At 36.3% G+C, this 144,179-nt stretch overlaps 4 protein-coding genes across 8 annotated transcripts; 2 read left to right on the top strand and 2 right to left on the bottom strand.

The window, feature by feature from the left end:
* Positions 1-38,767: 38,767 nt before the first annotated feature.
* LOC137393166 (lysophospholipid acyltransferase 6-like) lies at positions 38,768-62,344 on the bottom strand. 4 transcript variants are annotated; one of them, XM_068079599.1, is made up of 13 exons: positions 62,310-62,344; positions 60,866-60,954; positions 59,430-59,575; positions 53,895-54,062; positions 50,534-50,644; positions 49,548-49,686; positions 47,936-47,968; positions 45,834-45,924; positions 45,118-45,216; positions 42,901-43,004; positions 42,206-42,403; positions 40,619-40,770; positions 38,768-40,014 (listed from the first exon to the last, which is right to left on the bottom strand). In XM_068079599.1, the coding sequence occupies exons 2-13, from the start codon at positions 60,950-60,952 to the stop codon at positions 39,927-39,929; spliced, it is 1,416 nt and encodes a 471-aa protein (XP_067935700.1). In that variant the 5' UTR covers positions 60,953-60,954; positions 62,310-62,344; the 3' UTR covers positions 38,768-39,926. The 4 variants fall into 4 exon arrangements, with proteins under 4 accessions (XP_067935700.1, XP_067935697.1, XP_067935699.1 ...); XM_068079596.1 differs by having other exon boundaries at positions 62,161-62,334; XM_068079598.1 differs by lacking the exon at positions 62,310-62,344 and adding an exon at positions 62,161-62,303 and having other exon boundaries at positions 60,866-60,991.
* Positions 62,345-67,202: 4,858 nt separating this feature from the next.
* Positions 67,203-79,213, top strand: LOC137392841 (chitinase domain-containing protein 1-like). Its single transcript, XM_068079177.1, has 9 exons — positions 67,203-67,335; positions 68,796-68,975; positions 70,558-70,732; positions 73,228-73,334; positions 74,143-74,306; positions 77,545-77,634; positions 78,073-78,237; positions 78,589-78,669; positions 79,069-79,213. Exons 1-9 carry the CDS (start codon positions 67,222-67,224, stop codon positions 79,211-79,213), a joined length of 1,221 nt encoding a protein of 406 aa, XP_067935278.1. The 5' UTR covers positions 67,203-67,221.
* A 438-nt stretch (positions 79,214-79,651) lies between these two features.
* Positions 79,652-90,821, bottom strand: LOC137392842 (m7GpppN-mRNA hydrolase-like). 2 transcript variants are annotated; one of them, XM_068079178.1, is made up of 9 exons: positions 90,689-90,821; positions 89,474-89,625; positions 88,699-88,919; positions 83,952-84,054; positions 83,598-83,760; positions 82,239-82,339; positions 81,123-81,241; positions 80,523-80,613; positions 79,652-79,792 (listed from the first exon to the last, which is right to left on the bottom strand). In XM_068079178.1, exons 1-9 carry the CDS (start codon positions 90,739-90,741, stop codon positions 79,677-79,679), a joined length of 1,119 nt encoding a protein of 372 aa, XP_067935279.1. In that variant the 5' UTR covers positions 90,742-90,821; the 3' UTR covers positions 79,652-79,676. The 2 variants fall into 2 exon arrangements, with proteins under 2 accessions (XP_067935279.1, XP_067935280.1); XM_068079179.1 differs by having other exon boundaries at positions 80,523-80,601.
* A 9,836-nt stretch (positions 90,822-100,657) lies between these two features.
* Positions 100,658-121,535, top strand: LOC137393089 (histone-arginine methyltransferase CARMER-like). The gene is made up of 11 exons (XM_068079496.1): positions 100,658-100,822; positions 103,856-103,984; positions 104,923-105,026; positions 106,156-106,371; positions 108,966-109,143; positions 110,495-110,667; positions 115,505-115,680; positions 116,693-116,830; positions 117,065-117,327; positions 117,654-117,760; positions 121,162-121,535. Exons 1-11 carry the CDS (start codon positions 100,687-100,689, stop codon positions 121,249-121,251), a joined length of 1,710 nt encoding a protein of 569 aa, XP_067935597.1. The 5' UTR covers positions 100,658-100,686; the 3' UTR covers positions 121,252-121,535.
* Positions 121,536-144,179: the final 22,644 nt, after the last annotated feature.

The raw sequence follows: 144,179 nt of genomic DNA, 5'->3' as shown, positions 1-144,179 counted from the left end.
ATTGTATAATTTTGCCATGTGTCTGTACTCTACAAACTCAGTTGAAGATTTTGTGAGACAGTTTTTATTTCAGCTCAACTTTAAAGATCTACGACTTACAATTGAAAACTGCCTTTTTTCAAATGACTCATCCGTAGTACGTTTGTTTTTAGCCAATGTTTAGATGGCTACATCTAAATCAGCCTAAACTTTTTCTACTTGGTTCCTTTAAAGTTGTTAGCATTTTTATCAAAGTTTAAATTACAGATGTTATTTGATTATGTCTAGTATTGCTTTGGCTGCACATAGGAGACTGCTTAGCCAATAGTAAACAACTAGCTTGGCAGAAAATATGGTTTATACAAATATTATCATTGGCTGTAGGCTTGTTTTTACGAAAAATTGAATTCGCTTTTGTGTAAATAAAAATTGGAGTATATAACCAGTCTTATTTTCAATCATGAATTAACTTTCACTTTCTATTTACAGACAAACCTGAAGTTGTACATAACAGATAGAGATGCACTGCCTGGCAGCAATGTATACACTGAAATGATAAAAGCTATGGAGAAAAGCAGGAAGATAATCATTGTACTGAGTAATTCCTTTTTGAGAAGACCTCATTGCAAGGGACAAGCTGATCTAGCTGGTGAGTTAGCAGTGGTATACTGTGATACTGTCAAAAAGTAAGAAATTCACACCTTAAAAATAAGGTTAGTTCTGATAGGTGCATTCTGATATTTGTCTCACTGAGTTTGTATGTGCCTTTGACATGTTTTACACCTATGATTGACATTGCTTCCTATGTACTTTTATATTAACACTTTGCAAAGAACACTATAACAGTATATAGATCAGCTGAGTATGGTAGGGTCACTTCAATGATGACCACCGCTTCCTGCCAAGAAAGACAAGTGATGTTGATGATGTTAGCATTCAATATCCACCATCTAATCTTATAATTCATAGGAATGAATTACTATAATAGCCATGTCTGTCCATCCATCTGTTACACATACAAATAACAATGTCAGGCGCAGGAATCAAACTCCGATATTCAGCATTTTCAGGCTGATACACTAACAACGGCTTTAAGCCTGGTTCCCACATACGTCGCAAAGCACCGGCGACAACACCACAGGCTCTTAGCAGTGAAATGGGAACCTATGCTCCGGGTGCCGCCGAGGATCGCCGGTAGTTGCCGGCAGCATTGCAATAGTTTAGCGCTGTTCAAATTTTGCAGAAGGCCGCAGGCAAAACCTTCTCAAAAGGCGCTGTACAGGTGAAGGTCACCATTATAGAAACGGCCTGGCGAGCGAACATTTTATTTGATTGATATGATTGATTGATTTGATATTTTATTTGATTACGCGATTATGTTTAGCGATGCAGCTTATATGTGTACAGATGCCGCCAAACCAAACATCACAAACATTTTGCTGCGCAAGTTACCGCCGGAGTCTTGCAATCGATATGGGAACCAGGCTTTACGCAGCAATCTTTGCACATGTACCTCTGCACTGGTTTTACAGCTTGCTATAACGCTGAAATATATCTTTTCACTAACTAATTTTAAAATAGTCATTTGTTTCAAATTTGTTTTTGTTTGTTTTGAAGTAGCTCAAAGTTATTTGTTGAAACAATCATTGAAAAAAAATTATAAATTCTACCAAACAACAAATAAAAAAAACATATTTTCATGAAAGAACTGAAATTCGCTGTTACCCAATGATGTCTGCTGCAGTCTCTGCAATTTTAAACCTGCTCAGGTTTGCATGTTTTTTCATTCAGCCTCTAAACTGGATTTAAGCTAGCAGCTAATCCAGATGCAGATAAGAAACTAGTAAAAAAGTTTTCTGAATAATTCTTTGACCCAATAAACTAGCCAGAACTTCAATACATAAACCTCTATATAAGACTCATGCTGTTTTGCCAATGGCACATTTTTTCCCTCACATTTAAAGTTCTGATCAATACTTCTTAAACCAAACGTCGTCTATAATTGAAAATAACTTTATAAGCAATTTAAATGAAGCAGCATCTCTACTATAAACAGAGTGAATTGAGTTGAGGTATAGAGCCATTTCCTGTAGCATTGTCGTAATGCTTACACTGCTCATAGACAGTTCAATAGGTTTGTCAGCTTTTTAAGTGAGTAAAAACAATGTTTAACATTTGAATTGGAAAGAACTAAAGATGCTTAGACAAGATGCTGCCTTTGTCAGTGTCATGTATAGTGATGTAGAATTGATTTTACAAAAAGCAGCATTAACGGGTACTGTTGCTATACCATTAGGGTGACTCTTTCGATCTGCCTCTGACGAGTCTTCTACTCTTTGGTAAAGCTAGTCACACTCTTATTAAAAAGCAGTGGTATATAGGATTCCTGTACCAAAGGCAAACATCGAGTGAGGGAGGTCTAGTCAAATGCCTTCTAATTGTTAGCAGTTGATTATTGTAGCAATTCTTAGGTATTTACTCACAGACCAAAGTCAAGTAGTTGAATCATCATATTGATTGGAGATTTGGAAAAATGTGCAGCTGCCGGAGTGACTCATGTTAACTGTTGGTATTGCGCAGCACTTTCCTGTTCATTCTCATCCCTGACCCTCTATGACTGACTGGGGAAATCCCACATCTCCTTGTTTTGAAATAAAGCAAATAAATTACATAATTTTTTTATTGTATATTTCAATACATCAGAGTCTTGGCTTTCACATGAGCTATTGTTTGCTATGGTGAGACAGACATTGGTTGGTGTTTATAGGATTTCTCCAGAGCTCTACTGCGAAAAAGTTTACTGGCATAGTCTCGGAAATTGTGACGTCACAATTCTCATATTCATTGTTGTGTGCTCTTACCGCTTATTTATCTACTACGAAAGTGACGATAATGACGCTAGTGGCAGGCGAAGGTAGGACAACTCCAGAGAACGAATGAAAATGACAAAGGAATCAGTGTCATTAGTTCTCCATGTACATATTATTTCTATGATAAGTACCTCAGACTCCAAGAACCATACTATATTTTCTTGATGATATTATGCACTAGCTTTTTATTTTTAATGCGATGTTAAGGGTGACGACTGAGACTAATTAATTTCAAGCATTGTGTGATCTCATGAAAGTGCGATTGACATTTAGTCCTAGGGCCACGCAACTGCAGGTCATAATTTAATCGATGTGATTTCAATACCTTTATCAACGACAGTACATTTATTGAAGCATAATTAATTAACCCAGAAAATGTGTTTGTATTGGTCGGGCGTTAGCACGATCGCGGGCATTGTTGATTATCTAGAATCTTAGTTTATTATTAGCGCTCTCCGGGTTTAACAGCACTGATTGCCACAGAAAAACGCAGCCTCAATGGCAGCAAAAGGGATCGACGACCTAAGGCTAAATGAGACTTATGAAGCCACATTTTGAGTACCTGAACCAAGTGGTTTTTTTTGCAGGACGTACTTTTGACACCCCGTTTTTCATATTTCTATTATTCTTTGTGTATTGAATATAGGCTCATTCGAAAGCCAAGACTCTGATGTATTGAAATATATAATAAAAAAAATTATGTAATTTATGTGCTTTAAACAAAAAATGCTCAAAACATGATAAAAACAGACATATTTAGAATATATCAAAACAATATGTTAGTGGGATTTAGTTCTTAAAAAAACTGTTTTTTGGAAAACAGAAGAAGTCACTATGAAATTGTTAACTTTTTTCCTGCTTCTCCTCTGTTATTACCTAATCAAAATGTGGTTCCTTTTGGGTGAATGAAGTACGCCAATAATTGAATGATGAATACGCCGATCGTGTTAAATATCTGAACTGAAGGTCAGCCTGCAATACTCAGCTGAACTATATATTGCTACCTCAACTGATCTATATATTGCTACCGCATTCCTTGCATCAAAGTGTTAATATAGAAGTACACAGGAAGCAAGGTCAATCTTAGGTGTTAAACATCTCAAAGTACATAAAAGTTCAGTGAGACACTTATCAGACCGCACCTGCAGTTCCTCCAGCCATGTAACTCTATTTGAATAGATCTTCACATTGTACAAAATTTATTTACAAGAAAGAAACTCTGATGTGTTAAACTTTTCTGATGAAACAGTAAAATCAAGTGCTGTGTTAGTCACAGGGTAATGCACCAGTTAAAATGTCAAACTATTCTTTGCTAGCTGTTTCTAAAATAACTTGAAAATGTGTTTTAATAATGTTAAAACGTATTTTTTACATTTTAAGGAACATACAAGCAGCACATGCAAAATCATTTATGTTTAGCTTCAATGAATATGCAAAAATGACTCTATTTTTCCTGTATCTGCAATATCTAAATCATCCAGGGTTCCGTAGGCAGATATAACAAAGTATAAACAACAGTGTTTGCACATACCAACATATGCAGAGCAGACCATAACAGCCAAATAAAGAATTGGATTTGAAGCAGTGGCTAATATGAAAAAGTAATTACTTTGTAACATTTGTAAAACTCTTGTTAAGCTTTCTTGTCATTGGCATCTATCACCAAAAATGACTGAAATCGGTACTTGAAAACATGAAGTTTAGACATTGGGCTGCCTAACATGTTTATGAGGCAATAAAACATAAAGACAACAAGTGCAGGTCACCCATAAACCTGTACAGCCATCTGAATGCTAGGTTATGTTGAGTTATGATACATTACGTTATGTACACAAGTCATATAAATATTAAAAGTGTAAAAACTTCGCAACCAGCTTCATAGAATTTTGTTTGATATGTATTCTACTATATTTAACCTTGAATCTTTTATATCTCACGAGTATCAACGGTGTAGACGTGCTACAACTGTATTCAAAAAACTATTAGTTATGCACATAGTTTCATTTACTTTCTATAAACAAGTTTCAAAATTTTCTGTTTAGTCAACATTTCAAAGGATTCCAAGTCAAATGAGTTCTGATAAAAAACAGTCAACAGAAAATTACCATTCGAACTCAACTTTCAAACTGATCTTGAACAGACAGCAGAGACTAATTATTGGTTGCTAACACACTCTTCTATGCATCTGGATTTGCTTCATAGCGATCCACCCAATTATCAGTGGCATCTGTACATCTGAGCCAGAGCTATGTTCCGAATGTACAATAATCACTATTGTAAAACTAATACGCCCTCTCAGATTATTCCACAAACGCTTCCGACCTCTATTCTGGAGCTCAACATTTTATACAAAGGAAATGAAAATGCTAGACTCAACCCTGCCTCTTTTGACAAATATATTAATTTGAGAAGCATCACTATATCAGGAGCTGAAATAACATTCATTGAGAAAAAACATTCTCAAGTTTGAAGTCTTTGATGTGGAAGGCAATATATAAAACCTCCCTACCCCAACTTCCACCTGAACTTTTACCTATGTCTAGCAAAATAATATCCCTTGTTTTAGAAAACAACTTTCTTTCCAATATCCCATCATTTCTATTCCCGAATCTTCCAAGTCTCACCAAGTTGGGTCTTGGTTTTAATCACATCATTCATAAGAACTGTACAACGATTGGTCAAGACTTTAAACATCTTCCTAATTAGAACACCATTATTTTCTCTAACTTGACTATTCCTTATGAGTGTAAATCTGAAGTGTCAGAGGAATTCTTTCTACCGTTGCAACGCACCGTAACACACCTTAATTTGAGGTTCTCTAACATTTATCATGAAAGTCAGGCAATATGTAAAAACTTAACTAAATTAGTAGCACTTAATATTGGTATAGCGGAGCCTTTTACCAGTTGTTTAGCTGATGCAAAAGAACTTTTCCTAAACCTGCCACAGACCCTGAAACGGCTATTTTTTCAACGCTGGAGGACCAACCACATTATAGATAAAGCTTGTTTAGTGACTACAGATACACTGTGGGGTTTGCGCAAGTTAGAAAACCTTCAAACGATTGATACAATGTTTAGTGATTTTATGTTTGGAGACACTTTAGACAAATCTATCTTTGCTAGGTTTCAGAACCTTAAAAATTTAAACATTGATTACAACCGTTTTGGTAGGATTGAAAATAATGCGTTTCACGAGTGCTTTAATCTAACCCATTTACACATCGATGGAAACTCGCTTGGCTCTCGTACATTTAAATTGTTTCAAAATCGTTCACAGTCCAATCTGCGTTATTTAAGCATGATAGATAGTTATAATTACTCTGACTATAGCATCTCATACAATGTAGCACCTTTATTAAAGGTTTCTTCATTGCATGAAATAGACTTTCGACACAATTATATTGTTACCACGCCAAGCTTCGCGGACAATGAAACAGATCAACGGCATCTGAACAGTTTAGTTACAATTAATCTCGTCTTTAATCCATTCAGTGGTATCCAATAAGGTGGAAACCTGACATCACAATGCAACTCTCTAACGTCATTGAGGAACCTCACAATATCAAACAACAGACTCAAAAAAGTTCAGGGACTCTGTCCTTTTATCAAACTCCTTAATCTTGCATCAAACCAACTGTACCACTATTGGTCTTTTTTGAATGAAGCATCAATCGCACACCTTCAACATCTTGAAATTCTTGATATTTCAGACAATCAAATTGCAAGTCTTTCGTGAAACTTTACTTCCCTAATGACAAATTTAACAGAACTCTTAATTGTGAAAAACAGCGTATCTTCTATAGATCATAGTAGTCAGTAAGCCACCTCCAATTATTGTTCAGTTCCGCTCCAGTTGCAGGGATATACACTGTGTAGGTTGTGGGTTATAGAGTTGAAGGTGCTGAACAACATGGCAGGTAGTAACTCACTGCAAACCGGCACATTCACTCAAAATTAATGATTTTTTGAAAACTAAAATTGAGGAGTTGCCCTCTCTTGCCAAACAAATTCGGCCATTTAATTGGTTTAAAGCACAAAGTCGTTTAAGAGTGAATACAGTGTGTGGAGTTCTAGCATTTATTTATATTGAGAAATTGAGTTTCAATCGGCATGTTTTTGATTTCTGACTAAGATAATCAGCATTATGATTTGTTGCTGCCACTTTCAAAGCACTATTCAAAGAAATCTACCCAAACAACTGAGTCAGCTATGCTATGATAAGTTGCTGAAGTATGCCAAAGACTGGGTAGTTACTAATAAAGATCCAGAAAGAACTTTGTGCAAGGAATTTATACATTCTTATACTTATGATGATGTTGTTGATAAGTCCACTGGTAGCAAAGTTGAGCTGCCTTTAATTCACCAAACCTGCTATGTAAGGATAACCAGCTTAGCAAAGCTCAAATCAGCACAACAGTCAACTGTAAGTAATCTCATAATTCTGAACTAACCTGCAGTACCTAATGTTTTTAAAATTTTAAATTACATTTATTAAATTAAAATTACAAATTTTGAGCTAGGCTTTCACTGTTGTCTAGACAACTCTGAATGATGAATGAAATGTATGAATGTCTGCATCTGGTTAAATTTTATTGGTACATGTTTCTTTCAAGATTGTAACTCATGAGAATGAAGATCCTGAGCCAACTACTAAATAACTGCGCCCCTCATCCTCAATAAGAGCTGAAACTACGCTACCCAGACTATGTGTTATTTGTGGAAAAAAGGAGCGGTGGACTAAAAAAGCTGGGAAGCACATCAGAGATGGTCTACTAAGGACAGAGACCAAAGATGCTGGTAAGTTAGGTAACCTTGGGATTATGTTCATCACAACCGGGGTCTACAGTAAAGACTAATTAATCTAGCATTTGTGATGATTTGTTGAATTGTTATGTTTGTTTTTGCAAGGTAAATTAAAACAAGCTGCTGAGCTAAGAGCCTCCTGGTACATTTTGTTTCTGCTGACACTGTCGCTCAGGAGATGTGTTACCACAGACAGTGTTACTACCAATACCCAAGGCTGAAATCATTGTATAACTCCCACACACAAGACACGGGTGCATCATCCAGGTTGGTGTAATCACTGTTCATTGTTATTTGTGGGAATATGAACATTATTGCTGGATGTTCTGTACGTAGCTGCTCCCATCGTCCAATATCAACCAAAACCAGGCTACAAACTAATATGACATGTCCACCATATACTTAGATTTTAGCAAGGCACCAAATGAAATATGAAAAGTGTGTAAATTGTGATTTACATCAATACTTACTATGTGGAATTTAAATTATTTATAACATGCCATCGTTCAGCTATACTCTGTTTCTTTTTAGTGAATATTTACTCAATCAGGTAAAAACCTAATATACATGAATGTAATACTGCACAATATATAGATTTTGTGAAATGTGTCTATTCTTTTTGCAAAACAGTAGAGATGCCCCAATTCTAAATTCACCAGCCGATTCAGATACCGATCCGATATACCGATTTTCATTGAAAAATAATCCGATTCAGATCTTTTGTGTTGCACAGATAGTTATTCATTTTATTATCCAAATACAAACATATAAAATAAAGAAAATATAAATATTAAGGTATTAATTTGTTTGTGTTTATGGAAAAAATATACATGTATATACATATTCACATACTGACATACCGTGCATGTAGTAACAAAACAGTCCATGTTTCTTGTAATTTGTAAATAAAGGTAATTACTGTTAGTGGTACAGTTCTTTCTGTGATAACGAAATCTCTTTTCTATTGCTAGATAAACTGCTGCTCCTGTACAAGTTTAGAGCAAATCAGCGTTTGTTTTAATTACCGTTAGTGATTCAATTCTTTCAGTCAGAAGTCTCTTTCTTCTATCACTATCAATGTAGCCAGTCGTACTAAAAGGCGATGCCACAGATGATGAAGGACAGGCTAAATACCGATAAGCCACTGGGGTTACCGTTTTTGTAAAGTACAAACGATACATTGTATCGTCAGGATCAAGAAAGCGATAGACAACTTTATGCACGGACTGTTTGAATTACTTTCGTAATGCTAGTAAATAGAAATATTACCCTGCGTTTTGTCTCCATATTTGTTATCTTGCTCATGATTGGCTGCAATAAATCCTATCACTGTAATTGGGAAATACTACACTTTGTAATTACGTCCTGACAAAGCAAAAAGGTTCCTTAGTCGTGTTGATCAAAGTATAGCCATGAAATAGATTGTATGACAGGCCTGAAATTCATTAGGTAAAAGTAAGGAGCTTGCAGCTGATGTTTTTTTATTAGTGTAGCAGGCTAAAATACGGTTTTCTGCTAAATAGTTAATCTGTAAAAAGTACTGCAAGTTTCAGATAGTTTCAGAAAAAATCAGCCGATACCGATTCAGATACTTAACACCCATATCGGCACCGAAACCAATTCTGATACCGAAATCGGGGCAACTCTACAAAACAGGATGCATAATCTAACACCTAATACACTTACATCCTGTCTGTGTATGTGAAATTGGAAAAACTTCTTAACATGGCCTAGGCTGGACTGGTGTCCTAAACAATAAAAAAATGGATGATTGTTTCCTTGGTGAGGGAGCACCTTCTTATGAATTACAGTACATGCTATCTGAACATTGTGGTACATGGGAATCTATTGCGACAAACAGTACCATATGCATTTGTAATATTGTTTTACTTATTTTTTTAGTAACATTTTTTTAGTAACCTGGAGACACGACTCAGCCCTACCTTCTGCCGGGAAGTGATCACTTATCGATTAGTCACCATAAAGCAGATCTTATCAATGACTCGGTTAAGAGAGCGTCACAATAAGTATGATGATGCCCCCTGATATCGAGAGGTATATAGAGTAATATAGAGTACATAGAGTAATGGATTGTTTATTAGTTTATTTGGAAAGATGTTCTCTTTGTAAAAAAAGCCAAACATGATTTGACTTGCAGCCAAGAATGTCTTAAATTGCTCAAAGAACTGTTGGTTTGCCAATAATAGTTTACATGCTGATCATCATACTTTTTTGTCTAGGTGCTCTGCAAAGATGGTATCTCACACAGAGTGAGGAAGTATTCAAAGATGCCTTTTGCTCATGTAAGGCTAGTAAATGTCAGTCTGGACAATGTGGCTGCTATAAGCTGAACCTGAAATGCTCCGAGTTCTGTCAGTGTTGTCAACTGTGAGAATAAAGCTGGAGGAAATGACAACGACAAAGGAGAAATCCAAGAGGACGACGACTTTGATGGCTAATTTCAGTTCTGGTGTATTTGAATTCATTGTTTTCTTCATTTGTTCCAACATAATCTAGTTTTAACTTTTCCATAGATCAGTAGATAATCAAACAAATCAACTACCAATGTTTTTTAACTTGTTTGATAATTTGCAAGGCATATGCCAGCAAGAGGGCATTTCTATCCACCCCTGTGATTTTTTCACAATCAAAATCTTTAGTTATACTTTCATTTAAAAGATTTGAGTGTTCAGTCAATAAATTTATGAAAACTTAATGCTCAGTTTGATTTTAAATGATTCCCATATGTAATGAAGGGGGTCTGTTCATATTTTTATACACCCCTGTTTTCCCGGCTATCGTGCCGGTTTGGAGCGAGTTACTACCCAGATTTGAAAAATTCAGATTTCTTTTACCCAGAAACCACTTAGATTTTTAGGCCACTTTTTAGATAGTGGCTTACTGACTATAGAGGTTTTAATCAAAATCCTCTTCTCAAAGTCCTTGACGTTAGTGCCAACTTTTTGACTGAGTTTATGTATCCTTTAGTCAAAAACTTGAGTAAACTAAGGAATTGGAAACTCGATGATAATGACATAACATCTATTGACAAAGAGCTCGTGAACAAATTTGTGAGCAAGAGCAAAACCTTAAAAACTTTTGGAGTAATTGGATTGGAAACCCTCTATCATGCCTTTGCGATCAGGAGTTTTTTCAGGGTTTTATTAAAAAAACAAACAAAGTTCCATTTGGTAACAAGTTAATATGTCATGATCCACCAAGCTTACGAGGAAAAAAGATCTATGGATATACGCTAAGAACATTTGAATGTCATATTAAAGTTGCTTTTATAATTGTTGTAAGTTTACTTGGTGGAGTCATCGTAGCAGTACCTTTGTACAAATACCGGTGGTACATATTTCACGTAAGAGTTGTTATTAAAGCCATCATCAGACACCTTTCAGAAGTACAGTTTGAACAGACCTGCTTATACGATGCTTATATAATGTACGACTCTTCTTCTGAGGAAGATCAATTGTGGGTTACTAAAGATCTACGACTTGCTATCGAAGATTACGCAACTACTGACAACTCCTCCACAGTTGGTTTCCCTTTTAACTAAGCTTGGAAATACATGAGTGTAAATATTTATGAGTTTTTATTTTGTCTCTGAATACATGGACAGCTTTTTAAACACCAAATGTTTTATTGCATAATTTTGTCATGATTTTGTACTTCACACACTCAGTTGAAGATTTTGTTAGACAGGTTTTATTTCAGCTCAATTTTAAAGATCTACGACGTACATTTGAAAACTGCCTTTCACCAAATGACTCATCCTTAGTCCGTTTTGTTTTTAATCAATACTTGGATAAGCTAGTAACATCTAAACAAGCCTATTTTTTCTCCTTGTTCCTTTAAAGTTGTTAGCATTTTTAATTAAGTTTAAATTACAGATGTACATGTAAATTGTCTATGGCCAGTCTCGCTTTAGCTGTGCATAGGAGACCTCTTAGCCAAAATTAAACAACTAGCTTTGCCAAAAATATGGTTTATATAAATATTATGGCTGTATGAGTGTTTTTAACAAAAATTGAATTTGCTTTTACATGTACATGTATGTAAATAAGATGTGAGCATATTACAAGTGTTATTTTCAATCATGAATTAACTTTCACTCTTTTTTACAGACAAACCTGAAGTTGTACATAGCAGACAAAGATGCACTGCCTGGCAGCAATGCCTACACTGAAATGATAAGAACCATGGAGAAAAGCAGGAAGATAATCATTGTAATTCCTTTTTGAGAAGATCTCGTTGCAAAGGACAAGCTGATCTAGCTGGTGAGTTAGCAATGGTATTCTGTGATACTGTCAAAAAGAAAAAAATTACACCTTAAAAATATGGTTGGTTATATTTCCTATTTTCGAAAAAGTCTAACTAGAAAGTTTGGTATGAAATATGTACTGTAATTACCCAAGTAAAGTGCTTACTCGAGTATAATGCTCTTCCTAATTTTAAATAAAAAACTTGTCCTTTTTGACATACCCAAGTATAACACTCGCCAAAGTTTTCAGATTTGATTTGGTACTTCCGACGAGCTATGTCACTATCTGGATTGCGAATGCTTAGGTTAAGGTACTAGTCTCTGGTGTCATATGATAATGATAATAATAGTGATAACAGTGGCGAGACTGACTTGATGTCAAAATTGCGTAATTAACTAAAATAGTAAATTTGAAGTTTGAAGGATAAGCTAAAGAGGCATGAACTAACTAAATAAGAAAGTAACTTTACTGATTTTGGTTTGGGTGTGTTTGTTACCACTGCACAACAGTTTTGTATTTCCGTGTTAAAAAGAATTTGGACATGTCTCCGAAAAAGTGAGGGCAGCCTTTGTTTTATTGTTGCGTTTCGACTGAAATACAGTTTTGTATTTTTGTTAGCGTGCAAATGACCATCATCAAGACATAATTATCATTAATTGAATAAATTTAGGCTTGTCCAATATTTCTTTGGTTTACTTATTGCGCCTCATAATCTAACGAGCCTTATATGTTGACAATGACCCTTTATCTACTATATAAATGGCAATCGTTGTCTGTCGGTCTGCGTGTGTGATTGTGCGTCTGCCTTACAGAGTACCAAGCTTTTTGGACTATTAGCCGCTACTAGGTATCTTGAGCGCATTAACGGGAATCTCCGGTTAGTGCGCCTCTACATAACCTATTCATCGTTTTTACACAAAAATCACGTAATCTCTGGTTAGCACGTAGTAATTTACATGCAATTAATATTTACTGCCAACGTGTACCGAGAAGGTCACGTAAACGTTTGTTTCTTGCGGTCACTGAAAAAAACGCAGTTCTCACCTACTAAATTTCCACATCAAAAAGGTAAGTGCTTCTTATTCAATGTTGTATTGTCTATGAATTGCCACACTTCCAATACATAACCCTTTCACTAGCGTCCATGTACAAATTTAGCTATCGGCCTACTGCCAGCCATTTTGCCGATATTGCTTCATGTTATTTTTTCAATTTGAAACTCCATTTAGAACGTTTGTTTTGGTTATATATTTTATTTTGCCAACATGTTAACAAGCACTGCTATGCAAAAAATTCATTGTATCTATACTTTGTGCATTGATAAAGCGATGTGAAGCTACAAAGCAAAGCGATCCTCTACAATGTTCCTTATTATTACAAAACCATTACTTTCATCGCCATCAGAGTCAGTGCTGCTATTGCTATTTTAATTATCTGTGCAATAACAAAAATCTGAATTGGCTATAATGATAGAACATCTATACTTTTTGGAAAGCAGAGAAAATTCTGTACCTGATCATATTATCTTTATTGCAAAAATTAAAAATAGTAAATATTGAAAGTAGCATAAAATAGCGGGTTTATTAAAATTCGTGTTTTACGAACATATTTGACTAATAAGGGTAGCATATAAATGTATAAAAGTATATATAATAACAAGCAATTAAAACATTATACTGTGTATAAAATGCAATCTACAGTCTCTTCCATAGCTGTTAAATTATCTTCGTCACCACCCCACTGGAAGTCTGCCATTTATATTGCTGAATTGAAGCCTATATGCATCCACTACTAGCTACTACGCGTTGTTGCTAACTGATCGCGATGTTGAACTTTGAACGCAAATTACTCGAAATTCTTTCATTTGACCATAGCTGTTTGACCAGTTCAATGTCTGCAAACATGTAGATATGGAGATAGATGTAGATAGAGTGTAACTGTAAGCAGGCTTTAAATATAGATGGGTGAGTAATGCAACTACGCAACGACTAAAAACCGGTTTATGAACTTAAAAGGAATATACTTAAAGCCGCTATAGCGGTGCATGCACCCGAAGTGGTTAAGTTGGAAATTTTCAAACAAAGATTTAAAATTAAATTTTAGGCTAATTTTATAGAGAAATTTTTGAACAACACTGTCACTACCATAAAAGTTTTAAAGATTGTTGGTTATGTTATCAATGAATAATCAAATTCAGTTACTAGCAATTGCTGGGAAAGTCGCAAAAATGTCTCTACGGCGGTCGACTATAGAAAACGCATGAATGAGTCTACTTTAGTGAAAGGGTTGAAAACGTTGGATTTGCCACTGTTTGTGATAGTAAGCATGTTCATTTTCTTCCCCAGCTGAGTCACTTTTACTTTTTTCCAGCTACGAGTACTACAGAACTACAGCTACTTCAGAACTTGCATGGGTACTGCTACTGCGTTTTACCTACTAAATTTCTACATCAAAAAGGTTAGTACTTCTTATTCAATGTTCTATTGTCTATGAATTGCCACAACTCCACTACTTGAAAACGTTGGATTTGCAACTGTTCGTGATAGTAAGCATGCTCATTTCCTTCCGCAGCTGATTTACTTTTACTTTTTTCCAGCAATGAATACTACAGAACTACAGCTACTACAGAACTTGCACATGCACTCCGAGCATTGCGATAGGCGATGGTGAGAAGAAAGCGAGCAGCGTATATTACAAAAAGCACACCATCTCATTCACTTTTAGAAACGCTTGAAGCAGTGCAATGCCTTCCAAAGTCTACTGCCAAAACGCAAGAACAGATTGATTCCCGTAGAGAAAAAGACCGAATTCGCAAAGCAGCAGCTAGATGAGCAGAAACTGCAGATCAAACACAGCTACGTCCACAACGAAACAGAACTGCTACTGTGGCTGCTACAAGTGCAGAAACTGCAGAGCAAACACAGCTACGCCTACAACAAAACAGAATAGCTACTGCATCTGCTAATAGTGCAGAAACTGCAGAGCAAACACAGCTACGCCTACAACAAAACAGAATAGCTACTGCATCTGCTAGAAGTGCAGAAACTGCAGAGCAAACCCAGCTACGCCTAGAACGAAGCAGAGTAGCAGTTGCTAGAAGAGCAAAAACCGCTGAACTCACACAGGTACATCGAGAGCAGGCCAGAATAGATGCTGCAGCTGCTAGAAGTGCAGAGACTGCTGAACCGACCCAGCAGCGACTCAAACGGCTCAGAGCAACCGCTACATTGGCCAGACGTGTAGAAACCGCCGAGCAGATGCAGCGGCGACAAGAACATTATGCACTAGCTACAACAGCTGCTCGGCGAGCTGAACCTTCAAAGCAAATGAAACGGCGAAAACAGCGAGATGCACTAACTACAGCAGCTGCTACCAGGCGCTGTGTATGGCAGAAAACTTCGCACTTGACTACAGTCCTGCAACACAGTAAAGGGCCGAATTTTTCTATGGGACCAATGTCCAAAAATGCTCCAGATACAATGCCTTACATTGGAAAGGCAAAAGGCCATATATGTAGTTTATATAGTAGATTTTATTGATAATAAATAACAACCACATTACTGCTGCACAGTTTGTATATACCATGTCAAAACACAGGCTATAGACAAAGAGCTGGTGAGTCATGATTAGTGTTTTAAGCATGTAGAAGTCTCAATTCAATAAATGCTAGTGATCGCTTAGCAGTGCAATAGCAAAATATTTTCTAGAATTTCTTAAAATATGGAAAACTTTTCAATACTGCCAGTTTGAAGAACTTCAGTTTGCCTAGCAATGTCAATTTCATTATCAGTTCTGTGTACAAAATTAGGACGATTCCGATTAAAAGTGGTTCAAGACAGATGCATTGTAGACTAGCTGTAAAACACGTTGCATATTTCTATTGGTTTTTCCAACATTACTGACATGTGCGACTGCATATGTGTATGCAGTCAGATCAGCACAAAATTTTCAGTAGATTGCATATTTGGAGTTGTTTTACAGAATGAAAGACAACTCTCAATAAAACTATTGCTTCATGTAAATCTGTTTCTGAACACGGGTAATGCAGCTAGCTACATATAAAATACTCAGCTTAACAACATGATGTTATTAGACTATTTTAACTGAAAATAACCCAACAGGACCTTTAAACATCTCTATAGAAAACAAAGTTTTATCTGTTTGGAACCGTAACAGAAAAAATAATTCATCTCAAATCATCGTTCTATTCTGATCTGCCAATACGTAACTTTCAATCAGCTCCTATAATAGACATTAATTTTAAAAGACTTCTTTGTTAGCAATGTTTTGCTTGCCTGATGCGCAGCCAATGACTACGTAATTTAAAACACAACTAACATTTAAGTAGAAGGAAGTAAAACATCTTTAACACAATGAGGTGCCTTGTTTTATCAATAGAATAATATAAAAAGAAAGCTCCTTGCAGATGTGTGTTAGAAGTGAAGCTAAGTTTGTGAGTGAGAGTTGTCCTTGTGCAACTCTGATCATACTAATCACCAACTTGTGTATTTAAAGACAAAACAATGGTAAGTAAGACATCTGTACCTTCTATAGCAGTAGGTACATATTATCCAATTGTTAGTAGAGACTTGTTGGTAACTCTATGTATAAGTTGTTGGGGCTTGTAAAGAATGGTGTTGGTGAACAAATAACTGAAACCATATCTGGCTATAAATTAGTAAATTTAGGGAAAATTAATAAAATTAATGCTAACTGTGATTGTGTGATAAGAAAGTGTTGTCTGGTCAATAAAAGTGCAGTCAGGATTCAGAGTCTAACTCGGGGTGTGTAGAAGTCTCTGATATGAAACCCTCCCAACTCAATTGTCACACAATAAGTTTGCTATTTGCTAGTATGGGATAATATTAAACCACTGAGGCCAGCCTTTTTGGTCAGCTAATAATGATTATTCGATTTTGGTCAGCTAATCGTCATTTCTCAATCAGCTCCTATAGTGTTATTAATTTTAAAGTACTTCCTTGTTATCAGCCCTTTGCTCCCCTGACGCATAGTCAACGACCGCGTAATTCGAAACACAGCTAGCCCTTAAGCAAAATGAAGCAAAAATCTTCAACACAATGAGGTGACTTGTTTTATCAATAGAATAATATAAAAAGAGAACTCATTGCAGAAGTGTATCAGAATTGAGGCTAAGTTTGTGAGAGAGAGTTGCGCTTGTACATTCTTTGTCTAGTAGTATATTAGTATCCGGTAAGGCCCCATTTCCCTCAGATATCCAGTATTTTCAGTAATATCCTCGCAAATTTCAACAGAGCAAAAAACCGTGCTCTATCTCCCTCCTCCTATCTCTGACTTCCCTAAATTCTCTCTTAGAATCGCCACCACCTCTACTGTTCCAATCACAAAAGGTAGCACATTCACTAACGCCTCCTACAGTTTCCCAATCTTTAGCCATTTCCTGGTATTTATCTATCTATTTCTGTTATTACTATTATGATCATTGCAACTTCAATATATAAAATTGTATTATTTGAATTCTTCGGTTGAAATAATTGCAATAGCTCAAAACCACTACTAGCATAAATGCAGGAAATAATTGATCAGTAGCCTAGTCAACTTCGTTGTTAAAAATTTCTAAGGGAAAAATAATTCTGATATGGAATTAGCATTAAGCTCATATTTATCGAAAAATTTTTATTTTCGATCACATAGTCTGCATGCCATTTGTAGATTTTCTACAAATGCCTGAAATTATTACTGAAAACTCTCAGATTGCAGCTAAAACTTATCCATTTATGCCAGCTTAGTGCTGCCGGCACTTCATGTTCAATACAACCATCGCTGACGATATCCTAGCTTTGGCTGAATACAACTAGTGGATCAACTACTTTTTATGCCAGTCAAAATGCTTGCCTTGAAGTTCAATAATATGATTAAAATATATAAGTTTACAATTATAGTCTATGGGTAAGAATTGAGTGAATTAAGATGTAATAGTTTAGAATTTAAAGTATTGAATGAAGGGTTGCGGGTGAAGAAAAGAGTGTATCCTAGACTAGATTAGGAAGCTTATCTGATTGGTTGCTTTGACAGGACAGTTGTTATAGGAGTGTGCTTTGAAGGTTCTGATTGGTTGCTTTGACAGGACATTTATTATAGCAGTGTGCTTTGAAGGTTCTGATTGGTTGCTTTGAAGGTTGCCCTTTTTAAATTATGCAACAAATCTTTAACACGCTTTAGTAATTATCTACTCTTGCTACAGCCACTGTAGCACTGTTTTCTAAGATACTGTTTTCTGGTTACACTAAAACCTATCATTTAACATAACAAACTTCCAACTAAGCTCTTATCTAGTTGTACCAATCTAATTCAGTCCTGTACTTATCTAACATCTATGAGAATTGTTTAACAACTGCTTTGATCTGTGAATTACAGCGTTTCATGTATAAAACTTTTTTGTAAACATCAGAGTAGTTTGGATCACAATGTTAAAGTTTTGACATCTGGATTTATTTAAACAATGGAACGGAGAGCTCTAACGATGCCATGAAATTCCCGTTTACCAAGCCTGTATTCCCTGGTTGCAAGTTGGAGTGGCTGCAAATGTTAGGCAACTAGTTATGAACACCTGGGGCTTTGGGGCGGTGTAAGCCTTCTAACGGGGTTCAGGGGGAGCCCCGAAGCTCTGGACCTTTTAGGCATCAACAGCCTTCAAAGTATGCATAAATGCAATCAATTATGAGCATCACAATCTACAAAAAATATTGTTTATTTTTCACGGTAGGCAAAACTTTTTTTGTAAGGGACATTGACAGAACAAGAGCTATTACTTTTTAATTGCAATAGCTCTTGTGCTGTAGATCTGTCCATGGCAGAAATCTTTCACAAGTGATTCTGTATCTATTTCAACATATTTATATATGTGTAATAATAGAAGATTATTTAAACAAGCCTGCCCCATAGCGCTCCTCATCGATGTTTTGATTCGGTTACGTTATGATAGGAAAAATGCAAGTTCAGAGTGTTTTCACACTTTTTCTTAGCTGCCGAAAATCGGTAAAATGTTGAGGCGGCTCAGCTGCTCAGCCAACCCAAGGGAATATGGGCCTGCCATTTACCAATGGGCATAAAACTTCTGTAAAGTGTTTCAGTGGAGCCAGTTAATTGAACTGCACCGTAATCCTGGTAAAGCAACAACATGAAATTTAAATATCTAGTAGTGCTTTAAGTTTAACCATAATAGAGTTTGATGATTCCTATGAAATCTTTCTAGAACCCATAAGCTAAAAACACTATTTATATATTTTTAACACATTTCATAACTTTTAAAACATTTATTTAACTTGCTCAATAATTCTTGATTGCTTACTGCAATTTCACTTTTTTTCTTTATGTTGGCATGTAATGCAAAACACCATTTTGCCAATAAAACTTATACACTCGTACATTAAGAAGAAAGCAGACAAACTTTTAATAGATTTTCAGTGCAAATTGAGTTTCTGACACTAGTTAAAAATACAAACTCTTTTGTAGAAACTGCAAATTCTTCTCTGTGCCTGGATTTATATTTTGAGTATTCACTCTGCTTGTGGTGGATTCTGTGAGCCTGAGCCAGAGCTATGCCTCGAGTGCACGACACTCGCTGATTGCCAAACTCAACACAGAAATGCCGTCATTCCTCTGGACCTCCCATCGGATATTCAAGCGCTCGATGTTTTATACTTAGGACAGGAAAGCGCGAGTCTGAATGCCGTCTTTTTTAATAGATATCGTAGCTTAGTAAACATTACCGTGTTAGGAACTTGTATAACATCTATTGAAGAAAAGGCATTCTCAAATCTGAAGAACTTGACACGCTTATCAATCTACAAAACTAAAATAAATTACTTCCCACAAAATCTTTTTCCTCTACAAAACAACATAGTTTCTATTGATTTTGCTCATAATTTGTTAACTGATATGCCTTCATATCTGTTTCAATATCTCCCAGAACTCACGTATTTAGATCTCGGCTTTAACAGTATCGTTCTTAAGAACTGTACGACAATCGGTGAAGAGTTTAAACATCTTTCGAAATTGAAAAAGCTCATTCTTGATAATATGACAATACCTAATGAATGCAAATCTGAAGTGCCAGAAGATTTCTTTTCTCCGATACAGAGCACTCTAACACTTTTAAGCCTAACTATTTCAAATATCTACAGCGGAAGCCAAACAATATTTGCTAATTTCCCGTGGCTAACCGACCTTGACATTAGCGTAGCTGAAGGTTTCACTGTCTGTCCAGCTAACGCAAAGCAGCTCTTTCAAAATATGCCATCAAGTCTAGAAAGGCTGGTGTTACGTCGCTGGAGATCCAATCAAATCATGAAAGAGGAATGTTTTGTGACTAATGAGACACTGTTTGGTTTAAAACAACTACCAAACTTTAAAAACCTAAATACAGAGTACAGTGATTTCATGTTTGGAGCCATTCTAAACAGATCTGTGTTCTTCGGTTTTGACCACCTATCATATTTGAATGTAGGCTACGACCGACTTTCCCTTATTGAAGATTATGCATTTGATGGTTGTCCGAAGCTAACTTCTTTGTACATGAATGGAAACTCACTTGGGTCTCGTCCGATTAGATTGTTTCAAAATCGATCAAAGTCTCAACTAACAAGGTTGTCTTTAAAGGATGCGTATATTTATTCGGACTATAGCATAAACTATGATGCAAGTTTCTTTCTTTTGGACTCACCTTTAACGGTGTTGGATCTTCCAAAAAACTATATAGTTACTATGCCGAGATTTGCCAGCGAAGAGACAGATAAACAGCACAAAAACAGTTTGGTAAGGATAAACCTCAATTTCAACTCTCTCACTGATATCCAATCAGGTGGGAACCTAAGTGCGCAGTGTGACTCATTGACAAAATTAAGGACCCTTAATATATCGGGCAACAGATTACAAAAGGTGGAGGGTTTATGTCTCTCTATCACACGACTCGATGTGTCATATAATGAGCTGCATATCTATTGGACACAAAATGAACATTCTATTGCTGGCCTTCAACACCTTGTGTTTCTTGATATCTCAGGCAATCAACTTCAAACCATCTCCAAACTCACCTCTGACATGACTCAGTTGAAGGAGTTACGGATCTCAGATAATAACTTGACTCACATAGATAAGGGAAGTTTTGACTTGAATCAACTGATTGAAATTTTGGACTTGAGTGCAAACTTCATTGTCAATTTTAATTACACTGTAGTTCAGAACCTAAGTAAATTGACAGTTCTCGCATTAGAGGATAATGATATTACATCAATGGACAAAGATCTAGTGGATCACGTAAATGCGAGCAAAACTTTAAAAGTTTTTGGTTTAATTGGAAATCCATTTTCTTGTCTGTGTGATCAAGAGTTTTTTAAAGGCTTTGTTAAAAACACAAGCAAAGTACCATTCAGTAGGAATTTGACATGCTTTGATCCTCCAATACTACGAGACCAAAGGATTTATGAATACAAACTGAGAACTTTCTATTGCCACTTTAAAGACATTGTTATAATAGTTGTAAGTTTACTCGGTGGAGTCATTGTAGCAGTACCTCTGTACAAATACCGGTGGTACATATTACACGCAAAAGTAGTTTTTAAAGCCATCATCAGACATCTTTCAGACATACAGTTTGAACAGACCTGCTTATACGGTGCTTATGTGATGTATGACTCCACTTCTGAGGAAGACCAGCTGTGGGTTACTAAAGATCTACGAACTGCGATCGAAAATTATGAAACTACTGACAACCCTCCTACGGTTGGTTTCACTTTTAACAAAGCTTAGAAATACATAATTGTATATCTTTCTGAGTCGTAATTTAATTGCTGAGTAAATCAAAAACTGTTCTAACACCAGATGTCCTTATTGAATAAGGACTGCCAAAAGTCTGTACTTCAAAAAAGACTTTGGGAGACAGTATTTATATAAACTCAAGTTTGTTTGAATATTTTGATGCTTTGGGTAGTATAGCGTTCAATACCCATACAACCACTTGTACTTTCCTAAGCTCAAGTTTGGACAAAATGTATATAAATACAAGGCTACACGTATGTATGCAAATTTTTATATACAACATGCTAACCAATATTCAAACACATAGGCTAATTTGCCATTCAACTGATTGTTATTTTTAGAGTAACCTAAAGCTGTACATACCAGATAGAGATGCATTGCCAGGCAGCAATGTCTACACTGAAATGATAAGAGCCATGGAGAAAAGCAGGAAAATAATCATTGTACTGAGTAATTCCTTTTTGAGAAGACCTCATTGCAAGGGACAAGCTGATCTAGCTGGTGAGTCCACCGGCGGCTGCATTAGGAAATGAAAAACTTAATTTATCAAATTATTATAAGTTTTCTTCTTGGTCAAACCTAACTATTACCGATGCTTTATTTACCCTTAAAGAGTAGTTACCCATAAGGTTCAGGCTATATATAAAAAAAACTGTTTCCTCACCCGGATACCCCGTATGGGTGGTAATTTCTGCTCTAACTCGGGTCTCCTACCAGAGACCTGGGAGTTTGAGCACTCGCCTCAAGATCTTAGCTGTTCCCAATAGCGCACTTTTCTATATATATATATATATATATATATATATATATATGACAACTCTGGTAAGATGTGACAACCCATGAAATCGCATTTTATAGGGAGAGAATCATTCGGACGCAAGTTCTACCAACCGCATAGAATTATGGTTCTGGTTAGAGAAAAACTAGATGAAGAAGCTATCAGGGCTCCATTTACTTCTCTTCTTACCGAGAATGTTGTAGATGTGAGTGAACTTGTGTCCTAGAAATACATATGTACGGTGCTGAAATAAGAGGTCTTTGACTAGATCAAACATTTAGCTTTTACATAATGAATATTGTTGATATAATGTTGGCTGATAAATTAAAATTTATTTCTCTACCACTAAAATACAATATATTATATATTGTTACTGTGCACTACAATACCACGGTAACAGGTACTACTTATCATTATATATTATATAGGCAAGAAACTAATGTGAAATACAATCGAGTTTAAATCTTTTCTGTCATGAGAAATTGTGCACGCTTTTAACTGATACAAAAAAAACATTCTCATGTATATCGTGTACTCTTTTAAACCTAGATTGTAGTAGATAGTTAAAAAACAAGCTTAGCAGAAATCTCCAAGTAATGATCCCGTGTGGACCTAAGATCTGGACATAATATATTTTTTATGTCACTTCAGGAAGCCTTCGAGTCACTTCAGTTTAGTTTTGCAAATTTAAATTAAGAATAAAAATAGCAAGTTGTCTGGCTTTTGGGTTAAAATACTTTCAAAAAACAAAACAGCTAAATACTACATAATATATTCATGTTTCTACTATGTCTACGACTATAGACATTTATCACAGATCGTAAAAGATACTCTGATTCAAGCCTAAATATGTAGACAAATATATACTTTAAATATGAAAGCATATATAACGGCGTATATAAAAGCGTATATAACAGCGTATATAGCAGCGTATATAGCAGCGTATTTAACAGCGTATATAGCAGCGTATATAGCAGCGTATTTAACAGCGCATATAACAGCGTATATAACAGCGTATATAGCAGCGTGTATAACAGCGTATATAACAGCGTATATAACAGCGTATATAACAACGTATATAACAGCCTATATAACAGCGTATATAACAACGTATATAACAGCGTATATAACAGCGTATATAACAGCGTATATAACAGCGTATATAACAGCGTATATAATAGCGTGTATAACAGCATATATAACAGCGATATAGCAGCGTATATAGCGGCGTATTTAACGGCGTATATAACAGCATATATAACAGCGTATACAGGTTGAAATAATAGATAGCATCTTTAAACCTAAAGTACCATTATTTCAGTAGAGTTGAGATCTGACTTCTAACGTACTTTTACTGTAATAACAACGTATGTGCTTTCCCTAGATTAGCATTACTATCAGTTCTTTCAAAAGCTTCATTCCTATTTGAGGCTATTCAAAGGTCACAACTTACGAGTCATCTTTAAAGGTTGACTTGCAACAAAATTCACATTACAGTTATTTGATATCAAAAGATTCACCATGTCTTACTCTGTTGTGTTGTAGGTGCGAAATGTGTGGAAAAGTGATTACAAGCTCTTAAAAGCTCAAAAACGAAAAGCCGCCATAGATTGAAATCTGTTTATTTCTCTGACGTAGTCATTACAGTTTAGTTATTGTCTTGTCGTGTGATGTTCTCGCGTGAACTGAAAGGCTAATAAAAAGCTCAATATAAACTTATCGTAGGACTATTTTATGACAAACACTTCGGGTTTTACCAAAGACCCCGTATCAAATATAGATGCTTGCTACTTTACAGTTTTGTTTCGGCCTGGTCTACTCGGCAAGTCGTATCTGATCATGTGACCCAATACTTCGCAAATAATTTTTGCAGCACTTTTCGATTATCACAGGTGACCAACAGGCTCGTCATGTTTATCAGACAATGATATGTACTCCTTCGAACTAAGGTTGAAAATTTAAACGAATTTTTATGGTAGGTTATAGGATATCACTGCTAAAAGTGACAGCATTACAATGACGATAAAACAGACGCGTAAGAACAATAGACATGGTTTTATCGAATGCGTGAAGTATATTTGTAAAAATATTTCGACGAATAAGGTTGCATGAAAGTGTAAACAGAAACCATCTACCACAGCTACGTCACATTTGAGCCGTTTTGGAAAGAGAATCCAAACTACGGCGGTCTCGTGTGGCTGCGATTAACTGTTCGTTGTTTAGCTTTTAAGAGCTTGTAATCACATTCCCACATATTTGGCACCTACAACACACCAGAGTAAGACATGGTGAATCTTTTGATATCAAATAACTGTAATGTGAATTTTGTTGCAAGTCAACCTTTAATTAAAACATTTTTGTAAAAGGCTCAAGTGGTAGATGAGAGGCGAACAAGGAGAGTATGGCAGCGAATCAGGAAGTTCTTAACACCTCCAAAATATGAGTACATTCGAGATGAACCCAGTTCCTTTGAGGAAAGCATTACCAGGTCAACATCAGAAAACACTGGAGAGAGTAGCATTTACACGAGTGCTGATTTACGAGGAACAGCGCCTCTAGTTCAGTGAAGTCAGCCAAAGGCAAATCATCAAACTTTTCCATTTTCAGTAATCATAAGGATATTATTAAGTTGGCATTTTGTAACTCTGAAAAACTTTAAAGTTGCCAACTATTAACATAACTTTAAACCAAACCAATTTACTCCTGAGTTTTTAAATCTTTGTAGCAGCTTTACATATTGTAGATAATTTTTGTCATCTTTTCTTTCACTTTCAAATATGTTTAAGTGGTAATCGTATTATAATTAACTTTTCTCGAAAATATTATTCATACTTTGGTTGCAGCTGCTGGTAATAAAAGGTAATAGTCAGTGAGTGAAACTTTAACTACATTCAGCATGTTTGCTAGAATCTTCTAGCGATTGAGGTGAAGCACTGTATTACCTTCAGTTTTGTTATGCCTTATACTTAGAAACAGTTTTTGCCTGTATAATCTTTGATAGCCTTAGTAACTGTGTAGAGCATAAAAATATTGTAATGCAAATCCAGTTATACCTGGTTTATATAAAATACCAAATACAATCAGACTACACTATAGCTCACATTATGTATAGTGACATGTATCAAATTTATATTGACTCTGTTCCCATTATAATGGCAGCAATATGAGTCAGTACGCATCTCTCATGCTGGGTGTCATGTTTCATAAACACGCCTTAAACAAAATTGCTCTGTAACCAGGAACAGATTTTGCTCTTGTGGAAGCAGCCTTCTAACAACTCTTTACGCAATAGAAAAGTGTTGGAAACTGCATCACTTGTTACAAAATGCCAGAAATGCGGGTTACCATTAACAATCTTACAATAGTGTGATAATACCATTACGATGATCACAGTATGAACCTGCTACCAGTAATACATGTAATCTAGAATCCCATGTGCTCGTCGACGGCAACTAAATCATCAACCCTCATAAAAATGGGAAAGAGTAAACTTTACACCTTTACAGAACCAAAAACAACATTTGTAAGAGCACTGTTCTATTCCATTGATGCACAGTGGCAGCATCTAGAGGATGAGCGTAAACAAACTTGTCTATTAGTCAGCCATTACAACAGGTTGGCAATGCTAGGATATCTCAACCTTTTCTTTCACGCTGGATATTATATCCTTCTCTTCGAGAAAGTTAATCTGGTTCAGTAAAAACCAGAAATCCCTTTAGCATTCGCTTGCAGCTTTATGGAATAAATGGTAAATACTATACACAAGCCACAACCATAGGCTGTCTTATTTGCTTTGGCTGACTGCAAGCGATAGCGAGAGAGAAAAAAGAGAGGAAAGAGAGAGGGGAGAAAGTGAGAGAGAAAAAGAGAAAGGGAGAGGGAGAGAAGAGAGAGACAAGAGAGAGGGGAAAAAGAGAGAAAAGGGAAAAGAGAGTGCGGAGAGAGAGATCAAGGAAGAGAGGAAGAGAAAGAGAGAGAGATCAAGGGAGAGAGGAAAAGAAAGAGAGAGATAACATTTGATAAACTTAAGAGGCCTGTGTAATTCAATTCGACGCTTTGTCTTGAACAGCGTACATGGCAGATCGTCTGGCGCCATTAGTTTATTGTGAGCTTTCGATTGAATAGTGAATATATTGTCACCCTGGCCACGTTGGTAAGGGTGACAATACGTCATTTTTGTTACTCTACTCAAAATAGATTTAAATACATAGATCAAATTACATGTGAGAGTGTGCAGCAAGCAAAATACGCACTGCTCCTGGAGCTTTGCCAGCACATCCAGCGGCCATACTATTTCTTGACACGGCTCTTATTAACGCTAACTGTCCCTCTAATGTGTTTTTTAACAACATACATTTGTTTTTAGTCTTCGCCAATTTACTGTTTTGATTGTATTATTTTGGTTCTCTTTCATCTGCTACCTTATTCACACATGTGACCAGTCTCAAGGGTCACCTGCCCTCAGAAGAGCTTGTCTTCATGTGAACCTCAATTTAGTAAGAAGTTTCCCATGCCTCAATCATGAACCAGTGAGCAATTAGCAAATGAAACTCGATATCTTGAGGGCACCAAGTCAGGTGCTAAATTATTTTTAACTCTGATCATATAAAGAATCACTACACTTTCTATTTGCTTTAACATGCATAATGTGGCTGAAATCCTGTGTTAAAATTGTTTTCAAGTGTTCTTAATAGTTTCAATAGACTTCAATAGTATTCAAATATCCATTCAAATGGCACTAGTAGTATACAAAAAGTATCTTTCATAAAACTCTAGAATCAAAATTTGATAGGATGGCGTAATAGCTTTTGTTCCAATCAATTGAATACTCCTATACGGTGACAGCTATACACTACATACAGTAGTTACAACTCAGCAAATATCTAAACATCGTTATCATGTAAATGCATAATAACAAAGCAGTGATTATTGCACTGACTGAAGATAATTACCTGGTGACACCTGTCACAAAATGATTTTTGATTTAACCATTTCAAAGCACTTATCGCATCTCTATTTCATCATCTTGTGTACATTTGTGACTCTTGCGCCGTTCATAGCGTGGCTTGCTAATGAACTTCCTGATTCTCTTCCAAGCTCTCTGGATGTCAATATTGCTGCATTTGTAGACCTGTTCATGAACTAACATGAGCTGTTTACTCTAACATTTTGGGATTATATAACACTAGATAAATGGTCAGCGCTGCACTGGGAACAAAATAATTACCTAGTGAATTTGTGTGACTTGAGCTACCAACTTAAGCTAGTCTAAATCTTTACTGTAACAAGAGCGTGTAAATAGTTCACAAACCTGGCATGGGCTGTTTTATCTCTGTGCGTATTCCCATGAATCTCTCCGGTCTCCCTTTCTCTTTCTCCTCCCTTGTGCGTATGACGTCACTCCTCCCTTGACCTTCTTTTCACCTTGGCCTCTCTTGTTAGCCTGTGGCCCTTTCTATTAATCTGAAGCCTGTTTGTTGTTGTGACCTTAGTCTCACATCTCTCTCGTACTTGTTATTGTTTTTTTCGTTGGATTGTCTCTCGTTGATTACGTTTTGTCCAAGTATAAAATAGTTGAATTGTAGTGATTATGTGGTTATGGTAATGTGTGTAGTGTAACTCTGTAACTGTCTAATTATGTTGCTTTGTAAAATAATATGTGGTTATATGTGGTTATGATAGTGTTTATATATGTTGTGTAATTGTTTAAAGTGTTTAATCTCTTTCGAAAGGGTCCGATACGACACCTTTGTCTTTGAGAATCTCTCTCAGATCTCTCCTCGGCTCCCTAAACTCTTGTCTCCATCTTGTCCTCACTGGTACGAATTCTTTAGCATCTGCCTCCCGTTTCATCCTCGCAACCTTCTCGACTCCTTCTCTCCTGCCTCTTTCTATATCTGTTTGTAGCCGCTGTTCGTGTGCCCTCTCAAATCTTTCTACTTTTCTGTCTTTGTTTCTTCTCAATTCTGTCACTTTATCTTCTGTTTCTCTCCTCACCCGCTCGAATTGCTCCTCTGTGCTTACAACTCTCCAAAATGTGGTTGGATCTCTCACTGAGCCTACTAACTTTCTTGCGCAAGTCCTTGATCTTATTTTGTAGCCTCAGCTGCCAAGATGGAATGGCTTGAAGCCTTGTTGAAAGTGGCTTAATACCCATCTTTTTCAAAACAACGGTTGCCGTACTGTAGATTAGGGCATTAGTCTCACTGACCGATCCAGTTGAGATCGACTCCAGTGCCAAGTTAATGTCTTCTAACAGCTTCTTAGGTATGGCCTTGCTAACTCTTTGTAGTGGTACCCTGCTTCCATAATCCTTAGCAGCTGGCATCTTGTTGATGATATTTTCCGCAAGCTCTTTCACCCTTGGGTCAAGATCAAAGTGCATGTCTTCTTCAACCCGTGAGTCAACACAAGATTGTGTATATGTGACTGTAAGTGTTGATATACACTTCTTGTTGGTTGAGGTTACTTGGGTGAACTGTTCCCTAATTTCATCTACCTCAAGTTCCGATATGAGGTGCCGCTTGATTATGTTACTCCTCTGAGCTACAAGTTGCTTAGCGGTTAGTGGCAATTCAGGGCGCATGTTTATCCACAGTTGACGCATCCTTTCCATGTAGCCCCACTTTTGAGGTTCACTCATAAAGTAGCACTGCATGAGGGCCGTGTGATCAGTTCGTATATACATGTATATATAAATATATATATTTATATATATATAAAGGGTTCCATATACAATCTTACAGTCATGTGCAAAATATACATCTTTTGCACATGAATGTATATAATATATATATATATGTATATATATGTATATGTACAAATCTCAGTGTTTGTCGTTTGGTGTCCAGATGTCCAGTCAAAGCGATTAAGTTTTTGGGATAAAAAATTCGCTTGGTTTTGGATTTGAACTTGGAACCTCCAGTTCTCCAAAAAAGCAAGCAAACCCACTAAAGGCTGGTACACACTATATCGCTGTATGATGAGCTTTTGGTGTTCATTGTCGACTATGTGCACTGTAAACCGATAGCATCGGCAAAGCAACGCAGATACATTGGGAAAGTTTGTAGCTGTCAGACTTTACTGATATTTTACTGAGTATCGAAGACAGCCTGTACAATGTGCTCAATTTCGGTGATAGTCATTCAAAGTCACAGATAGCATGATTTATTTATTTCCGTTTATGACTAGTATTTGACTCGAGCTTGCAAAACTCAAAAGTCAAATACTCGGTCCCTTAAAGAAATAAAAAATAAAAATGAAAATGGAGTATTTGCTGATTCAAACATGGATGGGTTTGTAAAAGTGTGAACATTGTTATCATTGGCGGTCACCGAAGGATTGTGGCAACATTACCAAGATACAGCAATATTGTGTGAACCAGCTTTAAGCCATATGACCTACTTGCAATACAATTGAATACATGTGCACATATTTATTACATCAATTAAAATACTCACTTTTAGAGCGTTTGGAAAATACTATTGGTTACTACTAGCTTAGCTTATTAGCTACCCGATGTAGCCTAATGATTACTAAGCTGGCTTCAGACACCGCTCTGTGAGACTAAGATCACAACAACAAACAGGCTTCAAATTAATAGAGAGGGCCACAGGTTAACAAGAGATGGCAATGTGAAATAAAGATCAAGGGACGAGTGACGTCATACACACGAGGGAGGAGAAAGAGAAAGGGAGACCGGAGAGATTCACAGAGATACACACAGAGATAAAACAGCCCATGCCAGGTTCGCGATTACATGGTACCACGATAGCAAAAACCTACAGGACAACACAGGAATAATAATAATTCTCTTAAACGAGAATTATTATCTACGAAGTAGTGAGTAAGAGAGCAAATAAAATAAGTTAGTATTGACGAACAAAGAGAGAGTAATCAGACAAAAGAGGGTATTTCAACAACAGAGGGTAAATAAAATAGTGAAAGAAAACTAAGCAGTAGAGAGTGGTTTCTAAGATCTCACACATACAGCCTATGAAGGTAAAAAACATAATGAGACAGAGAGCTGGGGAAATTTTAAAAAGAGGTTTGAGATTGCAGCGATATCAGTAGACTTTGGGAAAAACATGACAGTAGAAGATGAGGGAGCTAAAACGGCTACAATCAGCTAGATTAAAGGAGCAGCCATGCTTAGCGCCATAGGAGAAGAGGGTATGGAGATATTTTACAACTTTGGTACAGAAGTCAAAGACATAAACTATGAGACACTAACAGAGCGCTTTGAGCAATATTTCGGAGGCAGGGAAAATAAAACGATATTGCGCCACCGATTCCTGACACTCATGCAAGGAGAGGAGGAGGCTCTGCACAACTTTACCACAAGGGCAAGGAGGGGAGCAAAACAATGTCAGCTGGCAGCACTACAGGACAACATGACAGTACACGTGATTATTAAGGGGACTCGTAATGAAAAACTAAAATCAGAATTACTACAAACGGCTGACATTAACATGCAAAAACTAACAGTCACATGTGCAAAATACGAATCGGCAGAAAAGACCCTAGAAAAATTCGGAAGACGAGAGGAAGAGGTGTTGGCAGTGGCAAAAGGGCACACACAGAGGGCAAGCGAGGCGGCATGCTCTACAGGCAATAGACCATAGCTGGAAGACGTGTAACCAAATTGAATGTTACAACTGCTTACAACAAGGGCACATAGCGGCTAGCTGTCAGAACCTTATTAAATGTAAAAATTGTGGAAAAGAAGGACACAAAGCGTTTGATTGTTACAGTTCACCAAGGGGCAGAGACAGAGCAAGAGGGCAGTATAGAGGAAGTGGAAAAGGGCAGAGCGGTGGACAATACCATCAGGCAGCAGCAACTGAGCAACACAGAGAAGCTAGTCTACACAAGACACAAGAACAGAAAGACGACATGAAACAAACAGCATACTGCGCAATCAATCGAGCGATGAATCATTGGGACTAGGGAGAGTTGACAAAGACCAACAAAAAGAGTCAAAGAAATTTTTTTATATAAGACTAAACATCCAAGGACAAAAAATCAAATTCAGAATTGACAGGGGGGGCAGACGTAACCATCATAAACAACCAGACGGCAAGAATACTTCAATTGCAAATAAAGAAAGAGAGAAGGAAACACTTAGTGGATGTAGGAGGAAAACGGCTAGATGACGATTGATTTGTCGAAACAGAAATAGGGTACAAAGACAAACTTATCACAGCCAAAATCCATGTCATAAAGAGGGCACCGCAAAATCTCCTTAGGGTTCAAGAAATAGACAGACTAGCAATATTACAAACAGCTAATAGTATTGCAATAGAGAACCAATACCCAGGACTGTACAGACCACTGAGGCAGCTACCAGAGACCTTCAAAATTTGACTAAAAGATGGCGCACAACCCCTATCACTTCCCGTACCCAGAAGATTGCCCCTGAGACTCAGAGAAGCAACAGAAAGAAAGTTAAAGAGGATGGAGAATTTGGGAGTGATAGAGAAAGTAGAATACCACAGAGAGTGGTGTGCTGGTATGGTGGTAGCACCCAGGAGCTTGGGGGAGGTCAGAATATGCGTAGACCTTACCAGGCTAAACAAAAGCGTAAAGAGGAAAAATTATCCTTTTCCTAGAGTAAAAGAGATATTAGCACTATTGCTAGAAAGTAAAATATTTTCAAAAATAGATGCCAACTCAGAATTCTGGCACATTGAATTAGAAAAGAGATCAAGAGAGCTTACCATGTTCATCAAGCCTTTCGGAAGATTTCAATTTAAGAAAATGTCATTTGGAATCTCGGCAGCTCCGGAGTTTTTTTAGAGACAAACGAGTAGGATGCCAGAGGGCTTAGAGGGAGTTGCTTGCATGATGGATGATATACTAATGTTTGGTCGAGATGAAGGAGAACACGATATAAGACTAAGGAGGGTATTGAGGAGACTAGAGGAGTCGGAAATGACACTCAATAGAGAAAAATGCGAATTCAGGATGAGAAAAATTAAATTCCTTGGTCACCAAGTGTGTGGCGAGAGCATATCAGCAGATCCAAACAAGGTGAGGGCAATTAAAAAGATGCACCCACCAAGCAACAAGACAAAGCTTAAAATCTTCCAAGGGATGATAAATTACCTAAGTAAGTTAAGCGGTAGACTAGCAAAGTTGGAGAGACCACTGAGAGAATTACAGAAGAAGAAAAGTGAATGGGTATAGGACACACAACAGCAACAGAGTTTTGAGGGCATAAAAAGGGAGATAAGCAACGCACCAACATTGGTCAAATACAATTTGAAAGCAAAACACGGAGTGACATCAGACTCCAGCAGCTACGTGTTAGGAGCAGCACTACTTCAACAGAATGAAAAGAGGGAATGGCAGCCAGTAGCTTTTGTGTCAAGAAAACTTATGAAGGCTGAGAAGAGATATGCCCAGATTGAAAAAGAGGCACTAGCCATCGCATGAGCATGCGAAAAATTTGACTATGACCTCGTCGGAACCACATTCAAGCTAGAGACTGACCACAAGCCACTTGTCAAACTGCTGGGAGAGAGCGATCTGTCGGATTTGCCACTGCGATGCCAATGTTTCAAACTTCGTTTGATGAGGTATGACTTCAGTATATTCTATACTCCGGATTCAAAAATGTTTTTGGCAGACTTGCTATCAAGGCCAGCGGGTATTCCAAGCCCAAAAGAGGAGAGGAGGGCACAAAAAGTGGAGATGCATGTTGGGAGCGTACTACAAGCCGAAGAATTATTTGATGATCTGATGCTGGAGGAAGTACGGAAAAACACGGTCGATAAAATGATGTATGGCCAAGTGGTTAAAGAGGTTGACAGTGGATGGAAACAGAAAAGCAGATAATACAGAGGAGAACTACAACACTACTAGACTCAACAAAGTCACTTTAGCGTACACGAAGGACTACTTATGAGGAACGAAAGGTTGGTGATTCTAGAAGCATTGAGAGAGGAGATGAAAGAAAGAATTCACCGAGAATACCAAGCTGCAAACAAATGTATAAAGATAGCAAAAGATAGTATGTGGTGGCCAGATATGATGAAAAACAAAAGGTCATATGTAGAGAAGTGCAATGAGTGCATAATTCACTGGAGGATGACCCACCCACCTTTGAGAAACTCAGACCTACCAAACAGGCCGTGGGAGTGTGTAGGGACAGGCCTGTTCAAATTCAGAAATTGAGACTACCTTCTCATGGTAAATTATTATTAGAGATGAATAAACGTGGTCGAATTAGTAAAGAAAACAGCAAAAACAGTAGTTAAAAAAATGAAAGGCATATTCGCGAGATATGGAGTCCCAAAAATGCTACATTTGGACAATGGACTGTGTTACAAAAAGAAAGAGTTTGCCGAGTTCATGCGGGAATGGAAAATCAACCACACCACAAGCAGTCCACACTGCCACGAGAGCAACGGACTTGCGAAATGAGGAGTAGGGACAGTTAAAAGAATGTGGGAGAAAGAGAGAGATAAGCAGCTAGCACTGATGGTCTATCGGAATACGCCCTTAGACAGCGGCAGCAGCCTATCTGAACTTCTTTTTAGGCAGCCCTTAAGGACCAACATCCTTAGGGCGGCGAGCAACACAACTGAAGAGAAGTTCAGACAGAGAGACAAAAAACTTAAACAGGGACAAAAGAAACAAACAGACAAAAGGAGGAGGGCAAAGAAACAAGAAGATCTAGAACCAGGAGACAGAGTCTGGGTGAAAATTTCAGAAGACAAAAAAAGAGAAGGAGGCATAATCATCAAAAAGAGAGAAGAGCCGGATTCCTATAATGTTCAAATGCGGAGGGAGAATCTTCAGAAGAACACGGAAGCATCTGAGAAAGCTTCAGGTCAGTGATACAAAGGAAAAGGAATATGACACAGACTCGGTCTGCCAAGAAAAAGAAAAAACCACTGTATTCAGAGTCCAGCGGAGAAACAGAAGAGGAGGACGATAATAGAGCAGAGGAAGTGCAACATGAAATAACACAAGAGAATATATAATTAAATCAAACGCGGTCAAGTAGGGAAGTTTCATAAAGTCACCTTTCTAAAGACTACACATGGAGAAGGAAGTCTAACCTGAGTTAACCAACAAGAAAATACACTGGTAATTACAGACACCAATGAACTATTTAATTAACGAATTGGTATTTGTAGGAGATGGCAAGAGAGGGCAGAAAAGTAATCATAAGAAGATATAGTCTGGCTAGAGAGCTGACGGTGAAGTAGGCACGGATAGTGGCACTTGGAAGGTGTAAGCTAGGAGAGATGATGGACGATGCCGAGAGGGAAAGAGACAGAATAACAATATCTATTTTTGGCGTACCAGATCTCTTACAACGCCAAAAGACTGACCGATGGCGAGAAGAGGATAGAGGGCAAGTAATAAAGAGTATAGAGAGGGCAAGAGGGAGGAAAAAATTTTTGTTGACAACAATCTTTCCCCTAAAGAGCGCAAGGCAGTCAATGTTTATGCTTTTTCGGGGTATCAATGTGCTGATAACAAAAGTGAACTTGGCAAACGGTAATGGGACATGTGGGCTATACACTCACATGTTCTTTCGAGAAGGAGCGGGATACATCCTCAAAGATAAATACTTTGGAGATTGTTTTCACTGGAATCTAGAGGGCGAGGCAATCGCTAAATCAAAATTAAAGAACTATATATTTATCATCAAAAGGAAAAAGGAGAGACAAAGGGAGGCGAGAGCTTATATTGTGGCTTCCTTATATAAAGGGAAGCCACAATAGAAGCTCTAGAATCTGCCAAACAGCAGCTATAGTAGCACTCTCGGCACGACTGAAGCGGTACACCAAAGAGCGGGATAACAAGAGAATGAACAAACTGTTCTTCAATAATCCATCTAAAATGTATTTCCAGTTCAAAGATGAACTGTGGAGGCCAATGCCAGATCCTCCCCGATCCAGCACCTCAAAGTTCTGGAAGGACATCTTGGAGAAAGAGACTACTCATAACACTACTGCAAATTGGCTGAAGAGGACTAAAGAGAGCCACCAACACACTGTGGCTCAGCAAGGACTCACCATCAGCGAAGTGGACATCAAGTGCTAAATGCAGCATATGAAGAACTGGGCAGCACCTAGCCATGACATGATTCAAGCCTTCTGGTTGAAGAAATTGACACCACTTCACAATAGAATGGCTAAGCAGATGGAATGCCTAATAGAAAAAGGCGACCATCCGGAATGGCTGACCAAAAGACGAACTGTACTTCTGATAAAAGATCCAAAGCAGGGGCCGTTTCCCAAGAACTATCGACCAATAACGTGCTTGCCCACCACCCAGAAACTACTCTCAGGAATAGTTGCAGGCAAACTGGAAGAGCACATGAGTCACTATACGACCAGCGGTCAGAAAGGATTTGGGCACAACACCCGAGGAGCCAAACATCAGTTACTGGTGGATTGGACTGTCTGTCAAGACAGCAGGAGAAGGCATACCAATCTTGCCATGGCTTGGATTGACTACAAAAAGGCCTATGACTCAATTCCCCATAGTTGGATACTTGAGTGCCTCAGTATGTACAATGTTCACCCTGCTCTTGTGGCATTCATCAAGATGTCAATGACCAAATGGAAGATGGAACTGGAGGCTAATGGCAAAAAGCTGGCGAGTGTAAAAATTAAGCAAGGCATCTATCAAGGTGACTCCTTATCACCGCTGCTCTTCTGCATATGCCTAAACCGCTGCTCTTAGCAATATGCTGGAGAAGACTCAATATGGGTACCAGTTTAAGAGTGGCACCAAGATAAACCACCTCTTCTACATGGATGACATCAAGCTGTACGCTAACAAAGAAAGGGACATTGATTCGCTAATACACCTCACTCAGGTATACAGCAAGGACATCGAAATGACCTTCAGTATTGAGAAATGTGGAAGGCTAATTCTTAAGAAAGACCATTCGATGCTCACAGATGGCCTAAGAGTGCTAAATGGTACCATCAAAGATATAGAAGAAGGGTACAAGTACTTGGGGATTATGCAAAGCAACATCAACCACGAAGCCGAGTACGTCGCAAAGCCATTACCGAATACAAAAAAACGCCTTCGGCAGGTCCTACGGAGCCGGCTCAATGCCAGGAATCAAGTCATGGCAATAAATACCTACGCACTGTCAGTAATAAGATATCCAGCAGGCACAATAAAGTGGACTAGATATGCATATATATATATATACAAACTTATATATATACCGTAAAACGTCTAATTGAACGCCATGGCGCTCTATTTTTCGACCCTTAATTTATGGTGGCGGTCAATTAGAGGCGGCGTTCAAATAGAGGCTGGCAGTCTAATTTTCAAATAGCTCGTCAAAATTTTCAAAAGATAAATTTAACCCTATTATGGGCGAAGTGAGTGTTGCTTATATTTTGCCTTCTCTCCGGTGGACCGATACTAAAAATTTTGAATGCAATAAGTATGCTAACTTCCCATTAACTTGTCAAAGATCTTTTGATAAATATGCAACAGAAAACCGAAAAATATCTTTACTATTTGAAATTTTATTGTTTGCAATTGATCTACGATGATATTATAGCCTGTGTGCTTCTTTGAAATTTATTGGCATTTTCAATTTTTATTTCATTCTAAAGTTGAAAACATATTTTTATTTTATATTTATCGATCTTGCATAAAAGCTCATTGCACTCACTGATATGTTTGTTACAGATTGCAGCCAAAACTAGCTTTTCATATGCAATAGAAGTGGAGTTCTGAGCATCGATCCATTGTAAGCCATGTTAAGATAGCCGCAAAATGCTACATGCTATAAATCTGCATATTTATAAGTTATACAACAATAATCTATCAAATGATACAAATATATATTCATGAACAAGTGACATAAACGAACCACACCTATATTACATGCAAAAACAAAAATTAACGTTTTTAAAACAAAAAAAATATTTCCATTGTTTACTCGGATATCTGCGTTCTGATTGTTGCTTACGATGAAATGAACATCTAGTTGTCCAATACCTTCCGCAATATAATTTGGGCTCAATTCTTATTCAGCACTGCTGAACCAGTCGATATTAGCCTCCAAACAATTTTGCGGCAGAGCAATACTTTCACGCGCTGCATTTAGCACTGATGCAGTGCTAGAAGTTTGCTCGCTAAACATATAACCTTTGAAACGAACCGAACTACGGTTCGGAGTAGCCTATATGTAGGCTACTCCGAAGTAGAATGACCGCGTTAAACAGAGAGCTACTACTAGCCTGAGACCGTTAATGACTATTGCTGCAGTGTTGCTTTTAGAATTTTATTGAAAAGCTTTGGAATTGAGCAACGAGAGAATTAACTGTTAGTGATATAAACGATTCATTATTAATACGATTCTGTGTACATTTTTCTACTGGTCAGTTGATAATATAGGCTCGTAAAGATCAAATAATTTCAAGTGGCGGTCAAATGGAGATGGCTTTCAATTGGACAGTGGCGGTCTATTTTTCAACCCTTCTCTCAGGGTGGCGATCAATTGAAGGTGACGTTCAAATAGAGGTGGCGTTCAATTAGAGGTTTTACGGTATATGTATATATATCCTTGGATAAATGAGCGCTATCTCTGTGGCATAGTGCTCATACTTGTTGCAACTACCAATCAACACGTGACTGCATGTGACTGCATCCATGCATCTGAATGCACCCAGTTCGATTGCGGGAATGTGCAATCTTTTTCCCATTCTTTTAGCAACGCAATAGTTGAGCGTTTTAGTGAGACGAGTTTTTCTGTGAGCTGCATCCGATTTTAACAAAAGGCTGTTTTTAAAATATGTTTCTCTTAGCTGGCTTATGCAATGAACAACTTGCACACCACAATCATTGAATACAAGCAATACTTTGCCTAATCGCTTTATTTACAGTTTTCACATTATTTTTATTTTAGTTAAAACTAATTTTTTTCTACCAACTTTTTATCAATTTCATTGAAAACATTGTCGCCTGTATGCATATTGTCATTTGTATGCATGTTATTATTGCACTTTATATGGATATAGTACAGTAATATGCACAATTACTTTGAATCAGCAGACAAGTGTTGAGTTCATTACTCACATTCATCACAAAAGGTTATTAGAGTATTTATTTAGTGTATTATTTTACCCATTTTTTCCTTTGAATTTCATGAATCATGCATGATTCACATCGTCTCTCCACTTGACCAAACAAAGAAGATTGTTCACTTTTGCGTGCTTCAGTCATGTATTTGATAACGATACATCATTTTTATGTTTGTATCAGAATCGCTGCATTCAAAATTTTAGTAGATTTTATTAAAGTTTATCAGAAAGCATCAGTATTTTGCTATAATTTGTGATTGTTTTTGATGTTTGAGGTGATCTGACTGCCGGGATGTTTTAAGATTATAATAAACAAAACTTGATCGCGATTAAAATGCTCAGATAAAAATTGCAAATTTGATGTCTATAGCTGCAAAGACAGGCAGAATAGCGACGCGTAACTCAGCAACTTGAACACAAAAGCCTATATCAATTACAGCAACAATAGCAACGATGTCATTTCGCACGCATTTTTCTTCGTAGCACTTTAATCACAATGAAGTTTTGTCGATTTTAATCTCGAAAAATCCTGGCAGTCAGACCACCTCAAGCATCAAAAACAATCTCAACCGACAAGAAATATCGATACTTACTGAGAAAATCTACCAAAACTTTGTGAAACAAAACAGGCAAAACTAATGGTTATTGGCTCATACACACAACTGTATTTGCACAATCTACAGATGTTCTTCACTCTACAATAGGTTTCTATGGCACACCAATTCTTTTGACAAACAGTTCTAAACAGACCTACTTTCCTATAGTCTTAGTCGGCAGCATAAATATCATCAGCTCGTCTTGTGACGACTAAAGAAATAAAACAAAATTGGCCTTAAAATTACAAAACAACAGAAATAAAAGATCTGTGTTAAAACCACATGCTGCCAATGTTAGCAGCAGAACATCTGTCCTTCGGTTTCATTTGTTGTACTTCATCCATGAATCTAGAATTCTAAATAGCAGAAATATTCCAAGAGTGATTTGAAAAAACTGTTTTTGTAACAAGACAACTTAATTAAAAACAAATATAATACATATATCACTGCATTTAAAAATTTTCAATGTTAGATCCATAAGAAAGCCAGGTAGGTCATTTCTCTATTATGCAACAATAACTCATAACAACGTGTCATCTTTCATACCCAAACAAGGAAATAATAAAAACATATGGAGTAACAAGGCTTCAGTAAAATGAAAGATCTTATCAAATTGCATGAATGGACAACTCCTTCGGTAAAACAGGCCAATCAGAAGATAACAGTGTTGTCAATGTGCACCATCTATAGCAATCCTACAGTGCAGTTCAATTGTCTGTCATGTGTACAAGAAGCTCCTCACAACGGTGCCTGTTATTCTGTCTTTTTACGGCTTGAAGGTCGTTTGGGGAGACAAAATATAGCGGCGAAAGCAATGATATGCATCCAGAAGTATTGTGACCTGCAGGAAACAATCTCAGGCTAGTGATGTGGCATATGCAATAATCAGTCAAGAATATACAGTAAAACCTTGACTTACAAATTATGATGTAAAGTTTGCTATAAAATGCTTGCTAACATTGGGTAAAACGATTAACAAAAAAAGTTTTTTTCATGAGCGCATGTTGAGGTAGATTGATGACAGCGATTGGCTACTAATGGATATAGGTTGATCTATCTAACCACCAGCCTGCCTGTTTGAAAACTGTTACACGAACAGTTTCTAAACAGGCCAAAAGCTCTTGTTCAATGCTAGCAAAAATCATTGAAGTGTTTATAGCTACAATGTGACATTTGAATACATCAAATTCAACTCCACAAAAAGTCAATGAATTCATGAGATTCAAATGGACTTATCTGACAGAGCGATGAGAGAAGAACCCGCACAGACGCAAAGATGATGCGGTTAAAAAGGGAGTCTAATCTGACAGAGTGATACAGGGTACAAGAGATGTGCCTACAATGACAGAGTTATGAGGTGGGTGAAAGACGAACTCACCTTTGTAGAGTGATGAGGTAAAAGGGAGGTGAGCTTACCTTGACGGAGGGATGAGAGGTGGACTTACCTGTAGAAGTTGAGGACAGGCATAAACTCATACAGTATGACTGGTACTGCCATGTAAACATTACACAATCGAGTGCCTATAAACGTGATGACATCATAAAAGAAGTGAAGAGGCCGTGACTTGAGGAAGTATGGGCGCACAACTCTTCTGATCTATGATATAAAACAATCAAATTTTGAGTCACATTGAATAATTTTCATGTAAATTCTTAGAAACCAGCCATATTAAAAATTGAACAAGCGTTGTGTACATAAACCATGACATGAAACCAAGATGACAGTATGCCTGTCTGGTGCACTGAACCACACTTATGTCGTTAGAAGAAGTATATAAATCGAGTCTACATTAATGTTATGACTGCATACTTATCATTCCTATGATTACTTCCATTGCAAAATTCTAGTCTGATTGTTTTCTGTTACTGTGTTATCTATATATATAAATCTCAAAGACTATTGTTCAGTTTGTCCAACTATAGCTGGTTAGTATCTAGTAATGAATAATCCGTATCGCAGAAGATTTGATCTCAGAACCTCTTATTCACCAGGCGATAAACTAACCTATTGAGCTAAGCGAGAGGCAGTGAATTCTTCACACGATATGAGTTGTTATCTAGGTTAAAATACACATAGCACTCTACATTACGGTGCAACATCACTAAAGCTTGCTCTTACAGCTCTTATTATTACTAAGTTTAGCAATAATGATACTAGTTTACTCAAATTAGCCATTGGCAGTGTGCTAGGCTAATGGCAAGTGGCAGACAACTACATTATCTGCCACTGTTTAAAAGCTGTTTTTTAATACCAGTGCAACGCCGGGCATTCAGCTAGTATAAATATATAAACGGGTTCTTTATGATTGACTATTTTGCAAAAGAACAGTCAAATATGGTTTCCATCACCGAAACCATTGCACTGTACTCTGTAATTATTAATGTCTGTTGTCACTCATTCCAGCTTTGTTTGGATAAAGCACAGCGCAGATCACATTGCACATTGCATAGTTTATAGATAGCTGTAGATTTAACAGTAAGCAGTGCTGAGCACCTCGACTTAAACAGATATGTGGTCGCAAATGACAGCAGTTTATATAGATTGTGATCTTCGCTACTTTTAGATAAGATGTGGCTATTATTGACACAAATTGTTCCAAATGAAAGTTTTGCAGCAAATCCAATTTAATCTCTAGAAGTTTATCCCGGCTTCTGTTAATATGTTGACTTTACATTGAAATGGATTGATGAGCAGATCCAATCTGAAGATGTAAAAATGCTCCAATATTTTATTAGTGAATGATTTTGATACAAAAAAGGTAAGAAAAAACACAAAATCAATTTTGTGAATGTGTGAAAGCAACCGAAGATGTGTGGTATTAAAGGCAGGCATACGGCTGACAGAACATTAATGGTCAACAGTTTGGCTGTTCAGTCAACAGCTTGGTAACAGACATGTGCCAAGTTTGAAAGTTCTTGGCATTGCTTATTGGCTAATCACAAAAACAATCTAGCTTTCCACTCCCTGTTAGATGGTTATACTAATGTAAAGTAGGCAAAAAGGTTCGTGACAAGAAAGGAAGAATTCTTACTGATCTGTTGGCAAATATGAAGGCTGCTCCAGTGGAAAAGGCAATGTAGAATCCTGGATAGAAACCATGCCAGAAGGCGCTGATGAAGAAGACAGCGAGCGTATTGTGCCTAGGAACCCTATCATAGACAGTCCTCCTCAGCCACATCAGTGTGCGTATGTTCCAGCTGTCCATGTTCAACTTCATACTTGTGCATGTCTGGAAACACAAGCTAGACTATGAAAAGGTTTCAAAAAACACCCAGAAGTATTTTTCAACTCTCCAACGGGCAAAATAAATTTAATCTATATATTTATCTATCAGACTAAAAAATCATCATCATCATCTAATAATAATATAGCTTATTGAATCACAATGTTGCCAACTGTAGCTGTGATGATCACATAGAGTGCTACGGGCCACTGTGGTAATACTGGTAACTGTGGTAGTGCTGGTAATACTGGTAACTGTGGTGGTACTGGTAACTGTCATAGTACTGGTAACTGTGATAGTGCTGGTAATTGTGGTAGTACCGGTAATTGTGATAGCACTGGTAACTGTGGTAGTATTAGTAACTGTGGTGGGACTAATAACTATGGTAGTGCTGACAACCGTGATAGTACTAGTGACTTTGTTGGTAGTGGTTACTGTAGTAATACTGAACACTGTGATAGTGCTGGTGACTACAGTGCCCTACGCACACTCCTGTGTCTCACCTCCACACCCCAGACGTCTGCATTCTGTATCATGTCCCAATCCTCAGTGCCATCCTCCTTCAATCCATTGTAACCATAGCCATTTGCTACACACCCCATCTCAGCTATATAACAGACCAGTTATATCACAGTGCTAGTAATGACACCAACAACAGGTGAAAAGTAAAGACAAGTGTTCTATAAAGCTGACAGCAATTATAAAGTTACATCTGATAGAAACTATTGTATTTGACATGTGCAAGCAATGGGAAGATATGAATATTTTTGAAATGAAAGAGAAGACAACTCAAAAGCCATGCTAACTAGAATTGCTTCTTATTAAATAATAGAGCAGTCATATATATACTGTATGGGAAAAGTGCTACAGTAAAATTAGTAACAGACACCAAGGGTTACCAAGATATTTGCATAACATATTATAGCTATCAGCAGGACAATAGCCAATGCACCGCTGACCAGTCAAAGCTGCATTTAGAGGTCTAGAGAGGTACACCACTATAAACATGTACAAATACATCTATGTTACACTGGCGTGTAACAAATGTTTTCCTTTAATGAATGAAAACCCCTGAGCACCCATCCCTGAAATATGATGAAATAACATTGAGTATGGATAACATGAAAAGTAAATACAGCATTATGTTGTACAATGGCATTAAATTGTCTATAATCATTACTATGACAAGCGCAATGTCTGTTTGAAGCCAAGCTAAGGATGTTAGGAAAATATTGCCCCGCACAAGAATCAACCCCAGAGCATCAGATTCATAGGCAAGCATGTTATCACTACCCCACTAAGTTGCCATACCACTTTATGAGATAATAATACTGATTATGCATGATGAGCTCTCACAGTGCAAGGGACTGGCAAGCGTACTCGGTAATAATAAAATGACATACGACAAGACTGTTAAGACTAGAGTGTTATGTTCACTATCCTCATGACAACCATGTTCCAGCAAGTAACTAATAATAACTTACTTTCTTTTACAGAGTTTCTACTCCACATGCCTCTCAGGCAACTACCATGAGAAACGTTACTAGCAGGATTTTTGTGAGGTGGTGGAGTTGGTCACCTACCACACTGGCAGTCTGACTAGTGTATCTGGGAACACAGGAGCATTTTAAAGACGTAGTTGCACCAAATTTTAGTTGATTCTATCAGAAAGTATAGGTATTATTCTATCAGTTTCCATTGTTTTTGATGTTTGAGTGGTATGACTGCTAAGATGTTCCAAGATTAAAATCGACAAAACGTTGTCGCTGTTGAAACGTTGAAAAAAGATGTGCCCAGACTTGCCCAAAATGATGTATATAGTGAGACAGCCTGTCTCTATCTCTCGTATTCACATCAGCTCTTGTGATAAAAGTTGAGTCTTACGCGGCTCTATCGGCATATACTTTATTATGTAATTTCTCATGATTGCTAAAGCTCTGAGTCACCTTCGCTGGAACTGGAAGCATTGTTAAAATTCCGTTGTTCGTCAATAAGAGGCGCCGATGCAGCGTGCGCGATCTAGTAATTCAGTAAATTCCCAAACGACGAGAATCTTCGAGATCACAGACAACGTGTTTTACTAGCGATAACATTTATTATGACCTATATGAAAATTTCATGCTGATGATTGGCTAAAAAAGAGATCGTATATTTATTGCTCTCGGACTCTTTTCATATATGCTCGCTATACACGTCATGAATAAAGCAGCCGCTTGAATCTGAGCGTTTGAAAAAATGATTTCATTCAAACCCTTCTATCTCCGGACAGGGCTAGCCCAGAAAGACAAGCACTGCTTCAAAGACTGCTTTGAAGCAGTGCTTGCTGGACTCTCTGGAATACCGTACTTTCACACCTTACCGTAGACCGTACTTTTTCTATCATTTTGTTATGTTATGATTTAATGTAAATAAAACAAAAATGCTATCAAATTGTAGCTGGTGGTTTAGCCTTAATTTCATTTTAATGACTTCAATGGTGCAACCACATCTTTAAGACTGCATGCATTTCCTGACATACTGTAATGAGAATTGAACAGCTCTCCTGTTGCTTGCCAGTCCAGCACACTAACAACTACACCACAACAGCTCTCTTTCAAAATAACTCTAGATATAGTAGATATGTTAGACAGCATGCCATCTTCCTAGGATATACCACAGCTATTCATAGTGAGCCGCTGCAGATGAGGAACTGTAGCAATGTGTTACGGAGTGGTGCTTACCAAGGCTCCAGGCAAAGTAATATTTAGCGCGGACGAGTGAGACGCTGAGGAGCATATATGCAACTTTATAGAGAAATGTAGCGCTGAGATATTCTTCATCTACAACAAGACACAACCTCTTTAGCAACAATTAATATGTAGACCTTGCTCTCTCCAACTATCTATCGGAGATTATCTGAACCTTGCAGTATTGCTCAAGAGGTCTGGCTGCAGTTGCACCAACAACATACAGTACATGCCATGTGCATAGTATGTTAATGCATGAGTGGTGAAGAGGCTGACAAGATGTAGCAGGTGGTCAGCATCGTGACAGGTGAAGAGGCTGACGATGTGTGACATGTGGAGGGCGTGACACTGTGAGATAGGTGAATAGTATGACAAAGTGCATCAGATGGAGAGTTTGACAATGTAACAAAGGAAGAACGCACAACTTTTTTACTGTTTACTATTTAATTAATTTGGTTTTTCCATATAATTTGGACTTATATATTTAGCTTTTTACATAATTTTATATAATGTTTGCGTAATTAAAGCTGCATAGAAAAAATGACTTGAAGTATTTTTGGGCTCTGGTATGAATTAAACCAAATATGATGTACTCTTCAAAGAATATTGACTCCAGCATGCAATGGTCTCCACTAATGCAAATATTGGTTATCCTCGTATGACATGGTTTGATTGTACATAATGAATGCTAATTGAGTGCTAACTCTCACCTTTGACATAAGTCACAGGAAACAATGGAGTTACTTGAGTCACAAGAACGACGCAGATCAGGCAAGTCAGAAGCTTCTTCAGACTTATCATCTACAACAGAACAGAACCAATTTGCTGTGGACCGCCGATAGGCAGCCATCTGCTGTTTATGGATTTAAGGAATTATTTGTACACTATCTTCGAGAAAAAAAAAAAAATCTTCTGAAAGACAAACTAATTTTCACCAGCCCATAGTGAGGAGACAAAACAAATATTGATTCATTTATGCTTTAGATACTCCTTTGGTTGCAGCTCAACATAGAGGAAGCAACTCCTTGCTAGAATGTAAGTAATTACAGAGTGAAAAAGCGGCTAGAGCAGCTCACAAGAATGAGTGCTAACAGGTGGTTAACAGTTGACGCAGCAAGTATACATACAATATGCATAATGCATATAATGTATGATTTACAAATGCAGTAATACAGATGCATCTGTTACAATCAGTACATCAGCAGAATCTAAGGAGTGACAAGACAGGAGGCATTTGAGAAACTGCCTACTGGCCAGGGACATCGCCCTGGTTCCTTAGTAATGATACAGTCTAAGCACGTAGGCTGCTGTATGTCTTACATAATATCTGTTTCAATAATGTTGTATAACAGTCAATAAACTTAAGCATTCAAGGATATTTTCCGATTCTGTTTACGAGACTTATTCTAGTTTTCTTTTCATTTTCAGTAGCTTTGCATCCACCAACAAAATTAGCCAATGCATTGAGAGCAACACTAAAGCATCCTCAACAAACACATGAACCTAATGTCAATGACATCAAAAGCAGGTGCTCGACATATCAATGTGCAGCTTTAGGTTGTGTAAGCAGTTGTTAATATAGCATTCCTACAATAATCACCTACTCCTAGCTTATGGTATACCATCGAGATTAAAAATCAATTGCCTTACAATATTAGTTGAAAGTTTAGCTGCCGAAGCATTGCAGTGGCTGACGCTACTTGAAGGTTGACTTGCAACAAAATTCACATTACAGCTTATTGTTTGTGCTTCACATTACAGCTTAGGTGTTTGTCATAAACTAGTGATACTTATCGTAGCACTAGTTTATGACAAACACTTCGGGTTTTACCGAAGACCCGTATCAAATATAGATGCTCACTACTTTACAGTTTTGTTTCGGCATTATTCAATCGTCAAGTCGTAATCTGATCATGTGACCCAATACTTCGCAAATAATTTTTGCAGCACTTTTCGATTATCACAGGTTACCAACAGGCTCGTCATGATTATCAGACAATGATATGTACTCCTTCAAGCTAAGGTTAAAAAGTTTAACGATTTTTTACGGTAAGTTATAAGATATCAGTGCTAAAAGTGACAGCATTACAATGACGATAAAACAGACGCGTAAGAACAATAGACATGGTTTTATTGAATGCGTGAAGTATATTTGTGAAAATATTTCGACGAATGAGGTTGCATGAAAGTGTAAACAGAAACCATCCTGTAACAACTACGTCCCATTTGAGCCGTTTTGGAAAGCGAATCCAAACTACGGCGGTCTCGTGTGGCTGCAATTAACTGTTCGTTTTTTAGCTTTTAAGAGCTTGTAATCACATTCCCACATATTTTGCACCTACAACACAACAGAGTAAGACATGGTGAATCTTATGATACCAAATAACTGTAATGTGAATTTTGTTGCAAGTCAACCTTTGAGTGAGAAGGAGCAAATCTAGCAGTACACCCATGCTATCCTCAATCACTAAACCTGTATGTACATGTATGTATCTACATCTATATTTGGATATATATGTCTCCATCTATATTTGGATATATATATCTACATTTATATTTGGATATATCTCCATCTCTATTTGGATATATCTAAATCTATATTTGGATATATCTATATTTGAATATACCTACATCTATATTTGGATATATCTACATCTATACTTGGATATATCTACAGCCATTTTTGGTATATATCTCTCAGATGCTACAAGCGACTAGCCACTCGCCACAATCTTGACTACATCTAGAATAGCCAGCAAGGTGTAGGTGTGAAAAGCGAAGTGTGTGGGAAATGCTGACAAGACAAACTTACCCACGGTTGAGGCGTGACATACTTTCCTGTACTCTAAACAAATATTTCACAACACTTACTTTACCATTATACAACTTATGAAACACTCGAGTATTTAAAAAAGAGCAAAACTAAAATGTTGCATTTACAATGTTTCCTCCTTTAATGCTGACTACATATATTCAGCACTCCTTATTGAATGCTGACTACATATATTCGGTACTCCTTATTGAATGCTGACTACAAATATTCAGCATTGCTTATTGATTGCTGACTACATATATTCAGCACTCCTTTTTAAATGCTGACTACATAAATTCATCACTCCTTATTGAATGCTGACTACATATATTCAGTACTCCTTATTGAATGCTGACTACAAATATTCAGCATTGCTTATTGAATGCTGACTACATATATTCAGCATTCCTTATTGATTGCTGACTACATATATTCAGCACTCCTTAGTGAATGCTGACTACATATATTCAGCATTCCTTATTGAATGCTGACTATATATATTCAGTACTCCTTATTAAATGCTAACTACATATAATGAGCACTCCCTCTTTAATGCTGACTACATATATTCAGCACACCTTTTCGAATGCTGACAACACATATTCAGTACTCCTTATTGAATACTGACTACAAATATTCAGTACTCCTTATTGAATGTTGACTACTAATATTCAGCATTCCTTATTGAATGCTGACTACATATATTCAGCACTCCTTATTGAACACTGACTACATATATTCAGCATTCCTTTTTAAATGCTGACTACATATATTCAGCACTCCTTATTGAATGCTGACTACATATATTCAGCACTCCTTATTGAATGCTGACTACATATATTCAGCACCCCTTATTGAATGCCGACTACATATTCAGCATTGCTTATAGAATACTGACTACAAAGTATTCAGCATTCCTTATTGAATGCTGACTACAAATATTCGCCATTCCTTATTGAATGCTGACTACATATATTCAGCATTCCTTATTGATTGTTGACTACATATATTCAGTACTCCTTATTAAATGCTGACTAAAATATTCAGCATTCCTTCTTGATTACTGACTACATATATTCAGCACTCCTTATTGAATGCTGACTACATATATTCAGCATTCCTTATTGAATGCGGACTACATATATGCAGCACTCCTTATTGAATGCTGACTACAAATATTTGCCATTCCTTATTGAATGCTGATTACAAATATTCAGCATTCCTTTTTAAATGCTGACTACATATTTTCAGCACTCGTTATTGAATGCTGACTACATATATTCAGCACTCTTTATTGAATGCTGACTACATATATTCAGCACTCCTTATTGAATGCCAATACATATATTCAGCATTGCTTATAGAATGCTGACTACAAAGTATTCAGCATTCCTTATTGAATGCTGACTACAAATATTCAGCACTCCTTTTTAAATGCTGACTACATATATTCAGCATTCCTTATTGAATGCTGACTACATATATTCAGTACTCCTTATTGAATGCTGACTACATATATTCAGTGGATATATATATAGACTGCTGTGTGTCTACATGACAACAGTGCCTCTCAAGTCACTGCTATGTGAATGAAAAAGTCAGTAGGTCGTACCACAAAAGAAGATTGGCCGATGCCAATATTTCTACCAGATATGAAATCACTGTAGTCCTGATAAAAAGCTGTTGGACCAACCATAACAAAATGGAAGGCAAATACGTAGCTCATCATCTCCAGTATGGACGGAATCTTTCTACAAGCAATGGAGGTATCAGAAGTACAGACATCAGGTACAAAACTTATCAGTTCAAACATGAACCTAGCAAAGAAATGAACATTGACAAAATGAGATTGTTTTGAAAAGTGAGACCTTTGCATCAATAACATTAGATTATGATAAGGATTATTAGAGTCATAGATTAGATATTGCTTTGTGCTTCTTCTGCCTCTGTTTCACCAGGAACAAATGGTTGGAAAAATAAAAAATAATGTCTACAATGAGGGGATAGATGTTAGTAATCTTTTTAGGAAATTAGAAAAAGGCTGTTAGTCTACTGCAGCCTGCATATATTATATTTATTAAAATCAAAGCGAAAACAATGAAGTCTCAAATAGCTTTAACTAAGAGAAAGCAACTACGAATACGTAAAGTGACTATGGATGGTCTGGTCATCAACACCTATTTTGGTTAACTGGCTACATTCAGTGAACTTGCAGTTTCTCGGTGTCTTGTGTAAATAGGATTACTGACCATCCAAGTTGTAAAGGTACATTTGAACCAATCCACAAATGCACATACTTACATATTGTATATAAGAGTAATAGATACTTCATATGAGCATAGCAGCTAATACCTGATACCAATGGAAACACAAACATGGATATGTGATATAGAAATATAGACATAGATATTATATATAGAAACAGAGGCCGATATTCGATAAAGAGGAATAGACAGATATTTGATATAGAGACATAGACACTTCATATATAGAAACATAGATACTTGATAAAGATACATAGACATAGATATTTGAAAAGATAGACACACATGTTTGACATAGATACATAGATACATCGAGTCAAAGACATATATATACTTCTGAGCATATTTAAGCTGGGAAGGGTTGAGCTGCTTTTCCTCCTTTTGCATACCATCATGAACAGAGAAGGCCAAGTCACTGAGCTTTTGTGTTGATATCATCAGGGGTCTGAAAAAAAGTAAAACAATCGTGATGCTGATTTTACTACAGACAACAACCGACAGCTCGCAAATAGACCTTAGACTATATACAGCTATGATCATTTGTCTATAGACCAAAGAATATATACAGCTATGATCATCTCACAATAGACCATAGAATATAGACAGTTACGATCATCTGTCAATAGACCATAGAATATAGACAGTTATGGTCATCTCTCAATAAACCAAAAAAAATAGACAGCTATGATCATCTCTCAATAAACCATAGAATATAGACAGATATGATTATCTCTCAATAGACTGAAGAATATAGATAGTTATGATCATCTGTTAATAAACCATAGAATATAGACAGATATGATCATCTCTCAATAAGCCATAGAATATGGACAGATATGATTATCTCTCAATAGACTAAAGAATATAGATAGCTATGATCATCTGTTAATAGACCATAGAATATAGACAGTTATAATCATTTTTCCACAAACCCGTGGAAATTTTCAACACATGACTTTTGATGTTTTTTGAAATTTTGCAGTTTTCTAACTTAAAATTAAAAGCTGGCAAGAACACAATAAATATATATAGGCGTGTCCATAAATAATAATTTGACATTTAGAGTTATTTGATACCAACTACGCATGCACATTTATTCCCATTATAAAATTCTTTGAATTAATTGATGCAGTATTCTCTTGGCTTTCAGATAGTATAAAATTTACTGCTTTCAAAATAGTAGTTCCGAAGCTATGAAGTGCAACTCGCGTAAATGATGGGACATCACAAAATGTCCCATCATTTACGCAAGTTAGCTTATATATGGACACGCACATGTATAAGCTAAATTAGTTTAAGCTTAGAAGTGTATGTTTTAGTAAGTTACAAAACATATTTTTATCCTAATTTCTACCACTGAATCTATGCATTTTCAAGTCTACACTTTTGCTTTCAGGTCTTCAAGATAAAGTAACAAAAGCATCTTTTTAATTTTTTGCAACTTTATTAATGTACTATTTTACATATAATTAAAGTTTTCAAGTTTAGTTTTATACGCCGTGTTTGTTTTGATGCGATGTCGCTGACTGATGTCGCTGACTGAAATATTTATTGCCAATTTTTGGGCTGCCAAATATTTATAAACAAAATACCGGTAACTATATTGTATTTTTATTTGCTCCAACATATGATGGTTTTGACACACAAAGCAAGTCTCAGATAGAATCAACTGTGTATGTATTAGTTTGACTAGCAGGATGAAATAACTCCATATGGACAATACTGAGGTTACCGACCGATGGTTGACCAATGATCGTCCATTGGTCAACAACTGGTGAACCAATGATTGACCAAGGTGTGGTTTTTCATCGCTTGAAAAACCAAGAGTGTGTCAACAAGCATTTCTAAAGTGCATTGAAACTTAACATTTGATGAGACGAATGTTTGTCACACAATAGCAAATAAAAATGCAGTAAAGCTTTCACACATGTACATGTATTTAGTTGAAATACTGACAAAAGGAACTGCAGTAGATGCTCTTACAATGTAAATAATCCGTTCCAGGAACGTTTATGTTATATGTATTTTACATTATAACAGTAAAATACATGTAATTGCCCAATCAGTTCCAAGATTTTCCAAACTCACCCCCAAAAAAGAAAAACTTGACTTAATGTTATTAATTTGTGAGCTGTACTGTAGCTGCAGTATTATTGGTTTGCATCGACAACTTCTCTCCTTTTTTTGATCAATCTCACTGGTTTTATAGACCATGATTGCAATAATTTTACTATGAGTTGATGGGGAGTGCACATCCTCGAGATTCATTTACAATGATTTGCTTACTCTTTATAAACAGCAAAGTCTATTCCACAAAGTAAAATTAATAAAAAATATTTTATGCGTCTACAATAAAGCAAAATAACAAAATATTTGTACTATAAAAAACGGAACTACCTGCTCGTCGTCTATCTGTATCTAGGGGTCAAGGTTGGAATAAAAGAGAAATTTTGACGACATTCCAACTCGTGACATTCAGACTGGTGGACTGATGCTGTAACACTTGCACCAATCCATCGCGTTCAAGGCTTTAAGCGTTTATGAACAATTGCACAGCTAACTATTCTCTGTTTTGTCGACACATCTGACGATATATCATGACGAATTAGAATGTCATGAAAGTTGTATATATAATAAATATAACGCTAAATGCACGTCGGTTTTTTCCGCAAGTGCGACGAGATAGATTAACATTCAAATCGAACTTGAAAACTCACCTGACATGACACTTTACGTTATATGGAACTTTTTACGTAGTACGAAGCAAAAACTTCACATAAATTCTTTACGTTATCTGGAATTTGTGTTATAGGAAGTATACGTTATAGTATACGCTACTGTACTTGAGTGTGAATTCCCACAAGACATGGACACTGAGAAAAGGCTCCTGAATTGAAGTGCTTCACTGAAGTTTGTTGAACTGAGTAAAGCTTAAAATTTTAACTGACCAGATAATCTACCATAAGCCTATATTTACACGCAGAAATATAATGCTATAAACTTACACACGGATAAAAATCAATGACCCCATTAAATCACATTAGTGCATTCAGCTAGGTAAACAGCTTAACAGAAAGTAGGTTGAAGACTCCGTAAGACGCTTAGACAAAGTGCCTCTGAACTTTCTACACTTTCCCTTGTGTGAAATGTGATGGTGGTTGAAAGTCAGGTAATATTAAAATATTGATATTAGCATCATGTAGTGATGATCCAAGTAACCGAACACAGTAGCATAGTTTCTCTATGCTTGGCATGATGTAGTCTGTACTTCTATCAACATAGTGTAGTCAGTACTTATATCAACATAGTGTAGTCAGTACTTCTATCAACATAGTGTAGTCAGTACTTATATCAACATAGTGTAGTCAGTACTTCTATCAACATAGTATAGTCAGCACAAAACTAGTGACTATCCTTTAAATGTATTCATTTAATTCTGACCACTGATTTATACACGTAGCTTTGTATAGGGCATGTTCAGAATAATTTATTTCCTTGAAGCAATCAACAGCACATCATTTCTGTAAGCATTGTAAGGAGCATGAGTCGATATCATGCCTAGTCTAGGCATGGGTTGCAGGTGACAATTAACATTTTTGTCTCATTACTAGCGGTGACAACCGAAGCAGGTTATTCTAATATATATATATAGCATTTATAATTCCAAAGAGTGAGAACTTAATCTCTAAGCATACCCGGTGATGTCGAGCGTGTAGCCGCCATAGTCATAGATTTGCCTATAAATCTGGAGGACAGAGAGGTATCCCATAGACACGAAAAAGCAGAGGCCATGAGAATACCTGGGCAGAGTGTGCATCACCACATAGCACAGCAAGGTCTGTAGACACAGATGTATGAACTGGCTAAAATATAAAATGCTGCAGCAACTAGTAGTGAATGAGGTGAATACACAACTAGTCAATACACGTTTATTCAGAGAACACTTATTTGAATGCCCATGCAGCAGTTCCCTGTCAGGTCCCTTAAAACCATTCTACATGTGAGAGCCACTCTTAAATTTTAACTTAGCTGCATAACCACCAGCATAGGAAGCTAACCTGCTTTGATATTTGCTTCATAAGCCAAAATGGTCAAGTAGCTTTTGGTTTGACAAAAACTGGATAACTATCAAACAAATCAGAATATTGAGTGAGCAATCTACCAAAGAAGTAAATCTGCTTAGCTTACTGCTTGCAGAGGCTGTGTGTGTTTTTAAGAGTATCGTTACACAAACAATGGCTCTGTAATCTTGGCTGGACATGTCTGAGTCCAGTGGCAAGTGTACTCAATATTTGGAAACATGCTCAGTTGCAGAGCACAATTTAAGGTTGGAAGTCATCCCTGTCAGCACCGGCAGCCGTTTTGGGAATCGAACACCAACCTGTTGTTTGCAGGTCAGGCGTTATAAACCATAAGCCATGGCTGCTCATACCTGCGAGAGGTTGACAGCTGATACCAGTGCTCTGTCATAACATATTACATCAGTATAATAATATACTACATCTAGCTCATAAAGTTAAGTTTGCTGGAGAGGTCTAATAGAATTAGCCCTTGCTAGGAGGGATGTTATCTACATCTCATTGAGGCATAGTACAACCTCAGCGAGAAGTACATTCAAATAGGGTTGTTTATACACTTAACAGAGTAAATATGTTTCTGATTTCATGAGTTATGATGGTACAAAGTTGCTCTCCTTATCTCAATTGTCTTGTTGTGACACATTGACCTAAAGCAGTGGTACAATGTCCACACTCACCATATCTGGAACAACGGCTAATTTTAAGGTAATGGTACGGGCAGAGCTACGTGTGTAACACACAGCCTCTAGCCTCAGAGTGAATTGTAAATAGTTCAGGGGTCAGCGAAGCAAACACATTCATTTGCCCTCATGAAAGGAGGATGTTCAACATTAAACAATGCAACGTGCAGCCTGTGTACCCAGCGTTCATAATGACCACTAAATATGTTGAAAAATTTCAAAATATACATTATACCTCAGCACTAGCACAGATGACATCAGAGTTTCAAGCAGACTTTCGTAAATGTAATAATTCGAACTGCAAAATAATTTTTTAGAAGTTTGAGTCTCTTCCCTTGCCATCATTTTGTTTAGCTAGTTTGCCAAGGTTAGATTGACTTTTACATCTTAAAAGCTGGTTCAGACTATATCGTTGTATCTCGGCTTTGGTGCTACAATTCTTTGGTGGTCGACGATGATAACAATATTCACACTGTCACAAACCCATCCGCGTTTGAGCCAGCAAATACTCAGTGACGTAGTGTTCTTTTTTTTTAATTTTTACAAAGAAACCTCTTTGTTGTGTGCTTGAATCAAATACTAGTCTCGCAGCAACAATCATAAACAGAAATAAATAAACCATGCTATCCGTGACCGCAAATTACTATCGCCGAAATGGTTCACATTATAAAGGCAGTCGTCGATGCTCTGCAAAATATCGAGAATGTTTACAACTGCAAACTTTCCCGATGTATCCGCATTGCTTCGTCGATGCCATCGGTTTACGATTCACATAATCAACGATGAATGCCAAACAGAAAACGCCAACATACAGCGATGTAGTGTGAACTAGTTTTTAACCAGGTGATATCAAGCATTTAGGCTATGATAGTGAAAACATGGCTCATGACAGCACTGCTGTGAAATGCTATTGTACAAACGCTATATTACAGACGAAGCATTGCAATATATATAAACTTGTCTTTTACAGACTAAAAACTACTTCAAAAGTTTGCAATTCAAATGCTCTTACATCATAAATCTAGGAAAAATCTCTCCTTTCCACCGGGTCAACTTTCAAGGCACCACATTATCTGATACCTCAATTTAAATAGCTTCAATATTGTTTAGATAATAACGAAAATCGCACATTGAGGGGATGTGACAATGACAAAGTCGATCCCTTTTACTAAAAGTGTCACAAGGCTGAGAACTTTACTATGTTTAAAATGCGCTTCCTCGAAAAACAACTTACATTTTTTGTTACAACACACTCGCATCATTATAATTATGTAACTGAATATCTACTTGCCAAACTAAAATCTGTAAAGCTCTGGTCAACAAATTTTCATTTCAATACTCTCAGCTTTTTTAAAAAGATTGCCGAACTGTTGAAGATAAAGTTGAAATTTATGAATAAACCAAAAGTATAACAAAAACTACTATACTATAAAGCATATTAAATGGCCTTCAGATCACCTTTCTATGGTGGAAGGTTTTATTCACAAAATATGATGTAGTCAGAAATAACGTCTTCCATATAAAATACGTACAATTGTGCATAATTTTATGGTTTACTTATTACCATTTGTTAAGGTTTTTTTAACCAACAAAGCTACCATTAGAAAATACTAGAACAAATAATTACATTTGATTGCCACTAGATTATAGGAAGAGCGTAGCAGCGAAATGAATTTGTGCTGAAATTAGTGTAGATGAAAGCAAACACTAAAGTTACTGAGACTGAGGACATTACTACTACTGGAGGGAGCCAATTAGAATGTGTCTCTCCCATGAGTAACTCACTATGTTTCCATGACACGCATGATGCGCAAATTTGAGCCAATCCGCAAGTTAGCCGCATCATGGAAACGACATAAATCCGCAAGCTAAGCGAGTTTTGTGATTCGCAAGACTTCATCGAATCCATCATGCTTGCGAATAATTGAAACAGCACTTGCGAATGATTCGCATTAAAATATCGCGCCAGCTATTATATTTTAAACAATTTTAATACTTCCGCCGTCCTTTCTTAATCGAGTTTTACGCATTTGCGTCGCTAATTATAAACCTATAGCATATAATTCCTCACCTTTTTTCAACAAGGTGCCAGACTCAATCCCCATCATACAAATGTCCATAAAAACACTTGATTCGCGCGGTAACACAACTTGCACACAACTCCAAATCCGCACGATATGCATGATTCGCGTCATGGAAGCATAGTGACAGGGTTGGTTCTAGCTCAACCTGGTGTTCTTGTTAGCATTTATTCACTCTATACGGAAATTATCTTTTCTGATTCTACTTTCACTACTGGATAAGCTGTAGAAACTCTAACTCATAGACCCACTGCCAATAACACAACATTTTATCAACAAAAGCTCAAATTATTAAAAAACCAATAATATAGCCAAGAACCGAAATCGAACCAGCAAGAATTAGAAACTATATTGACACAATTATTAGATCGATACAATTTGAAAGATTGACTTTGTGGAGCAAATATTGCCTATGGAAAAAGCCAGCTTTGAAAGACCGAAATGATTATGTCAAAAATTATTCGTAACATTTTTTTGCGAAAACATGAACCTAAGTCATCTAGCGTTTCTATCGACCTTGACCCATTTGTATGACTGCTAAAAGTATTGTTTGTGTGATAATCAACACACAGGATAAGCGTCATGAATTGGATTAAAAAAATTCGATTTCACGAAGTGTCAAGGACCACCTGACACATATCGGAACTTGTTACCAAGGTCAGATCTGTAGAAGTTGATAAAACTTCAGCCACGCGCGTTTCATCACGTGCGGAGGAGGGGGGCTTATCATAACTTACCAGCTTTGCATTTTGTTGACTTAGGAAGAGTCAAATGCTGAACATAATAGAGAGGCTATAGTTAGCAACTACAGTTACTATTATGTCTATTGATGAATAAGTGCTATTAGCAGCACTACTAGAGCTACGTATAGAGGCAGTTATGATGACACAAGAGTGTCATCAGTGTAACAGTTCTCAGTGTATGGCATTGCGTTTTTAGACTAGGAAGATCGCCACAATTTTGGATATTTTTGGGAATCTATTTAGTTAAAACTCAAAACACACCCTTTTATTAATCAAATACTGTTTCTGCCTACCATTTACGAATAATTTTTATATTAAGCTGAATGCTATTTGATCGTAATGATGTTTGTAGCAGTTCTTCATTTATCAAAGAGTAGTCAAATTTGCAACAACTTACAGCAAAAACTGTTGGATTATAAGTCGGCAGAGTAACTAGTAATACAGAAAGCTGCTAGTAGCAACCAGACATTTTCTATTTTAAAAATGAATTTGCACAAACTTTTAGTTTATTTTATCAGAAAGGTATTTTTCTACCATTTGCAATTTCTTCTGATATTTGATGTGATCTGACTGCCAGGATGTTTTAAGATTAAAACATCCAAAACTTGATCGCGGTTAAAAAAGTGTGAAATGTGTCACTAGTTGCCATCCTTGCGATAGTAGATATCCGCTGTTATGTTCAAGTTTCAGCCTTACACGTCTCTATTCTGTCGGTTTCCTTGCAACTATAGACAACATAATTGTACTTTCGATTGAGCTGGGCATTTTAACCGCGATCAAGTTTTGTCGATTTTAATCTTAAAACAACCTGGCATTCAGATCACCTCAAGCATCAAAAACAATCGAAAATGATGGAAAAATATAGATATTTTCTGATAAAATCAACCAAAACTTTTATTATCTTTTAATTAATCTTTAATTAAAAGATTTTATTTTTTTATCTTTATTTAAAAATTATCTTTAATAATGCAAAATACCAGAGGTGAAGGATTAAGCGGTTAGACTTAGAAAAGTTATTCCTCATATTTCACAAATCCTACAACTATCAACCTATAACAAGAACTAGCGAGAAATTAAAGACATTTTTTATATTATTGAATGCCACTTGGTCAATGCGTGTCTGGCTGACTCTGTTAGTCAGCTTACAAGCTACACATTTTTACATTTTCTACCAATTTCATCCAAACTCCCCACACATATACTCCATGCCTTCCTCCAGGTCGCTAAAATATTAGGTTTTAGAACTCTGTCGAGGTCCTCTTAAAGCTGTTCACACTATATCGCCGTATGACGACGTTTTTCTTTCGCCGTTCCTCTTACGCATACATTAAGGACAATTGCCCTCGATGAATGCATTCATGGATTGTTGTCACGACAGCGGTGTAGCAATTTGCGTTGAAAATAACATGTGTTGAAAAGCGTTAGTCAGTTAATACCAGAGCTTACTGCTAGTTAATTATAAACCAGTAATCAACAAACGAGAACTTATTTCTAAAAGAGTAGATCTATAGTTGAAGTAGCATTATAAAACTGTGATGGATAATAGTTCTACTATTATTATTATTATTATGCCGGGCATTTATCTAGTTATGAGTATAATTCTCACATTAAATTTTGAAGATATCAGCAGCGCTGCCATCTGCTTACCTGCCAAAACAAAAAAATACCAGGATAACACCAAAGATGAACTCAAACAGATGACGAGTAGTGGCAGATACTCGCGAAGGATGTAGCATCCAATGAAACGGCACAGCAAGCAGTATGGCCGCCAATTGCGTTGCAACAAAATTCACCTACAAGCAACACGAACAATATGGATTAACAATTGTTTTCATCACCAACATCATAGAACATGTGAAATGAAATAATTAAACCAAGCAAGAAACTGGGATAGAGAAGCATATTTGGGGTACAAATGATCATCTAGTGGAATTCTCTCCTTGTCAGCCAGCACATGCCAGAGTCTTATCAAGTCTGGTCTAACAACCTCTATGATAGCACTGCACTTGGTGAACTGTTGACCAAATGTTACAACTGAGGCAATAGGTGAAAAGGTCATGAACTCCTGATCTCACTAATGACTTGTCCACACCAGTGTTTTGCGACAAGAGTCAACTTTTTTTGATTGAAAAAATGATTTCGTTGCAAAAATTGATGTCTAGTGTATAGCTTAAAACGGGGATGAGGGTGATTTTATTTTCTGTTGGCCTATTAGCAATATCATTCACAGATGCTCACAGTTCAATTCAAGCTGTTTCCGGTTTCCTCCAACATGTAGTGTCATTGTGCTGCTTTTTTAGCGATTCACCATATAATAATCATTGTCTGACAATGATAAACTATGAGTAACTAAAACTTTTTAAGTATAATTATTCTAATCAAAATATTAAGAACATTTGTGGTCAGTTTATTCATGCTTCTACATGTATGGCCTTTGTTCCCTGACATGTCAGGAAAGCTCTTCTTTCAAAAACATGAATTTTAACAAAATACAAGATCAAAAACGTGTTAATATATATTTAGCTACTGCCATACGGTTAACCTTGATAAATTCCACTTACGATGAAATAGTGACAAGTTCAAAAACGTATATAGTGATGACATATTTTACCTTGAACAAATGTGTCAGATAAAATGCGCTACTGGACAGTCAGTTCTGCGACTAGACTCTAACAAAAACCAGCACACTCCAATTAGATTCCATTAAGATGTGGCAACTCTTATTGGTGAAAACAGAAGATTGGTGACAGAAAAATTAATTTCTTTAGAAGTACAGTTTTTTTTGCACCACTTCATCTTATGCATTAAATCTGCCAATGATGGGGACAGGGGTCATGATGTTGAAAGCCATAAAAACTGATATTTTCTTATTCTGATGGATCTGTCATCTTTCAATAAATATGAAAATTAATAGATAAAAATTTTCTTGATCTAGCAATACTATCTAATTACAAGCAGAATGGTGGTGCGAGAAAGCATTCGTTTCATGTACCCAAAACTTTTCCCATTTTTGCATACATAATAGTTAAACGTTTCGTGTCTTTTCGTTAAATGCTTCAAGAAATGGAGGGCAACCAACAGACCTGATCTATGGAGAGCCCAGTGACATCTGATGCGGGTTGCAGCAAGCGTGATCCATAATAAAATCCTGTTCCAGCTTTTTGACTCATACCTATGCCGTAATGTATTCACACGCGTCAAGTGCGACTCTAAAAGTACTTATAGTACTCAATGCACACCAAGGTTACATCGTAGGGCCTATCTTTTCATTTCCAACAAGTACAAAAAGATATGACTTTCGTTACCAAGTTGTTTAAATGTTTTTGTAAAGATAATAAGGTACTCATCTAGATATATTGGAGAAGCATGCTTGTACACAAATGTCTCTAAATCATTTAAGTATGAATGCAAAAGAATATTTATGATCATTTAGACTTACAATTTCACAGATATATTTCTCTATTAAATAAAAAACCGACTGCGCCTTGCAAAAGTTTCTGAAACATTTTAGTTTCGCAGATTGTCCAAATAGTCATTTCCAAGTCTAAGTTCTCTAAGTAGAAAGGAACTCCTTTGCTTATCTCATTTTTATTACAAAAACCAATATTGGTATACTTTAGTTGTTCAAGTAGGCAAAACATTGTTCATTGTTCTCAGTGATAATCTTACAAATGATAGATCTGTAGTGGAAAAATAGCATATATCTTCAGATCAACTAAATGGAGCTGATATAGTTTCTGCTGCAAAAGAATTTCACTGTCCAACTTACTTTTATTAGAAACTCGTTAGAATAAAACATGAGGGCATCTTTTTCATCACGAAAAAAACTCAAAGGATGTTATGTTGAACGAGGGTAGTATTTTAGTTGAGGCTGAAAATCATAAATCTGTGTAGCTATATAATGAAAAGCATTTCCTTTTCAGTATAAAATATTAACCCAGAGCTTACAACATAACATTTTAGTAGCTAGTAAACAAGATATTTATAAATTATGTCGAATAAAGATTTTACTCAATGCAGTTTTAAATACTGCTTCTCCAACTGTTTCATACAATGCTTAAAAAGAGCCTGAAAAGTATTGAGCAACACAGGTAAGTACTATGCTAATGGCACAGTATATAAATAATAAAGGTATACCTACTATTAAACCAAATTTTATATCTTTATCCATAATGGTAGCACGGTAAATTAAAAAAGGGTTGGCTCACAGGATAATCCTAGAACAAATGAGACACACTTCCAGAGGTGCTCAAAACTCTGCATATCAACGATTGGCACTAAATCAATCGTAGTTCCTAAGATTGATAAGCTTGTTTTGAGCATTAGTTGTAAAATAAATGTGAGTTTTGATTCAGTGACTTGTAGGGTATTTGCTTACCTCTGGAGGGGTTACTAGATTTTGGTGAAATATTCGACGAGTATAAGGCAAGCAGGCACATACGTAGTGAAACTTAACAATACATTATACAAAATCGTTACACACCACAAGAGAATTAAAGAGAAGTGTTTGTTGGCACGTTCACTTACTAAAAAGCAATGTCTGGATGCGGCAACATGCGATTTGCAACGGAACCACAAACTGTTGAACCAATAGCCTATGAACCTATAGCCTAGGTCTCACAAAAAATCGATTTCGTATTAGCCATTATCGTGTACATTGTAATATCTAAAAATCAAGCCTGTGTATTACAGCGACTCCATCTCGCCATCGTGTCAAACCATAAAAAGCAATTGAGGCTTTACTTTTGAAATCATTTGTTGATTAAAAAGGAGTGTGATCATCATCACTGCTGTATAGATTTTGTGAAATAATATTATTGCTTGTAAATTTTCGTTTTTATTTTACGCTCATGATAATTTTAATTGAATTGGGTTGTCATACTCAACGTTCCCAACATAGTAAATACATAAATCATCGTGTGGCCAAAAGAATAAATAGGTTTTGTAGTGTATTGGCTGCTTTAAAAGTTTAAATTGGGGTTACAGTCACACAGTAAACGTTAAATTAGCACATCAATATGTCTCCAAGGCATACGTCAATAATGTATCAATATGTTTTTACATTATTGAAAATGTGTGAAAACTGAGCAATTGAAATGACAGTTAGGTGGAAGCCAGCCAGACGAACCGGCTGAACTCACCAACAATTAGTCCACCGACTATGCTACCATTAACCGGCTGCATGCACGGTCAGTCTAGCGAGAAGAAATTAGCCAGTATGCTAAGCACAACTAGCATGCCATATCAAGGCTAAAGCCGGCTCGATTATCGACTCTAAAGCATTGTTATCATGAGTAATGCCAGCACGGGTATAGCTGGCACAGCTATCATGTTCACACGAGCAGCCAGCTTGAAAAAGGGCGGAGCCTACCATAAAGCCAAAGATATAAAATGAGCATGCATGGACCATTGAGGTTACTGTAGCAATACTGGTTTACATTTGTGCTCTGATTATAATGTATTTGTGTACAAATATACTTCCAGAAACCCCTCTCTAGGAGCATGCTGTCTGCGTGAAGCAGCTTGTTCGAGTTGCCTACCCAATCTACCGGACCTCCCCCGCACCAACATGGCAAAAGAAATGTTCTGCAATACGCTGAACAATTCTGGACTGCAATGACACCTTCTGGCCGTGCCTACCCCTACATTGATTGACACGTTGGCATAAAGTTACTACAGATTGAGACTGGGGGCGCCAGCAGACCGCCGTTTGGTCCATGGGGAGAGGCCAGCCAAGCAGGTGGCGCTGGTTCAAAACCAGACCATCAGCCAGCATGCACTTCTGATGCAACGGCTGATGAAGCAGGTCAGGCACCTGCAGGAGTGATAGCACTGAGTCAAATAGACTTTGCTGGCTTAACCCTTTCAGTGTGGGGGCTGTAGGAGGTCAGGGACACGTTTGGAGAAACTGCCCTGTCAAGGGTCGCAACAGGAGTGCTGACTACTGGTTGAACCAAGGCCCCCCAACCGTTCAAGCTTTAACAAAAAGTGTTCAGGCCCACTGGCCGGATGACAGGAGTCCAGACGCTGACTGAACATTTGCAAAACAAGTCTCAAGAAGGGACGGGGAGGTGACACGGAGATTCTCTGCCATACCCACTCAGAACGAGGAGGTGACGCAGCGATTTCTACCCATATTCAACCACAATGAGGAGGTGGCACAAGTATTTCCTGTCATATCCTCGCGGGACAAGGATGAGACATGGAAGTTTTTTGTCATAGCAACCCAGAACTACTATGTAACCTTAGAGAAGCTGAAGGCCAGATGCTTAGACCCTAGTCCAGCTGAGGAAGCACAGACAAAGCCTGAGTGAGCAACATCAGGCTGGATTGCCAGGAGTGTGATCGGTTACCAATGTCAAATAGACTGCTCTTGCGGCTGTTTGGAGTCTGTCTTCAAAGCGGCAAAGCTGGCCTATTCCACACACCACCTCCAGGACAAGCCCACACACCAGAAGTCTGCTCCAACAGATTCAGGATTATGCGGTGCCAAAAATTTTGGCTTTTGGGGAAAGGGGGCCAAGATAATCAGATTACAGGCTCTCAGCTGACCCCATTCTGCAGTTCCAGTTCATAAAGCCGTCACGGATAAAGCCGGCATGGCTATTACGTACACACGAGCAGCTGAACTTGAAGAAGGGCAGAGTCTACCACAGAGCTAAGAATATAAAAGGAGTACACATGGACCATTGAGTTTAGAGTAGCAATGCTTGTGGCTTACACTTGTGCCACGACTTTAATATATTTGTGTACAAATATATGAATCTTGTGATTGCCACAACCAATTATTATTGCAAACGCTCCTAGAGTTGGTGACAATAAATAAACTGCCTAGATTTCCAATTGGGCTGAGTTTAGAAGTATGTCCCTTCACAATAGGGTAGTCAAAATAAACGTAAACAATTTCACCGTTGTAATATTAGAACATGGCCTGAAAGCTTTTCATTTCGATTTGCTTCATCAGGTTGTATTTTGAGTGGTTTCGAATATACTCTATTTTGCCTTTCGACCCTGTTAGTTCTGCCATTTAAAATCAAATAAGAGCAGTCATAATCCAAAGCACTTAGCTTGCAAAAAACAGATTAGATTTTGATTTCTAAAAAAGGAAATTAAAGCCGCTTCCCTCGAGTTGTACTCCCTGCTAAGCCATCAATGCAGACTGGTCTGCATGGTCATTAGATAAATGACTAAGAATGTCTAAGTAAAAAAATCTGAGACAAAATAAAAACAAGCCTATAGTTTCTCTATAATCCTTTAGGAGTATTGGTGATTGGTAGTAGTGCCTTGTGATTGGCCACCTCACTCAACACTTTTTGAGCATTAATTTTTTTTTTGTAGTATTGATCTAGTCGCCTAACCAAACATTTTTTCTGGTGGTATGGTTATACCAGTGATTGACCTAATTCTGTACTTCAGTAAGACTGGGTATAGATCCTCGGCTAGCCTAAAAACTCTTTGAATAGTCATTTCTGTTGAGGTACGCTGCACTACATTGTCAGACTCTTCCTTGTAAAGAATATCATGTCTTGAAAATGTTTTTGCATACACTGATCACTATCTGAATCTTATATTTGGTCGTGAGTTGTCCTCTAAAAGTCTCTAAAGCAAATGATAAGCACTGAGTATTCTTTATTTTTAAATTTTAAAAATTTCCGCACATAATATTTTTATTGTTTCTGAGAAGATTGTGCAAAGGCTCATCACCTTGTCAGGGGCATTTAGTGTACATGTTATACATTCTGTGACTGAAGTCCTATGTCATCTGCCATGACAGCATTCCTCGCATCTTCAATTGTATGTTATGACAAAAATAATTTTCAATTTGAATAGCCCAAGTGTTTTACAGCAAGCAGACTTTCAAATGTTGCACTATTACTTGAGGTATTTATTGAGCTGCTGGTCTTTTGGTAAATGATGATGTAAGAACAATTAGGTACTGCCTGCTAATTTTAGTGTTGTAAGATAATTGAACACATAAGTGAATACAAACAGCTCAAATGATGTACCAATTAACAGCAGGATGATTAACCAATAATATTCAAGTGCAGGGGCGGATCTAGGAAAAAAAGTGTGTGGTGCCAAATTTGTGTAATATATCTAGGGTGAGAGGGGGTGCGCAGCGCCACCCCTTTGCATGGGCCGCCAGCGGAACCTTTTGGAATTTAGTCATCTTAGAATGAAGGAGAGGTGTGTTTGAGTCAAAAAAAGTGTAATCATTTGTTTGCAGCAAACTACAAGTTTAGAGGTGAAAATTGACATTTGATGTGGTTAATTAAATTGGTGTTTTATGTTTATTATACTCTTAAAACCTCAACAGCCGTTTGGCTTTGCACAAATAAGCCATCATTTCTTCAAAATGCCATGAAAAATGTTTTGTAGTATTAGCTAGACAATGATGCTTTTATAAAACAGACATAGTAGGGCATACTTTTGGGAATTCTTCTTTTCTTGTTAAAAGAAATGATTTAAAATTCGTTTTTGACCTTTCTTCCGGAATATTTTGCTTTTAAAATTGCTTGTAGTACTTCTTTCAAAAAGGTTGTGGCTCAATTGGGGATGTCGAGTGGGACACTCTCATTTGTTTATAAGCAAAACAAATTCAGGTCAAGGTTATTAAAACTTGATCGTTGTAATGAGCCCTGCAAGGCCGTTTTTGTTCATTTCCTCCCAAAGAAAGTTCTCAGTGAAATGAAAGTAATTCACTCAATTCTTGATGGATTTTAAATATTTTTTTTATTTCTTTGCCATATTTAGGGTGGTGCATTTGCACCATATGCACCACAGTAGATCCGCCCCTGAAGTGTATGAATAAACAGTCTGGACAGAAGGAAACGTTTTTTTAAGTTGTCCTTTGTGCATTTAGGGCCGACAACTCCAAAATAGTATGATAGGAGTTATAGCTACAGTGCGTCTCAACAATTAAAGCATGTGCAATAATAAGATAGGGTTCGCATAGTTTGTTTTTACTCAGAGCTCTACAAAAAAGCAAAACAATTTTACTCATATATCTAAAAGCTATAGTTTTACACTGTCATCCTTTTTACTAGTCTGTACTTTAGATAACAAATGGAGGCCTGCTTTTCAGTCAAACAGTAAAAGTAATAGTCTTTTTTATGGATGGTTTTGTAAAACTAAAATAAATCTTATTTTCCTTTACATAATTTGCATAAAAGTATCAATTTATATACAAACTGTTATCTACAACTATATTCACGCAAGGCATTTGCGTGGCTAAATCACCTCAAGGAAAATGCAGGCCATAAGTAAGAACAAGGACTAACGTTGTAACCCAGCTGTACTGGAGTGGTGGTTTTTATATATGGCAATTATTCAAGCTCAGAGCCGGTTGTACCGTTTTTAGAAAAATAAATGAAAGACCTTATCATCGGTATACTCACATTTGCATTATTTATCTCTGTTTAAGGTAGCGGGTGGTGCAATGCGATTTATCGTGATTTTGACCACTTTTGCTCTCCTATATGTCTGTCAAGGTACTCTGTCCAGGAGTGATAAAAAAGAAAAAAAGCCTAAAAAGAAAGAGAAAATTGAGAAGGTAAACATTTGTGTTGTTTGTGTTACATCTTTGACACGAGTACTGGTTGTTATTTGTCTACTTGCTGAGACTTGCTTCCACAGTACTTGCTACATGTAATCAGGCATAATATCGATGAAAGCTAAAACGTGCAGCCTAATGTTGTTTGTGATGCCTGCCTTCATTGTTGCATATTTGCATACATCTCTTTTCCTTCAAAAAAAATTTAAACATGGAGAGTCCTGCACAGTTTAATAAGGTCAATGCAGATATGCAAACCGGAGCTATTTTTACACATCTGTTTTTTTTTATCTTTTGGCTTTTAATGTGATCTGAGGATTTTGTTTCAACTGTAATTTTATCGTTAATATTAAATACATGATAACATAATATTCAGTTTGCGCAAACTATTTTATAGAATGAATCAGGGTTCTTATATGCCTCTTTACTTCGTATTAGAGAAGTTTGAATTTTATTTTAAAAACTGAATTACCGAGAATTGTGAAGTTGCAAGTAAAATTACTATGCACTACTGAATACACAGAAATCTGCCTCAGTATCTCTTTTATGAATGATACCTGTATTTTTATTGAAACTGGTCTACAGATGTTCAAGTAGTCCTAGCATGCCTAACTCAGCTCCACGCTGTTTGAACCCATCCCATCTCTGTGCAAAAACAAGTCTAAGAGTTTCTGTACCAGTATATGGATGTTTAATTTGGTCTCATGGTGTTTGTATCAGTCTTAGGGTTTTTGTACCAGTCTCAGGGCGTCTGTATCTCAGGGTGTCTGTACCAGTCTTAGGGTGTCTGTACCTCAGGGTGTCTGTACCTCAGGGTGTCTGTACCAGTCTCAGGGTGGCTGTACCAGTCTCAGTGTGTCTGTAGCAGTCTCAGGGTGTCTTTACCAGTCTCAGGGTGTCTGTAGCAGTCTCAGGGTGTCTGTACCAGTCTCAGGGTGTCTGTACCAGTCTCAGGGTGGCTGTACCAGTCTCAGGGTGGCTGTAGCAGTCTCAGGGTGTCTTTACCAGTCTCAGGGTGTCTTTAGGAGTCTCAGGGTGTCTGTACCAGTCTCAGGATGTCTTTACCAGTCTCAGGATGTCTGTATCAGTCTCAGGGTGTCTGTACCAGTCTCAGGGTGGCTGTATTAGTCTCAGGGTGTCTTTACCAGTCTCAGGATGTCTGTACCAGTTTCAGGGTGTCTCTATTAGTCACAGAATGTTGTATCTTGTGTAAAACTCCAACAAAATGTTTGTTTCATTTAACTTCATGATTAAGTAAGAGCATTTGCTGATTACTAGAATATATATCATTTAAAACACAAGTAAGATATTGGTTGATTAGTACAATAGCCAAAATATGCAAAAAGAATTTTATTCTTTGAAGATGTAAATTTTCACAAACTTTTTCTAATGTTCGTAACAGTTTCTTTTAGTTTTTTGTACAGGTTGTAACTTTGTCAATATAAACACTTTTATTGTAGGTCACAGAAGAGGTCACCGTGTCTCCTAATGACCAGACTAATGTCACTGCCAATGTCAAAGCTCGAGGACTTGTGCAATCAGAGGTCACTGCGGCTGATATCGTGAAGGAGCACAGTGTTCACAGTGCTGCCATTGAGACAAGAGAGTTTTCTGGACCAGTTTTAGCCTACGTCACTCCAGTCAGTGTTATAGTCTGGGTTGGGTAGTAGCCACTTGGATGTACTATAAGTGCTGTTTGTATTAAGTCTAATTCACACATGAGGCCATCATGACCCTTTTTTGTTTTACCCCTGTAATATGTCAGACTCACTCACATGAGTACAGGATTCTCGCAACGATGTAGTCTTAAAACTAATATAGTCTGGTAGTTTACTTTTACGTTGTGTCGTGGGCTGCTTAGACTTTTGAACAACCAGCTGCATCAAGATTGTAAGAGTACACAAATATAGGATATAGATATCATACAGTATACCTAGCTGTGGGATATAACGGCACCGATACTCTTTCAGGTACATTTGCATTGCCGTTGTGGATACTAATTTTTTAGTTAGACCGCTTTATGAATAGCATTCTGCTTTTGCATCATTTTTATTATCTGATGAGTTTTGGTAGGCTTTAAAAACTAAGAAAATTGAATTGCTAAAATATCAACCAGGTATATAGATATATTTAACAGTGTTCAAAAAATTTAATCCCACATTCGTTTAGCAAATACATTTTTATTCAAAGTTCATATTGGTCATGGGGAGGGGAGAAGGTCTCACCAAATTTAATATTCTAGTTTCATTGTACAATAAGTTAGAATTACACCAATATTTCTTCTATTTCTGGTTAGTACCGTTTTCGAATGGCGTTCAATGTGTACTAGGTTTCATGATAGCAGTAGGTTTCATGTGTGGTCAGTGCTGGTTGTCCCCACAATAAAAACTTGCTGGTTGTTGGTAAAGCTCAAACTCACAGTATCATTCTGTTAAGCCATTTTGCAGTTTTTAAGTCATCTATTATAAGATCTAGTACGCCGGCTGTCCCATCCGTCAAAAGAGATCGTCAGATGTGCGATAATTATGTGCATAATCATTCTAAAATATGGTGAGGTGGACGGGTGGTGCAGTGGCTAGCACAGTGGTCCACCAAGCCGACTATTCGAGTTCAACTCGTGTGCGATGCATTTTCTCTAGTGCTCTAACCGTGGCTTCGAATATACTGACAAACATGGCTCTTATTTTAGTAAAGAATGCAGATATTGGCTACAATCTCCCTGCTATTTGTCATGACCAATTTGCTAATAGGAGAATGTGATAAGGTTTTTTTGATTCGACATTTCTCAAGTATTTACAATACCATGTGACCATTTCAAAGAGAAGATGTCGCTACTCTATGAAGAATATTGTGCCTAAGATAGATGAGCCAATGTATCATTGCAGTTTTCTTGTGTCTTTTGTAATTTTTTCATGATATTTGATTACAAAAATTGAATGTTGCAATCATCTAATATGTAAACATGTGTACTGACAGATAGCCTTCTGTATGACAGCTTACTAAGACAACCCAGCAATCGAGACCTCAGTGTGGTCTTAAGTTGAAGGGAGGAAGTTTTGAGAATGTTTTAGAATTACCAGTCAGCGAATCATATAGAAAATACCTTTTAACAATACATTTGTTAGTCAGCTTTTATATCTTTGGAGTCGTCGTCTTTCTTTTATATGCTTTACTAGGTGTTTAAACCTTTTCACCCGCATTTATTCAACTGTTTATTTTCAGTGGAACTCTAAAGGCTATGATATAGCGAAAAAGTTTCACAAAAAATTCACACTAGTTTCTCCAGTCTGGCTGCAAGTCTCACCTAAGGGAAGCAGTGAGTTTGTGATGAACGGAGGGCATGATATCGACCGTGGATGGGTAAAGGAAGTCCTTCGAGGGAAAGACAACTCTATAGGTAAATCTTGTTTACCGCTTGTCTCTCCAAGCTAAGTGTTCTATCATTGCTGGATTTCTATGCCTGCATCATTAGGCAACATGTGCCAATCTTTCAGTGTGATATCTCTGTTAGTATTGTAGTAGCTGGCCTGTGGTTTACACATTGGCTAGTACTGTCATTATGAGGCTGCACCAACCAAAAAGTTCCCAAGAAATATGGGTAATTAAAAAAGTACTACATGGCAAAAACTAAGAGTAAATTTTAGATGAGCTGTGTGTGACAGAAAGCTATTCGTTTTCTAAATGTCAGGCATTGTTGGTCAATAAGTCCTTGCTTGTTTTTTTTAGCAATAGCGTAGTTGCTTTTACAATCTTTTTCAATTATGTTTGCAAATGAAAATAGCTCAGTCGTCAAAAAACTGCATTGCAAACTAAAAATCTTTGTACAGTGCATCCTCAGGATACGTTTCTGATCCGCTTCAGAGATGGCATCGCATGATGAAGAAATCGTATGTAAGGTATATAAACCATAGAAATTATATAATGCAAACATGCCCTGGTAAAAATCGTCCTAAAGTTTTATGTAAGTGCTGTACATATTAAAAGTTCGTAACAAATTAGTATGTTAACCTTAGTAACTATAGTTACCTACCGTAACTTTATTATATTTAGTGAGTTTATTGCTTATGATCTGCAATACAATGTGATGTTACATAATGTTCTTGCTTCTTTCTATGCTACAATCTACCATAGAAAATTCATACCTTCAAGATAGACATACGTATGGCAAAAACTTTGAATTTTCTTCAAATAAGTTTAGCTTACTAAACACACACACACTTAAATTTTAAAGTTTTAATATGTATTTTTAACTATTTTACTAAATTTCACTATTTTATCACTAAAATTTTATCACTAATCAGTTTCTGTCTCCGTTTTCACTCTAGCTTTTAGCGGACCTGTTTAAAACATTTTAAACCTAATTCGGCTAGAAAACCGAACAACATTGTTTTCGTAATGAAGTGGATTTTTGTTAGCATGTTAATGGAAGTTGTGTGACCACTATACCTTCTGTGTGAAGAATCGCAACTCCAACTTTGCTACTGGTTTGAAGGGAAACCATTACCGTTTTACAAACATTAATTGCTGGATAAAGAAAAATCAGTCATCATCTCTCTTTCAGGCGTTGTGAAAATGTTTCCGGCGAACAGCGTTTCGGCGCCTTTGTTATTTTGACGTACGTAAAAAGCTGTACTGCCAAATTTGAACTCAGGCAAAAATTTTGTTGAGTTCGTAGGGTGAAATAAAATTCGTATAGTGAGGTGAAAAAATTCTCATGTTCCACTTCGTATGGTGAAATAATCGTATATCAGAGTAATGGTATCCTGTGTGTGCACTCTAGTTCTAGAGTGTTTTTTGATTGGCCCACCTGTTCTAACATAGCAATGTCCATTTTCACTCCTCATTCATAAGGTTGTTCTACATTTATTTGGCTCTCTATTATAGCCTTCCCAATGTTTCCTATGAATTAACCCTTTTAAGTTATTGTTGTGCTACATTGGCTGTCCAATAGCTAACAATGCAGTAATACAAAGGCTGTTTACATTGCTGTTTCAGTTCCCAGGAGGTTGTTGTTTCAGTTTCCATGGTGCTGTTGTTTCAGTTTTCAGGGTGTTGTTGTTTCAGCTCTTAGGGTGTTGTGGTTTCAGTTCCCGTGGTTTTGTTTGTCAGTTCTCAGCGTGTTGTTGTTTCAGTTCCCAGGGTGTTGTTGTTTCAGTTCTCAGGGTGTTGTTGTTTCAGTTCTCAGGGTGTTGTTGTTTCAGTTGCCAGGGTGTTGTTGTTTCAGTTCCCAGCGTGTTGTTGTTTCAGTTCTCAGCGTGTTGTTGTTTCAGTTCTCAGGGTGTTGTTGTTTCAGTTGCCAGGGTGTTGTTGTTTCAGTTCTCAGCGTGTTGTTGTTTCAGTTCTCAGGGTGTTGTTGTTTCAGTTGCCAGGGTGTTGTTGTTTCAGTTCCCAGGGTGTTGTTGTTTCAGTTCCCAGCGTGTTGTTGTTTCAGTTCCCAGGGTGTTGTTGTTTCAGTTCTCAGGGTGTTGTTGTTTCAGTTGCCAGGGTGTTGTTGTTTCAGTTCTCAGCGTGTTGTTGTTTCAGTTCTCAGGGTGTTGTTGTTTCAGTTGCCAGGGTGTTGTTGTTTCAGTTCCCAGGGTGTTGTTGTTTCAGTTCCCAGGGTGTTGTTGTTTCAGCTCCTGGGGTGTTGTTGTTTCATTTCCCAGGGTGTTGTTGTTTCAGTTCCCAGAGTGTCGAACATTGTTTCAGTTGCCAAGATGTTGTGTCAGTTCTTAGGGTGTTGTTGTTTCAGTTCCCGCGGTTTTGTTTTTTCAGTTCCCAGAGTGTTGTTTTTTCAGCTCCCAGGGTGTTGTTGTTTCAGTTCCCAGGGTGTTGTTGTTTCAGTTCCCAGGGTGTTGTTTTTTTAGTTCCCAAAGTGTTGTTCTTTCAGCTCCCAGGGTGTTGTTCTTTCAGTTCCCAGGGTATTGTTTGACAAGTGGAGCATTCCTGACTATCAGAAGATGTTTTCCAGTGAAGCCAACATGGGAAAATGTGCCAAGACTATCACATCCTTTATCAAAGTAAGATATCTTTTGAAGTATCCACAAGTGCAATAGATTGTTCAATAAATTAACCTATTAAATGTTTAATAAATTCATTCTAAACTTTAGGCTATCAACATCTGAACACTGTTTTCATGTTTTCTACAGGCACAGGCCTATTCATGGAACAGTTCTGCTTGTTATTTTGGATTTGTGTTTTCCTGCGTCATTTTAAAACTGCTTTGGCTGTAACTTCTGTTGATTACTATCAACAAAAATATACTTTGCTTTGTTGTTCTGTATTTTGCCTTGTCTTTACAGTTTAGTTTCGGGTGGATTAATCAAATGTGTTCACAAAATTCAGTGTTGATGCTTTCATGTGGTTTCTGGTTTCCTGTGATGTATGAAGTTGCCATCACATTGTTCAATAAATTAATAATGCTTCAATATAACATTAACTTTATGAGTTATGAAAAATCCCAACATATCTAATGCTATCATACATCATCATACCTTGGTTTTAGTCTCCACAAGTACAACCCACAGTAGATCAGTCAAATGTGAGCATAACTCACAAAAATTGAACATGCTGAATAATTTGAATGATTTGTGTCTTATGCATACTTATATCACTAAGGTGATCCTGTAGGAGTTGTTAAAGCCTTTTCAAAAACCACAGAATGTAGAAAAATGCACAAAAAATTTCTGTATGGGTGTTTTAGCCATTCAATTTATGTCCATTTCACAGAGTTGGTTCTTCATTCTTGTACCATTTTGTTGTTGCCAATCTAAGTCCATTTGTGTTAGACCGTTTTCACATCCCCATCATTTCTTCTATGTTTGACAGAAGCATGGCTTTGGTGGAGTTACGATTGAAATATGGAGTCAAATGCCCGCAATGATTCAGTCAGATGCCATCCATTTCCTTATAGACTTGGCATCTATGCTGCACCAGGCTAAAAAGATCATAGTTCTAGTAGTACCACCCCTACAAATTTCTTCAGATGCAAAGTAAGAACTTGCGCTATTTATTGTCTGAGGCCTTTATTCACATACGTACCTTTCGTGTTTGAGGGCTAAAACTATGCCGATTTTTGGTATTATCCGTTTTCGTTCAGTTTCCGTTTTTAAAGCATAACTGCCACGAACAGCTTTCGTTGTTTTTTTATAGGTAAATCAGACATGCTGATTCCGATGTGGTACTCAAAATAAAGACTGGTTCACTAACTTTCAAAGTCATTTTTGTTTTTGAAGGCTTTTTAACAGTGATTCAATATCGGTGACACAATCGACGCAACAAGCCCCGCCCATAAATATGTGACGTAGCCTAGCTTTTTAGGGACGTAAGTTGGGGATGTTTAGTCCGATCTAGAATTATAGAGATTGGTGTTTTAAAACCCATTATTCTCTAAATTCAGCCTTCAAAATAATCTCAGTCTTTTTTGAAAGGTAGATAAGCTATTTAATATTGCTTGTAGCTTGTTACAGGGTGTTTAATATACTGAACGCCGAGGAATATGAGCTCAAAAAAGTGCCATAACAACTATAGTTTGTGATAAAATCGCCCTTTTTGAGCTCAGTTTTCTCGGCGGTCAGCCTATTAAACATCCTGTAACAAGCTATGAGCAGTCCTACATAGCTTATTTAACTTTCAGAAAAGACTGAGATTATTTTGAAGGATGAATTTAGAAAATAATGGGTTTTAAGACACCAATCTCTATAATTCTAGATCGGACTAAACATCCCCAACTTTCGTCTCTAAAAAGCTAGGTTACATCACATATTTATGGGCGGAGCTTGTTGTGTCGATTGTGTCGTTTGCGACACCGATATTGAATCGTTATAAAAAAGCCTTACAAAACAAAAATGACTTCGAAAGTTAGTGGACCAATCTTTATTTTGAGTACAAAATCAGAATCAGTGTGTCTGATTTACCTATGAAAAATTAATGAAAGCTGTTCGTTGCAGTTATGCTTTCATGAAGAACATTTGTTTTCACATCTTTGTGGTTGGTAAAATCTTTTAAAGAATAAAGAAGGCATAATATTATTATGTTTTATTAGTTATCTTGAGGTGTTGACTGATGTTTTTAAAAAAGAATCAAGGAGATTGACCCACTAGAAGCTGAGATATAGCCAGCCAAACACAGTTCTACCTAGTAACGAATCCCGAAAATTGTGACGTATGAAATCGATTTATTGGTCATGTGCCGGAGTTGCGCACCCTTACCGCCGTTACGTATAATGATGGTTTTAGGCTACGAGATGTGAAACGCTTCTCGCGATAGTAAATAATTTACAGACTAGCTCTGGTTTCTCAAGAAAATCAAGCAAACATTGTGTGGTAAAGGCATTTGCCCACAACCCCTTGCCATGATTTTCCAAAACAGAAGAGCAGATTTTGACTATTGTGCTTCAAATTTTAACTCGATCTCCACGAATATGCTCCGAAGATCCTCTGTTCAACGAATGGCGCGTGTATAGTCTATATGCGACATCCGCGATTTGCAGTTTGTTTAGAATAAGAAATGGGAATGTGAGTTTTTGTTCATTCATCATTTTTCTACTGTGTACCTACTGCAGCATTCAGTTGATTTTTATGATTATCATCACTATTAACAGACTGTAAGTTCACTACAGCCATAATTTTAAAAAGAATAACTTGACCGTGCTGCTCTTGCTGTGAGAAAAAAAAGCGATAACTTTTTATATTTGTGATTTGATTTTTCTATTTATCTATTATCTTGTCTATGATTATTTTTATGATTAATATAATAATCATAATGCATATTATACGAAATAATAATACAACTGCGTATAGAATAAATGATGTAACTAATATAATTTGTAGAAAGTTATAAATGATAACCGAGATTGATGATTGATTTAGTTGATTCCATTTATTAGCTATAGATAAAAAAATCTGAACAGCGCTAAAGATGAGTCTGAATAGAGAAGCTAAGTGGGAGAACAACAAAACTGAGCTGAACTAGCAAGATAGCGAAATGTTGCGACATAATAGACGCGTGTAATTATTTCATGCTAAAACTAATCTACATGTCAGAGGGACTGGTTCAGAATTATCAGAGCAATGATTGTTAGGCCCAATTGGATTGTTCTATACTTCCAGTGATTAAACCAATTAAAACGCCGTGATTGTTATAGGAGAGCGCATTAGTTGGCTTAATTGTCCAATGGCACACAAGTCGATTTCATACATCATATATTGATGATTACCAAAACACTTGTTTTTTGGTAGACCTGTGCTTGGCTGGCTATATCTCAGCTTCTGGTTGGTCAATCTCCTTGATTCTTTTTTTAGAACATCAGTCAACACCTCAAGATAAATAATAAAGCATAATAATATTATGCTCTCTCTATTCTTTAAGCTTTTGATTGTACATTATTTATTGAATGGACCCACCTCAGCATATGTTCAGTTCATTTTTGGAAACATTTAAAGAACATTTCTTATTTGACATTTTATATACTGAAAAGCGAGTAAACTGACTGTGGGTGACTGTACTTACTGATGTTTTTCATAGTTACAGGAACTGATGCGTTTGGTAACAGCCTTTGGTCCAGCGTGTGGCATTTTCTTGTAGTATTTTGCATCACTCATGTTTCGTTATTCCCGCGTGTTTTTTAGTTTTTCACAAAAAAACCATCATTGCAGTAGTGCTTTTTATATCTTATGAAAATAGAAAAAAATTATCAAAAATGATCTCCAGTGTGTGATTTCACTGATTATTATGCAATCAGCTAACATATAATTGCAATAGTAACTTCCTTTAAAACATCATAAAATAAAATTTGAACGATATAAAATCAGGCTATTTTTTAACCTTGGCAAGAGCAGTATTTCTATAAAGCCTCTGATAGGGTAGGCGGGTATTGAGGCTCATCTCTTAACAGACCATCACTGCATCCTTTCAGCGTCGCTATTGGAAACATAACAACAGATCATACCCATCTAAAAGTTTCCTCGAGATATCTACAACTTTGATGTTCCACATATAAATATCACTCAGGCCAGTAGAAGGCTGTTATGTGTATTAATAAAAGCAAGTGATGTTTGCAGTATTACCAGTTATGTTATGAGTCGTCTATCCTTGGTATTATTCACTGTCAGTTTCCTGTCTGAATGATGGGTACACCAGAACTTGGCTCTCCGAGTCATTTTAAAATTTGCAGCAAATTATGTTTTATCTAGAGAAAAATGCAAGTGTGACTACTGGGTTCTCTTTCAGCTCTCCCTCTTTCACAAGAGAACACTTTGATCAGCTTAAGGATTCCATTGACTACTTTAGCCTCATGACTTATGACTATCACTCTCAATCGTAAGTGCTAATGCTACACACTATTTACATTATTAACATTGATAAGTCTATGTTAATAATTCTAGTATGGCAAATATGTTGAATCATTACTTTCTGTCAATGCAATCAGTCTTCATTCATAAAAACTTGGCTCATGCAAAATTTAATCATATCAGCCGTTTTATGTATACGCTTGGATTCTCTTCCAAATAAAATTGTATGTACCTGCTGTTTTTAATATGCCAGATGACGATAGGTAGGTCAATCCATGGATTCTTGACTTTCAGCTGCAGGGTTGTGAGTTAGGTTGGTGTCTATTGTTGGAAGTCAAGTTCTTCATACCTGCACCCAACCCAGTTGTCTTTGTAAAAGTTGTGTTGGAAATCCATTCCACGGAATGGCCCAGTGCCCACTAGTTTCAATAATAGGTGATAGCGTTGTTTCCTTGTGTACCTTTAGGAGAATGGCTGGGCCTATTAGCCCTATTAGCTGGGTTGAGCAATCTGTTACAACACTCTCTCCGTATCCAAATACTAAAGAGAGAGGACAACTCCTACTTGGATTAAATTTTTATGGGATAAAGTTTGGAGAGAAGTCAGGAGCGCAGCCTGTCATCGGTCATGAGTAAGTAACACACAAAGGTTGTGTGGCTTTCAGCACGAGATCACAGTACCTGTACATGTGAACTGTCTGTATGAAAAGCAGGGACTGGGTTGATTTGCTACAGCTAAATGTAATAAACAGTAACAATGTGCGCGCACTTGTCTTAAATACATTGCTGTCACTTTCTGGGAGCGCTCTCATTCAAGTTTATATTGCCAACTGAAATATGTTTCTGGTCAAAGGGCTGAAGTTGCAAATGATACAATGAGAAGTTATACATATAAAATCAACATTTCACCGTCACACTTTATTTCCATCATGTTTTTAAATTTGTATGGAGTTCAAACTGACTGCTGATGTCTTGATATTTAGGTTTATCTATATACTCAAGCATGATAAGCCGCAAGTGACATGGCAGCCAAAGGAGTCTGAGCATGCATTTATCTTTAGGGAGTGAGTAGTTCATTTCGCCTTTTCTACTGTGTACTAGTCTATCATATTTACTACTGTGTACTAGTCTATCATATTTACTACTGTATACTAGTCTATCATATTTACTACTGTGTACTAGTCTATCATATTTACTACTGTGTACTAGTCTATCATATTTACTACTGTATACTAGTCTATCATATTTACTACTGTATACTAGTCTATTATATTTACTACTGTGTACTAGTCTGTCATATTTACTACTGTGTACTAGTCTATCGTATTTACTACTGTATACTAGTCTATCATATTAACTACTGTGTACTAGTCTATCGTATTTACTACTGTATACTAGTCTATCATATTAACTACTGTGTACTATTCTATCATATTTACCACTTGCTGCAATCCACTTTGCAGCCACAAGATCGATGAGAATGCCTACCTTTTCTACCCATCCCTTTTATCACTCCAAGAGAGGATAAAACTGGCATCTACACTTGGCACTGGCATTTCTATTTGGGAAATAGGTCAAGGCTTGGATTACTTTTATGACCTCCTATAGCAGAGAGACTTTACTGCTATCGCATGAGTACTAAAGTATTCATTTGTATATATCCTCTATAGCATGGTCAATGATGCAACATGTATTTTATTTAATTAATATGGAATATCAGTAATGTATATACATATACATATATTTTGTGTTTACCGCATTTTAAATGATACCACTGTACCTGAGAAAAAAGCCATAGCAAGGAGAACTAGTAATAAATACAGGTTGAGTCTGTTTCATAAGCGTCAATGAAGGGTGGCTAGTCAGCTTATGAAATTGTAGACAAACGCATTTGTTACAAACTTTTACTATTGAGTCATTGCAATAGTAATACTCTTGGAGTAAGAATGCTGATAATTTTAAAAAGTGCCGACCACACAAAACCACCAAAAGTTCAATATGGTCATGTGACTGAGGAATGTCAACCATGAGTCAACTGAAAAGCATGTAATGTGAGTGTCAAATGTGTATGTCACCTACGCTGGGTGGCTGATTGCACGATAGACTTGATGTCCAATTTAAAATTCTTCCATTCCTTGCAAGGTTTGATTACCAACTGCTCAGGACCTCGTAAGACTGGTCTCATATCTGCAGAGGAGAGAGAAAGTACAGGCAAGAAGAGTTTTCAAGCAGGTTGCCTGTGTGTGAAATTAGAAAGTCGAATTTGTTTAGCTACTACACAATCTGTCTACTGAACCAGCTGTATTCAGTCTAAATGAGACAGTGATGCCTAGCGCCTTTAGCTATGCCTCGAGCTTTCAAATACATTGTATTTTAATTATGCATTGGCCGGACACACACAGAAATAAACAAACAGCTTCATTTAAAAGCTAGAACGGTAAATGTATATATTAACTAAAAATAAATTTTCTGTGCAAAAAGATTCATCAAGTAAGGCTATAAAAGGCTATCTTACAATCCTAATATATATGTACATGTTGATAGGAAGGGAGTTACACCACCTCTCACTGAAACATGTGCTTTAAATACGGCTACAAATATAAGTTAATGTGTTGCTAACAACAACTCCTCATATGACCATGATTGTTGCGTATATTAGCTCAGCAATAATTAATATTAAAAAAAGAGTACTTATCAAGCACTACTTCTCTATAAAGATTGGCTGTTCCAGAATGAAATCTATTAGTCATGACCAAAAGTTTAAAAAAATACCATAAGCCGCTACTGTAAATAGATGAATCACAGACCAACCAGCATTGTGAATTTCTCAAGTCACGTCTGCAAATCGTCTAGCCTAAATATGGCTTTGGAACACTAACTAAAAAATTAATGACATTGAAGGATACACTGCACATACCTCTAGGATCAGTTTCCAGATCGAGACTTCTTTTAATGTTCTGTACCTTCTTGATACTTTCTTCTTTTGTAACCTTTTGCTGGACATCGATCAGAAATAACAATACATGATACTGTAGAGACATAGATCAGAAATAACAATACATAATACTGCATAGACATAGATCAGAGATAACAATACATATTACTGTATAAACATAGATCAGAGATAACAATACATATTACTGTATAGACATAGATTAGAGATAACAATACATATCACTATAGACATAGATCAGAGATAACAATACATATTACTGTATAGCCATATATCAGAAATAATAATAATACTGTATAGACAAGGATCATGAATAACAAGGCATAATACTGTGTTATGGGCTGTGACGATGTGTAGTCAGCAGAGCTTGAATGTACTATACTGAAATAGGAGGCCAAGGGAGGTGAATCCAAAGTTGGTTTGCCTCAAATGAAAAAGAGTCTACATGAAAATGTAAAATTAAACCTGTTTGAAGTTACATAATAGATAGATGTATGAAAAGAAAGGATCACTCAGCAGTATAATATAATGAGAAGAGGTTCATGAAAGTACAAGGGTACTCACTAGTATAGTGTACTGTGGAGACTTGGTACCGTGCCTACCCTGTTGGCTCTTCTTACCACCTCTTGGGGGACGCCGGTCAGGAGACCTCGGAGAGCCTCCAGTCGACATTCCTAGCAGTTCTACAAGAATATAGAAATGCATCAGTGATAAGCACCTACCAGTGTGTCTGGTGAACTTGATAGCCATGACTTTGGTTTTGTTAAATGTTGGACTGAATCAAAAGCTAGTTTCATATTTGTCCACAGAGAGACATTTAGAGACATAATTGAACTCGTTTTGATGTTTCTGTTACCATGCATATGCCTTATCATTCTTTTCCTTGTCTTTAAATCTCAGAGTTCATCATTCGGTCTGTTTAGTATAGCTTTTAAAATCTGGAAATAGAAGATCCGCTTCGTGCTAGATTTGATCTCGGAACCTCCCATTCACCAGGCGATAACTTAACCAATTGAGCTACACGAGATGCAATGAATTCATTAGGCCATATGTGTCGTTATGTCGATTAAAATACGCATAGCACTCTGCGTTACGCAACATCGCTAAAGCTCGCTCACACGGCTTTATTAGTACGCTTACTCAAATTAATCATCAGCAATGTGCCAGGCTAATGGCAAGTGGAAGGCAATTTCATTATCCGCCGCTTTTTATAAGCAGTTTTTTAATACTAGGACATGCCGGGCTTTTAGCTAGTATATGTATAAATATGTCTTACTGTTCCTGCAGTGTATGTACATGTAAACGTTCCATCATCATTCCTGTTACTGTTTTTATCACAGCGTGTAGATATTGTCATTCCTTTCAATGTATGCCTCACCATTCCTGTCACTGTACATACCCATGTCTTATCCTTACGGTCACTGTACATACCCATGTCTTATCCTTACGGTCACTGTACATACCCATGTCTTATCATTCCAGTCACTATTTGGATGTTTTACCATTTCTGATTTTGTACTTTGTCTAACTGTTCCCTCACTGTATGATGGGAACGGTGAGGCTTACCATTTGACTGTCACTATATGCATGACATCCTGTCCCAGTTACTATATGCGCAACGCATGAGCCAATAAGCGATAAACCACTGAGCCCTGTGAAATTAAGCATCATTCAACAAACCTTCAAATTGACAAACATTCCTTCTGGCAAAAGTCCTCTGTGCCTCTAGTTTCTGAGGAGAGGAGTATGGTTGGTGCTGCGCTATCCAGCGTTTCAGCGGCCTTAAAGAAAGAAGTGAGACATTTGATAAAGCACTGCCAGGAAGATAAGTAAAATCTACACATGCAAGTGGAAGAAAGATTCTACCACTGTCAGACATTCTAAATTCTTTCACAGAATATTGAATGCAAATAACAGATTCGCTGTACAAATAAGTGTCAGATATTAAGAACATTTGCCTGCCATCTAGCAACATCTATGGATATAGTAAGTTGTGTCCTATAAACTGGTACAATCAAACCTAGATTGTGGCCGTCGTCTGTTGCACAGAGCTGTTAGAAAAGCAATTGGTTCGAAATCCAAAGCTATTTTCCAACATAATGAATATAAATAGTCTTAATCAGTGAACACATCTTTTTACTACTTTACACCATAAACAGTATACACTTAGAATAAGACATCAAATAATATATAAAATACAACAATTGTCTCAAAAGAAAGTTTATTAATAGACAAGGGTAGGTTGGGGAATGTACTGTACTGCTGTGTATGTAGCAACTCGTACACCAGCCTCGTTTACTTGCGTACTTGTCTGTGTATACTGTAATATACTCACTACATACACATTATATACAGTGCTGTAGTATACTGTGTATACTTGACTGTGTATACGTCTCTGGATACATATGTATATAGTATTGTGTACTGTATACGATATAAAGTCTTGTGTACTGTAACGATGACAGGAGGGTTTAAATAGACCATGTACTTGATTTTAATAAAATATATCCTATCAAAGATCATAAAAAACAAGTATTTTTTGTGTTTTATTTTTACCAATTTTAATCACATAAACATTAAAATAGCAACGGGTAGTTTATGCTAAGCTTACGATCGAAATATTCCTAGCAAAAGTGTACAGTACTGTATTCTGAAAAAGCAGATGTGTGACTTAAACTGACTCAAGGAGTGAAAGTGTGACTTAAACAGACTCAAGAGTGAAAGTGTGACTTAAACAGACTCAAGAGTGAATGTGTGACTTAAACAGACTCAAGAGTGAATGTGTGACTTAAACAGACTCAAGGAGTGAAAGTGTGACTTAAACTGACTCAAGGATTGAATGTGCGACTTAAACAGACTAAAGGAGTGAATGTGTGACTTAAACAGACTCAAGAGTGAATGTGTGACTTAAACAGACTCAAGAGTGAATGTGTAACTTAAACAGACTCAAGGAGTGAATGTGTGACTTAAACAGACTCAAGGAGTAAATTTAATGGCTCTTTAGTTATAAATGCAGAAAAACAAGAGCTGAAAACCTACTTGAGGAAGGGTATAACCATAAAGAAAGCATTCGGCCCATATTCCAAAAGTTCTGCACTTTTAACATCTTTTTTATGGCTTGGCAGTGAATCGATAGCGAACCACTGAAGTTTCTTAATCTCGTTCCTGGTCTCCGGCAAAAAGGGTGTGTCTGTAGATACCCCTGAATATACATGACAACAGAGTAACTATAACAGTATCAGTAAGCAATTTAGTTATATAACTGCAGAACAAATAATCATAGTATCTTTTACACTACTGTACATCCTACCATAAATGGTTTTTATGCCAAACAGCTTACAAAATAAGAGTTAACTGTTTGAGTCAGATGAGAGAAGATAAATCTTAAGTTACCTGGAACAATGAAGAGTGTGCACTTTTGATCGCCTATAGTGTGCTCCACGTAGTCATCTTCCCTTATTACATCAGACACATCGTGTCCAGTTTCTTCTCGCAGCTACACAATATCAACATATATAGTTTACAAGACAAAAATTACATAATTATTGTCACCGGACGCTATTACAATGCTAATAAACCTAGCACCATAGTACCCTCCAATCTATGTGGTGAAATGCTATTTTTATAGACAATTGTTTTTTGGATTATGTTACATTAGTTAAATCATCTTCTCAGCCTGACTTGCATTTTAATATAATCTCCATCAACTGACACTGCTATAAGAATAAAAAATCAAATAACATAATATTCCGAAAATAACAAAATATATTAGTTTTGGCGAGGTTACTAGGAGTCAGCTGATAATCCGGTCGCAGCATCTTTATATACCTTTGATAAAGCATATGAGAATCAGTTATAACTAAACTCTGATACTACACGTGAATTTAATTCTACAAACGCGAATAAATGCATCGATAGGAAACTCTAAAAACAAGAATATGACAAAAACTGAATGAGTCATCATAATTCATGTAGTAAAGTGATAATTTATTATATTAGAATGGTTCTTTTCATATTTACTACTTATTCCCAAAGTATGATTGAGTTATCTCCGCTAGCAGGTGAACATAAATTGTGATGATACGGAGTAAAACAAATTAGGGATTGTCTATGTATTCATGTACTTGTGAACAACAATATCTTAATGCTTTGGTGCGAAACCTTTTGCGTGATCGCATTACAAACAACACACAACAAGGAATCACAAAGGTAAACCGGAAGTCAAACTCACAGCATCAGCCAAATTTACCAAAAATCCACGTTCACTGGTTAAAAAAATCGCTGCGATTATATAATTATTAACTGGTCAGGCATGTCTTTGAGTAAGAACTACAAAAAAATTCTCCATTTTATTCGCGTGTATTCAGGCTCACTAAATAGATAAGAAAATAGATGCGGTGAGCATTAGTTCAGCAATATAATTGACTGTTCAACACTGTATCAGCAATATTATTGACTGTTCAACACTGTATCAGCAATAATATTGACTGTTCAACACTGTATCAGCAATATTATTGACTGTTCAACACTGTATCAGCAATATTATTGACTGTTTAGCACTGTATCAACAATATTATTGACTGTTTAACACTGTATCAGCAATATAATTGACTGTTCAACACTGTATCAGCCATATTATTGACTGTTCAACCCTGTATCAGCCATATTATTGACTGTTTAACACTGTATCAGCAATGTCATTGACTGTTCAACACAGTATCAGCAATATTATTGACTGTTCAACCCTGTATCAACAATATTATTGACTGTTTAGCACTGTATCAACAATATAATTGACTGTTCAACACTGTATCAGCAATATAATTGACTGTTCAACACTGTATCAACAATATTATTGACTGTTCAACACTGTATCAACAATATTATTGACTGTTCAACACTGTATCAGCAATATTATTGACTGTTCGACATTGTATCAGCAATATAATTGACTGTTCAACACTGTATCAACAATATTATTGACTGTTCAACACTGTATCAACAATATTATTGACTGTTCAACCCTGTATCAACAATATTATTGACTGTTCAACCCTGTATCAACAATATTATTGACGGTTCAACACTGTACCAGCAATGTTATTGACCGTTCAGCAATGTATCAGCAATATTATTGACTGTTCAACCCTGTGTCAACAATATTATTGACTGTTCAACCCTGTATCAACAATATTATTGACTGTTCAACCCTGTATCAACAATATTATTGACTGTTCAACACTCTATCAACAATATTATTGACTGTTCAACACTGTATCAACAATATTATTGACTGTTCAACACTGTATCAACAATATTATTGACTGTTCAACACTGTATCAACGATATTATTGACTGTTCAACACTGTATCAACAATATTATTGACTGTTCAACCCTGTATCAACAATATTATTGACTGTTCAACCCTGTATCAACAATATTATTGCCTATTCAACCCTGTATCAACAATATTATTGACTGTTCAACCCTGTATCAACAATATTATTGACTGTTCAACACTGTATCAACAATATTATTGACTGTTCAACACTCTATCAACAATATTATTGACTGTTCAACACTGTATCAACAATATTATTGACTGTTCAACACTGTATCAACAATATTATTGACTGTTCAACACTGTATCAACGATATTATTGACTGTTCAACACTGTATCAACAATATTATTGACTGTTCAACCCTGTATCAACAATATTATTGACTGTTCAACCCTGTATCAACAATATTATTGACTATTCAACCCTGTATCAACAATATTATTGACTGTTCAACCCTGTATCAACAATATTATTGACGGTTCAACACTGTATCAGCAATGTTATTGACCGTTCAGCAATGTATCAGCAATATTATTGATTGTTCAACACTCTATCAGCATTGTTATTGACTGTTCAACCCTGTATCAGCAATATTATTGACTGTTCAACATTGTATCAGCAAAATTACTGACTGTTTAACACTGTATCAGCAATATTATTGACTGTTCAACACTGTATCAACAATATTTTTGACTGTTCAACACTGTATCCTACTAGTTAAAAAATTAAAACTTGGGCCTGAGATGATTCGAAGAGTTGTTTTCTCACCTGATCCTACACCCGAGTAAACTCGACTACATAGTTTCGCTTTGTTTTTTCGTAGTTTTGGTTTATGTAGGATTACAAAACTTTGATCACTTTGCACATACATGTAATAGATTTTCATTATAATTCCAGAGTTTCAAGTTGATTGGATCATCAAGTACTGAAATACAGTGGAAATCGGTTCTCGAATGCTTCCCTTCTTGACCAATTCGGATTTCGACCAAAACAATTGCGATTTGTTTATCTCGGATTTCGAACGTAAATTCGGTTCTCGACCAAACCAGAGCATGCGCATTGGAATTAAACTTTCGGAACAGCTTCGGAAACAGCATTGAAACATTCGTTAACAAAGGGAGAAGTAAGTTACAGTTCATAAATTCTTTACAAAAAGAAAGGAACCAACTGGGACGATGTCCCTCTACCGAAGAGATTTGTCAGATAGACAACTCCTCCAGTCAAGTTACCCTAAATTGTTTTGGAGGAGGATTCTTTTTCAAAAACGTCCGGTAAACGTGCCATTGCTGTTTATATTTTCTTTTTCACACGATTTTTTATGTAACTGATCTGTTGTATTTTTCGCTGTTTCATTATCAATTTCTGCAATTTGTTGTATTGTATCTTAACGTATCATGTTTTCGATGTTCCAAGAGCAAAACATATGAAATGCTTACTTTTTGTTAAAATCTTTTATTAAAAATAAACCCAATCTATATCTACCCATTTTTATATATAGTATATAATATACAGTACAGTTTATGATGTAAAATGTTAAAAAAATACTTTATGGAAATTGATATCTCGGCTTGGAACGGATTAAAATTTACATACATTAATTCTAATGGGAATAATTGTTTCAGATCTCGAACAACTCGGTTTTCGAACAACCTTCTGGAACGGATTATGTTCGAGAACTGAGGTTCTACTGTATAGGCGAAATGCCGATGGCACCTCGAACCAACCGAGAGATGAAAGATGGTTGCTGACAGAATACTAGTTTTTAATGACATGCGCGTTAAAGTTGCTGGTAATGAAAGCTCAAAAATTTAAACAGACACATATAGCAATAAGTGGAGCTGGAACAAGATTGAACCAAAAATGGCAAACTCTTTTATAAGTCTATGGACTCATTGAAAGAGAACTACATACCCACAATGAAAAGATCTAATTCTCTGATATCTTTTACTTACGGTAGAATTGAAATGACTCGGCATATTACCAGTAAAAATTGAAATCACATTGATTCTTTACTGTCATCTAATAATTATGTATTATTAGAACTGATCAAGGAAATGCAGGTGAAGGTCTTCCTTTGTCAGCAGTGACAATGGTTTATTAGAACTTATAAGGATGACGGAGACATTCAAATCTTTGTTTTATGTTGATTGAACTATTAATTCTAGAGATATCACCAAACTACTGTAGGTATTTCTATCTCACTGAGAAATAAAGAATGGCTGCTGATAGAACATTAGATTCTAATGGCATGTAAGTTAAAGTCCTTGATAATGAATGATCAGAAATAGACAGAGCTAGAGAGCCTCTTTTCCACAGCAACAAGAGCTTTACACTAAAACTAGTTGCTTTTCTACTCATAACAAATATACACTCTATCAGACTCAGTGTACATAACAAATATACACTCTATCAGATTCTGTGTACTGCAATTGGTATGTTTCTTCGGTAACCACTAAAATATCACTTTTTTGAGAGAGTGAAACACGTGCTAATTACTCTTTTTGATTTCTGTTTTTTCATTGAGTTCTACAAGCTTGGAGCTTCAAAATGATATTCAGTTTAAAAGGAATTATGCTATTCAAAGTACTTTTACAGTCAAAGGAATGTTGTTAATACGATCAGGATCAGGTAACCTGCTTGTATATACAAGGTTAAGCTTCAAAGTATTAACACTAAAGATAAACAAATGCCCTTTCTAATATCTATGATGCTCAAGGTTTTAAATTTGGATCAGTACTACAAATCTTCATTTCCGAGAAAGCTCTTTAAAAAAGTTTGGAATGCATTAGGACCAACCTCCCGAATAGCTGCCTTGACATTCGTCTCATCTTCATTAACCTTCCCCTTGGGAAACCCCCAATTCTTAGAAAAACCCTGGACTAGAAGTACCAGTTCTCTAGAACAGTCTAGAAGGATGACACCACAAGTAGGAACAGCCAGTTTGTACTTTTTCCAGTCTCTGTGCATCGCTTCCACATCATGTGTAGCCGCGAGGAGAAATGGACAATGGTCAAACAGTACATTTGACCGGTTAAGGAAAGCAGAGGCATCCTCTGAATATTTATGCATCTTGGATGCAATTGCAAAGTAGAGTGGAGACGTCAAAGGTTTGCAACTCATTAATTTTTACTAACCTGTCCATATGTTTAGGCTGAAGGAATTGACAGCTAATTTTATACATTTTTTAATTATTTAATTATACATACTTCTAATTTTACTTTTTCTCACTCTCTTCTATGGTAACCAGTGATAAGAAAAGTAGTTCAATGCTATATACACATAAGACATAGAGATTATGCTGCTATATAAATAACGATCCCTCTGACTGAATGATGTTTTCATTTGTGAAAATAAATTTTGAATGTTTTCACTACATTTTCACAAGTCTTCTGCAAACATTAGCGAATCATGAGGAATTTCTTTTTGTGATCTTTAGACCTTGGGATGCAGCAGATACAGAGATCAACAAAAATGGGCTAGTAAGAAAGAAAACTTGACAGAAATTCCCTATAAAATTGATATTAACATCTTTTGATAAAGAAGGGTGTCAACAGGAGACGGTAAAGGATATCTTGATTGGCGAACTCTTTGATACCAACAGTCTTGAGACTCGAATCTTCCGGCACAAAGAAATCTATGTAGAACCAATGAGCTTGCTCGATTTGAAAGAAGAGACGAATAGTGTCTGTTCGGATGGAGTCTGGCACATTTAATATGAACCGGCTACAAAATCATACATAGTAGAAGTTATAGAACCTCTCAGGCTCAAGATTAAGTTTATGTGAAAACAAGTTTGTCACAACTTTCGAATTGTTTACTCTAGAGTTTAAGATAGTGAATATACATGTTTGTAGTTAATAAGCCTGCACATACCTATTTGTACAAAACCCAAAATTCTCATATACAACATTGCCATCATTGTCAATAGCCATAGATTGTATGTTAAATTAATCCCATTTTGGCTTGATTTTTTCATTTTTAATCTGTAAAATTATGTTTTTGAATGACTATATACGTAAAGTTCTGAACATTCCACTTTAAATTATTGAAGATAACAATTGGTGCAGATATGATAAAGTTAATAAAATAATTCTGAAGGATGTGAAAGATTTAAGAAGAATGAGCAATTTCAAGATAGCTGACAACATTTTTAAATCTCGGAGTCGACTACTTTCAAGAATAGTCTTTCAGAATGTTATGAATAGAAAAGAAACCTGACACTATCATTTTCTGAAGATTAGACTAATGCATAACTATTCAACATAACACAAAGTGTTAACATAACATAACATAAGTGATAACACAAAGCGTTCAGTTGTTACAAAGGATCACTGTTCATAATATATTTTAAGGATTCATGACTTAGCATATAGGAGGTACGTTGTAGGTTGTTGTGGTTTTTGTGTATGCATATGTAATCAAGATCATATATAATAATGTATACAGAGAATACATGTGTGATAATACAATATATTATTATAATATACAAAATAGTATAATGATATATAGCAATGTAAGAGCAATATATCATGATGTATTGTAGAATATATATACATGCACTATATACATGTATATACTATATAAATAATATATATATTGTACAAGCTTATTAAATAACAAATGCTATATGTAGCATTTTTTGAAGCAGTTATGATTGTCTGTTATATACCGGAATGAATTAGACAAAATTCAATTAATCTTTATATATATATATGCTTCAACATACAAAACTGATGGCGAAATGGTTCAGCTTTGGTTAAGGTTTGACTATATATTTGAAACTAACCTGCAAAGATCATCAAGGAGATGGGAAGGCACTCTATATACTCTCTCAGACATCTTATAATGGGGTTAATCTTCTAGCAGTTGCTAACTTTGTCAGCGTCGCATGTCTATAGAGAATCCTAGTGTCACAACTTGCTGCTAAAACACTACCAGCAATAAGTGTTTATTATTATTATTATAATCAAACCGGTGCTTACACATTATGTTAAAAACCTTAAAGATTTACTTGAAACAAAATTCACATTACAGTTATTTTGTATCAAAAGATTCACCATGGCTTACTCTGCTGTGTTGTAGATGCAACATATGTCAAAATGTGATTACAACCTCTTAAAAGCTCAAAAACGAACAGCTAATTGCAGCTATCACGAAAACGCCGTAGATTGGAATCCCTTTCCAAAACGACTCGGATGGGACGTATTTGAACAAAGCCATTCAAATACGTATTGGAACGTATTTGAATGGCTTTGTATGTTGTATTTGAACATGATGGCTTCTGTTTACACTTTCAAGCAACCTCATTCATCGAAATATTTTCACAAATATACTTCACTCATTCAATAAAACCATGTCTATTGTCCTTACATGTCGATTTCATTATTATATTAATGCTGTCACTTTGAGCACTGATATTTCAAAACCTACCATGAAAATTTGTTTAATTTTTCAACCTTAGCTCGAAGGAGTACACATCATCCTCTGATAAACATGACGAGCCTATTAGTCACCTGTGATAGTCAAAAAATGCTGCAGAAATTGTTCGTGCTATTTGGCAGGAAGTATGGGTCACATGATCAGATAACGATTAGATGATTAGACCAGGCTTAAATGAAACTGTAAAGTAGTGAGCATCTATATTTGATAAGGGCTTTCTGGTGGAACCCGAAGTGTTTGTCATAAACTAGCGCTACGAGACATTTTATATTGGGCCTTTTATTAGCCTTTAATTCCACGTGATAACATTACGTGTCAAAACAATAACCACAATGTTTGAGAACGTCATCGAAATAAAGAGATTCATAACTACTTCCAAAAACTTCGTTTTTGAGCTTTTATGAGCTTGTAATCTCATTTCCACATATTTTGTACCTACAACACAGCAGAGGGAGACATGGTGAACCTCTTGATACCAAATAACTGTAATGTGAATTTTGTTGCAAGTAAACATTCAAATCTACAAAAATGTAATAAAATTAATTAAAACACTTCATAATACATGTACTTGACTAACACCTTTCGGATCGGTGAACATCATTCACACTATGAGCAATGCATTAGTCCACCTACAGAGAAACGTTTTGGGCGTGACATTTCGATTGATCCAAGGTGCTTTTATTTAATGAGAAATCTCTCTTCAACGCATCTTAAATGGATTGCTGTCTAAAAACAGGAAATCAGCCAGCAGTGCAGTTTGCTTTACTGATCACAAATGCATCGAGCAGTTTTAATGAGAAGAAACAACAGATATTTATGATGGTGACAATAATATAATTTGTGATCAGATTGATTGGCTGATTAGAGTTGCTCAGAGTAGCTATATCAAAGACTAATAGATGTCTATTATCCATTCTTGTTTTTAAATGAATTGGTCAGTAAAGAAGCTCTACGAGAAACTTAAAAACGAACAATCAAAATAGTTGGCTATGTGAGAAAACAGATTTACTTTGAATTCTGAAATTGGATTGTAGAGCATAAGCAAAAATTAAAATACAGTAAAGTAAAATATTACATTTTTTACGTAGTACAAAGCATAAACTTTTTCAAGCTATCCGGAATTAAAATTAGGAGGTAGGGGAGAAGTGGGTAATGTGGACAGTTTTTCTTTTTACTACAGTTACTACTATTCTATTCACTTTAGAATACTCTAAATTATATATTTAGCTTGCAGAGTTTGTTGGCTCTCTTTTCTTAATCGCATGTTTTGTAATACAAGCAATAGTTTTCCCAGAATGCACCATATCGTAAAGCACAAGATTTTCCATATTACCCACCGTCGGTGGGTAATGTGGACAAGTGCAGTGGGTAATGCGAACATGTCATTTTTGGTCAATAAAGTAAAAAATTCTCAGATTTTCAAATAACTACAAGTAATATATGCATGTGGTTCTATGTAATTTAATGTAAACTATACAGGAATAATTCAAATCTGACAATATAAGATAATAATGCTACTAAGTCAAGGTATTAACTCAGATTTTCTAAATTTGTCAGTAAATTTACTAGTAGGCCTACTAGTAGTAGTAGTAACAATTTAGACTAGCAAATTAGGCAGTTTATATCATATGCCTTGCAGCACAGGGTAATGTGGACATGGCATAAGGGTGATGTGGACATGTCCACTTTACCCCAAAGTGTCTTGACCACATTACCCCATCTTATATATTATTACAAATTTTGATAAATTTCAGTCATAGTCAGGAGTTGCCTTCTGACAATCAACAGAGATAAACAACACAATATGCTTTGTTTGTGTACAATTGCCCCAAAAGTTCCAACAACATTCACACTATGTAACCCAGGTAGTGAAATTCAATTAAAAATTACTATTTGTATGATAAATATTAAAATGCTTACAGATTGATGTATGATGGATAGACTTTCAAATCAGCATGTGGCTTTTTCTAACAGGAAAATGAAAGGTTTTGATAATATGAAACAAATGGAATTGGTTATAAATTTTAGCTAAAAATTTAACTGTTTACATTACCCAGCTGTCCACATTACCCACTTCTCCCCTATATGTTATAGGAGCGTCTACTGTACTATCTAATGGTCCAACTAAAGATGAATTCAGAACTCCAACTAAAGTCAAATCATGCTGGAATCAACAAGCTTTCTTCTGATGACAGCAGTGATTATGGCATTTCAAAGGTCTATGATATAGCGTATGACGTATATGCGATATGCGTATAACATTAAACGTATAGCGTATGACATTAAACTGAACAAAAACAAAAGTATGATTTCATTTGCTACTTCTTAAGTTCAAAATGGAACTTTTGGAAGCTTTTTTTTAGAATATTACGAGTCTGGTTCTCAAACTCTAACAAGCCTTTGCAAAATCAAGACCCTCTATCATTTTTAAGCATCAGGTTTAAACCGAGCACTGGTAATAAGTAACTTCTGGCTTCCGTTTTTATATATTTACACTTGAATTTTATTACATGCCTTGAAGTCAATGACAATGTCTAAGGCAAAGGAACCATATCTAGGTGGAATAATATAGGAAATTATTTAAAGTTTGTAAAAAAAACAATCAAAGATATGCAATTCGAGCTTTTTTCGAATAATGATTCACTAATGTGGTTTGTATTTAACATTATACTGTAACAAGAAATTATAAAGAGATAATTTTTTGTTTTATTTTATAAAATTAAAATTATAAAATAAAAATATAAAATTAAAGCTATAAAATGATATAGGGTAGCTTATGACAGCACTGGTGAGATATACTACTATTGTACAGCACTTCGATTTCACATAGAACTTATCAAAGTTTTAAAAATAACATTCATCATGACTGCAGTGCTACAATGCTCTCTACATTGCCTTAAAATGACAAATCTAGGCCAATGACATTCTCATCTAACCTTTTTCTATCCCACCTACGTTCTGCCACTCCTACTTTAGTAGCCCTGATACCCTATCACTAACTACAGTTGACTCATTTATTGACTAGATTTGACTAGTAGACTAGATTTATGTTAATGGTTGACTTGCAACAAAATTCACATTACAGTTATTTGGTATCAAAAGATTCAATATGTCTTACTCTGTTGTATTGTAGGTGCCAAATATATGGAAATGTGATTACAAGCTCTTAAAAGCTCAAAAACGAAAAGCCGCCGTAGATTGAAATCTCTTTATTTTGATGATGTAGCCACGAAATTTGGTTATTGTCTTGTCATGTATGTTCTCACGTGAATTGAAAGGCCAATAAAAAGCTCAATATAAAACTTATCGTAGCACTAGTTTATGACAAACACTTCGGGTTTTACCGAAGACCCCGTATCAAATATAGATGCTCGCTACTTTACAGTTTTGTTTCGGCATTATTCAATCGTCAAGTCGTAATCTGATCATGTGACCCAATACATCGCAAATAATTTTTGCAGCACTTTTCGATTATCACAAGTGACCAACATGCTCGTCATGATTATCATACAATGATATGTACTCCTTGGAGCTAAGGTTAAAAAGTTTAACGATTTTTTACGGTAAGTTATAAGATATCAGTGCTAAAAGTAACAGCATTACAATGAAGATAAAACAGACACGTAAGAACAATAGACATAGTTTTATTGAATGCGTGAAGTATATTTTTGAAAATATTTCGACGAATAAGGTTGCAAGAAAGTGTAAACAGAAACCATCTCTCACAACTCCATCACATTTGAGCCGTTTTGGAAAGGGAATCCAAACTACGGCGGTCTCGTGTGGCTGCGATTTTCTGTTCGTTTTTGAGCTTTTAAGAGCTTGTAATCACCTTTCCACATATTTTGCACCTACAACGCAACGGAGCAAGACATGGTGAATTTTTTCATATCAAATAACGGTAATGAGAATTTTGTTGCAAGTCAACCTTTAAAGGCTAGCACACAATATCGTAAAACCTCTAATACAACGCCACCTTTAATTGAACGCCACCTCTATTTGAACGCCACCTCCAATTGACCACCACTATCGAAGGGTTGAAAAATAGAGCGCCATAGCGTACAAATTTTTAGTACAATTAAAAAATTTTTAGAAATTGTATCAAATCCTAATAACACCTAGCCCAATATTAATATAGAAAATTATATAACTTCTGTCATTATAACATCCCAAAGCAACTAATAACATAATATAACAACTTGAAGGTTACAGTTGTTCTAGTGTGCAAGAAAAACATAAGGTGGTGTTTTAATCTTTTGCCACATAACTGGCATTCACTGCAGGGCTCAGCATATAAAAAGTACTATAAGACCAAAAAATATACATGCACTTCATGAAATCACTGATGTGCAAGCAATTGGATGAATATAGATATTGTTTCCAAAAACCTTCTTTGCATTTTGGTAAACTTTTGCTCTTAAAAACACCACTATGAATTTGACAGATTTTTAAATGCGTATTAGACTAACATAGTTTTTAATAATAATTTGATATAAACTTGTATGTGCGCACGAGCATTCCACTTCATCTTGCGTTGACAAAGCTGCAGAGTCTGCACCATCTTATTTAAATCCAAGAGAAATTATGAGATGTTGGTAAGGTAAACTTGTCAGCTTAACGGCTTTCCACAAGATCAGTAAAAATTTGCCTATAACTTGTCAACCTATCAATTTAACTGTAGCTTACTGAAAACATTAAACTTTGCCACAATGTTTTTAATAAAATTTTGAGTGGTGATACTGACATAGCTGTAGGAGTTGGGATTGAAGATACTAGTTTGCCATAGGAGGCTAAGCCTTCTGCTTTCTTCAGCCGTTTTGGCCACTACTACTTACATTTTATTAAAACTGACCAGCTTAAATGCTCTTTCTAGCCTCAATCTGAACGAAAATTGCATACCAAATTCCAGCACAGATATTTAGAATGAAATGAGCTACGCGGTAATTTTTACCTCTTTGGAGGGTCTTTTGCGAAACTGAACCGACCGATGCTACATAAAACCAGAGACAGGCACTCGAGTTAACATGCTTGCTCAAGCTTTTAGGCTCAATTTAAAAATGAATTGAAAAGATATAATTCTCTGATATCTTTTACTTACGGTAGAATTGAAATGACTCGGCATATTACCAGTAAAAATTGAAATCGCATTGATTCTTTACTGTCATCACAGACGAATTGACGCGCTTCTACATTTTCCAATAAGCAAAAATACTCGAGTCACTGCTTCTCTTTATTATTACTATATCAGTATCTCTATGATTACTAATTTATTACTGTGGTGATGGAAAAGCCATCATAAACAGGAATATCCTATTAAACCAATGAGTTAGTTGTAAGTGCAATCCAGCAATGCCAGTCATACACGTTTAACGTTTTAATAAACCTCGATAGCACCGCGCATGTTTTATTTGTCGATAATATGTAGTACTATTATTTATGTACATATGTACCCACACAACGATATAGTACGGTTTTATGGTTTGCCTGTGCACTGGCAACAGGTTTAGCTATGCCGTTTTGATCGTCATGCGAACGAATGTAACTACATCTCATTCAAGCATCAGGCCTCGTCCTGTGCAGTTGTCTAGAATTGTCACTCGGGACTCAGTGGTAAGTTGAACCTAGTTCACCGGTCTAGTTCTTCTCAGTTTTGTGGTTTGTTGGCAAGATTTTTCTCTCACTGCATAAGTAGTTTCACTAGTCTGGTGATTTCACTAATTTATTCAATATATATATTTTATCAACTTCCTAACAAGATACATTCATTTTTACAGTATTATTATAATCATATTATAAATGTGATAAACACTACTGATAAGAATAGCGCTAGCGATGATGCTACCTTTTCTTCAGACGTAGCAGTGCCTGCAGTGGTAAGTAGTTTATTATTTATTTAGTTAATTATTGTGCTATATTAAATACGCAATGAATGAAGGAGTCTAAATGTAATAAATGAATGAGAGAAAACACTATCTTAAATTATTATTGCTCTATCTTGAGCTTTTCATTTTTTGGTGTATCTCAAACTATCTATTATCTAAACAATTGATTGTTGTAATTATTATCTACTTCAGGGTTCAGCAACCAGTGACTCCGGAGCTGCATGCAGCTCTTTCATCCCCTCACTGCGGTCCCTCCAAATTTGGATTTTTTTCCTTTTTCACCATATGCCAAGTAATTCATAAAAGATAAAAGTTCTATCATTAGATTTTGTAATATAACTTGAAAAATTGTAATTGTGATAAATCGAACACTACCGGTTGTTATGGGTCATTACCTAAAATAAAACCACCAAAATTGCACTAGCCGGCATGACACTTCTTGATTTTTTACCCCATGTAGGCAAACTATGGCGGATACTAAAAAAAGTGACAGAGGAAAATAGAACATTTAATCTTACGTGGGTTGATTCGTTTGCTTTCACTGCTGATGAGACTGGTTCACCAGTTTGCTTAATATGTAATGAGAAATTTGCAAACAAAAAATCAAATGTCACAAGACACTTTTGGAATAAACACGCAGCCTTTGCTAAAAAATATCCAGAGGGAGATGAGAGAAAAAAGGCCGTGGGTGAAGTGGGTGAAGTCCGCAAATTCAACTACATATACTAGTTTTGTGGCCGCTCAAGAAATAGTCAGGCACGGAAAGCCGTTCACCGACAGAGAATATTTAAAATAACCATTTGTTAAGATTTCTGAGCATCTGTTCACGGACTTTAAAAATAAGACTGAAATTGTGGTCCAGGAGCAGAAATCACATCAACCAAGTATAATAGCTTAATATTTTAATTATCTATTTTGCATATATTCATATTTGCCATTGTATGAATAAATTGTCTTTTATTATTCAGGTTGACAGCTTACTCACCGTATGCGCTAAATGGCAGCACACAGAAGAAACGTAGCGCATTTTTAGTGCAGTTAGTGCAGTTAAAATTTACTTTCGGCGTTTTGTTGAAAGAAGGACTGAATTAAACAAGAAGTTGCAATTTTTCTTGAAAGTAACCTTAAAAACAACTTAATATTTTCACATTAAGTTCAAGTTATTTTTTTGTTCTTTGCAAAAGTGTAATTTTGTTTTCTCAGCAGTTAAAACATTATATATGCCACCCCTTTTCGTTTTGTGGTGTAAACATGGTATAAAAGCATTAAATGCTAAGCAAAAACGTTACATGTACTATTTATTTTCTTTTTAATTAAAATATCAAAGAGGGCTTGTGGCTCCCTCTGCGTTCTTTCCTGTGGAAAACGGGCCCAAATGGCTCTTTGAGTGAAAAAGGTTGCAGACCCCTGATCTAGTTAATTGTTATTCCCAACACTCATTTTTCATTTGCTAATAGAGGTGATTAATAAATAAACAATAATCATTATAATATAATTAATGCTAAAAAATTTGGTTATGAATGTATAATTGAATTGATTAATAAATAATTTTTTTATAAACAACAGCACAAGTTAAAAAGATTAATGACGTGATTGTATATATACATGTATATGTAAAGACACAATCAACTTGGTTCATATTGGCAATCCTTTAACAGTGTGTAAATCAGATGGTGGACGTGGTGGTCTGTAGTAATAATTGCAGTCCTAATGTGGCAATTTATCCATTGGCAATAATTCGAAACACTATTTTCTTTCCCCGCTTAGAGCTTTCACTAAATTGTATTTGCTTTTAAAACTCAAAAAATGGGTGCCACATTCTATTCAGCCGGTGGCACCTGTTGTCGTCAAGGAGCTAGAGGAGCACAGAGTAAGCCTCTACAACAAACTGAAGAACAACACTATTGCTTCTTCAGTATTTAATATTGGCTTAGAGAGTCAACAGTTTAAATATCACAAGCTGGCGGTTACACATAAAGGTAATTTCACCTGTATTATTCTATTTTGGTTGTTTGTATATGTCAGCTGACAGAAATTATTGTTTCAGTGGTCGTTTATTTTGCTGCCATAATTGTAAGCTATGTGTAGTGATGTGCTGACCAATTCGTAATGACATCACTCTAGTGTTGGTGATGATGCAGATCTGGTAGCTAGTTTCGATAAATGAGAAACAGCATGCTCTGGTGCTGTTCAATACGCATTCCGGATAAACTGTAGAAGAATATTTGATTGTCATCACTGAAAACTTTTACACAGGTCGTTGTATAGAGTGTTGGAGTGAATACAATTAAGGCAGATGTTTAGGTTGGCTGAAATTAAGGAGATTCTATGCACTCCAACTGCAACCAGTGCACGGGTGGAGGGCGTATTTAGTCATGGGGGCATCATCATGCACCCCCACAGATTGAGAATAGCCCCAGCAACTTTTAAAAAGGTTATATTTTGTAAATCTAATCACCAAGCGCATTGACAAACTGTCCTATGATATGTAATAAAATGAAACTGCGACAATTAATGTTATTTTATTTCTAAGCTTGTTATCTAAGCAAATTTCTCTAAGCTTTATTACCCTACAACATTTGTTTGTGAACAACTTTTATTTAGAGCAAAGGCTGAACAAGCTAGCAAGTGGATAGACGGCGAATTGACAGAGATTCGATTTTGGCTAAAAAACCTGAATTGGATCGATTCATTGAAAGTTAGGATAGCTTAAGCATTGAAAGTTGAATTGTAGTTGTTTGCTATTCAAATAAAATAAATCAATTATTACTTGATCTATGATGCAAAAGAATTGGGAATTGAATTGCTAATTATTTACAATGGATTGAATCGAGTCATTTTCAAAGCCTTAAAAACATCTCTGCATAAAACCTTATGCAAGGCTCTGCTAATTTTAAAATAAAGAAAATAGTAAAAACAAAATCATGTACATGGTTTCAATTTGCACACATAAAATAAAGTGTATTTTGTAAAAGTTTACGTTAGTATTAAAAGCGATAAGGTGCTAATTCAGAAAAGTGAAGGAAAGCTGGGTTCGCTACTGCCTCGACATTGAAAACCAAATAAACGATTGCCAGCGTTTTGTCGCAACCCATACCGGTCTGTAGACCTAAACGTCTCGATCCATAATGAATGTGCGAGTTCCTTGTTCGAACTCCAACGATTCAAGTTATGCGCTCCAAAAGATACACGCTTTTAGTTGTGGGCGCATTACTGTCATTAACGCACCTGACATTTCGCCAAACTGAAAGTAAACTAAGGATGTGTGACATGGCAGCGTTAATATTAAAATTAAATAAAAATCAAAAATTATTAAATTTTTTGAGATCAATTTAAAAAATTTAATAATTTGTTATTAAAAAAAATTAACAATATGTGTGTTTGACTTGATTGACAATGTTTTGTTATTAGATGGACTCACATGAACTCCTCGCGGCAGTCACAAGTGCTAAATTTCGTAAACATGGCTGGCCGACATTGGAATGAAGTAGTTTTAGCTTCGGTTAATGAGCATGGTCAATTTGCTTCTAAATTTCCATACCCAATAACACTCTCTATTGAAAAAACTGGTAATGGAGCCAAGTTGACGGCTAAAAAAGGTAAATTTGTAGCTTTTGTTTCTTTAACAATCGTCCGCCCTCGTTTTAATGCGTTTTAGCAACTCTAGTTTCAACGCAATTTTATGGATTTAGTTTACGATTCTCACACACAAACCACCATCCTACACCCGGTTTTTAGATCCCGGTTACTGCTGATTGTTGACTCATTCTTGTTGCTCTGTATAGGTAGGCCTAATTACTTGGATTTGGATAGTATGGGAACAAAACATGAGTGCATCTTGTATTCATTTTTTGATATTTGTTTGCTATAACAGCTGAAAAGTGAAAACTAAAGCTCAAATGGCAGCAGTCTTCAGCATGTGCAAACGTTTACTTTTATAATGTCTGTTCCATGCAAACTCATAGAAGTTTAAGGGTTATTAAGGTACGCTGGTTTATATTATAGCCCCTGAAGTTTTAAATTATTTTTTAGGTTATAGTTTGCACATTTGGGCTAAGCAGTAAGATTTTATTAACTGACTTATTATGACAGCAGAAACAAAGATTTCTGATGTCAAACAAACATACATTACAGAAAAAAGGTATTATGGAAAAGGTTCTGCTGGTTTTTATTGTTTTTATATCCTTTGTTTTTTATTATGCACAGCACTATTAAAGGCTTTTAAAATTTGTGTTATTTTGGTATCTGGAATAGTTTTTGTACTACCAGCCATATTTACGCAATTAAATGACTAGTAGAGATACCAGGTAGCTACTTGTCGCAGAAAGTATTTAGTCAATAAGCAAAGTTTATTTTATTATTATAATGGACTGCTGGTGTATCTTTGAGAAATATTGGTGTGATGAAAAGAAGAGAGTGTCATACCAATATTTCCAGTACATTTGAGAACCCCACCTGCTCCAATCTAACATAAATAATAGATCTAAAAAAACACTTGGAACTCTCACTTGCATCTTCATTTTGTCAACAACAAGAAAATGCTGCCAAATAACCTGTCCAAAACAATTTTCAGTAGTAATCTTCTATGTTTTAACGAAGTAACATATTGGTGTAGTCTTGTTTTCTGAATCTAATTTTCAAGGTAAGATGTCCATAGGTTAATATACTTTTTATTTTTCAAACTTTGTAGTCTTGTATAAAAACCTTTGTCTACATCTGCTTTGCCGTCGTTGAAATATTCCGATGATTGCTAAAAAAAACTGGGCCAGTGGAGACTTGGAAGTCTGTTGTGCAGTCTACCACCCTAAAATCTGTTTTTAAGTTCTAATATATAGAATTAGTCAAACTATGAAAGTCTTATTACATAGTGTATTATCTCTATTTTACATATTAATAATAGATTAGCATACTGCAGTGTGCTGACAGTTATTTAACCAAATTTGGTTGCTAGATTTTTTTTAAACTAGTGAGAGTGCGTCTTGAATGTTCCGGTCTCTTTATAATGAAAAACTGTATTCAATTCTGCCAAAAATTTATTTAAAAATTAAAGTGTTACAGAATAAGACAAGTTTGTTGCATTACTCTTGCACTTTAATCAAAAAGGAACAAAAAGAAAGTTTTTATGATAGTTTTGTGTTCATAAAAGCTTTTACTTTGTTTTGTCGCACTACAACAACTTTTGCCACTCAGCTTTGCCACACACGCTCACTTCAAACATTTATAAACTATCATATACCAAGTCGCCAAGTATATACCAAGTTCAGCAAGTTTTAGGTTATAAAAAGGCAATTGGATTTATAATCGTTTATATTTATTGCGTATTGTTTAAATAGACAGTGGTGGTTGCTAAGAAAGCTGCTCAGTGGGTCTGCCTAGCAAGCTAGTAAAGGAGAGCATAAAAACTGGTGCACATCTGAACTCTAATATTAACTAAAAACATTCAGTCACATAAGCTAGTCATTGATTAGTAAAATTACAGGACACTGCTGTTGACTCACTAACGTCAATCATTTCATAGATGTCTTATGCTTTCAGCTTGTTTAGATTTTGTGACCATAGTTTTGGAATTTTCATTTGTACTACAGTGGACCCTCCTACGACGTACTACAGTAGACCCTTGCCATACGATTTTTATTCGTTCCACTGTTGACATCGTAAGACGAAATGTTGTATTGAGGGTTATAGAAACCCATGGTAAATATTTAATACAACCACCCCTTGGTGAAAATTTTCAAAATTTTATATTCGTACTGTACATATTAAAAATCAGTAGCAAAATAATATGTTAACCTTACATAAACTATAGTTACCTGCAGTAACTTTAACATTTGATGATTATGATCTGCAATGGAATGTAACATTACATTGTACTATGTGCAGTATGTACCATAGAGAGTTCTTACCTTTGAGACCTGTGTAACATAAATGTGTAACATAAATGTGTAACATAAATGTTAAATTTAACTTAAATAAAGTTAGCTTACTAAACTTCAGCTTTTTCATTATTTAAAATGTGTCTTATATCTGCTTCCGGTTTCATTTTCACTACAACTTATAACGAATAATGCTGAACTGAGTGAGAGCGAGCATCGTATCTCTTTCAGGCGTTGTGAGAGGTATTTCAGTGAATAACATATTGGCATCTTCAATATTTCGGTGTATTCACCACACCGACTGCCAAATTTTTACTTCGAGAAATTTTTGTTCATTTCGTATGGCAAAAAAATGTCGTATGGCAAGGACGAAAGAATATCGTGTTCCAAATCGTAAAGCAAGAAAATCGTACAACAGGGACATCGCAACCTGAGGGCATGCTGTTTATTGGAAACTTGTTCATGCTTGTATGATATAGCCATGTTAACATGTATGCACATAACCATATTAAAATATGCAAAATAAAATTCTATATACACATATAAAGTGAGCATCGCTGGTTTTTCTGTCGCAACTCAAAACATTGACATTCGGCAAAGAGAACATGGTTTTTTATCAAATGACAGTAAATTATCCTGTGAAAATTTGTTGCATTTTAACATTTAGCAAAGTTCATTCGAAAATAATTCATATATGTATATATCTTTACAAAAAGTGTTCTAAGGTTTTGTGAATGGCTTTTATGTAACTTGTTTAAGATGGGCATGGTGGCAGCTCTATGCTGGTCAGTGCCACCACAGAGGTTGCACGACTCGGTAGGACAGGGATCATCGTCACATTAGAGAATGAGTCAGATAGCACTCTCATCAGGTTTCTGGATGAGCCAGGTAGGTCTTCCGACACTCATATAACCACATGATCAATGTATCTAGTCCTATTAAATATGTTCCCTAGGACTGTCTCAATCTCACATTGTCTAGCCATGTTTTTGGTGGTCATGTACAAGATCCACTGTATGGCATCTTTGAAAACGCTCAAAAACAATGTTTCGGCTGCGATCAACATATTTATTAATATGTTGGTTAAATTAGGTTTATGCATTCAATTTACCCTTTATGAATACAAAGTTGACAAGTGAAAATTTCACAACAAACCTTTCTCAATCGTAGAATGATATTAAAAATATTAATTCAAAAACTATTATAATTTTTTTTCTGTTAGTATTTGGTCAGAGAAGTAGTGATCTGCATGTCAAGTGTTACTCACCAAAACTTCTAACAAATTGCTTGAGTAAGTCTTAACTTGCTTAGAGTATTCCTCAGTTACTAGAAATATTGCGTTAAAATTGACTTAATCACTTTTAATTTATGATCATTGAGTTACACATAATCATAGAAGCTTCATAAAAAGGTTAATGTCGTGAGATCATAGACAAGCATGCTCCCGATTGATTTCTGTTTGCCATCGCTATTCTGGTAAACAAAGCAGGCATTGTAAATCGTTTGCTTGTACAGAACCAATGGTTTAAAACTCTTTGCTTTTTGTCAAGAGTTCATTGAGAAAGTTCATTCTCCAAATTACCGAACGCAAAACTTGAAGTATTCTATGTCATTTCGTAAACTGTAAATTATTTTTTGGATACTTTGGTTTTCTTCATAGAGGTTTTCTGTCTTGGAGAGTTGTAAAATTCAAACAAAATAACCTTGTCGGCTGCTGTGATGGTTCATCTTTTTTTATTGAGAGGATACAAAGTGTTTTAGATGAGGCTCGCTAAAATTAATTATTTGCTGTTGAACATATATTCTCTCTCGACTCTGTTTGTCAGATTGCCGGCAGGCTTCCTCTTTATTGAAAGAGTACACAAGTCAAGACAGAAAATCGGTATTTACAGAAAGAACGGACAAAGATTCTGCAGTGCAATATTTCCAAGTAAGTCTGCCCTACATAAAACAGGTTTAAGAATATTTGTTCATTTCAAATTGAGGTAGGTTAATATGGTCGTGCAACCAACTCTCATTGTGGTTGTTGTTTTTCTATTAGAAAAAGATTAAAAACTTGTGCACATAAAATTTGTTGCCAATCTTTTGCAAGTTTGTAATCTTGCAGTGGACTTGTTCTTACCAACAAAGTGTAAGAATGTCACTTTATGTAATGTTATACAATTCCACTAAACATAAAGAATTTTTGTAAAGTTTTTTGCTTCGTAGTACATGAGAAATTACATATGATATAAAGGGTCAAATAGGTGCAAGTTATCAAATTTAACATTATATAGAGTAACGAGAACCCATAGGTAGCTTTAAAATAGTATTTTCCTTTTTGCTACATTTGGGAGAGAAAATTATGTGTAAGGGTATCGTATATATTATATGTATATTCTTTTTACTTTATTTTTGACATAATATTTGTGTGACATATTGCTGTGGAGAAAAAAAGTACAAAAGATCGATTGAAAATTTGAAGGTGTGCACTCCCTTTAACTAAACATGAAATTACCGTAATCATGGACCAAGTGAAAGTGATAGAAATGAGGGAAAAGTGGTTGATTCGAACCAATATTATTACAGTTATTGTGCAGTCATTAAATTAAAAAGTCATGTTTAGTTTTTTTTAATTATGAAGAGCCAAAGGTGTGAGTTTAGGAGAATTTTAGAGCAGATAACACTATTTACATGTATTTTAGTCTTATAACATAAAATCGCTATAATGTAAACGTTCTCCGAGTGGATTATTTACGTTGTAGGAGTGTTTACTGTATTAAGATCATCAGTTATGTATTGATGATGATGATTGAACTGTTTCTGGTTATTCGTATCAAAGTACACCATTAATTTCTGCAAGTGAATATGCCTGAATTTTGAGTTTCCATTCTCCATTGAAAGAATTATTGTGAGCAGATATTTTATTAGGAACGTCACTTCATCGTTGCCATGTTATACTCAAATCTTTATGGCATAATTTATAGCATTGTGGTGGTGAGCTAGTTAGTGGTCACTGATCTCTATATTCTCTCACCTTTGTAGGATTTTAAATGTGATCTTTGATCACTGTTTTACAGTTTTACAGCTACCTATCCCAGCAGCAGAACATGATGCAAGATTATGTAAGAACTAACACATATCAGACAGCTATGCTTGCCAATACGGCAGACTTTATCGGCAAGGTCGTTCTCGATGTCGGGGCGGGCTCTGGCATCCTCTCATTCTTCGCTGTACAAGCTGGTGCGAAGAAGGTTTACGCCGTTGAGGCAAGCAACATGGCGCAGTACTGCGAGGTAGGCTTGTCATACAAATCTTTAGCTTCGTTGAATTTGATAGTTTTGCAGTTGTCATTTTTTCTATGCGCAGACAATATGTAAAAGTGAGGTTAGTTGTTATAGTTTGGAACCCCAAATTTTTCGTCAATAATAGTAAGCTAGTAATGTTTTTTTATGTAAATATTTTGTTTTTTGCCAATCAGTTTCTTTTAGTCAATATAACCATCATTATCAGAGGCAGGAAAAACCCTTAAACAAAGTAGCACTGCTGTTGCGTGGTTTATAAGAGATCTGTATGCTCTTGTAAAATAGTGTGCGCTGTAAAACGAACATTACGTGGAGCCAGTTTCTATGGAAATAAAGACCGGTTTGTCAAGAACCCTCATAGATAAAGCTTCTAAAAAGGCCTATATTAGTTTTTGTGAGTTTTGTGTTTGTTTTCATCGGCATTCCTTATGGTCAACCTCCATGCAGATGGATGAAGAGAAAGCGAGCAACCTTTGTACGCAGGGAACTCCAATTGAACCCTTATCCATTTACATAATGTTAAGTCTTGAATTTCTAGTTGGACATCTTTGCATTTCATTTCATGGTTACCATGAAATGGTAACCATAGCTTTACACGAGTATGTCTGATGCTGTGTACATAGCATTTCAGATCTAATAACTTTGAAGGATAAACTGATGTTTTCTAAGACTCTAGCTGCTTATGTTATCCTTTGTCATTGGCACATCACGGGTGCAATATTTTTTTTGGCTCAGTGTTAGGATACCTTAGCCTACCAGCGGATGTTTCAAACGTTTATTTAACCTCGGAGATGCTCATGTATAGATTTAGTTGTCTCATTGATGTATTTGCTCAAAAATTCACTCTAGCTTTAAACAGTTATGAACTATTTTTCTGATGCGTTTGCACTAGGGGCTGAGTAACTGTTGTATGTTAAGGGGCTGAGTAACTGTTGTATGTTAAGGGGCTGAGTAACTGTTGTATGTTAAGGGGCTGAGTAGCTGTTGTATGTTAAGGAGCTGAGTAGCTGTTGTATGTTAAGGAGCTGAGTAGCTGTTGTATGTTAAGGAGCTGGTTAATCAGCGCTGGTTGTTCAGACTCCGCAGAAAAGCTTGATACAATAACATATGGTTCATCAGCGATCGATATTTTTATCTTGATAGAAGTCTCTGTAGGAGTTATTCTATCATTCTAGAGGAATTCCTGAAAAGGTCAATTGTCAGACAACTTCTATTAACCTGTTAACAAAAATCCACTTCATTACATATTAAACTGAACATTTTTTAGAACAGCATCGCTTGAGCTTTTTTTGCGATTTAGGTTGAAAAAAGGTTTTTATGAGGTCCATTAAAATTTATAGCGAAAACGAAGCTGGAAACTGATACATAAAAATTCAAAGTTTATGCTATACATATGTCTGTCTTGAAGGCAAGGACTTTCTACGGTACATACAGCTCGTAGCACACTGAAACTTTACCTTTTAATGCAGATCACAACCATTAAATACACTAAGTGTACTAAAGTTACTGTAGGTAACTATAGTTGCTTAAGTCAACATACTATTTTGTTAGTAATTATTAATATCTACAGTGGAACCTCGGTTCTCAAACGCTTCGGTTCTTGACCAACTCGGTTTTCGATCAAAGATTTTGAGATTTGTTTGTCTCGGATCTTGAACATAAATTCAGTTCTCGACCAAACCGTAGCATACGCATTGGAATTGGAACAGCTCCAAAAACAGCATAGAAACATTCGTTAACAAACAGAGAAGCAATTTACGCTTCATAAATTCTTTACAAAAAAGGAGGAGCTATCTGGGATGACGTTTCCTCCACCGAAGAGATTTGCTAGGGAGATAACCCCTCCAGTCGAGTTACCCTAAATTGTTTTGGAGGAGGACTTTCCTTCGAAGATGTGAAGTAAACGTGCCATTGCTGTTTGTATTTTCTTTTTCCTACGGTTTTTGATGTAACTGATCTGTTGCATTTTTTTGCTGTTTCATTATCAATTTCTGCAATTTTTGGTATTGTATCTTAACCTTTAATGTTTTCGATGTTTAAGAGCAAAATATACGAAATGTTTACTGTTGTTTTCTTTTTCCATCATAAATAGAAAACCTTTTTTTAAAGTTAAACACGATCTATATTTACCCGTTTTTATTTATAGGATGCTGTATACAGTTCGGTTTATGGTGTAAAATGTTAAAAAAATACGTAACCGAAGTTGTTTTCTCGCCTTGGAACAGATTCAAATTTACAGTACATACATTTATTCGGATGAGAAAAATTGTTTCGGATCTCGAACAACCTTCTGAAACGGATTATCTTCGAGAACCAAGGTTCCACTGTGCAGTAGTTATATGAAATTTTGATTATTTTTACTACTATATTATATATTATATAATTACTATGGTTTCTATACCCCTTCATACGATTTTTTCACCAAACGATGCCAATCCTGGAAAGGATTAAAATCTTATCCTGAGGGTGCACTGTACATTTTTCAACTCTTGTTCTATAATTAGTCACGCAGCTCTAGGAGCTTAGTGCCAAGTGAGTTGTATGAGTTTTTTTTTCAAGATTTAATTAGCTGGTGTTTGTTGTAGAGGCTGGTCAAACATAACAATCTCTCAGACAGAATCTGTGTGATTCCTGCAAAAATTGAAGAAACAGAGTTGCCTGAACTAGTAGATACAATTATTTCCGAGCCAATAGGGTACATGCTCTTCAATGAAAGAATGATTGAGACCTATTTACATGCAAAGAAATTCCTCAAACCTGGTGGTAAGCCTTGGAGTACACTAGACAGACTAGTACATGATCGATTGGTGCAGTGTCGGTGTACCATGCTTAATGTCACGAATTGGAGTGTTGTCAAAAGCTATCTTTTATTTTAACCTCAGTCCCTGGAGAGGGATGGGTGGACTGTCAGGCGTGCACCGCTCTTTTACATGTAGTACTAATATATTGTTGTTTCACTTTATTTTGGACATACAAAATATGTTTTACTATTACTCTTTTGCAGGATAGACCTTGCTTTCTATAAAAAAATGCAAAGATTGAAGTAAATTGACAGTGTAAGACCTTGACTTATTCACCTCGACTTATTATACACTATTCACCATGACTTATTATACAATTGCCACAGTCATGCACTATAAACTTAGTGAAAGTAAGAAAAAAAGGGAAAAGTTGTCGATACAAACTACGTAATAATATTACAGTTACTGTGCAGTCATTCAATTAAAAGTTGAGTCTAGTTTTTCCCTTTTGAAGGGCTAAAGGGATGAGTTTTGGAAGATTTTAGAACGGATTAGGCAAGTTACATGTATTTTACTGTTCGCATAATGTAAAGTCCATATAACGTAAACGTTTCTGAAACGGATTATTTATGTTGTAGGAGCGTCTGCCGTATCAGGTTTTATGTAACAAATTTCTAGTCAGATAAATAAAAAGTTCAAAATTTGGTCGTCTATTTTAACACCATTATCAGAATATTACTCAAGGTAACATCAGCATTTTTGCTTGGGAGATTTTGTGAACTCAGATTTTAGAAATATCGGCAATACTATGTTATTCCTGTCGCAAAATAGATTTCTTTATCAAGGTTTTGTTTCATATGGATGCGAAACATGTGTGGTAATATTTTTTCAAGGTATTAGAGTAATGCTAGGATTTTTATGACAAACAAAATTTCCCTACTCATTCAAATAAATACAGTCATGGCTTTACTTGTGAATGTATTTCTTTCCTCGACCTGTTTGGTATGCTGAAATGTGGTATGTGGAATCAAGTATTCCCAGAAGAATACAAGGAGTTGGTTCAATTTGTTCCATAGTCCAAAAAAACCTTTAATAGGTACTTGGTAAATGTTGTCAATAGTCATTAAATTGCACATATTAAATATACACTGAAGAAATTAATAGAAAGACGTTATTTTATCTTTAAAACAGGCAAACAGAACTGTAGATTTGACACCGCAGTAGACAAAGGGTACGTCTGTAGGTCAAGTTGATGATGCACATGTAGGTACATGGGGACTTACTCTATACCAAGGTGGCGTGGTTTTGTAGTGGCTCCTTCAAACAGCATAGCCTTGATAAGGTGTAGTAATCTCAGGGACTAATGATTTTAGGCAAGATGTTCCCAACAGAAGGACACATGTATATTGCACCGTTTAATGATGACGCACTGTTTCAAGAACAGTCTAGTAAACCAAACTTTTGGTCTCATCAGAGCTTCCACGGAGTTGATCTCGGTTGCCTCCGGATGGATTCGTTTGAGGAGACATTCAAACAGCCAATTGTTGTGAGTCTTACATTCAAACAGCCAATTGTTGTGAGTCCACACATAAATGTCCTCGGAATCACTTAATCTTGTGTTTACTTTAAAGATGGACCTACACAAAAATTTAGTAGATTTAATCAAAAATTATTGACATTTGTCTATCATTTGCGATTGTTGTTGATGTTTAAGGTGATCCTACTGCCAGGATGTTTCAAAATCGACAAAACTTGGCCGCGGTTTAAACGCTCCAAAAAAAATTCGCGTTAAAATGACGTCACTAGTTCCTATCGTTTCTATAGTTGTTATCGGCTAATGCGTTAAGTTGCAGCGTTACGCGTCTCTATTCTGTCAGTATCTTTGCAACTATTGACATCATAATTGCACTTATCTGGGCGTTTTAACCGCGATCAAGTTTTGTCGATTTAAACCCTTTCCTTGCTCTATGCGAGTTTATGCTAAATCTATGATCGACTGCCATAGAAACATTTTTGCAAAATTTACCATTGCTGTTTAGTAAATGAATTTTATTATTTCATGACAACATAACCAACGATCTTTGGTACTGACAGGGATGTCCGAATATTTCTTTTGAAAATCGGCCTATATTTGCGAAGCGAATTATAATTTTTGATCAGAAATGTTCAAGTCAAAAACTTTTGTTTGACGCTCAAACTTTTAGTTGTAATATGACTTCCACAAGCAAACACCTCCAGTGTTAAAAACGAAAAGGCTTTTGTTGATGACATTATAGCTAATTCAGATTCAGGCTTTAGTGAATACTCAGATAATGAGTCACAGCACTGACTGTGATGGTGGTGAAAATAAGTGTTGTAAAAGTAAGGAACGTATTAGATGATAAATTATAGTAGCTTCATAGCGATCGTAGCTTCACATAACTTAACAATGCACAATATATAACTATATTGGATTGAGTTGCATAGTTCTGTTCGTTAACATGTTGGCAACATGAAATATGTAAGAGAATTTTCTACATAGTGTTTGAAATTGAAAAAAAGTTTTTACATATCATGTTGTAAACTCGACGGTTTGCAGTAAAATGGCTTGCAGTAGGCAAAAAGCTAATTTTGTACATGGATGACAGTGCAAGGGTTAATCTTCAAACATCCTGGCAGTCAGATTGCATCAAACATCATAGACAATCTCAAATGATAAAACAGATCCAATATAGTCTGATTGTCTACTAAAATTTTGTGCAGGTTCATCTTTAAGGAGATATGTCAGCGATAAAATTTACCGACATACAGTTTTGTTTTTACAGCGATATCAATTTTGTCATCAAACAATATATAATGTTTGCACAAGAGCAGTAGTGCAGGTCGATGTGAGTCAGCGACAAACCTAACTTATCTTCGTTATGTTTATGTAGGTGACTACTCCCTAAATACAACACCTTGAGTGCCCTTAGATATGATGGTGCACCAGAATCAAGTTAGGTGACATTGGTTAAGTGCAGGCACGGTGATGCATCAGCAAAAGACATAGACTGAGATCTTCATGTTTAAGGTTCTCAGGCTGCGATAGCTGGATATGGCCCCTTATAACAAATACATTCGGTGTATGCTAATAAGATTTATTGGATTAGTTCGCACGAAAACCATAGAGTAATTACTGCATCAATCGCATGTCGTTGAAAGCATCATGTAGAAGATAACTCCAGTTTTTATACATGTCATTTTTACTCATGGTTTTTATAATTTTTTGTTGAAGCTTTGTCGACACACTTGATTATCTCTCATGGCAAACTTGATTGTCAGGGTACTATTATATATAATGGAGAGAGTGCCCTATACCCTACAGGATGAAAATATTCGTTGGTTATAAAAATTCGCGATTTCACAAGCAGTCAATTCCGCGAATTATTAAATTCCGTGAATAATTAGTTCTATTTTTAATCACAAGGAAGAATAACTACCGCATCAAATTAAAACCTAGCTGCTATGCTAGTTTTTAATATAAATACTAAACGTAGTTGAGTTCCAAAACATTTTTAAAATCATTGCTTGGGCTTTGAGCTAACACCATTGCCAATGCATCACATTTCTTTACAAAATTATTCAAAGTTGTCACAAGATATGCAGAATGGCGTCATCGCAATAATAGCCGCTAGGCAGATGTACTAAACATAGCCGAGTTCCAAAACTTCTTTAAAATCACCGCCGGGCTTCGAGTTTTATTGCCATTGCATCAAACTTTACAAAATTATTCAAGGTTTTCACAAGTTATTCGGCATGGCTTCGTCATCGCAAAAAATCTCTCCTAGTCTTTTTACATTGAAATCCACTCCATCAATCTCTAATACCGAAGTTGAGGACGATCATGGTTTTGATCTGGACATTATGGTATGTATTTGATTTGCAGTGCAGATACGTTTTTCCATAATTAACTGCATTAGTTACTTCTTTTGTTTAAAAACTGACCGCTTTCATTAAATACTTCAGCTATTGTTTTTGCACTTGCTTAACACTTATTAATATTTTTTCTTTTTTGTGTTTACTGCAGATTGAGAATGAAACACCGTATTCCGATTATGAAAACTAGAGACAAGTAGTAATATTCATCAAGGCAGGAATATTGGCAGAGAAGCAACCAGTCAACCTAGACCCCTTCATCGACAACAACTTGATATCGCTGCAGCAAACATGATTAAATTATATATTTTATTTCTGTATAGATATATTACAATTTATTACAAACTTGAGTGTACAAATAAAATATTTCAAATACAAATAAAATTTTACAAACGATGAATGGAGTAAATATAAACGGTTTAGTTTATATGGCAGTTGTCTAGAGCAATAAAATTAAACTGATACTCTTGATAAGTGAATACTAGCGTGTAATGGTGCTCTCTGACTAGTTATTCTGGTAATAGCAGCTCTATATCGCTGTCACTGTCTTGGGTAGATGTTAAAGGCGATTCTCTCGCTACTACAGGCTAGTAAGGAAGTTATTATCAGAACTCTCCTCGTGGCTTACTATTGCAGTTCTGCCGCTTGGCCAAAGATTTGTGCTCGTAAAGGCGTTTTTGTTCCTTTTTTTAAACAGATATATTCTCCTCGTAAGTAGCTGCGGTCATTTCTATCTCAATTTCCAGATCTCCTTGAATGATTGGTGATCTTCAAAGAATGACATATACCACCCTTGCAGTCATTGTGCTTGCGTGTATGATGAAAAATCTCTCTCTCACACTAAAACAAATAATGAAGCGGTAGGGATGGAAAAAATAAATATTGCGTTTTACCGAAGAACCAAAGTAAAATTCAACTAATTTAGTAAATGGTTTTGAAAAAACTCATTATCACAAATTGTTGGTTCATCAAAGGCCTCTAAATCTATGAATATTCGTAAAAACTTCTGAACGCAGCTAAAAATTTATAGCTTCGCCCGATCCACCCGTAGTTGTAAGCTAAATAGAAAACGAAATACGCGATGCGCGCATGTGTAGGATTAACTCTATTGGTAGACGTAATAGAGTAAACTCTTCATAGAGAGGGACAGTTTTCAGCTGCGAATAAATTAATCCGCGAATATGCATGAAATGGCAATTTTCACGAAATATGACTCCGCGAATAAATTCATCCTGTAGGGTACGTTGTTTCTTCTCGGAAATGCGGCAAGAGAGAAAGCTCCATTGTTAAGGCTAACCACCAGATTCTCGTTATTCCAATCGAATTTGAGAATTTGCACCGACTTGATACTTCATGTTGTATGAAATTTTTTACGTAATTGGAAGCAAAAACTTTGCTGAAATTATTTACATTTTGCGAAATTTATGTTATAGGAGGTATACGTTATGGGGGTGTCTACTGTATACCAACTATAGGGGTGTCTACTGTATACCAACTATAGGGGTGTCTACTGTATACCAACTATAGGGGTGTCTACTGTATACCAACTATAGGGGTGTCTACTGTATACCAACTATAGGGGTGTCTACTGTATACCAACTATAGGGGTGTCTACTGTATACCAACTATAGGGGTGTCTACTGTATACCAACTATAGGGGTGTCTACTGTATACCAACTATAGGGGTGTCTACTGTATACCAACTATAGGGGTGTCTACTGTATACCAACTATAGGGGTGTCTACTGTATACCAACTATAGGGGTATCTACTGTATACCAACTATAGGGGTGTCTACTGTATACCAACTATAGGGGTATTTACTGTATACCAACTATAGGGTTGTCTACTGTATACCAACTATAGGGGTGTCTACTGTATACCAACTATAGGGGTATCTACTGTATACCAACTATAGGGGTGTCTACTGTATACCAACTATAGGGGTGTCTACTGTATACCAACTATAGGGGTATCTACTGTATACCAACTATAGGGGTGTCTACTGTATACCAACTATAGGGGTGTCTACTGTATACCAACTATAGGGGTATCTACTGTATACCAACTATAGGGGTGTCTACTGTATACCAACTATAGGGGTGTCTACTGTATACCAACTATAGGGGTGTCTACTGTATACCAACTATAGGGGTGTCTACTGTATACCAACTATCACATTGTGTCACTGTCGATGTAAAAGTATTTGTGTGAGCATTCCTTGAAGGTGTAGTTTTGTTTTACCTACTTCAGCAGTTGTAACTAAGTCTAGCTTTTCTCTATTCTGGTTTGTTCTATTTTCAAAAAACACAACGACAGCATTCATTGTAGAAGCAGGAGCTGACTACTTTATATTGCATTAAAAGGTATTTATTTAGGCGTGACGTTGCAGGATGAGACAAGTTGCTCTGGTTAAGGCCTTGCACTAGGTTTCTTACGTCTGAGGAATATCATTTTATTAAATGTTTTGAAAAAGGTCATCTGTTGCAGGACACATTTCACATTACCTCATGCTTGGCACCTGCCAACAAGTATCCTTGTGACTTTCTCACAGTCAATGAACAAGATTTGTATGTCATCGATGTGCCCCTCCTCTTCAACATCAGCTCAACCGGCTACATCCATGGCCTAGCATTCTGGTTCGATCTCGCCTTCAAAGGATCTTCGTAAGTAACTCTACCTTGGTATTTCCTACTCGCATCTGCAGGAGTAATAGTTACCTACAGTAACTATAGTTACCTACAGTAACTATAGTTACTTACAGTAACTTTACTGTATTTATTGATTACGAACTGCAATTAAATTTAACATTATGTATTATGTGCAGCACATACCATAGGCAGATCTTACCTTCAAGACGGACGTATTATAACATAAACTTTGAATTTTCAATAGTTTAAATGAATTTAGCTTACTAAACACACACATAAAGCTAAGTTTTAGTATGTCTTTTACTAAACTTTAATTTTGTCACCATCTAAAATTTTATCGCCTGTTTCAGGTATCATTTTCACTATAACTTTTAAAGGACCTAATTAAAACCTTTTTTCAACCTAATTCAACAAAAAAGACCTGGTGGTGCTGTTCTCAAACGTGGCTTCTCCGCATACTTGGCCATTTTATGGCCATCGAAAGGAAAAAGGAATTTTTCACTTTTCACTAGTTTTAACACGTATCTCTTTGATTCGTTGTTCTAGGGATGTCGGTGAATAGCACATCGGCATCTTCGTTATCCCGGTGTATTCAGCATGCCAAATTTAATTTTGACAGAAATTTATGTTCATATCGTATGGCGAAAAAAATGTCAGAGCGAAAAAAACCTTGTGTTCCACATCGTAAGGGGAAAAATTGTAAGAACAGAGACATCGTTACTCGGGGGGTGCAGTATCGTCAGGAATGGTGTTACTATCAAGAGTTGTCTTCATTTTTTCTGATGGGAGATCATTTATAAATTAGATTTTTTATTAATTGATGGCTGTAGTTGGTACGTCGTATATTCATGTGGTTCCAGTTCAATTTTAAACTTTAAATTTTAAACTTATGCATTTGATGCCTAATTTGATAGTCTAGCCGGTGTCTATACGACCTTGAAAGTGTACTGGAAACCTTAGTTTTACACTGAGTCTGTTACATGTGCAGCGAAATTGGCACACATCAACTGTTTGTTGCCTGTTTAAGAGAGACGATATGGATATCCACATCTCCTACCGAGCCCTTGACTCATTGGTACCAGGTGCGATGTCTCCTCAAAAGTCCAGTCTATGTTAAACAAGGCCAGAATATCACAGCCCGTCTGACCATGCGAGCAAATTCCAGGTACTCACTTATAGTTTTTTTTAATGTTTCGTTCGGCTCAGTACTCTGCAATATTACATGATACTAGTTGCATCCCTCATTATACATATTCCTTTCACCATTAGTTCATTTGGTAGCACACTCGTTCATCGTCTGTTTGTGTCTTCATCATTCCTTTTCAGCAGCTTTTGAGTTGGTAGTTTTTATTGTTGTTTGTAGTTAGACTACTCGGTCAATTGTCATGTTGTATTTCAGACAAAGTTATGACGTAGAGATCTCCGTCGACATTCCAGGTACCGCTAGTAAGTCGACCAATACATTAGACCTTAAGAATCCGTATTTCCGATACGGAGGGCAAGTCGTGCCGGCTGTGCCTCAAGACAGTACAAATTCTCCCACAGACAACTACTACGCTACGAATGGCTTCCAGACAAACATGGTTAACACAAAGGCCCCTCCGGCCCATGATCAGCAAATACAGAACTTAGCTAATTTTACAGCCGTCAGCATCAGTGGTGGTAAGTCCCTGCATAGACTTGTGGCAATTGGTCAAATCTTGCTCATTGAATTATATTTTAGATAAATTAATTTTTGGATTTGTCTCATCTTACTTATGGTCATTTCAGTGTTTACTGTTTATTATTACCTCCAAAGACCATTGATGGGTAGTAAGAAGGTCATCTTTTAACATGTAGTTTTTGCATCCGGGTTGATAAGGCATTTCTTGGTTACGATTACTGTCAGTGTCCTCACTGCAGTTCTGTTTGGCCTGATCTCACTTGGGCCACCACATGCTGATAAAGAGTTGTCTGCTTTCTTCCGATGCGCAACTTTGGTTTTGCAGGTCCTCCTATCAATCCTGGCTGCATACCGAGTGTTGGGATGAACTCACATCCCCTCGCCAATAGGACTTCAATAGGCGCTGGTGTAGCACCCAGCAACTTTACTCAGGTATGCCTGCTATTGGGTCATGTTTCTACGGCGCTTCGCTTTACCTTTGGTTGCTGTGGCATTTTGTAAAGCGAGTCTTTCCTTTGGTTTGTTTGTCTGGAAAGTCTTTCCGCCAATTTATCTGTTGCATACTGATTTCTGCTAGAGGAAGTTGGCTGGTTTATGTCTTGCGTTGGTCAACACTAACCCTCACCCATGTAGTCATAATGTCTCGAATAGCAATTAGTAATGTCTCTTCTCATCGTTATACATTGGGGAAACATTGATTAACAGATGTAACCTTGGTTTCATGACATAAGTATCCTTGGTTTTTTAACAAATCGTTTTTTTGTTCAAAAATTCCAACAGCTGCAGTGTGTATGTGCATCTTAGATGGCACATTACAGAGTTAACGTGTATTTGAAAGTCTTGCTGTTCAAACAGTTGAAATAAGCAGGAAGTAAGTTTGAGTTGCTAGGGATCTCATAAACACTGAACTGATAAACTACTTAAAGGCTGTCTGACAACGCACAAACTGAAACTCTTAGAAGTAAATAAAATTACAAGTTGGGATCTTTCTTCTTTCGATCGCTCGGTCTTTCTCCTTGAATCAGTTTGAAAAAAGTTTTTAAAAGGTTGGTAAAAAGTTATAGTGAATGCAAAGCAAAACGTCAAACCGGAAACAATAAAATATTCAGACGACGAAATTAAAGTAAGTTTAGTAAAAGAGTAAAACTTAACTTCAAGTGTGTGTTTAGTAAGTTAAATTTATTCAAGTTAAACCATAACTGCCACGAACAACTTTTATCGTATTTACTAGGTAAATCAGACATGCTGATTCCGATTTTGTAATCAAAATAAAGATTAGGCCACTAACTTTCAGAGTAATAAAGGAATTTTTATAGCGTTTTAATATCGGTCTCGAAAACAACACGATCGGCATAACAAGCTCCGCCCCTAAATACTTGACGTAACCTAGCTTTTTAGGAACAGAAGTTACGTAGGGATGTTTAGACCGATTTAGAATAATAGAGATGGGTGTTTTAAAATCTATTAATATCTAAATCCAGCTTTAAAAATAATACCTGTCTTTTCTGAAAGGTAGATAAGCTATTTAGCATTGCATATTTAAAAAGCGCGATAACAACGCTAGCTCGTGATAAAACCGCGCTTTTTGAGCTCATTTTTCTCGGCGTCCAGCCCATTTAAACGTCATGTAACAAGCTGCGAGCAATTTTAAATAGTTTATATCCCTTTCATAAAAAACTGAAATTATTTTACAGGCTGGATTTAGATAATAATGGGTTTTAAGACACCCATCTCACTTATTCTAAATCCGACTAAACTTTCCTAACTTCCGTTTCTGAAAAAGCTAGGTTTCGTCACATATTTATGGGCGGAGCTTGTAATGCCGATTGTGTTGTTTTCGAAACGGATATTGAAACGCTTTAAAAAAAGCCTAAATGACTTTGAAGGTTAGTGGACTAATCTTTATTTTGAGTACAAAATCGGAATCAGCGTGTCTGATTTACCTAGTAAATACAATAAAAGTTGTTCGTGACAGTTATGGTTTAAGTTCCAAGTTTCTGTTACTTAGCGTCACACAAGTTTAGTGTAGAACGCATTGCTGTCAAGTCTCTCTTATACTGCCATTAGTCACTATGTCTGTCTCGAGGATAAAAACTCACAGCAGTTTACACAGTATTGTTACATTTTATTGCAGATTTTAACAACTAAGTATTTGTTAGTTTGTTAGCATAGGTACTAAATTACAACAGTTAAAAACACGTTTTTCCACATGTAATATCCTGTTTTATGTAGTTTTTCATAATATGATAACGGATTAATTTGTAAAAGACCCAATCGAGTTCTTCTATTTGCTCCCCAGTAGTCAAACCACTTCAGTACAAGGCAATGAGTGTATGTGTTTCACAAATTTAATTATGGGTACTGCAGTGTGAGACTTCCAGGCGCTCTGCTTTCCTCTGCTCATCCATGCTCCTTATATAGTCTTCATGCAATGTTAAGCCCGACTCGAGTCGGGCGTCGGTCTCAATATCTTCCGCTCTCTTCCTTCACTCAGCCCTGGGCTCGGCGATCAGTCGCCGCATATTTAGTTTTTTTACAGAGGAAATGTGCCTTGAGGCACAAGTAAATTGACATGCGAGCTCAGTCTCAGAACGCATGAACGCATTAAGCTCCTATGTTAAGGTATAATTGTAAAATGAGGTGTTAATAATGTATTCTGTAATATTACATTTGGCTATCAACCCAACCAGAATTATAGTAAGAGGAGGCTCTGTTTTAAAGCATAAATATTTGATTGTCTTGAACAAGTTCTACAAAAGACTCTCATAAGATATAGATATTAAATAATGCATCGCCCGTGGAGACAATTATTTGTTTTTGCTTTTAATTTTGTTACTGTTTAAAATGTACTTACACAATATTTTAGTAGATTTTATCAGAAAGTATATAAGCATTATCTATCCTTTGCTATGGTTTTTGATGTTTGAGGTTATCTTACTGCCAGGATGTTTTAAGATTAAAATTGACAAAACTTGATCGCGGTTAAAATGATCAGAAAAGCACAAACATCACTAGTTGTTATCATTGCTATAGTTGACACCGGCTTATTGTGTCCAAGTTGCAGCGTTATGCGCATCTAGTATTTCGATTTCTTTGCAACTATAGCTTTCATAATCACATTTACGCTTGATCTGAGCATTTTAATTGCGCGATCAAGTTTTGTTGATTTTAATCTTGAAACATCCTGGACTACCTCAAACATGAAAAACAATTGCAAATAATAGAAAAATACTGATACTTTCTAATAAAAGCCACTAAAATTTTGTTTAAGTTCATCTTTAATGCACAAGCATGCAAAAATTCCGATTTGTCCCAAGAGGAGATAATTCCTTAGTGAAATATAGTCGTCTGCCCCTGTAACCAGTTGTAGTGTAAACGTAGCCATTGTCAGACATCAGTTAAGAGGATAGTGGAATAAACTAACTGTTGAGTCAACATACTGAGTTCAGATCATGCATCTTACCCGTAAGAGAGTGTTTATATTAAACCAGATTTTTCAAACTAAGGTTTATCATACATAATAACACTCATATTTGTTGGTGTAAATGATTTCATTGTCGTTGTGGTCTATCTGAATAGTATCATTTTCGTGGGTGACATTGAATGTTAAAAACCAGGTTACAAGAGCGTTTTGTCTCAGAATGATGCATGTCATTGGTACACAATCCATAACTTGAATGAATAACTGTTATAAACCGTATTGTCACTTACTTACTAAATCATGGTCTGTCTGTAATGGCACCTGCAAGCACCTGCCGTTGCAAGCACCTGCCGTATTCATCAGATGTAACTCATTGTATGTAAGCTTCTAGCTCGTGCTTTTTCAATTGTAGCCTGCAGTAGCTTCTTCAAACTTTGACCTCAGCAACCAGTACATGATTGGAGACTACGTGGCCAATCTCAATAATTCCAGCCGACAGTGACCAATCTAGTGAACCATGTCTTCTTATGTGCTATTACTTATATTCCTGTTATATCATATCTCATCTTATAGTCAATAGGTTGGGAAGTTAATGAAAATACTTTGAATTCAATGTCGGTCTTCTATCAGCTTTACGGCGCGTTGTAGTGTCACTATATTACTAGTCATAAGGTGAAATGAGAGATGAGAAAGTAATAGCCTTTTTTGTTTAGTTGTAATAAAACGTAACATAGAATGATAGCCATTTTTCTGTTTAGTAGTAATAAAATGTATGATCAAAGGCTAGATTCTATTTCTTAACACTGCTTTATAGCTCGAGTTCTCATTGCTTTTCAGTATCTTCCAATCATTTGTACAGGAAAAAACTAACCGCGTGTTACAAGTCTGTCACTGGCCTGAGGGAATTAGTCATTTAGGGAATGAGTCGGTGGGTGGTTGGACAGCTACATACAAAAAGGCGTAATACCTTTTTTCGAAACTGGATGTGTGGCAGCACTTTTAAATTTTTCGAAATTTTTATTACATTATTAGCAGCCGTATTCATGGGCTGAGACCTTAGCTAAGGGCTTTCTGCATAAGAAATGCTTTCTTCTTTAATCAATGAAAAAATTGTTACTAAAATAAGGAATTGCCAATATTTGTATGGTCTAAGAATTTCCTAATTATCAACCAGGAAGCTTGCATCTTTTTCTGATAAGGCAAAGGTAAATTAGGATTTGTCTCCCATGGCTTGTGGAATGTTCGATTGCACAATCAAGGTTGTTGTGTGGGACTTCATGAGTTAGCAAAGTGTATAAAGTGTAAGCTTTTTAGTATTTTCGAATCTGCTAAACAAAGGGTTCCATTTTTGACTGAAAATTAACCAAAACCTCTACAGTTTTGCTGCAATAGTATAGGTTGCTGCAATCATCACAGGCTTCAAACATATGCGACTATAAAAGTTTTGGTTTGCACTAATTTATATATCGACCAATTATGTATTATATTTTTAAGTTTTTCGAATCATAAACAGTAAAAAAACCAACAGGTTTATTAGTTTGGTATTAGCAAATATACTTCCACTTCCTGAGTATAAATTAGAACTTCAGATAGATAATTCTACAAACGCGTAGCTTTTTCCGTTATCACATTTCTTTAGCAGAAACAATTTAATTATGTAGCAATATTTAACTTTTTTTGATGGTCGTGATGACATGCTCAGATTTGACAAGTAAACACAATTCGTTTCAACATTTTATGTGTGAAAGCAAAAAAATGTTTTTTAAATACAAGTTGACTTGTTACACCTTATGAGTTTTAAAATTATTTTTAAAGCACCAAATGTAATTCGTCTGATAAAAATATAAGATCGTTCTCATCAGAGGAATATTGGTGGAGGAATTGTGGTCATGCTTGTGAAATTAGTTATTATTTCAGTCTAACATTTTGGTGTGATGATTGACAATTTATAAATTGTGGTTGTCAAGAAATATTTTTCATATTGGCTTCCTTACCTTCAATTAGATAAATTCTTTTGTTACAACTTATAACAAAGTAGACCAGCATGATGGTCAGACATAATTTAGATTGTTGCGTATTTGGTATAGAAATGAGCAGGTTTATCCAGTATGTTTAGTTATAACTTGTAAACGCATTTAGTTTCTATCTGAAAGTTAGTCAATCGTTATTTCGGAAATACTTTTTATAATATTTAATACTTCAATGGCACCAAAAAGCTCAATTCTTTAACAAAATATTTACAAAATTGACGTCGCAGAATTGAAAAAGGTATCACAGGTGAAAAAATATGTGTGAAAAGGTAGTTTTAAAAACGTTACTCAACAAACAAAATACTAGGCTTTTTGGAGGCTTGGTCCTGTAAGGCATAAACCTGCACAGTTTACATATACAGTGGAACCTCGGTTCTCGACCAATTTGGTTTTCTACCAAAAAAATTGAGATTTGATCATCTCATATCTCGAACATAAGTTCAGTTCTCGACCAAACCGGAGCATACGCATTAGAATTAAACGTTCGGAATAGCATGGAAACATTCGTTAACAGAGGGAGAAGTAAGTAACGCTTCATTAATTTTTAACAAAAAGGAAGGAACCATCTGGGACGATGTCCCTCTACCGAAGAGATTTGCTAGGGAGACAACTCCAGTCGAGTTACCCTAAATTGTTTTGGAGGAGGATTCTCCTTCAAAGATGTGAAGTAAACGTTTCATTGCTGTTTATTTTTTTTGTTCACACGATTTTTGATGTAACTGATCTGTTGTATATTCGCTGTCTCATCAATTTGTGCAATTTTTGGTATTGTATCTTAACCTAGAATGTTTTCGATGTTTTAAGAGCAAAACATATTAAATGTTTACTTTTTATTTTCTGTTTTCATCATTAAAGATAGAAAATCTTCTATTAAAAATAAACACGATCTATATTTACCCATTTTTATTTATAGTATGTAGTATACAGTACAGTTTATGATAGAAAATGTTTAAAAAATACTTTACCAAAGTTGTTTTCTCGGTTTGGTACGGATAAAATTTACATACATTGATTTTAATAGGAATAATTGTTTCGGATCTCGAACAACTCGGTTTTTGAACAACCTGGAACAGATTATGTTTGAGAGCCGAAGTTCCACTGTAACTGAAATGAGAGCAAGAGTTCCCGTGTGGCTGATATGTGGCCATATGTATTAGCACTGAGCTGGTTGAGGACAACTCCTAAGGTAGTTTAGAGAATGTTACAGCCCCAGCAGCACTGTTGTGGGTAGTCAGGGGCGTGGACTGCTCGCTCCATTCCATAAACCCAAAACACTCCTTGCGAGTCTTCAAATACATATTCTACTTGGGTGATGGGCACTGCTCTCAATAACTGCCTCTGCAACATTTACAAAATACAGTACAATTAAATGGTTGATCCCAATATAAGTACTTCTCGTTTGTTTATGCAGGCTGAGAGACAGCGATGTCACTTAAATGGACCATGTAACTTGTGTTAAAGCTAACATTGAAAATGGTTTCTTTCTATGGTAGCAACCACTTGATGTACCGTACTTTTCCGACTATTAGCCGCTACTTTTTTTCCGATGTTTTAAGCCATGTGGCTGCGGCTATTCTGTGGTTTTTTCTTTCTCCGCTAGGGTGCATTAACCGGAATCTCCGGTTAGTGCTCCTCTAGCAGTGAAAGAATGATTAAAACGGTTCGGTGCCTAACGGTTACAATTCCGGTTAAAACGGAACAGTGCCTAACGGTACTGCTTCGTTTTAACTAGCAAAGTTGCTGCCATGTTAAAAAGCACCGTCCTGAGTTCTGCGGCTTATACAAAGGTGCGGCTTATGTATTGTTTTATTATCGTTTTTTTAAATCAAGCAGATGCGGCTTATATAGGAGTGCGGTTTATAGTCTGAAAAGTACGGTAATACGCCGGTTTATGTAGTTGAAGAGACATTTAGTAATCTTGGATTTGGCCTCATTTTTCACCCACCTGATTTATCTGTCGCTCATTGGGATAGGAATGTTTAGCAGCTTCTATCAGATGTACGGAGTTATCATTTACCTGCTTCATGGGGAATGTTGTTAATGGATGCACCTGCAAATCAGAGATTTTATATAAAGACTAGGCATAGTTTAGTCGTATTTCCATCAATTTTAGGAATAGCTGCAGAAAATATTATTTGCAAACAGAACAGAAGCTGCACAGTAAGATGCTTTTCCTAGATATTTACTGGGCTACACACACTAAAGCTACTAAATGGCATATCACGTTCACAAATAAATTGATCTCAATCAAATAAAAGCCATGTCATCATGCACCGGATTCAACTCTAGTGTTATTCAATCACCTGCAAAGTACAAAAATAATTTGAATTCTTCTTCAAATCAAATTAGAAATTTTTTTTAGTTTCAACGATGTCAATTACTGAGAAAATCATCTGAAACGTTTCATGGACAATTCCGATTTATACCAGTAGCCTTCCATTACAAGTAAGAACGTTCATGTTCATATATAAATAGCTGTTTGCATGAACCCCTGTTTTTTTTAAAGTAAAACTCCATAAAAATCAACATGCATTGGGTATGTATAAAACATCTATTGGGAATCAACATTTTTAAGCCATTTCATCAGTGCTAATTTTCTCTCTGCATGTTCAATTTAGACTCGAGGTATCTACACCACATTGGTTGCACAAATGATGCATTTTGTCGCCGTGTGCAGTCACCCCCCTTGACATTTTACATCATTTATTCACATGGCACCAATGTAGTTCCTTCAAAATAAGGTAATCAAAACATACCCTGCTCTTGGGGTTGACACAAACTTGCTTCTTTCTATACATAGGTAACCAAATTTTAATCGCAAACAAGCTGGCCTTTGCCAAGGTGCTTTACCAGAACAAACCTGTGGTGAAACTTGGCGGAACAGTTCCTTTCCATAGACATCCCTGACTAAGTGCTCTGGGAGATCGGTTTCTTCCAAGATATAGTCAGTCATATGATTTGTACTTCAAAACAAAACAGAAATAAAATTAAAAATTAGTTTATCAGTAACTATTTATGCCTCATTTAGAGGTAATTGTATGAAAAATAGTTGGAAAATCTCAAGCACTTTAAAATACTAACTCACAAGGTAACTGTTAACATAATGAAGTTTTTAACCCGTCCTTGACCATCACATTGACCACATGTGACCTGGCCATGTCCGTGACAATGAAGACATTGTCTGCGTCCTGATCCATCTACCAACAAATCATACATTGATTAATAAACAGTGTATGTGATAGTAAGCAGAAATTACTATAGCGGTAGTGACAATGGTTATGAGAGGTACTAACAACCAACCCGCAACACTTTCTATTCCAGAACTACAAGTATATGGTCTGCTAGCAACTTGTAAGCTGATGAGATAGAAGGTACTTACGGCACCAGTTGCACGTTTGAACCACTGCCTCCCCGTCATGAAAGTGTGTTGTGCGACCACTTCCACTACATGAGTTACACTTTTTCTTTCCTCTACCATGACATGGTTCACACCGCACCATGCCACGCCCACCACATCTTCCGCATGTCTGCAAAGAGGCTAGATAAATGCAATCATCGTTGATGCTAGTAGCAAACCTGCGCATGCACCGTTATAGGTGTAGAATATTTTATATTACGCTGAAAAGATTTATGCTCTGAAGTTTTCTATGTGTTAATTGTATGAGCTGCTTAACATGGTTACGTAATTATTTTTCTTCATAATAATTACAAGTAACTACACTACTCGTGTGTACAAAGAGCTGATCGGAATATCTATACTACTTGCATGTACAAAGAGTTGACCTAAATAACAACACTACTCATATGTACAAAGAGTTGATCTGAATATCTACACTACTCATATGTATAAATAGTTGATCTGAATCTTTACACTACTCGTATGTACAAAGAGTTGATCTGAATAGCTACACTACTCGTATGTACAAAGAGTTGATCAAAATAACTACACTACTCGTATGTACAGAGAGATGACATTTGAACGTAGCCAGAGCGTATAAATGTTTCATTTTTGAAAAAAATTCAATTGCATTGACTGAGTTCATAGATGCATAAGCCTCAACATATAATTGGTGCTCGCTACCAGACTTGATAGAAATGATCATATCTCCTACTCTGCAGAGCCTAATCATGTTTTTCCGGTTCTGATCTTGCCGAGATAGTGCTATTTCAAGAAAGCAACCTGAATTATAAACTGATTAGTTCAGCCAGCAGTTGTGTACAAAAACATGGTGGTTAGGTACAAGCGAAGAACTTTTTAAAATTAAAAAAGGTTGTCATGAATTTTCAGAACTACGCATTCATTTATTTTATCATTTGCCCAGAAAACTGCGCTATCAGTTAATTAACAATTTAGCTAATCAGAAGCAGGTGATCGACATCAAAATTTATATTATTCATATTTATATCACGAGATTATAAAGGTTTTGGCATAAAAATTATCATTATACAGAAGGTTGGCAGCATAGAGACACTGCTGAGCTCTGCCATTACATATGTATAGATTGCTGTATAATTTCAGCTATCTACTTGCTGCTTTCAACAGGTTCTCACTGCATTGCGCAACCTCATTTTGGCATATCATGCATAAAAGGATGCGCAAAAATATTACTGGCTAAAAAACACTCTCGCCCCGTTATTGTCGAAATATCATGTGAGCGAATTACATTGCACGTGGTTAGTGCATTGGAAGTTACATATTTTTTGAAATGCACAAGCATGTCTTTGTTTCTTTATCATTATAAAACTGCATGACTAACATAATTTTGTGTTTTTGAATAAAAGGCCCCATGTTGTTCTCAAATGATCTGATGCATTCGGACGAAATGGAGTTGTGTCACTCTATTACCTCTATAATCTTTAATCACTGTAGTCTACAAGCATGACATTCTATCTGAACTATTAAAACATGTCATAGTATCTACAATTGGATCGTCATACTCGAACAGTTATACCAATGATCATTGCCGGTGTTTCAAGCGTACGTCAACTAATCCTGGGTTTTTAATCTCACCGCATACATGTAGTTTATCACCTGACTGCTTCAACCTATGATCATATTTAGTCACGACAGGCCATTTTTTTAATAGATATCTAGACTTTAAGCAATTTGTGTGTCAATAATTTTGCAATACGACAGACAGGTTTTGCTGATCTTCATATTGGTCATGAACACATTTGGCACCACCAATAGTTTTAGCGTGATTAGAAAATCAAGACTGGAGCTTGTATTTGTTTATTGCCTGGCAACACCATTGTTGAGATATAGTAATCTATAATGATTACGTATGAATTTAATCTTCAATAATTACTATTGCTTTCTTTTCATTAGGTTTTCAAGCTCTTAGCTCTGGTTCCTTTAAACAAATAAGCTCAACTACTCATATGGAGTTAGCTGCATGCTAATGTTTTTTAATTTATAATAATCTGATATAATTACATGTATTTTGATTTAAGCTATTTGTTAGAAGATCTGACAAAGAAAAATATGTTTTTGAAAAAAGATATATTTTTAATTCAAAGTCCAAAAAAAATAATAAAACATAAAGTTTACCAATCTTTTTCTTAGTGTTTGCCTTGAAACGCTGCAGTTGGCAAGATTCAACTTTTGATACAATGATCTTTTTTTTATTTTAAAAGTGATTTCAACTAAAAATGTTAATTTTTATTGTTATTTGTTGTTATTATTGTTGTTTATGTTAATGTTAATTGTATGGTATTGTCAATATCATTGTGATTTTTGTGGGTGAGCTTGGACTTACCTTTTTTCAACCAACTAGCTGCATTACCCGCCTACAAGAACAGACTCACGTGCAGCATAAGGTTTATTGAGAGTTGTCTTTCATACTGTAAAACAACTCCAAATATGCAGTGTGCTAAAATTGTTGCCCTGATTTATTATTATGTAAATTGTCTACTGAAATTGTTGCCCTGAATATACACATATACATGTCAATAATGTTGGGGAGAACAATGGAAATCTGCAATGTGTTTTACAGCTAGATGTGTGTAAAATCTCGTAAATATTCTAGATTTATGTGTCTAGATTCATGCATCCATTCATACCCGTCTATATTTACAGTTGACTGTACTGTTACTGCACTCGGGTCTAAAAAGGTCTTCCGCGCATCCCCGAGTGACGCCATGGCCCCAAACCGCTAGCTGCATTACCCGTCCACGGCAACAGATTCATTTACAGCAAGATGTTTATCGAGAGTTGTCTTTCATACTGTAAAACAACTTCAAATATGCAGTTTATTGCAATCTTTTGCCTTGATCACACTATGCATACGCATATGCAGTCATATATGTCAATAATGTTGGGGAGAACAATGGAAATCTGCAATACGTTTTACAGCTAGTCTACAATGCATTAGTCTCAAACCACTCAAATCGGAGTTGCCCTATTTTTGTACAGAGAACTGATAATGAAATTGACATTGCTAAGCAAACTGATGTTCTTCAAACGGGCAGTATTGAAAAGTTTTGCATCTTTTAAAAAATTATACAAAATATTTTGCTAACGCCAGCATTTATTGAATGGAGACTTCTACATGCTTAAAACACAGCCTGTGTTTTGCCATGGTATATACAAACAGTAATGAGGTTGTGTCGATAAAATTTATATGTATAACAGCACAGACAGTATGATGTCAAGGCAGATACAGCATTAGCACCTTACAATAATAAAACATAGCGCCAACATGGTAGCCTTTGTATGAGATACAATAAGGAAAACAAATGCATGAACAAATATATATATTGAAAAATATGTTAGAAAATGCTGCATGCGGTATAGCAGAACATGAAGAACATATCATGACATAACAATAACACAATGTTAGTTCAACGCAACACTTGCGGATAGACAGCATTTTTTGTTTTTCTGTCGTGTGTATGAACAAACAGTTTTCGGCTTGTGCGTCCTTTTGAGCAGGTGACGTACAGCTGGTCATGGCTAAAGCAGGGTGACAGTAAGTCAATACCAGCTGTTTTCTTTCTTTTTACCACCGCCTATCGCAACTCTCCGAGTACTCGTGCAAGTTCTGTAGTAGCTGTAGTTCTGTTTACTCGTAGCTCGAAAAAAGTAAAGGTAACTCGGCTGCGGAAGGAAATGAACATGTTACTATCACAAACAGTGGCAAATCCAACGTTTTTAACCCTTTCACTGAAGTAGACTCATTTATGGGTTTTCTATGGTCGACCGCGTAGACGCATTTTTGCGATTTTACCAGCAATTGCTAGTAACTGAATTTTATTATTCGTTAATAACATAACCAACAGTCTTTAGGATTTTTATGGTAGTGACAGTGTTGTCCTAAGATTTCTCTATAAAATTAGCTAAAGTTTAATTTTAAATCTTTGTTTGAGAATTTCCAACTTAAAAACGAAGATTTTATGTGCAAGTTCATTAAATGCATCCAAGTTAGAAAACAAATAACTACTTATGTTGATGACATTATAGCCAATTCAGATTTTTGTGATTACACAGATAATTAAAATAGCAATAGCAGCACTGACTCTGATGGTGGTGAAAGTAATGGTTTTGTAAGAATAAGGAACATCGTAGCGGATCGTTTTAGCTTTGTAGCTTCACATCGCTTTATCAATGCACAAAGTATAGATACAATGAATTTTTTGCATAGCAGTGCTTGTTAACATGTTGGCAAAAGGAAATATATAACCAAAACAAACATTCTAGATGGAGTTTGAAATTAAAAAAATATTGTATACATAATATTATCATGAAGCAATATTGGCAAAATGGTTGGCAGTAGGCCGATAGCTAAATTTGTACGTGGACGCAAGTGAAAGGGTTATGTAGTGGAGGTGTGGCAATTCATAGACAATACAACATTGAATGAGAAGGACTCACCTTTTTTATGTATAAATTTAGTCGGTGAGAACAGCGTTTTTCTCTAGTGGCCCCAAAAAGCAAACGTTCACATGACCTTCTCGGTACACGTTGGCAGTAAATGTGTTAGTGGTGAGAGTAGAGAGTATTTACCTTAGGTCTGGTGCAATTCAGTTCCACAATGTCTTCATTAGTATTCCGTAAGCTCCCCTTTTTCCCCGGTTTTCCTCATCCTCGGTTCTTCTCGCCCGATCCTGTTAGTAGGGAGAGTAGAGAGTATTCACCTTAGGTCGGCTCCGATGCAGGTCTCCTTTGTCGCCCTTCGTATAACGTAAGCCCCGTCTTTTCCGGTTTTCCTTGTCCTCCGTTTCCCTCGCTCGATCCTGTATCCGGTTCCGTAACTATACGCTACACTTCCTCACCAAGTCCCATTCAAGGTCACGTCGACTGCTGCAGTTACATCATCCTGCCATGACCTATGTGTATTTTTTTGCTGCAACAACTGCATTAAACTAAGTCCAAAACAACGATGTATCCAATCTCTCCATTTGTTTATCTCCCTTTTCTTTCTTTTTCTTTTCTTTCTTCTTTCCTTTATTTCTTTTTTTTCCTAAACTGAAAAATGCTTCCAAACAAGGAACGTATGTACATTTCACTCAGAGATTATTAGCACACACCAACACATGATACGACATGAAGAACAAAAATAAACAGACACGAGATGAAAACATTAACATATGTAGTTTACAAGTCCAGCTTATCTTGAGCTCCGACCAACCGGCCACTCCTAGTTGTTTTTCTGTTAGTTGAAGGCCTCGATTGGGGTCTGGAGGCCAGTACCTCTGACGGCTGTCTGGAGGCAAGTACTTCTGGCGGTTGTTTGAAGGCCAGTCCCTCCGGCAGCTGTCTAAAGGCAAGTACCTCTGGAGGCTGTCTGGCGGCAAGTACCTCTGGCGGTTGTCTGGAGGCAAGTATTGCCGGTGGTTGTCCGGAGGCAGGTACCTCTGGTGGTGGTCCGGAAACAAGTACCCCGGAAGGCTGTCTGGCAGCAAGTACTTCTGGAGGTTGTCTGGAGGCAATACCTCCGAAGGTGAGGGTCCCATCTTATGCACCTGAGATCGGTTTCTGCGAAGAATGTTCCCATTTTCAGTCTGAAGCAACAGTTCTCTATCATTCATTGCGACAACAGAAGCCTGCCTGGCTGGCTTCTTTGGGTCCTCCTGAATTCTGACAGTCTGTTGAGTCTAAAACAGGCTGCGGTCCCTGGTTGCATACCTGGCATTATAGTTGAATTTTTGACGCAGCCTTATAGCCGTTTTTTTCTTCTGCATGCGCTTCTCATCAACAGACTTGTGCGTAAATATCCCCATGGAGTGTAGCTCTCTGTTCATTAACAGCTGGGCAGGAGAATATCCATTTTCGAAGGGCGTGTCCCTATAACTGCAGTGGGCTGCTTGCAAATTCACGTTTTTATTCAGAAAACCCTTTACCGTTGCCACCGCTCTTTCTGCCGCCCCATTGCTCTGTGGATACCTAGGCGATGATGTGATGTGCTCAATGTCCCATCTCCTTAGAAACTGCCTGAACACATCTCCCTTGAGTTGGGTCGCACTGTCACTCATGAATGTGTGAGGGATACCGAGCATGCAGAATATGTCCTCGAGCTCTCTGCAGACCGATTCCGCCTGAGAGTTGGCCAGCGGTCGAGCTACTATGTATTTACTGAAGTAATCGAACAGCACTAGGTAACGCTGATCATCTTTCTCACACAGATCGGCTGCCAAACACCACCAAGCTCTTTCAGGCAAGACCGTAGTCTGCGTGGGCTCCTTCGGTATCCGTCTAAACTCTTCACACTTCAGGCAACGCTTTACCAGCTCTCTTATCTCTGCTGTCATTCCAGGCCACCATACAAGCCCACAAGCTCGCCTCATACTCTTACTTTCACCCTGGTGACCCGCATGAATGTCCTTGAGTATTCTCTTTCTCTCCGCTACCGGAATAAACACTTGCTCATGAAAATAGACCAAACCACCAATCAGTGTCAGATACGTTTTGAAAGTATAAAATTTCTGAACTGCAAGCTTCACCCTCTTGTAGGCGGGCCATCCTCGCGTAATATACTCCTTGAGACAGCTCGCTTCTAGATCATCTACGGTGGCTGCTAGGAGTCTCGCCATTCTGCCTTTGGCAATAGGCAGTGCACAAACTAGTTCAGACACAAGGCTTTCAGTATCATCATCCTGGACTGGCACTGAAGACAGAAGGGACCGAGAAAGGGTGCCTGCGAGAACGAGCTTCTCTCCTGGTGTGTACTCGATCCGGTAAGAGTACCCCATCATCCTGAGATGGAACCTCAACATTCTGAAGGGAAGCTTGGCTAACTCTTTTTCCCCCAGTACAGGTACCAACAGCTTATGGTCTGTCTCAATTCGGAACTCCCTTTCAGCTGGATAGTAGTGGAATTTCTCCATGGTCCAACATATGGCCAGAGCCTCTTTTTCAATCTGGGCATAGCGAGTTTCAGCCTCGGTCATAGTGCGTGAAGCAAAGGCCACTGGTCTTCATTTTTCCTGTATTTTCTGAAGAAGGACTGCCCCCAAGCCGAACAACGAAGCATCAGTACTGAGAAGAGTTTCCGCTTCCAGATCACAGGAAATCAGAGTGGGCAAAGACGAAATCTTTTCCTTGAGTCTCCGAAAGGACGCTTTCTGCTGTTGACCCCATAAGAATTCTGCATCTCCCATGAGTAGGCGGAGAGAAGTCAAGTCATCAGCGAGAGAGGGAGAAAACTTTCCCAGGTAATTAACCATTCCCATAAATCTCCTCAGCTGCTTAGTTCCTGTTGGCTCAGGAAATTCTAGGATCGCTCTTGTTTTTTCAGGGTCAGCTTGAATACCTTTTTGATCTATAAGGTGACCTAGAAATGTTATTTTCCTCACGTTGAACTCACACTTGTCCGGGTTAGGAGTAATCCCGGCCGCACGTAACCTCTCGAGAATGGCTCGAACATGGCTATCATGCTCCTCCTGCGTGTTGCCAACTACCAGCACATCATCCATCTGGCATACTACCCCTGGTAAATCTAACAACACTTTCTGCATTTCCCTGTTACAAATCTCCAGAGCACTGGAGATGCCAAATGACAAGCGTTTAAACAGAAATCGACCAAAGGGAGTTATGAATGTGGTCAGTATCTGGGACTTCTCGTGCAACAGCATTTGCCAATACCCACAGTTGGCATCAAGTTTCGTGAAATGCTTTGCCTTTCCCAGCATGCATAGTGTCTCTTCCGTTGTTGAGAGTGGATGGTTCTCTCGCATGATGGCCTGGTTGAGTCGCGTGAAATCAATACACACTTTTATTTTCCCATTTTTTAGGTACTACGATGCATGGTGAACACCATTCTGTTAGGACCTAAACCTTCTCTATCACTCCCATTCTTTCCATTCGCTCCAGCTCTTCTTTGAGTGGTTGACGTCTAGCCGCTGCAACTCGTCTGGGGACTGCCTGCGCAAATGGAGTGTGATCCTTCTTTAGAGTGATCTTGACCTGCGTTTGCATCCTACCTAGACCTGTGAACAGCTCAGGGAACTTCTCTTGCCATGCCTCCACTTCAACTTCGTCAGTGAATGACACCATTTCTAGTTTTGTAATCGCTGGCTTACCCAGAAGTGGAGTGACAAGATCTTCCACAAAGTACACTGTCTCTTCAACAACCCTTTTTGTTGTTTTCAGTGCAACTTTGGCTTGCCCAGTCACCCTATGTCTCTGGTTACCCACTGCTCTGAGCACTTTGCTTGGCCTCTCAGGCTTGACATTTACCATTTTAATCATTGATGACGGCAAAGCTGTTACTGCTGCTCTTGTGTCTATTTTAAATCTGATTGGCCGACAGTTCACTCTTACTGTTCCATACCATGCTTTGATAGTTTTAGTGATTGAATGTAAAGTTTCTGATTCTAGTCATAAGTCTTCTGCTAGACAGAGACCTTCCAAATCCTCATCCGACTGTGAGTTCTCTTCTCTAGAGCCTACCTCATGAACAGAAGATTTCCGTTTTCCTTGGCATGCTTTCGCTTCAGCCCAATAACCCTTTTCACCACACCTTTTGCATACCGATCCGATTGCTGGGCACTTCCCATTTCTATGAAAGGTTTTTCCACACAATTCACATGGGTTGTCGCGGTTGGGGAACTTTGGTCTTTCCTTCTTGCCCCCGTACACTGCATCCATATTTTCATCTGCATATGTCAGCATGGATGCTGCTTGCCCATGATTGTTCACAAACTACTTAGCCTTTTGAATGCACTTTGCTAGCGTGAGATCTTTCAAGTCAACTAGGTAGGCCCTCAATCTCGCATCTCGTACACTTACCACAATCCTATCGCGGATGAGCTCATCCTTATTGGACCATAATCACAATTGTCTGCTTGCTTTTGAAGGTTCACGATAAACTGCTGGAATGACAACTCTCTCTGCTTCATAGAATTAAATTTGACCCTCTCAAAAATAACATTTTTCACGGGCTCAAAATAATTGTCAAGGAAGTGCATGTTGTTTTGTAATGTGCGTTTCGTCTCTGCTTTTCCTTCATCGAATAGGAATTGCTCATAAATTGGCACGCTCTCACTGCCCATCTTAACCAGCATATTGCATATCTGCTCCTCCTCTCCCATCTCAGAGAATTTCTTGGCAACAGCATAGACCCTGAACTTGCTCTTGAAAGTTTTCCAACTCATAGCAACATTTCCACTGGCAAAGTCAATCTGCTTAAGAAATCCGTCTGAATTGTCCCTGGATGCCATCGTTATGATTTATTCGGGGAAGAAAAATACAATAACCAGCACGGAACTCTGGCAATGTCTCACACTGACTATAATCTTAGAGTTGACTTCGACGAAGGAGGAAAGAATGTCCGACTCAAAATTTGAAAGAAAACTCGTCGTCACGTTTATATTAAACTACACACGATGATCGAACGTAATGCAGGCACGAGTCAATTTCTGACACCATGTGTTAGTGGTGAGAGTAGAGAGTATTCACCTTAGGTCTGGTGCGATTCAGTTCCACAGTGTCTTCCTTAGTATTCCGTAAGCTCCCCCTTTTCCCCGGTTTTCCTCGTCCTCGGTTTCCCTCGCCCGATCCTGTATCCGGCTCCATAACTACACATCACAGTAAATATTAATTACGTGTAAATTACTACTCATTAATTTATGTTATGTAATGAGTAGTACATTTGTATAGCTGTATAGGCACCTTTGTATAGACCGCAGAACCCAGGACGGTGCTTTTTAACACGACAGCAACTTTGCTATTTAAAACAGAACAGTGCCGTTGGGCACCGTAAAGAGGCGTGCTAACCGGAGATTTCAGTTAATGCACCCTAGCGGTGAAAGAAAAACAACGGAATCGCCGCACCTTTATATAAGCCGCTTGGCTCAAATCGTCAGATAAAAGTAGCGGCTAATACTGGTAGTCCAAAATTACGATATTTACTACATACTCATATTAATTCAGTTGGCTTCGTACGACCGTATGGAAAAAAAAGACCGCTGTAAAATTTATTTACTGTTACTACTCATATCAATGCAGTTCACTTCGTACGACCGAAATTCGTACGACTAAAAAAGGAAAAACCGCTCTATAAGGCGGACACATAAATACACACACAGGTACACAGATACACAAACAACGATTGCCGTTTATATAGTAGACTTTGTATTTTATTTTTCTAATCTTTTTTTACTGCAGTGTCTCATTAAACACTGAATTATTTAGCAATATGCTGCTGTTTTAAAAGTTTGGTATCAAAACTTGCAGCTGAATACGTATAACGTTCTCGAATGAAATAATTCTCGAATGATGATGATTACTAGAGACACTGTGAAAGTAGAACTGAGGAATGTGCATTGCATATAATGACATAAAACTAGGCTAATTCAGTGCTGCTTTTTTAGTACATGGTTAATATGCTTAAAGGCTTATATTAAGGCAATTATTCAGAAGCTCTTGGCATCATAGCAGCTCTTACCCTGATTTCATCTGTATGTGGAACGGGTATTTTACAGACTTCATCTTCAAACTGATTTAAAGGTCGGCATGACATGTCCCATGGCCTTGGTGGTGGCCCATTCTGTGGCCCGTCAATCATCTCCCCTTGATATGGTACTTGAGTCCAAACTGTGCTTCTCGCTTCTCCGAACGTTTCCAGGATGTACTAAATCAAAATAAAGTATAATCGCAGCCTTTACATTTGCAATGTTATGATATTCATTGTTTGCTTTCGGTATTTTCATAGCTTGTCTGCAGAAAGGGTTGTTTCGTCCTGCTCAAATATGTTAGTATATTTTAGAAAATATCTTAAGACTTTGAATTTGCTAATTTAACTTTTAATAATTCAGAATTCATATATGTTTAGCTTGCTGAATAAATATAACTATATAATTTATAATAACTATATAATAATTATTATATAATTTATATTAATTATATACTACCATAATACAGGACAATATTATTCATGGAGTTATATTTCACAGAAATTGTCTTCTCTTGCATTTTTGTAGACTTACATGCAGAGGAACATGTATGCAAATAAATTAATCTGAGAAACCTGCTAGAAATATAGTGCAAAACCTTTACATGCATATACATGTAGCATGTGTTTAACTTTCTATTTGACTTTTTTATTCTGTTTGTAAACGTATCTGCAAATCAAATCATATACATACCTTAATGTATAAATTAAAATTCTCATTGTCATCAACTTTAGAAAAAGTGCAAGAGCAAATTTTGAGATGACTACACCATGTTGAATTCTGAACAAATTGTGATAAACTTGAATAATTTTGTAAAGAATTGTGATGCATTGGCAGTGGTCTCATTTCTAACCCACCGGCGATAGTTGCAAAAGAGTTTAGAACTCAGCTATGTTTACTGACTACTACCGGCAACTAACTTTTAATTTTAAATAGTTATTTTTCCTTTTTAAAGCAAAAAAACCAAAAGCTAATTATTCGCGAATTTTATCCACCCTTATTTTTAATTGTCTGCCAATGAATTTGCAAATTTTTTAATCCATAGTATAATTTCATCCTTTAGGATAATATTATAAAACTATTAACTAAATATTGATAGTTAAATACAAGTAATTAGTAACCGTCATTTGTAAAAGACAAAGCATTCTTACATGTAATGCGTTGCTTGGGAGTATTTGTGTGAAACCCATTTTTTCAGCAGCTTCTTTACCATAGCAGCAATCTTGAGAAACATACTCAAGGAGGGCTGCTCTGACTTCATCTATGCTGATATCACCCGCCCTGTGTATTGAAAAGACACTTTCTGATCATAAAGATCAGGTGAATGTGTGCAAGTTCTATAAACAAAGAACTGTTACTCTGTGTTTCAGAAAGGTTAAAGCTTTTTATCTATTTTTATGATTCAAGGTCAATATTTGGGGTCAACCTGGCATAGTGAATCTATTCCTTTTATTCAGAACATGGACATAGGCTTCAGAACATACTTTCCAAATTCCATACTAGGTGCCTGCGCTACTTCATATGCTGGGGGAGGAGGAGCTAAAAAGCCCTTATCCTCAAAAGATACATTCTCATATCCATCATACAGCTGCAGATCTGATGAATCCGTCGGCTTGTAATTTTTCACATCTTTTGGAGCATCAGCTCCTTCGGCTAAAATTGAAATAAAAAGCAGATAATTGCTTCAACTCAAGTGCTTGTGACACTTACCAACAGGTCGCAGCATTTTGTAGATCTATTATACCAAAAACAGATTTTAAATGATCTCACTTTGGAGCTGTGCATCCACTAGAGAAGCCATCCAGTTTGCAGTAACCGTTTCAAATTAGGAGTTATCAACTCTTGTGAAGTAGTGTCTTTCAAAGGCAGGAGTTCAAATGCTATTTTTCTGGTATTACTTATAAAATGAAAGAGCAGTAAACCTACAAAGACTTGGATTTTTTTTAACATAATTATTCATCAATGAAAAATGGCCTGATGGTAAGTTGACTGCCATCTTGGGCTAACTGGTGATCAGAAAATAAAAAGCCAGAATGTCAATAGCTACTTTTTAGAATTATGTTATACACGTATTTATAAGGACCATTTAGACATTTTATTTTGAGAAATATCTTGCATTATAAATGATGTTCTAGTAAGTTTGCACTAAACTCTTGAAATTTTTCAATTGATGTACGTAATTACATATAGAAAAAACATAAATCTCTGCAGATATATATATATATATATATATTACGTGAGCATATTTTTGCAGGGCATATAGTGTATGTATTCATGGGGTATATATGTTCTTATATTTCAACGAACAACCATCCTTAACCACGTAAACACGTTATAAAGCAATCTGAAAACAGTTATCTAGCATGAATAGATAACTCTGAACTTGATATGTAGGACCTGGAGCAAAAAATCCCATCTATTAATGAATGGCATAAAATGCAATAAGAATTGTCCTGGCTGTGATATAACGTGATAAATATTCTTGGTCGTGCTTTCTAATGAGTTTAGTTTATTTTAGGAATACTGGTGAATATGATAAGTGTAAAACACAAAATACCAGCTTGAGGTGCACAAGGTAAATGCCTAGGGTGGTCCAAAAAATTGAAAGGTGTTGCTGCCCATTGCGAATGAATCGTACTTCCGATTATGAACCAAATACACAAATGTTGAAATAATATTGAAAAACACATACAATCTCTCGTAAATGAGAGCAAATCAGAAGGCTGCGTGTGTTAGATTCAGCAATTTATTTTCCTAAACACACAATAATTTGTACATGTTTACTCACTGTCCCAGTCTATCAGCGGTTCTCAAGAAACAGCAAACAAAGCAATTTTAACCATAGGGTTGTGATTTCACTAAACCTTGTCTTCATTTTATGTGTTTTTCAATACTATTTCAACATTTGTGTATTTGGTTCATAATCGGAAGTATGATTCATTAGCAATTGGCAGCAACACTTTTCTATTTTTTGGACCACCCAAGGCATTTATCTTGTGCACCTCAAGCTGGTAACTTGTGTTTTACACTTATCATATTCACCAGTATTCCTAAAATAAACTAAACTCATCAGAAAGCACGATCAAGAATATTTATCACATTATATCACAGCCAGAACAATTCTTATTGCATTTCCTGAGAGAATGTAACAAGGTAATACTTTTCACTTTAATATCATTATTATACAGAGTGCCTTTTTTATTTGTTATTATTCATATAGTTGATGCTTTGTTTTCAGCTGCCTTTTTTAAGTATATGTGCATTTCTGCTTTATATCTGTTATATACTCATTTATATCAAATCATAATTTGTTAGTAATGTTTTATCTGCTACATATTATTGCGAGTTTTTATACATTTTCTATGCTACTTTCACTTGCTATCAAATTTGCTGTTGCCTCTTTTATTATTTACTCTTCATTTTATTTTAGATTCTCGATATATCGATATATGCATTTATATCAAATAAACATATCACATACCGGCACAGCTAACAACCGATAATTCGTTAGATCTAAGACCTATTGGGAAGTGCAATACAATAAATTGCTTAATCTAACACTTTGAATAGTAAAATAATGAAGTTTGGTAATAACATATAATAATAACGTAAAGATATTACATATATAATATTAATGTATAATAATAATAGTTTAATAGTATATTATTATTAATGTTGTTTGAGAGCAATGAAATTTAAGAGAACCGATGTTTGGGAGTTGTCAAATCATTAAAACGTGACAATTCCTAAAATAAGTGTATTAATTTCAGCACTATTGAGTTGCATCATTATAAGTTATAAGTATTAGTTTTTACTAACAGGCTATTTAATAATAGTTCAGTAGTGATCACAAACTCAATTTGTATCAACAGTCCAATAAACAAAAAAAGGATTTTGAGCAAAGCCTTGTTGTTGCTAGCATAACTATCGATAGTTATCATTTTCTTTCATATGTTGTTTATTCTCACTGTGGATAAATATATTAATTAAAATGATTTATTCCTTTCTCATGTAAAAGTATTTAGTCTAAAATAAAACTCATATATATATAAAATGTAGAAAGTGCTTGCTGCCTGGTTTGCTTTTTATTCAAATGGTTGAGATATTAAGTGGCAAGCATAAGAATTTTTTTAAAAATCTTGTGTTTTAATAACCTACGTGTAGGTGTGTCAGGTGGTGAGTTTTCATCATCATCACTTTCAGCATCAGCTGGTGCGCCACCTTCTGGCTGTCCTTGAGGCTGACCGTGAGGCTGACCTTGAGGCTGACCTTGAGGCTGACCTTGAAGCTGAGAAGCAACGGGTCAGGATGAGTAATCAGGTTGGCCATTTCCATAGTTTGGTTGCTGCTGCGGAGGATAGCCACCTTGTTGTCCTTGCCATTGAGGCGGTGCATGGGCTCCATCCGAAGAATTTGACATGTTTGTTTTGCACTGTAATTCAATCATTATAATCTAAATTTTTGTGTATTTTAGTAAACCAATTCTAAAATTAACTATATAATGATTATAATTCATGTATAAAATTTACTATTACCGGTATATTATAGTTGTATAAATGATGTTAAACCATCAATGCTGTAAAAATTCGGCCTAATGAAATAATAATCATAAACTCATACATATTTCTGACAGTTTTAGTTTATTACTAGCTGTGCCTTCCGGCGTTGCCCGAGTAATAAAAATTAGCATATAAACAATGAGAAGTGATAAGAGTTGCCTACCACTTGCTATTAGCCTGACACATTGCCAATGAAGAATAGTATTAAAAATCAACTTATAAACAATGAGAAGTAATGAGAGTTGCTCATCACTTGCTATTAGCCTGGCACATTGCCAATGGAAAACTCGAGTAAGCTGGTTAATAAGCGTTAGGTTTCTAATGACGGTACGTCATGACGCTGCGTCAGCGTTGTCTAGCTACAGCTATTCTAATAATAGCTATAGCTGGAGGGACAAACATACTTTGGGAAATATATATATAGATCAGCATGTAACCACTTTCATAACAAATACACAGCTGATTAGCTGACATAAGACTGATGCTTGTTTTCTTCTAACTAGTTTAAAAGTCTATCAAATAAGTTTTTACTGTTGCTAATGCTCTTATCCCATCAAAACCATACTGTTCACCAGCCTTTGGAAAATTGGGTAAATTAGCAAGTTTTAAAAATGTTGTTTGTTTAGCTGTGGCTCAGCTTCTCTTAGAGGAGAAAACAGTTTAAATATTCATTTTTAACAGAGTGAATCCTAACAAAGAATGAAGCCTGTGAATTTGTGTTCTCAGCAGTAATTATTTTTTATAAATAAAACACTTCAAAATGTGAAAACAGATTATAAATGCTAATAAAGTTTTGCCGTGCTACTCAGATATAAAATAAATAAAATATATTTTTTATCAAAGTATTACTTCGGTTAATGTCAGAAATTGTTTGTTTGAACATTTTTTCATAATGGCTTTTCTACAAAGGTTAAATTTATTTATTGTTCAATAGTTTTTTAAAAAGCTAAAGGGTTTCATTAGCAAAGAAGTAAGCAATATGCTTTTAAAATGCACGCTTTTAGCAAATCTTATGAAATTAAACCAAATCACGACTTCAGTACATTCACATTGTCATTTCATGCTGCATTCACTTCGTTAAAAGAACTTTTAAAAACTTTACAAGAGAAGATAAACTCAAGTCAGCTCTGAAGTACTGATCAAGCCCTGGTGACAGTCAGTTGAAAGCCATTGGCATTCAAAAAGCTAAGCAGTTGCTACATCTGGTTTTCTAATGTGGAAATAATGTACTGCTATACAACCTATGCCTTGTGTAACTCCATTTTATTAATGGAGTTACTAAAGTGCATACTGGGTTGTCCAGTTGTTGCCATGACGATGTATGCTCTGGTCATGTTTATGTCACACATCTTTATCGATTACAACCATTTGTAGCTCACACTCTTTTTTATTAGTGTTAACAGGAAGTTAACACAATGAGAGTTGCAAATGATAATTTGCTTGAAATCTTCTGATCACCTCATCGTTAGTTGTCACCATGTGAATACATATGCCACTAAATGGCATTTATGAAGTAACCATCAGTGAAACCAAGCATCATGTTGAGCTAAATCGTTTTCAGTTAAATTTCATTTTTTAATTTATCATAAAAGTACCTTTTCGTTTACTACCAGAAATACTTTTCCAGTAACTATAGAAGTACCTTCTGATTCATTACTGAAGTACCCATACTTTTCTACATATTTAGTAAGTAGCATGTTTTAATTTACTAATAAAATACCAGTTTATCAGTGCTCTATTCTGGTGAGCCAGAATTTCTGTGAAAGGGACATTTACTATAGTAAATGTCCCTTTCACAGAAAGGGACCTTGTAGCTAAAAATACCAAATGTACCTAAAAATAGTAAACTATAGTTTATCAGTGCTCTATTCTGGTTGGCCAGAATTATCACTATTTAAACTACGAAAAGTTAGATAGATTAGAATACAAAAAACTACAAATCAAACTGTTTAGGAAGAAAAACTGTTCAATTATGACTTTCAAAGGAAATGATTTATTTAAAAATAAAGATGACTAGACTTGCTGACAGAATTTATAGTGACTTGACATACATTCAGAGTATTTACTATTTAGTGATAAGACTTACATGTGTATGTACAATCTATGAAGAGACTAAACTTACATCTTGAATATATAAAATGAGTAAACTTACATGTAGATTATATAAAGTGAACTCTACTTACCTAACAAAAAACTGCTAAAATTGATATGCAATATGTGTTAGACCTTCTTCTATAAATTCTTATGCAGCAATAACAACTCTCAAGAAAGTCTCTACAACGTTCAATGATTTCTTTTGTTTTGGCTCCAAGTGAAGCAATGAATAGCAATTGTCTGCTGCATGGTTCTCAGGCAACTTCATCGTAACTTGAAGAGCTTCCATTCCTCTCATTGATTGATCAAGCTTGGTATCACACGGCAGCATTAAACAAATAAAATGGTCATTCCATAATGGGTAGACTTGAGTTATAAATGCACATATACCGATCAATACAAAGACATTTCAGAGCAACAATAGTGAAAACTAAGGCTTACTCAAAACTAACCTGATTTCCTTTACATAGCTGCAAAATTACCTGTGCAGAAAAATCAAAATCTGTTACTCGAGATGAAAAACTAAGCATAAGCGTAAGCTAACCATAGTTACATAGGAAAGCAAAGCAATCCTATACGAAGGTACATAACCTTTTAACAGTGATACATTCAGCAGATTGAGGAAAGGCAACTCTAGTTAGATGGAGGAAACCATAGTTATACAAGAGTAGACCATTATAGTTAGGAGACGAGATCAGTTGTGTACACGTCAATCTGACGTACATGTATGTTTCACTAAATCTAATTCCTTCCACGATGCCTTACGGATCCTCTAGTATTATCCCCACAGCTGTTGGGTAAGTGTAACATACTAATTTTTTAATAACTAGGTATGAATAGTACAGCAGGTCACA

Source organism: Watersipora subatra, chromosome 4 (genome assembly GCF_963576615.1).
Source record: "Watersipora subatra chromosome 4, tzWatSuba1.1, whole genome shotgun sequence".
NCBI lineage: Eukaryota > Metazoa > Bryozoa > Gymnolaemata > Cheilostomatida > Watersiporidae > Watersipora > Watersipora subatra.
This window is presented reverse-complemented; position numbering and strand designations above follow the sequence as displayed.

Bases quoted from the DNA above. Each gene is read 5' to 3' on its own strand.
- LOC137392842 (XM_068079178.1), bottom strand. From the start codon at position 90,741: ATGTCTGAGAGAGTATATAGAGTGCCTTCCCATCTCCTTGATGATCTT. The intron at 89,626-90,688 runs GTTAGTTTCAAA...ATGATTTTGTAG, and splicing joins CTCCTTGATGATCTTTGCAG to CCGGTTCATATTAAATGTGC. The intron at 83,761-83,951 runs GTAACTTAAGAT...ATGTATATTCAG, and splicing joins CACACTCTTCATTGTTCCAG to GGGTATCTACAGACACACCC.
- LOC137393166 (XM_068079596.1), bottom strand. From the start codon at position 62,221: ATGTGCCTGCTTGCCTTATACTCGTCGAATATTTCACCAAAATCTAGT. The intron at 59,576-60,865 runs GTCTGTTGGTTG...TGTTGCTTGTAG, and splicing joins CTGGGCTCTCCATAGATCAG to GTGAATTTTGTTGCAACGCA. The intron at 43,005-45,117 runs GTAAGCACCACT...TCTGTTATATAG, and splicing joins TTACTTTGCCTGGAGCCTTG to CTGAGATGGGGTGTGTAGCA.
- LOC137393089 (XM_068079496.1), top strand. From the start codon at position 100,687: ATGGCTGGCCGACATTGGAATGAAGTAGTTTTAGCTTCGGTTAATGAG. The intron at 100,823-103,855 runs GTAAATTTGTAG...AACTTGTTTAAG, and splicing joins CAAGTTGACGGCTAAAAAAG to ATGGGCATGGTGGCAGCTCT. The intron at 105,027-106,155 runs GTAAGTCTGCCC...ACTGTTTTACAG, and splicing joins CTGCAGTGCAATATTTCCAA to TTTTACAGCTACCTATCCCA.
- LOC137392841 (XM_068079177.1), top strand. From the start codon at position 67,222: ATGCGATTTATCGTGATTTTGACCACTTTTGCTCTCCTATATGTCTGT. The intron at 67,336-68,795 runs GTAAACATTTGT...CTTTTATTGTAG, and splicing joins AGAAAGAGAAAATTGAGAAG to GTCACAGAAGAGGTCACCGT. The intron at 73,335-74,142 runs GTAAGATATCTT...TATGTTTGACAG, and splicing joins CTATCACATCCTTTATCAAA to AAGCATGGCTTTGGTGGAGT.